Genomic DNA, 113,642 nt, shown 5'->3' on the forward strand with positions numbered 1-113,642 from the left:
GTTTTTCCATTGCACCCAACTGTGAACTTCCTATATGCTGAGAGGGCGTCTTCATGAAGATAAAACTGCATGGCCAATGTTTCAGCAAAACAGAGTTTGTATTGCAGAGTCCTTATTTTAGTCTGATGAAATGTCTACAATTAGGGAAGGTTTAAGCTCTGCTGAATTATCATGAGAGGGAGGGAGAAAGTCACTACATGAAACCATCAAACACATCACAGCTGAAGGAAGTGTGCTTGAAAGAGTGATCAAAACTGCCAGAAATAGGTGAATAATTATGCAAACCACCCACAAGCAGCCGTTTCTGCTAAACGGGGAAGTCCTGCTGTCGGAGACTGAAATATGTTCCTCCATTTCCTTCGTTTGTTTTCAGGATCCAATAAATGATAGGAAATGTTGGGGTTTAAATTTGTCTCCATTATCTTTAGGTTTTCAATCAGTGTCTTTGTCTTGTGCCTTTCTCTTAGCAGGTGGTCAACACCACAGCAGGGGTCTGTTCTCTCACATATTTCTCTTTCACATGTACAGAAAGACAGGACATAGTGTGGGTGGGATTAATTTTCAAAATAAACAAACAATAAGAGTTAATTTTGTGATTATATTGTTCGTGGTTTGTACAATCACCACTGATGATGGTGTGTTCACAAATGATATGTCTACTCATACATGTAAAGGGACTGTTTTGTAACCACTTGCCACACGATTTTGCTTCTGATTACATTTTAGTTCATAATCAGCAGTATTTTGTATAATCAGTTGACTTAAACTATAGCTAGAGCAATTAATAAACGGGAAAGTCCATGAAATAACATGTGACAAAGGAAAAAGGCACTGCAGGGGACATAGGAGGAATAAATCAGATCCCATTTGGAAAAGGTGGAGTGTTGCCGAGAACCTGGGTGGAAATGGATGCACAACTGAATGACCTGGAACTGCAGCCACTGGTCTGTCTAAAGGAAGAAATGAAAGGAGCAGACTAGCAAGATGCTGCATATTTTTTATCAGCCTGAAGCTTGCAGACTAATAAAAGGCAGCTTGTTTTACAGTCTTTCATCGGACGCACTGAGCAAACTGGATCAAGAATACCAATTCTGTGCCTGTATCTGCTCAGGAGACTTCAAGTTCACAGTGGGATAGATGAAATGCTGCACAAACCTCATAAACAACACAGCGTGGATTAAAGCGTCTTGAGGAAAAAGTTCTATGTAGCGCTGCTGCGATAACAGGAGTAGGAAGTCTTAACCAGCTCATCGAACAAACATGACAATTACTCAACTTCATGTTATCTGTTCTACTGTTCAGTATAACTATAGTCTCTGTGACATGGCAGCAATATGTTACTTCCTATTGTTAACTAAAATGTTCGGCTTAATGATAAAGGAACGCAATATTTTTGGGATATTTTGAAGAAAGGGCTTTGGAAGAACAAGGCATGAGTTGGTGTTTCAAGAGCCACCACAAGGATGTGTCCAAGACATGGGGAAGAACCGTTACATTCTTGGTGTGAAGGTTCTTCTAAACAAGAAAGATCAGAAGTGCCTTATCAGCTTTTATATTTCATTTGGAAATCCAGGGAGTCTGAATGAAGAGTGGAGAGGCATAGACTCCAAGTATGCTGAAAATTTGGGAAGTTTTGGAATCTGCTGCCGTTAGGCCACTGAGTTTTATCACATCTACCAGGGAGTTTTAAAACATTTCATACTTCCAAACAATGTCCGCAACTTTATCTCTGCCTTTATACCAAACAGTACTTCATACATAAGCACATTTGATAGTTTTCTTTTATTTAGACAACCCAAATAAAAGGCACATAACATTGCGCATGTTTAAGTAATAATTTGACAAACGTACATTTAAAAAAATGTAGGAATGTTTTATCTTTCTGCTAATCAGAAAGCCTAGCCTCTCATATATACAAAATTATCAATGTTAATGTTCTAATACAAAAGATTTATAAAAAAGGTTCTTATCTTTCACATCTATTGTAACTACCATATCCTTGGAACTAAAAGTTTTGTACAAAGATATACATTCAACTGCTTTTCACAAGGTTCCTGGTGTTTCCAATTAACTTTTTTTTTCCTCTTAAAATAAATGAGATGTTCAATTTCACAAGAATAATTCAGGTCGTCACATTATAATTGTTTCAAATTTGGCAAACAGGCTATTATAGTGTATCTACGTAAATGCATAAGAATAAAAAAAACTACACTAACATTTCGTAAAAAAAAAAACATGGGAGGCAGGGAGGAAAAAAAAAAGACATACATGCATATTGCATTTCTCTGTATAAACTGAATCAACTCAAAGAGCTGCAACACTGCTGAGATAACATGGCATTCGTTAAAAAAATAGTTCATGTTCAACAGCTACAGTGTTCAGGGAGGGAGGGAGTTGGGATGTTCATGCAACGTCAATCTTGTCCCATTTTTTTTTTTTTTTTTTTAAATGGACACAAAATCGTGTTTTGTAGCAAACTCGCCCAGTTCTCAGGCCACATGCCTTTGCAAACCGAGACCGAACTTGCCCGAGTATGTAAAACATGTACAGCATTTATGTCATTGTACAGTAAAAGATAGATTCAAATGGACGGCTGCTTAAAACTGGTGCTTGCGGACATCCAGGTTAGTGTAATTTTGCAAAGCAACAACGCTGCTATCCGAAAAATGCTTTAGGGAGTTCAAATAGGAGCTTAGAAAATTCCTACGATCCAAAGAAATTCTTGATTTGTTGGGGGGGTTTTCTGTGTGTTTCCTGAGTGATCATTCCTTAGTTTAACCACGGGGCTGTAACAGAGTAATGATAAATAATTATATGAATAAAAACAGTGTAACAAAAGAGTCCGCTATAACTACGTCAGCCACTTTTTGCGATGACAATTGCAACCTGAAAAGCTTCACTACAAGTCCAGGATTTACATACTCGGCCACTAGAGGGCCCTCAAGTGCAGGCTGGCTGACCAAAACACTTAAGACTCTGTTTGATCTTTGATAATACTGCTGTTCACCTGCATGTAGCATATGCCTTCAGTGCAAGACTCATTCCATTCTGACTTCATAAAAAAATAAAAACACATAAAAGTAAAAAATAACTTTGTTTTCATATAAATAGAAAAACAAAGTAAAGAAATTTCATAGTCAAGTGAACAGTGTCCAGATGTCCACCTGAATGACAAAAAACAAAACAAAAAATTTAAAATGCCAACATGAAAAATACATTACTATGTCAACTGTACAAGTTAGTCACTGTACCTCAAGAGCATACTTACTATCTGAGAAGAAAAAGAAACGCTATAACATTGTGAAAAAATAGTCTTCCATGCAAGTGGAAGCAGCTGTCCCTTTTACTAGACTCATTTCCTATAACATTAAATAGTGATTAGCAGGCTATAGTTAAAAAAACAAAACAAAACAAAAAAACAACAAAACAAACAAAAAAAAACTACATACAAAGTAACGCCCAGATGCTTCGGGAGAGAGCTTGTTAAAGATCAGAAACAGCAATTCCTGGTTATTGCTTCAGTCCATTTCACATCTCCCTTACAAAAGCACGTCTGTATTTTCATATAGGGGGTCCTCAAGCAAACTCGAGAAATCCTCTCCTCCTGTTTGTCATGATACAAATCACAGTTTCATCATTCTAACTGGCTACGCTAAGCCTTCCGGCTATCTTGATTTCAAGACAAATCCTACTCGAATTCTACTTAACTGTTCTGCATCACGAGCCAGTCACTAAACATTAGTTGGGACACAGTTAGGACTTTGGGGGGGATCTCCTACTGGCCTCATAGCTCAAGGAACTGCTGCACTTCAAAGCTGGATGAAGTGGACACTGTTTGGGGTGAGGGGAGGTGGGGGATGAGGGAGCTGTTAAAGTGAGGACAGGAGTCTCTTTTCACTTCATTTTCCCTTTCTTTCTGGCCAGTCAGATGTTGGCGTTCATCTTTTTATTTTTATTTTATTTTTACCAAGGTGGGGAAGAAGGCAAGACTTGGGACAGAAAAGGCATGCTATCGACTGGCCTCATTGCAATGTTTAACGGACCGGCTATATTCATGGGCATGGGGGTGGTTATTGCGACCGGGTGGGCGATATTCATGGGCGCCGTGGCGGGGATGTTCACAGAGGCGATGTTGACGGGCCCGGTGATGGTGACCGGGTGCTGGAGGCTGACGGGAGACGTGATGTTGACTGTGTTGGTGCTAATGTTCATTTGTGCGGCTATGGTGACGGGGTTGTTGTTGTTGTTGCCCCGGTTCATTGCGGAGGTGATGGGGGCAGAGATGGTCACGGGTGTCGCTGAGGCCGAGTTGCAGACTTCATTACCTTCAGACGGAAGGAAGAGTTAATTTTGGGCCCAGCAATAACAACAACAGCAAAGTCTTACAGCGTTTATACAGCTGGAACTTTCCAGCTAACGACCACAATCCCCAGGGTATTTTATTGGGATTTCATGTGATGGACTGAGAAAAGTAAAAAGGAGAAGAAGAAAAAAGTAGTGCATAATTGTGAATTGGAAGGCAAATGAAATTTCCAGAGAGTTCACAAATAAAGACAAAAAAGGTGTAGCATGCATTTACATTCAGCCCTCATTATTTGATACTGTAAAATAAAATCCATTGCAATCAATTTTTTTCAGGAGTCACTTAATGATTAAATAAAATAGTCATGTTAACTTAATTTGAGAATAATAAAGCTGTTCTTTGAAGGTTTGAGTGATTTGTTAGAGAACATTAGTGAACAAGGAGCATCATGAAAATCAGGGAACATAGAAAACAGGGATAGATGTAAAGCTGTGAACAGTTAAAAGTGGGGTTAAGCACCATTTCAGCTATTTTCTGAATATAGATATATGAAATATATGTAGAGTATGGCATCAGCCAAAATGTTAAAAAGAATGCAAGAAAAAAACCAGGAGTATCATGTATTTTCCAGTCACATTTCATAGCACAATCAAGTAACTGTGTTACTTTCAGTTATTAAAATGCTGTCTATATAAAAAATACATTAAAAGATATCTGACTTTGTATTTTGATCATTTGAAATTATGTCTCTTTAAGAAACCCATGCTATGACACTTTGCCTTCAGCATGATGCCATTTAAAGCCGTTCTTAGGAAGACTGAGAAGTAGTTCATATGATGAGCTAAATGCTGCTGCCGCTAGTACCACAAATGGTTGCCATGGGAGATTTAAGAATTTCGCAAGCATGCATGAAAAGATGAGAGCAACACTCCAGGCATGTTTTTGGTAAGGGAATAACATAACATGACACAAAGTTCAAAACTGGTGATTTTCCCCTTTAAGAAAAAGTTTGTTTTGGTTAGATTAGATGACCTTTTAGTCGACATGCAAAACACTGTGTGGTTGAAAACTAACAGCACATCGCCCTCAACGCATCAGTCATGAGACTGTGAAAGCAGCATTCTTCAGTCAGAGACCTCTTCAGATTTGTTGCAATGGCTGCTAATGGAGGTCTTCCCTGCCCACAGCATCACCGTCGACAAAGACTTAGAAGATACTTAGATGAGTAGAATTTCTCTTTGGGATCAAGTAGAGTATTTTGGACTGAATGAATCAAAGTCCAGACTAAATCTAGTTGAGAAACTGTGGCATGATTTGAAAATGGTTGTTTGCATCCTGTCTCCACTCAATGTGACTCAGTCTGCGCTTTCCTAAAATATTTAGTTTGCATATGCACAAGGGCATAGACATAACCCAAAGGACTTGCAGCTGTAACTGTACTGAAAAATATTAACGATAGGGCTGAATATCAGTACATAAAATCTCAATTTGTTAAAAACAAAAAAAGTATTAGAAAACATGCAGGGTTTTCCTTCCACTGCAAAATTCTGCGCTAGTGCTCGCGTTTTCACTAAAACCAGGATGATAGAGCACATAACACCAGTTTTAAAGTCCCTACACTGGCTCCCTGTAGCTCAAAGAATAGGCTTTAAAATGGTGTTGTTAGTTTATAAATCACTGAACGGCTTAGCCCCACAATACATTAAAGATCTGGTGTTGTATCAATCTTCCAAACCCTTCAGGTCTTCTGGTTCTGATCTGCTCTGCATCCCCAGAACCAGAACCAAACGAGGAGAAGCAGCATTCAGCTTCTATGCACCACAAATCTGGAACAAATTTCCACAAAACTGTAAAACAGCTGAAACACCGACTTCCTTTAAATCTCGACTAAAAACCCACCTGTTTAGAGTTGTATTTGAAATGTAATTAATTACAAATTTAATGATGGCACTTGACTTAATGTAATGTTTTGTTTGTTGATTCTGTGTTGCATGACTTTGTGTTTTTGTGTTTGTTATGATGTAAAGCACTTTGAAATGCCTTGCTGCTGAAATGTGCTATGTAAATAAAATTTGATTGATTGTGTTCAAACTAGCACACTCCAAAATACAGGAAAGTTTCAATATTACATGATATTTAAACTTCATGGCATTCTGTAGCAAAAGCGGTTTTCACTCGTAGTTCAGATGAGTCAGAAGACAGCTCAGGAAGGACTTGATATCAAATTTGCATACAAATTAATATGTACAGTAACATGCAGTGATAATTTAGAGTAAAAGATATAGCAGAAATCAAACTACTTTTTTTCGATTATTAGTTGTATGTTTCTGATGAGTGACGAACCTTTGTTACAGGAGTTAAAGTTGGACTGCCCGTGGGTCTTCAAATGACTGGTGATGTAGGCTGCACTCAGCATCTTCCCACAGATGCTACAGGTGACCTTGCCTTCATGTCGGATCATGTGGGAGCGGAGTCTGTCTTTGGTGGCGAAAGCGGAGGTACAGGCCTGCAGTCACAGGACAAGTGTGAGTGGGATACAAAAAAAAAAAAAATTTACAAACAAGAAAAAAAATCTGCCAAAGGAAACCTGGTGGTGAGGGCTCTTACCGTTACTTGACATTTAAATGGTCTTTCTGAGGAGTGCACATGCTTCACATGGCAGCTCAAATGGTCTGGCCTAAAAACAAACAATATTACAAAAATGATCATTTAATTTGTGAATGATGACGCAGGGAAGCGTCATGTTTTTTTATGAGTCATCCATAGCGGGCTGTTTTTAGCTCCCTGCTCCAGTTCAAAAGGTTCTTTGCTTTCCAAAATTGAAAGAAAAAAAAAAAAAAAAAAGAGGATCTGAAATATGTTAATATAATATCCTTGTTTCACTGAGCGATAGTATGCACGACCTAGAAGTCTGAAACGCTACAAAGTTTCCAAATCAGGCCATGAAAGTATGAACTGCAGGGGAGCTTTGTTCAAATAAAACTATGAAATGTTACCTCAAATTCAAAAGCAGAAGCTACGTACGCATAAGTGGTATTGATTTTAGATTAAATTAATCAATATCAGGACCAGAAACATGTAAATATTTAATGTGACTTTTTTTTTAAGCATACATGTGTACATTTCTAACTATAACTGCCACGTTAAATAAATAAGAACATAAAAAGCTTTGAACTCCACTATGAGCACAAGTGGACGGATGTGCTCTGTTTGCTTCGATAATGAGGAGATGGGCAGAAAATCCCCAAAATTTCAGTCAATGGCAGTTAATTCTCTGCGACCAATGGTGCGTGAATCAGTTTGACCTACTTTTGAACATGCACCACAATGCGACGGCCTTCTCCTTTTCTTTTCTTCTCCCGATTTCCACTCGGCACTTTAATTAAGCTGAAATTTGGGTAATATTGCCATTTATTTCCCATGATAGGTGGCAAACGGGCAAAAATGTGACAATATTAGTTTGAGGAAAACTCATTAGTTCTGATTTCCACTGGGAGTTGTTCCCACTGTTTTTAATCGAGCAGGTTTATAAATAAGTACTAAAGCGTGAATTTATTTTGCCTGCATGCCTAAAAGAAATTCAATGATTGAAAAATATTTCCGATTGACAGAAGAATGACTGTGTTTAAATAAATACACACAACTATTAGGATGCACACAAACCTACTGATACCATACTTCACCTACCTAAAACTGAGTTCACTAGGATAACATTATTTGCCACTTGACCTTTCTAGTGCTAGTTCTTGGCGCTGGTCCCTCATATGTCAGAGTGTTAGTCCTAGTGAAACTGTGAGCTGAATCATGTTTAGCAGAACCATTATGGAGTGAGTAAGGAAGGGCAGCTGCTGCCAAACCGGAAAGCTTCACGCTGCTGGAATGCTTCTTAATACAAATTAAGAGTCAAGTAGAAACTTCTCGGCTGTGCCAGAAACTGGATTTGGACTTCTTTTTTTTTTCTTCTCTCTCTCTTCCTTTTTCATTGCCATCCTATTGACAGGGAGAGAGAGCAGACTCCAGACAGAGAATGCCTACATTTCAAGCTGAGTGGCAGTGACTCAGTGGCCTGCTATTCAGTCTCTATTCTCACTTTCCAGTATACTGATGAGTCTCGAGTCCACGTCACCGTGTTGGAGGCATGCCTGAAACTGCCGTATGCAGCGCAGCAGCTAATGCTAACTTGGCTGAGGTGCACTGCTGATGTTTTTTTTTTTTTTTTTTTGCTGAAGTCATGTTGCAACAGTCGGTTCACCAATGCTGCCTGCTCGAATCGATGCTGGATTATTAAAACTGCAACAAGTTGCAAATCTCAGGTCATGCCAAGGGCCTTCTGAAGCAAAATGTTTATTTACGACATATTAAATGTGTTGACCTTAACATTACGCATGGTTCAGTGAATTCCCAGGGGAAAGAGTCTGTGACAAGCTGGCGGGAACTGCAAAGTGACAAGTGACGCCTCCCCCCTCTCCTTATACTCCACTAGGGCTCTCCCTACTTCGTCTGCTGTAACATGTGGTTGAAACAGCGTGGCAGGCATTATAGGTAGTAAACTGCTTATCGCAGAATTAACAGCATGATTAGTACAAATCTACATTTAAAAAAGGAAAAAATAATCGTCCAATTGAATAAAATAAAAGTGAAATAATCAGAGTTCCTTCTAAAGCATAAACTGTTGCTACTGGTAACAAAAATCAGCACTGGGTTTGTAGCAGTGCCTTTAAAAAAGCATAAAATCATGCAGTATTTACCGTATTAGGCAATTGCCCTGTATTAGCTACCATAAATATTCAGTAAAAGCATGACGTTAAACACTTTATTTTTTAATCTATAACACCTTTTTAGAACAAGAAATAAGTACATTTGGGGGAAGAGTTCATAAGCCTAAAATAAATTTATACTTTTTTAATTTTCTTTGTTATAAACATTACTTTTTAAAAATGCATTCAGACAAGCTGAGGCTTTTTTTTTTTCTGGGTCAGGAATGCAACCACCAGAGGGTGAAATGACTTCAGTCTTCCCTAACCATAACAAGAAATTAAATTTCAGACTTCCTTTTTACATTAGCCTTGCTATTTGTTGTTGATTAAAAGCATATGAGGAAACTAAAATGGAGTTGTAAAACTATTTTTCCCCCCCCCATCACTAAGCCAATTTTCTTCCTGGTTTGGCAGCAAATTGGCTTTCATGCAACCACCTTAAAGTCAGACAACTCTTAATCATCTTTCACTGCCAGAGTTGATTAGAACAGAAGAACAAGTGGGAGGAAGGAGTTGTCAGACTAAAAGAAAGTCTGCAGTGTTTGTGTCTGGTCCAGACCGACTCTCAATGTAGAATCAAAGCTATATAACACACGAGTGTCGAAATAATCCAAATAAATAAATAAAAAAGCTATTCAATTCTATAGAGTATTTTAGTCTATAGATAAAATATTCCTGATTTGTTGCCGCTTTATATTTAATGATCACTAAGTTATTTTCATAAGACGTGCACTTTAAAATTTGGATGACATGTTGTGTCAGTGGAACCTATATTATCCAAGAATCTTTTGTTTTTTTCTTAAACCGATGGTCTGAAAAATGTCCGGAATCAGCCAGCTATGTGCTTGTTCTTCAAAATTGGCTCCTCATATAATGTAAATCCTACTCTTTTTCCCTGTTAAGTGAAGGTACCATGCTTAAGCCCCGAAAGGTTTCACTAACAGAGTGAAAGCTGTTATGGAGAGATGACTAAGCTTTTTACAAATATCAGTGCCGTGTTGAAGTTAGGGAACACACAGCTATAAGAAACTTTGAGAAACAGTTTTCTGAAAGTTTATTTAAAGTTAATTTATGCCAACACTTAGAGCAGAGAGATAGATGTCCTTAGGTAACAGTGAGGCTAAAAAATCCAAAGTGAAGTGACTCAGTTTATCCATCTGTCATGAAACATAGTGAGTTTAAATGTGTTATGTAGTTATTTGGAAATCTCACAGTTAAGGATCTACTTTCCATGCCAATGTTGTTGATCAGTAACAGATGTGGATGAAAGTTTAAAAAGCTCAACTTTTATAATAATTATCCTGTCAAACAGCAGAGCTGTGTAACACCTGCTGCTCTTTCACATTCTGGTCCTAAGACAAATGAAAAGGTTGCTTAAAGCTGCAGTATGTAACTTGTATAAAAAAAATATTTTTTTTACACATTTGTTGAAACTGTCACTATTGTGACAGTACGGCAGGTGACAGGTAATCAAAAAAAAAAAAAAAAATCGAGCTTCCAGTGCTAATTAGAAACAACCAATCAGATCGACGGGTCTTGGCGCTGTCTATCAAAATATTATGTGGCGCTACTCATCCTCTTTCCCCACACCTTTTGCACTCTGATACCACTACAGCTTGATCTTTTAACAGATTAGCCGTCTCATGACATTCTGTACATGGTGGCAGTTTTAACAAATGTATATTAAAAAATTCTTTACAAAAAGCTATGTACTTTTATATGCAACTATTCCATGAGAATAAAGGAATAAGTTATAAGTTTAACGCGCCTGGAAGTAAATAAGAGCTTTCTCCGCTATAAATATTAGGTAAAAAAAATCTTGTATCTTGTAGAAACACTTTTCATGATGAGTAAAAAAAAAAAAAAAAGGTAAGCTACAGTAAAGCCCAAAATTATTTATACTCTCAAACTAAATCTTGTTTCTGGTTGGAATGAAAAACATCTCTCAAAACATAAATAATGAAAATGATTATCAATTTTCCTAAAGATAAGTTCTGCTTTTATGTATTTTTCATGAAAAAAAAGCATGTCAAAAATGTATACCCTCTTCAATGATCTAAATAAAAATCTTTATTGGCATTGTTAGCTTCCTGAACAGATTCAAGTTTGGACTACAGTTGTCAGTGATAACAGGATTTCCAGGAAGCATTTAAATGTTAGTAAAATTTTAATGCATTTGAATAAACTTATGTTAAAACTTATGATAAAACGTAAATATGCCAGGGGTTTGAATAATTTTGCATAAAACTCTAACCTAAATAATAAAAAGAAACATCTTGTAATTAGTTGTAGTTTTAATTGTTGCGCAATCTGAATGATTTTATTGCATTAGATAAGTTTCCGTGAAGCAGAGTGAGCTGCCTCCCTTTGCTTCACGGATCCCGCTTTTGAAAAAAATATATTGAACTGTTATTCATAGTATGAAACAAAAACTGATAGTGAAATGAAAAGATCTGTTACAAAATCTCTTAGCGGTGCACTGGTAATACTTTTCTGAATTCATATTTGGGGTTGCATTGCTATTCTAATGAAAAAATATATAATGCAACTCTATGTAACATATTTGAACAAAAAGAAAATTATCTAAATTTATCACTGGGTTAATCTCATCATACATAAAGACTAAAAAGGAAAATGATCAGTACCTGGAAAAGCCTTTTCCACACACAGAACACACGTAGGGCTTGTGGACGCCTCCGTCATGAGAGCGAACATGGTAGGTCATTCGATCCTTCCTCTTAAAGCGCTGCTGGCAGATGGGACACTCGAACGGCTTCTCGTCCGAATGGGACAGCTTGTGGCGGTTCAGGTGGTAGACGTCGCGGAAGGCCTTGCCGCACATCTCGCAGCCGTGGTTTTTCTTGACGGGTTTGGGGGGCTTCTTGGGGATGTTTTGCTGCTGCATGTTGCCCATCGCGGACGACGTCATGATGCTGGTGCCCGAAGACACCGAGGTGGTCGCCGTGGAGAGGATACCCGCTACCGTAGAGATGTAGGAGTTGCCGTTGTTCTCCCGTGGCATGGAGGCGATCATGGGTACCATGGTGGGGGCGGTTTGGGCCGTCTTCTTCGGACGCGACACCATCTTGATGCCGGTGTGGCTGGACTCGTGGCGTCTCAGGTGGTAGCTGTCTCGGAAGGCCTTGTTACAGTAACCACAGACGAAAGGCGTTTTGCCTTTGTGTTCCTTCTTTATCACAGGCACCAGTGGCCGCTGACCTCCTCCGCTGGCCACATTGTCTTTCAGGAGTTCAGCAGCACTGACGGGGGGTTTCTGGTCTATCTGGATAGGCAGGACAGGCTTCTGGTCAATTTGCTCTGCTCCAGCATTGAGAAGTGGCAGCAGGCTATTCTGGGCCACCTGGTGCTGGTGGTGGAGGGCTTCATTGGCCTGCTAAAAACACAAAACACACATATGTTTAGGTGAAATGTCAGACATTTGGAGGTAAACAATTCAAAAAGTGTTTTGTGCTGTTTGACACACAGCAGCAGCAGGGTGTAGTGCAATTTCAGAGCATCTAGCTGTCCTCCCAGTACGCAGAAGAAAAAGCAAGTTGTTGCTGACAGCTGTTTCACCCCTGGAAGCTGCCACTGAAGAACCATGAATCAACTTTGACAGCTCAATGAAAAGCATTAGGAAGATTTAACAGAATACAAAGTGGGCACCGGGGTCCGTCATTAACGAGGCCGATGCGGCGCGCAACTGATGCGAAAACAATCCAAATATACTGGATGAAAAATGATCCCATCACGACGGTGCTGATTCATCATGTGACTGCAAAGCAAGCATACCAAATTAGAGACATAGCAGAGTCCAGCTTAACTGCCAAGAAGGCTCATGAAGAGCAGGACATTAGCCCCGCCGCAGAACTCGGTTAAGAGAAAAGGAAAGGCGGAAAAAAAGAAAAAAAAAATTGGATTTACTAAGGCAGAAAACAGCTCGACACACAAAAATACAGGTCACCAAACTTGATAGGATGATAAAATACACAGTTACATATTTGTTTGTTCTGTCTGTGGCCTGGTGCACCATTTTTTCTCCTGGGTTCTGCAGGTGCAAGCTAGTGTGGATGACTGCCAAAACATAGATGAGGAAAAAAAAAAAAATAGGTGAGAACAATGAGCAGTAGCTAACAACAAGTTGTGCAGCTGCAATTCAAATATTCAAGTCATTATATATCCTGACTTAGTAATAGAAGAATTTATGTTTCTTTGTATAGCTGAGTGAGGCACAAAAATATTACGCAAACTGAAACGAACTGATGCATTTTGTTTGAGCTTACGGCAGAGCAGCAATGAATATCAACAGTTGTGAAACCCAGTCCATGAACTAAACTCAGCTGCGTCATGTCTTGTTTTGTGGAAGACATGAGGCAAAAACAAAACTTTATAGCCCCTCCCAAAAATATATAATCTCAAGTGTTAGATCAAAATCCTAATCGACCCTAGTGTTTAATTATTAAAACTGGCCGTTACACTGCATTTGGTGATTCAGCTCTTTGTCGTTCTACATGTTGAGGCCTTGAAAATATTATAAAATCAGCCATCCACAAAGTGTACAATTAGCACAACTCAAGGCTGTTTGGACAAAGCTTTACTCAATTTCCCAAAGTTTGAAATCTAATAAATACAAAGACGGCATGGGGGTGAAAAAAAGTTCATAGTTTAGTCGAATAATAACAGTGAAGTCCATTCATTTCAAGATTTTGTTAATTATTGACAACCAATTCAATAGTATAAAAAAATGCAGGATTCTGATATAAGTACAGATAAACAATAATATTTGATGTGTTAATAAGCAAGAGCAATGAAGGGAAATTTTGCTGGATGATATATTTCCCCAGTAGTTATTGCAATAAATGATAATATTGTTGATTTGTGACCATTTTCAAGTAATATAATAGTAATGGCATAATAATGCAAGAACACATTCTGAAAGATCAATAAGCTTTAAATTCTAATGAACTTTTTACACTGGAACTGGAAGACTTTTGAAATATTCAAAATAAACAAAACAACAAATAAAATGAATTATGAAGTCTCTAAAAACTTTATCCCTTTTTTTATCCCTTTAAAAAACGGCTAATGGAGAGCAAAGCACCAGAGTGAAAACTTTTTTCATCCAGTTTTTGGTGGAGAGAGAAAAAAAGAGAAAAATCAATAAATTATGCAGATAGCAATTATTCAGCTTGTTTTCATTTATCATCCAATTAACTGACTTACTGCTTATTGTGACAGGCCTATGTATAACTATAATCATTTTATGTTTCAGTCAGAGTAAATCTTGCCTTTCTGTTTGAAATAATTAAATTACACTCAATGTTAAATATTCTTGATTAATTTTGTTTTCTAAATATTGTTTACATAAAGTTATCAGATCACGAAAGTTTTGTTGCTTGAAAATATACATATCAAACTTGGGCAAATAAAATAATAATAATAATAAAAAAAAGTAAAATCATTTTTAAAAAGTTGCTTGTATTGAAGTATACCAGCAACCTTGTATACTTCTGATATGTATAATTTACATATCAGACACACATAAATGCAAGGATGGCTAGTATACAGCTACAAGGGAAAGGTAAGCCAATACAATATAACCAAGAGATTTTGGAAATTGTATTGGTGTTGTTCAAACCAAAACGTTACTTCCAAAACACCTGTTTGTTGTACACTTATTCACTGAGATAACCCTTAAGTGGAAAGCTCCTTAAGATAAAAATAGCTTCCTTTAAAGCATAACTAAGTACTTGTAAAAATAAATAACTATGAATAAGATGCATCATTTACTTAACACACCAAGTAGAAAGTCAAGAAAACCACCTTGTCAACCACCAGCAAGAGATGGCAAGTTAACATACTTGACCTTTCCCTTTAAGGTCCAATCATCCATCCAAGAAGGCCAGCCAAGACAGGAGTGGCAAAAGAGGAGACAGGACGGAAAAAAGAAAAATGAACCGCACAATGTCCTCCTTATGTCATCTAGCCCATTGTGATAGACACAAATCTGAGCAGTGATGCACTCGGCCTCAGCGGGGGATCTTTGTATACTCATCTTCATTGATTTGGCTCATCTATTCATGAGACAGAGACATTGTTTATCCACAGCACTCGGCTGAACTAGCCGTCATTCCCTCATGCGCACTGGGACCTGGGAACTCGTAGAGCATGCCACCACCCATTTGTCTGAGCACCTGCTTACACTTGCCACCTTCCAGGATTAGTCATCATCATGCCAATGCAACCCCGTCGGCTGGCACACCAGGGGTGGTGTGTGTTTGTGTGTGCGGAGGGGTGGGGGATACCAGTCGGGAAACCTCTTTGTGAAGCTTATGCCACTGCAAACAGCCTGGCCTGTACACAGAGGTGCAGGGCCTGTAAGCTGCTGTGCCTTCATGCAGCTCTGACCATTTTGACACAAATGTGCTCTGACAACTGGGGCTGCTCCCTCATAAATAACATCAAAATGGAGGGAGTGTCCTGATGGCTTCGTGGGCCACTGTAGACTTGAATTGAGCTCATGGTCTGATTATGCACCGCCTTTCCTCAATCTTTTGTGCCTCACTCTACAGCTGCTTGGCCAATTGTTAGAATAAAGCAAATACAAAACCAGAAGTTGTGCAGGAAAAACTAAGAAATCAAAGAGAAGAAAAAAGTAAATATGATTACATGATCGGCCTTTAAAGTTTTCCGGACTGTGGATTAAAAAAAAAAAAAAAAAAGTTGGCTGAGTAAAACGTAAATTGTTTGAACGAGTTTGTTTTATGAGTTTTTGTTCCATTATTGCGGAACTATTGTGCTGCTGTCTTAGCAAGAACTCACTTAGAAAATAGCCTGAAGCTGAAGGGGATTATTAATGGTAAAATGAACATTAAATAATAAAAATGACAAAATCTCTTGTTATACGTTTTCTAAAGTCAACATAAGTTCTTGGAAAACAAAACTTTTATATGTTGTTGATCCTCTTTTGACATGTAAACCTGGCTAAACTTTGGAGGCGCCAAGGACTCTGCTGATGATGTAACTTGCAGCGTGTGCTATAAGCGAGGAAGTATTTTTAGGGGATACCTGATATATTCAGTTAGGGTTTGCACTGCATCATAAAGCAGGGTGATTTGAGCAATGCTTAGTTACCTCACTGTCTCATGTAACTCAAATATAGAAGGACCTCCTCTCACAAGGCTGAAAAAACTACCAAAGTACAACTAAAGTTTATTTAATATGAGCATCTTTAGAATGACAATAAGTTAGTTTTCAAAATCTTTTTATGTTAAAACATTGGATTTTGTGTAATCCAATTTATTAATAGCACATTTTCACTATATAAAGCATAAAATTCATAAGTATGTTTTATTTTTTGCTTTACTGCTATTCATTAAAATGGCAAAAACCATTCTCATTACAATATATGCAGTTAAAAAGATTATGAAACTATATGTCAACTTGTCAAAAAACAATCTATATGTTGTAAACACTTAAGACTTTTGAAGAAAAGCCAGTGAGATTAAAGGTGGCCATAAACAACAGCAACAAGTGAACGGACTTTGAAATGCTGACATCAAGCACATGAAAATTCGTCATTACTTAAAAAGAAGGCGAGTAAGAGATTAAAGTCTAACATGTACGCGATATGCTTTATAACAATCTGGGGGTCATGGTATGTAATTTATTTTCTGAAATATTTTGACAGCAAAGATATTCACAGCTTATGGCTTACTGAAATATTTTTTTTTTATAGAAAATGTATTTAGAATAGTTGAACTTATATATATATATTTGTACTAATTACAGCTTTTGGGATTTTTTTAAAACCTTTTTTAAGGGGCTAGGCTTAGGATTTTGAGGAAAGATTTCATTGGCTGCAGCCCGAGTGCAGGAGGAGTCACTAAAACATGTTTTAAATGGTTTTCAAACTTGCAGTGACCAGTTAGCACACAAAATTTGCATTTTGACAAAACAAATCAATGTCTGTTTTTTTTTCCACCATTGATCTCTGAAAGTTAACAGTGTGGGGTACATAACACAAAATGTATCAAGATGGATGGCAGATAACTAAAACAAAGTGCAAATATAACTGCTCATCAAATCCCAAAAAGCCACTTGTAGAATTTTTTAATAAAAAACTTCATGCTACTAGAACTGCTTTTGACCACATAGTAGTCTGTAGGATGTACAATTAATAGGGTTTCTGCAAGTGGAATAATTAAAATTTAAGATTTTTACAGCAGTTATTAGAAAAGAGATCAATTCTTAAAAATGTATAAAGTAGTTTAGAAATTATATTAGCTAAAGTAATTAGAATATTGTTCACTCAAGTAAATGCATTTCGGCTGTGGTCTGCAAGTTCAGTGCTTATGCTCCTAGGCTATTTATATATAACCAATTTTTACTGCATGAAGTAAACTTCATAAAAGTTACTTATAACTAGTTTTTAGACCACTTACATCCTTGACTTCAATCTATATATCATTAAATAAACACAAGTTAATGGTGGACTTTGTAGTGAATGAAGCCACAAAAGTTATTTTACAAATAAAAATGTATACATATTCACTGAAGGAAAAAAGACAAGTGTAAATACCTACTATGGAAAGATTTTTATGTGCATTATACTTTTTATAGCCCAGAATTGACAATCAAATTCAAATCTTTAAGGATCTAAAGCCCTGTTTATCAAAAATAAACTGATTTCATACATGAGAACTATTTTTTTAAGCTTTCACAAAATGTAGTCCATGATTTTAAATTGCAGTACATCTTTCAGAGTCCAAACTTAGATGCATGATCTTGATATAGTTTGAATATTTATTTTGAGTTCTTTCAAATAAAATTATTTGTTTAGATAGACAAATAAATAATAATAATAAAAAAAACTTTTTGCAGATTTTGCGGACAAATCTGAAACAACAAATACTGAGAGTACACTTAATATTTCTGTCAAATCTTGGGTTTACAAAAGCTTTTTAACATAAGGGTTATTTAATCCAATCTGTTAAATAAGTGTCTGAATTTTAAATTCAAATATTTTCAACTGGCAAAATACAGTAATACCTATGCTCGAAAGGCTCTTTAGTGCAAGTTAAGTTGCTAAACAGCAGCACTGCTTTCTGAATATTTTTATTTTATTTTTTGTGTATTACTGATAGGTTAAAATTCAAAAACAGAGTTTAATCAGTCTATATACAGCAAGAACTTTCTAAAACAGTTCTAGGTTGGAAAACAAACCTGAGCAAATGTACTTTAAAAATTACCTTTACACAGTAAACAACAAAAGCAGCAACACAAAAACTTGTAAAACATAGCCCGGTATTTCTGACAAATTCAAAATCCAAATTTTTTCATGTCGTATTCTAAGGAAACTAAATTCTTTAACTCATAGCCAAGTCACAACATTCTTAATAAAACTTTATTACACTAAATTTCAGAATGGCGTTTTTATGCACAGAGAAAAGACAGCGAAATTACTCAAATTGAAAATTTTACTAAACTTTCTGGTAGAAATCCTTGCTAATTTTCCAGCCTGCTTCTTGCTGTTAGCTAGTGCATTGCATAGTTTGAATTCCTTTCCACAAAGCTCATCTGAATAAATAGCTAATTAATGTGCAAAAAACTAGGCATCGCCGGTCTTCAAATTATGTACCGTTCGTTTCTCCAAGCTCATTACTGCAACCTCGCCCAGATTTAGCCAAATTAGCTTGCGAGTGTAATGAAGGCAGCCTAAACATCGTTAGCTTCTCGGCTAGTTACTGCGAACCGGCTAAAGCAAGCGGAAAGTTGACCGCGGACTTGGGAATTGCCGTTAGTAAATCTCAGTGGTGGCTAACCTACGGTCTGCTAACATCATCCGCGTGAATAACGCACAAATGTTCAGTTTACTGCACATGCCGCACAGAAAATGTTCGCCGACGTTTTATCTCATTATTCTACGGCGTCCGATCAAAGCCTTCAGTCAAAGGGGGGGAAAAAAACAGGTCTGTCTCGATTGTAACGGTGCAGTGGCGTCTCCAGCTTTACTTCAAGTGATACCGCATGTTTTGCTGGCTTCGACCAGCCAAACAAACTTACCAAAATTCACTTTCCCACTCTTAAGTATTTCGCATCCACAATCTAAAATTACACACAGGCCGTTTTTTTTCCCCCACATTGGAACTGGGGAGATTTGATTTTTTTTTGTTCTAGCGTCATTCCCAAGCCTCACAGCTGGAAGCCTGGATTCATAAACCATTGTTTTGCTTCGTTACTTGTTCTTCGTGCTGCTCGTTCAAATATACAAAACGAACTTGCTGCTAAGCTAACGGGTGCGTAAAATGTTTGCGGTTGTTTAGCGAACTCTCCCGGTTTCCCTCCCCAAAAAAAGAGCCAACTTACTTGGAAGAGAAACGTACTCCAGCTCGGCTCCATTTCCACACTTACTGATTCTGTAGGAAAGCTAGTAGAAGCCTACAACAAAGCAAGCAAACATGGCAGCTGAAACAACTTCCGCTAACCTCCAGGGCTGAACCACTTTTCGTACTATTTGGCGGGGAGTGTAAAATTTGCTGTTTCAAACATACTTCGTGTTATTGTATGCGAGACCGAGACGTTATAGACAGTCAGAGAAATAATAGCATCTGAAAACATAAGTCAAAAATGCATTTACAATAAATTTCTTCAAATCCTGGCGTCCCCTTTCATAAGTAATCTTGTCTAGTTGGATTCGGAACACCCCTCCGGATGTTTTTTTTTTTTTTTTTTTTACTGATGCTTTGAGGAGCATTTGTTATATTAGATTGTCGCATGTGGCTCGGGGATTGCTGAGTCTCCGTTAACATTTCACTCTTCTTTTTAAACTAAATTAGAAAAAAAAAAAAAAAAAGTCGCGACTTGGTTCGAGTCATAAACACGTATATGCTCTGTGCCCAGCACAAGTATATACTTCTTTCTGTGATGTCACTACCGTTATTTCAAAAAAAAAAATTTTTCTCCATGTGCATAGGACTTTAAAAAATGTGTATCCTGTTAAGTCGTCAGAAATTAAAATAGTTTTTAATCCAATGTGTGTTTAGATTTGTTTTGTGACAAAATATGTGAAACAACACTTAAAAGGCCCAAGAAACAATTACATCTACAGTGCCAGTTCACAATAATTGCAGAATTTGGTGCCTATCTGGCAAAATGAATTTTTCTTTGCTGGTCATTTTGTTATTATTGTAAACATGATGTTGAAAAATCCAACCAAACAGGAATAGCAACATCCACTTCTGACCAAAAAGAGAATAAAATTAAACGAAATCTTTTAAGTTGAAAATCAAGAAACTATTTGTTTACTTTCTTTGTAATTACATTATTGATTTCTGATGAGAACATTCAATTATCAAAACATGCAGTTGGCAGCGAGAAACATTTTTTTGAAATGGGTGCATCTCTAAAAATCACGACATCACTGAAAACTTTTTGGATGATTAGACTTTTTGTACATTGATGTATATTCACCCCCACTCCCCAAGCAAATACTCATAAGGCATCAGAAATAATATTTACTCTGTCACAAACATAAACACACTGGACTTATGTTGTGCCATCGTGAAAGGGGTCTACACTGCTTTCTGTTTTGTCGACATCTGACCAGAGTATGGCATGTCCCCAGCCTACATACCAGAGGTTTTTGAAGAGATAAAAGACACTGATCACATACGGTTAAGATCTGGAACAAAGACTGCAATATGGTACTCCAGCGATGCTTTGATTGCACCTCATGGGAGGCTTAGAAATTGCCAGGCTTAAACAAACAAACTGATGTGATGTTGGACTGTATCAGGCTTGGCAAGGACTTGTCCTTCAACACATCTAAGATTTATCCCAACGTAACAAGCTTTAAGCATCAAAATAAATAAATAGATAAATAAATAGATAAATAAATCAATAAAAGGAAACTGGCTGGTGAACTCACAATTTGAGAACTGCAAGATAAATGAAAAGTGTTTTTGGACTGACTGACTGCTGCAGGCATTTGGACGTTGCTGATTTTTCTCCAGTACTGGTTATATTTGCATTCAGCTTGATGTCATTTCTGGTGACTATTTCAGTTGGGTTTAGGGTGAGCTGAATGCTTTATTGGTGTTGGAAAAAAATATGTTGGCAGATATCAAGTTTTGGTTTAGATCACCTTTCTTTCTCCACTACTTTCATTAGCCGTACAAGAAACCTTAATGTTGCCAAGTAGCAGAGTTTAGTGACAGCTGGGAGTTTTGTTCTGGTGTAACTTTATAAAGTTATGCTACAGAATATTGTATTGTACACAAAAATATTCTGCTTGTGTTCAGGTATGAAACAAGGCTGCACTTGTTTGGTATATGCATACAGAACCAACCAGACTATGCCAGAAATGTTCAATATTAATATGCCCCCAGATTCAATACAAACAATTTATGTCAACACCAATTTTTAAAACTTTTTCAAGAAAACAAAAATGCCGGTCACCACTGCCTCCACAGCAAAAAAAACCCAAACAAACAAAACCCCCCCCCAAAAAGCAAAAGCTTTTTCTTGTAACAATGATAGTTTCCTGTTTTCTGAAGGGAAGGAAAGTTTTATTGCAACCGAGATAAATGTGCAAACGTTGGAATGTACATCAATGGAAAGAGTTGTTTACTCTTTGCATAAAGTTTGATGCCAAATATCTTCATAAAAAGTACAGGAAAAAGTTGTTTGAGACTGTGATGACTAAAACAAGGCTTTTTCACTCTGCTTGATCTTTTTCCCAATCAATCCTTCTGACTCACAAAGTGCCTTGCAAAACCATTCCTATCCTTAAAATATCTGTTTTAGATTTTGTTACCTTTCGACCACAACCTTTTACTGTCTTTTTGGTGGTTTTATGTGATAAACTAACTCAAAGCATCTCAAAACCTTGAAGTAGACCTAAAAGGATGCAGTGATTTGTATCAAGCTCTCTAAGACAATCCCCTGTAGAACCACCTTGCTCTGATCAAAACCCTTCTACCCGTTTGTGTTTACAGCTGTCATCTTCCGGGAATGTGAATCGTTGCCTCACTCTCAAAACTTTTGCCCCCTCTAAGAACTTTTTTTTTCTCAGGATTCCCTTGCATTTGGTTTGATCAACTAACTATAAACTCCGAACGACTTTCTACTTACTGTTGAAGAGGAGCATCCAAGATCATGATGCTGACAGCACCAGGTTTCACAGTTGAAATTCTGCGTTGTACTTTTCGTTTTGCTCCACGTATAGTGTATAGCCCTTTAAGTTTAATTTTACAGCAGCTTAACATCACTGGAGTAATTTCACAAAAGTGAAAGATGTTTCTCCTGAACACTTTATAGAAACCTTGCTGTCATTAAACATAAATACCATGGTTCTTGTTCATATTAAACTCAAAGGATTGGATAGGTACCTTTAATAAGACCATAAAAACACCCAAGCTCATGCTGGACCTGTAAAATCAAGATGAATATGCACTCTCTTTCCAGTGCATTCTTTGAACTCTCTGCTCATCAGTGAATGGCTGTTCAGTGAAGGTACCCCCATTGTACATTTCAATCTTTGTCCCACTGTACATTGAAAGCCATTATTCACATACAGTGCAATGAGCGTTTGAGTCAGAGTAAGAGAATATGTGTGGTCAGCCCATTCTCTGCTTTTTCTGCTCAAAAGACATGATAACATCCAGCAACCGGCTCCATAATGAAAATAAAGCTATGCACATCGTGTCCTCTGATATTTATCCTCCTCTGAACATAAAGGACTCAGACTCTGCAAAGGTAAGTTCTTTCTGAAAACCAAAAAAATAAAAAAATATACAGTATATATACCGGTATATATATATGTTAAATTGACCTGGAGATATTAGATATTTTTAGCCTGATTTAATTTTACCTTGATAACTTTTTGATTAATTTCAATTAACCACTAGTGGTTTAATTAATATGAAAAATATTCAGAATTTTATAATCATCTCCCTCATCATTCTTCCACATTTGTGAAAATGAGAAATTGAAGATAATTGAAATTATGCAAAAGTGGTGGTCATTGGTTTTTAAAAAGAAATATGTTAAAAAATGTCTTCTAATAATAATAATATACACCTGAATTATAATTTTGTCTTCATAAAATGCTGATTGTGGGAAATCATGAAGAAGATTACCCTGGAGTAATTGTTGACAAATGTTTCAGCTACTGATCTACTAAAAAAAAAAAAAAAAGCAATGAGAGCTCCAGATATCAGTCAAAGAGACTTCATACTTACAGATTTGTGATTCAATTTCAAAAACACATTAATAATTACATAGTGAAATTAAATGTTGCAGCTCAGACAATTTTCTTCAAAAGGTTGTTGAAGATGCTGATATAACTCCTGCTCCAGTGGGCAGGAGTTATATCCTGTAATACAGCAGTTCTGAAGAATCTTCTAACTGAAGACACTCTGTTATTGTATAATAGTTTAATGAAGAGAGATTCTTCCTACCCACATACACTTCTATTTAATAACCATACAATAATCTGAAAGAAACATGGTCAGTTTGAGCTACAAAGTAATTTCTAAAAATAGTCTAACTGAATTTAATAGAGTTGTAAAAGCCCATTTGGTTTAGAGAAAGCATTTTTTTTTCAGTCTTCTCAGATAAATTAATGATTTACTGACTATATCTATCTTTTCATATTTGGTGTATCCTTAGAAATGGGGGATTGGTCCATCCTTGGTCGGTTCTTGACAGAAGTTCAAAACCATTCGACTGTCATCGGCAAGATTTGGCTGACGATGCTCCTCATCTTCCGCATCATGCTCGTGGCCCTTGTAGGGGATGCCGTCTACAGCGACGAGCAGTCCAAGTTTACCTGTAACACCCTGCAGCCTGGCTGCAATAATGTCTGCTATGACACCTTCGCCCCTGTCTCCCACCTGCGCTTTTGGGTTTTTCAGATTGTCCTCGTCTCCACGCCGTCAATTTTCTACATAGTGTATGTCTTGCAGAAAGTTACAAAGAATGAAAGTCCCGAGGTCAGGAAGGTGAATTTGGTACCCAAGGCCTCACCTTTGCTTGAAGCAAAAGGACCTTTAAGAATTGATAAAGACACGATGCTGGATGATAATACTTCTGGAGAAGAGGACTGGAGCTCTCAGGAAGATGAATATGAAGAGAGGAGTCAGCTGGAAGGAGAAATGAATGAGGTACAGGAGGACCCAACTCAACTCTCTAGTAAAGTGCTACTTATTTACATCATACACGTTCTGCTGCGCTCCATTATGGAAATAGTCTTCCTCATAGGGCAATACTACCTTTTCGGATTTGAAGTCCCACATCTGTTTCGCTGTGAGACCTACCCGTGTCCAAACAGAACCGACTGCTTTGTGTCCCGAGCAACAGAAAAGACCATCTTTCTCAACTTCATGTTCAGCGTCAGCCTTGGGTGCTTCATCCTGAACATTGTGGAGCTGCATTATTTGGGATGGATTTACATTTTCAGAGTGCTGTTCTCTGCATGCTGCATGTGCTGTGACTCAGATAGGGAACCCGTGCAACAGGTGGCTTTGTACTCTTACAGCAACCCACTGTTGCTCGAACTCAAGCATTCTTTGCGTGGAAGAGTCGTCCTGCAGACCACTGCGGCTGCGTCCAGGGACCCAAACCAGGTCCCATCTATCTCCTTTGAGACAGACTCTACTTTGGAGTGCACTTCGGCTAGGAATTTAGATGAAAGGGAACACAGCAAGGCTAGAATACACAGTGTGGCCAAAATAGGACAAGGGAAAAAATCTTGGCTTTGAATCCTTTTCAAACCCTTTCTGTCCTTTTATTTAGATTTTTAATTTTTTTTTTTTAACTTTTTGAGACAGAATTTTGTTAAGGTACAGGCATTAAATAACTTGTGATTGTTTATACAGTATCCACCACATTTGCTAACTCCCTTAGTAAATGAAATCTTTTAAATAAATTAATATTTTATTGCAGTCACATAGTCTCTTAAAAATTTGAGAAATCAATTGGAGTTAAAACGTCTAAATAAGTTGACTGTCAATCTTTAGATTGCAATTACATAAGTGATCTTAATTTGAATAAGCTTGTCAAATAGTAATTATTGCTAAGTTTGGATTTATATCAGATTTTGAATGCATTTGTGACTGACATGCTATAAGAAAGAAAACTTAAGAAAAAAATTGTAAAGCTTGTGACTTAGAATTAAATAAAGAGCTTGTTGGTTTTTAGTCAAATATATCTGAAATTTTTTTATTCATCTTAAAATTATGTCATTTTCACTTCATATGTCAAAAAAAGGAAATTACTAAAAATAAAATAAAAACAGCTTTAGCAATAAGAAAACAATGAAAAAACATAACGATGTTATCAAATATTTAATCTACTAAAAAAAATGATGGTTGATTATTGATAGGCAAAACTGTATAGCAAGGGGGGGGGGGGGGGGGGGGAATCTATATCCACCTTCTCTTGTTAAATAAATAGTCCAGAAGGGGTCACTGCTCTCTAGTGTGCAAAGCGATGCGTTCACGGGCAGATGAAAATGTTAACGTTAGAATCAATTTAAAAAATTGACAAGCTAAAAATATTGATCATCTCTTATACTGTATATTGAGAATGAAAATGCAGTTGCATTTATATGCAACTGATAAAAAGTCTGCTTAAGCTTAAGGCGTAAAGTATTTTAATTTAAAAATACGAAGCATCATAATCCCCCGAGCCTCTTTCTTCCAGCACCCCAACCACCCGAGGAGCCCCCAAAAAACACAGACACATAGATAAACATACACACACAAACAAACAACACAATGACGAGAGATCATTGTAATTCCCAGGAGTTATTTACGTCATGACTCAGTGCTCTAAATTCGGAGTTTACTACCGGTACATGAAGGCATCACAAGTACATTCCCTCACCTACTGACAATTAGAAGGAAAAAAAAAACATGCCGAAAACTTCTGGTAAGCCGACATCGCTGTCACCTTTGAGCAGTCCCAGGTAGGTCGCTATTAGACCTTCTAAACAGCATTTACTCTGTGTACATTTTTATAACAGACATTTTTACACTCTGCTGCTAAGTGTTTCCTAAAGCCAGTGCTAAAGAATGAGGGCAAAGCAGCTTAAAGGGAGAGCATTATTGCCAAGCTGAGCACTTGTCAAAGCGCAAACAAGCGACACATGATGACGGATACGAACTTCAAGAAGAATTGTCACTTTATGAAACTCTAAATGCGTCGAAATATTATGTTTCTTTATTTTACAGTATCTTGGGCCTCAGAGGACACGATTAAGTGTGGATTAAATGCGAAATTTGTTTGTATTCACCCATAACTAAAGTAGATTTGCTATCTGTGCGTAGATGCATTGACGTTTAGTTGTACTCCATCACTTTAGGGTGAGGCTGACAGTTTGAGAACGACGAAGATAACGTCAAAGCTCCTCTGAACAGTGTGTGTATCTAGGGCGACTTCAGATAAACTGTGTCACAGATGTGTAAGTGCATAGACAGAGAGCCTATTCCCCTTTTCTTTTTTTCCTGTCCTTCCTAATACATTGTGTGTCCTCAAAATTGTGTCCTTTGAGGTCATTTTGTGTCCTCAATGTCAATACATTTGATGCAAGAATAGGAAGCGTAATTGTACTGTATCACACAATCTTAAACAACATTTTGTTTTTGCAACTTCCGACTGTAAAGTTGTTGCTCATACAGTCCATTGCAAAATTATTCATGGCAACTTTGTATGTTTTTGCCATCTCACAATAAAGTTCTTATTAGTTATTTTATGCGATAGACTAGTACAGGGTAGTGAATGAGTGAAGTAAAAAGAAAATGTTAAATAGTTTTTAAAATGATAAATCTTAAAATTGTGGGATGTATTTGTATTCCAGTGCATTTTAAAAGTAACCTACTGTAAATAGTCTACTCTTATGTTTTTTAAAAATCTCATGATAAAAGAAAACAGCTGTTTGAGTCAAAGAATGCAACCAAACCATACCAAGGAACACACCAAAGTTCTGAAGTTTAAAGTAGAATTGGGTTCTAAAATGGCATTCCAAGCTTAGCAAACCACAGAGCATGACTCAGTTTATCTTCTGCAAATGGAAAGAGTGTGGCACAACTTTAAACCTACCAAGACAAGGCTGTCCACCAAAACTGATGGACCAGAAAAGGAGAAATTATTATAAGGAATTTATTCAGAGAAGCCTTCAAGAGGCCAATAAAAACTCTGGAGGAGTTGCAGAGAGCTCAGGTGGAAGAGTGTTGACAGGACAGGGTGTGCTCCACATACAGTACAGACCAAAAGTTTGGACACACCTTCTCATTGAATTCAATGAGAAAGTGTGTCCAAACCTTTGGTCTGTATTGAGTACAGACCAAAAGTTTGGACACAACTGTGTGTCCAAACCTTTGGTCTGTATTGAGTACAGACCAAAAGTTTGGACACACAGTTGTGTCCAAACTTTTGGTCTGTACTGTATGTAGCCTTAAAGGTACAGTGCTTAGATGAAAGACTAAGGTAAAAGGTTTATATGTAGAGGGAGTCAATATACATGTGACAAAGGTGTTCTAGTTAATGGAGACCAGAATTGAACACCATAATTAACATGCAGAGCACTGACTGTAAGGGCTATTCTTCAACTGGAACAGAAAAACTGGTCCGATACCTATTGGGGGTAGCATATAAATCCAAAATCACTTTTAAGGTATTTATTTTTGAAAAATAATGATCATGTGTCCATGCCCTTCCAGTTCATGCACTAATTCAGGGATGTCCAAGTCCATTACTCAAGATCTACCATCCTGCAAGTTTTACATGTCTTCTTTCTCAAACATGTCTGAATCAAATGGCTCATCAGCATCTACTAACTCTGCAAAGGCTTGAAAATTAGCCACTTATTTGATTCAGGTGTGTAGCAACAGAGATATATCTACAAGTTGCAGGATAGTAGATGTCAAGTACTGGACTTGGGCACCCCTGCTCTAGTTTGTGATAGTTTATAATGCAAAATCTTTCAAAAATATATCATACTTTGTGGTTGTAATATGACAGAATAAAATCCTCACTATATATGAATATTTTTGGCAAAGCAGTAGCAACAAGCATACATGTACTTTAAAATAATTCAGATATGCTTCACTTATGTTTAGAATTATGTTTCTGTAAAGGCACCAGTTATTTTATTTATTTTTATTTTTTTAGATTTACCAGGTTTTCCAGGAAGGCTTAGATTTGAGCTGTGAATGTCAGTGTTTCCAGTAAAATTCTAAAAATCTCATATTCTTTTTTCTTTTTCTTCTTACTTGACTTCTCATCCATAGCATATGCTCCTGCATATTTTCATAAGACTCTGATACAAAAGTTGGACCCCCTTAAACAAGTTAATTTGCTGAGTAACAACAAAGAACCTAAAGCATGTTTCACCTAATCAAGAAAGACAAGGAGAAGGAAAAGGAGCTGGGCAAAAAGGAAAAGAAGGACAAGAAAGAGAAAAAAGAACGGATGTCCCAGTCAGAGTTGAAAAGCCTGGAAGAGATAAGCATACGTAGGGGGTTCTTCCATGTGAACAGAGGGAGCACCAAGAGGCAATCTAGGACCAAGCTGGAGATCTCTAACCCTATTCCAATTAAAGTAGCTAGTAACACAGAGATTTCTCTGACAAGTGTAGAGAAAGATCATCTTCCCAATACCCAGGAGCCTGATGTAAGACAAACGTCTGCAAGTACATCTGGCAAAGATCAGATTTATAATCAATTGGAATCTCAGCGCTGCTCTGTAAAGGAGAGAGCAGCTAAATTTGGGGAACTGGCTAAGACCAATTCATCAGTGAGTCAGAGGCAAGCAACTATGAGTCAGAAGAGTATAGATGGCAGCAACCCAAGTCTCTCAGATCGGAGCAGGTCTACCTTTAATTCAATGTCCTATCCCAACCCAAAAAGCACTGTTAAGGTTCACATTCCTGAGATTGTAGAGAAGACCTTCCCTGGCGTAAACCTACAGTTGCCTGCGCTTATCACGCCACCAGTACCAGATCCAAGAGAGCTTGAGATTCAGAGGCGAAACACAGGGGACTTTGGCTTCTCTTTGAGGAGGACCACCATGATTGAGAGACAACAGGACGGAAGTGTGTGCCGGCGAGTTGTACATTTTGCAGAACCAGGCGCAGGTACGAAGGACTGGGCTTTGGGCCTGGTACCAGGAGACAGGCTTGTGGAAATCAATGGAATCAACGTGGAGAGCAAAAACAGGGATGAAATTGTGGAGATGATCCGTCAGTCAGGAGAGGCAGTCCGGCTAAAGGTGCAGCCGATTTTGGAACTTAGCGAGTTGAACCGCAGCTGGCTGAGGACCATTCAAGCTCTGCCCAAAGATACCGTCGATGTGAGTACAATTTTACACCTACTATTCCAGGTGCTTTCCTGTTTTTGCCTTGGGCTATAATTATGTGATGGGTCTTGTGGTCATTCCTACTTGGAAGAATTCCTCTGTACTTATCCAAAATAATTGGTCAGTGCACTCTTTTAACCGCCCAGTTTATAAACCTAAATATCAGATAACCTATTTACTCGTCAACATAATTTCTTTTGTCATTATGCATCTATTATTGATTAGGGACGTTGTCAGGTATCAGAGAGGCTTCTATCTCAATGTAGTGTCACATTTCCTCTTCCTCTACAAATCATTAAGAATGTTCTGGCGTTGAGGATACCCAAAGGCAAAGCATGTGTTATTTTTGTCTTTTCTTCCTTTTCTTCCAACAAACACAATTGCTTTTTAAAAGGGCACCAATAAATGCCACACCAGCAAATAACCTGGCTTATCAAATTATGGCGACCAAGAATCAGAATAGCAAACAAAAAGCTCACTAATATTTTTTAAAATTGGACTATGAGAGTGATTTGACTGAGGGAAAAAGGGAGACATCTGTACATAGAACAAAAATAAGTAGAATGTGGCCTATTGACGATGATACGATACCTTTGTGTTATCAGATTCTTTCATGATATATTATACTGCCTACCCCTACTTTGGGTGAGTTTAAGAAAGGCTTCTTGCTGCACAGGAAACTCCATAACTCCTTTTGCAAATGCAGCTTAATGCAAGTTTCCTAAAGTGAGTGTCTATGTGGTTCGGATGTATTTGTTGACAAATTAAGATTGCTGGATGTTGCTTTTTGTGCCATATGATTTTTACATTTACAAGAAGGTTTTGAATGTTTAGTATAAGATATTTTTATATTATATCAATAAGATCCCTTGTCTGCATTTAAGGATCTTAAACTCATTTCAAAAACTGATCTCAGGCCTGGAATACAGTCTTAATGAACTAATAATTGAGAATATAGAACATTAAAAAAATTAATCATTTTTGGATTTGCCATGTTGTTTTCCTGAGTCAGTCATCAGCATTTAAGAAAGAAAAAGATCCCCACCCCTTCATCTGTTATCTTTCTTCATGTCTAGATAATGGGTATAACTGTTATGACACCAGTAATGTGATTTTGTGCTTGCTTGTATGGGGGAGTGTCTATGCGTGTGTATGGGTCTGTTTTGAAAGAGAGAATGTGTTCGGGTGTACATATAATCCCCCTGCCAGCCCCCCATCCCTTTGAGACCAAACAATGGGACGCTGAAAGAAACAACGGCTCGAACGCCACCACAGCCGATGGCCATATGGTCTGGTAAGACTTGGCTGGCGGCCCATTCGGAGCTCTTTTCTCCAGTATAATCGTGGGCAGCAAGCAGAGGGCCATTAAGTTAAACTCTTTATTAGCTGGCACAACAGACACCTTAATTTGCGCTTAGTGCTGTTTGCTGTCCTGGCAGAAGAGTTCAGAGAACTGGCTTGTCTTGGCCTGGTAGTATGCTATTAAGTCAGTTCACCAAGAAAGTTGGATGAATTTGGTGAATTTAGTTTGATGTACACACTAGAAAACACATGTACATAGTTCATCTGCTGTTTTTAAAGAGCTGTTTGTCCTTTTCTACATTGTTCCACATCCAGCCTGTCTGGTTAATTATGAGACAGGGCAAATGAAAGAAAATGTGCTTGTGAGGATGACCCAGAACCAACAGAACTATTTATAGGTAGTTATAATAAGAACATGTTCTGAATCTGGAGCTCTGGTTCTCAAATCGGATTTGTGAAGCTTGACCATGTGGTATTTTATTGTTTTTTTGTTGTTTTATTGAAATGTGATTAACTGCCTCATGTACATGGGAAGATTGATGATGCTCTCTTGTGTGTCTGGTAGACATGGAGCTATAGCCAGATGATGATTGCAGGCGAGCACTGACTTTGTGGAATGACTTTGTCATCAATGTGACGTTGCCCAGCAACCACTGTAACTGCAGGGAGAATACAATAATAATAAGCCTGTTACTGAACAAAAAGTGGCTGGACTAGTATCAGCTAAACACCTGCTCTCTTGCGCTGCACTGTCTGTCCCTTTCTCCCCTGCTCTGCTTCATCATCATATGGTTTCTGATTACAACCCTGGTCTGCTTTTGACTGCTTAATACCCCCCTCAGTTTTTCACACAGTTTTTCACCCTCTGCCCCCCCCCCAAAAAATCTTTTTCTCAATCTAAATCCATCTAGCTGAAAATAAGTTTAGCATATTTGTCATTCTTAAAAAGTCAGTAGCAGATCCCCAACAACTGTTTTACTGTTCTGGAGGCAAAAAGAGAGCCTAAACTTGATTAAAGTAGTTTTAATTTTTTGTATTGGCCTGTTGTATTTTAAGCTGTAACATCAAGCACTTTCTTGCTGTATGTTTGAGCCAAAAGCCATTTGAAATGACTTTGTTTTTGATATTTAATTAGTAATTATTGTTTTGTTGTTTTGGTGCACATTTCTGCATAACTGCTTTATATTATACTCCTGCATTTATAATGCGTTGTATAGTTATATGAGGCCTGGTGTTGTATAGTTCACAAATGGTTTGAGAAGACAGAAATTATTAAATGCCGTCATCTCTTCTACAACCTGTCTAGTCAGGTTGCATTATGCTTATTGTCAGTGGGCGGATACAACAGGGGAAGTAGTTTCAAACAGGAATTAGAAACGGGAGGTGTTTATTTGGATAAAATGACCTGGTTTATGACAAATGTTGAAAACACAAGGTCATTCTTTTCTTTCTATTCTATCAAACTCATGCATAAAAAGAGTATGAGTTTGATACTCATACTCATAAGTGAAATTGGATACTTTTATTTTGGATTTTGACACCAACAGGAACTAAACATCACATACTGTGTGACAGATACCTGACATTCCAGGGTGTGTTACAGACACCCATTCATTTTCCCTGAGTTGTACTTACTTGCTTGACACCTACTTTTCTTGTTGGCAATTAGGAACTATGCTTGCACTGCATGTACATTATTAGTTTTACCACCAAATGTGTGAGAAAATGTTCATGCTTTAGAATCAATTCTGATTTTTGATCTCTGACTGACTGGAAGACGTAACTTTGTGTTACACATTTCAATGTAGTTTGAAATTATAATCACTTTAATTCTATTAGTTTAGAATCCACCACACAGGTATTTAGCAAGTCAATCATGCCCAATTTATATTCAATTAATTTCAATTTAAAAGTACTTAATTTAATATTATTGCTCATATTATTCATGTTTCTTCAAAGAGTTGTAGAGGCTGCTGGCTGTGGGCAGGATGGATGTCCTGTAGCGGTCTGTATCGCAGCAGTTCTGAAGAAGCCTCCAATTGAAGACATTGTTGTATGTTGTATTTTTAAGAAGAAATAATCACAACCACACCATAATCATCATTGATTCCACAGCCATGCCTTGAACAGAAGCGACCTGCTTTAGCAGGTTGTTTAGCCTTATAAAGGCTAAACAACTGATGTTGTTGCCCCAACAGATCATTTCAGAAGAGATTACACTCTCCACAACAGACCTATAGTAGATGTGCAGCATCTTGCTGTGAACACCGAAAGACCTAAGCTTCCTAAAGACATGAAGTCTGCTTTGTCCCTTCTTGTAGGTACTGTGGTCACTGTGGTATCTGCAGTTCAGTTTGTATTCCTGGTGAACACTGACGTATTTATAGTCCTCATCCGCCTTCACTTAACTTCACTTCAGCCACCCTTGAATAATTAAAACTTAGGCCCCCTGTAGAAACACTTAGAACTGGCTATATTCAGTAGTTGACACACCACATGTACCCTTGATATGTGCAATGAAAACATCCTGGCACTACTGCAGAAGCTAATATTGTCAATTGTCATTATTTCCATTATTGGGGTTACAGTCAAACAGCATCAAGGACTGCAGCTTCTTGATTGGCTACTTTATCAGTGCTTTCAGTAGCATTGTGCCAAGTTCCATCTTCCCAAGCTGCATTTTTTCTTGAATGTTTTAGGTATGCACTATGAAAAATCGGTGAAAAGGTGGATTTCTGCGAATAAGTTGGAGTTGTTTCACAGAAAAATGAGGAAATACTGAACTATGAATAGGCAGGGGTCTATTGTATAATCAAAATCAGTTCATTTTAAAATGCTATTTGATAAAAAAAAAAAGCTGTCTATTATCCTGAGCTAGTATATGGTGATGATGAAAGGGAACCACTCCTTTTTGACAATAAGAGCCCTGCAGCAGAACCCGTCATGTAGATAACTGCTCTGTCAGTTAAGGCTTCCGTTAGCTCAGCACTATTTTACTGCTGCGACTCACCATGCTGGTACATGCTTTTGTACTTTATCCCTGAGACATTAACCTTGCATACAAGAAAAGTGTAAAGTCTGCTGTTAGTCTTCACTTTATGTTACAGTTCATGAGCCAGGTAACTAAATTCAAAGTATGGAAGGGTTTAACTGGGTCAGAATCAGTGGTTTCTGTTCCGTACAGTGTTTAATCTTTACTCTGTGCAAGCCATGTGTGGACAAATAGTCCACACATTGCTGCGTCCCAGTAACAGACTACGGGGATTAGCAGTCTGTGCTAGACAGAGCAGGAATGCTGCATGTGTGAGTGGATACTGCTCACTGTTAACATTTAAATTTATGGGCTTAGCAAGAAAATTTATCCTATTTTATCTGTTTGGAGCGTTTTACAGGAAGGCTTAATTTTTGCTCATGCTTGACTGGACATTTGCATTTAAATGTAAAACCAGAAGCCTTTGCTTTTATCATGTCTGGATCCAAAATGCACTTGATTTGATCACTGGATAGCTGATGTTCAGATGTTTGTGAATAATGTGCTTGATTGGGTTGATTCATTCCTACCCAGTTCAGCCAGTTTCTGTGTTTCCTTGTCTTTGTTTCTCTGCTACGTGCCAAGCTGACATTGAGGTAAATATCCGCCTTTCAGTCATTCCTCCCTAAATGCATTTTGACCCAACTGGTTTTACAACAATGACTTTTCAAATATTTTTTTTAGAGACCGGATGGGTGGTTTAACTTTAATGCTAATTAGTTAAATACATTACTAATTAACTTTGGGATGTTGTGTTTGGTGTTCCTTTTCTTGCTAAAAAGCAACACAGTATAGAATGTGGGTCAGTAGAGTGCAAAAGCAGACCCTGTTGTGAACTGTAGGTTTATAGCTCCCTCTTGTGGTTGTAAATATAAAGTAACCAACATGTCATACAATTTAAAGATGTATAGTGGCCTTGGTTAAAACAATTTAGGCTGTTTTTTTAAATGACTGTAGATGTTAAAAAGCCTCTTACTGAAATATCCTTCCATTAAAGTAACCAGCATTGTTCTATTGTTTTGTTTTTAGTACTTATAAGAAGTTTCTGGGAGGCTTAAAAATGTTTAAGCACTTCTTGATTAGCAAGTCTTTATTTTGGATTCTTTGTCACGAGAAGGGCAACGTGGCAGTGAGATAAGGCAGTAGTTTTGCAAACTCTATTAATATCCCCTCTGTATTTCAGCAGCTGTCCCTCTTCCATCCCCCGGCCCGGCTCTTCTCACATTACTCTCCCCTGCTCTCTATTCCTAAACCCCCAGTCTCACTGTGCAGCTCGGACTATGTCCCCGCCCTCGAGATCACCCTCCCTCTTGGGGCTTTGAGTGTGCGTGCTCCCGTCAGGTTCAGGTCTTACCCTACCTTTAGGTGTGACTGGACCGCTCTAGCGTCTGAGGCAAGATCAGAAGGTTAACCAGGCCCAGAGAGGAGGTAATGGGTTTGAACCTCTGGCAGATTGAGTGTGCTGTATGAGTGGGGTGATCTTCTCAGGGCTAACCTCTAGCACTTCCATTAGAGCTCTGATAGGGTCTCAGAATGGCCTCCTTTGCTACTCAACCTACTATTTATAGGAGTGGACGCTGATGAAAGCAGGGCCTGAGATGGTGAAGTAGTTGCTGTGTAGCTAATTCTTGCTGTGGTATCACCATATTTTTGTTTAACTTTTGAGAAACTGCTAGAAGTTCTAAAACTTTTAGAAATTGTACATGATATATTACTATTATATAGTGTTTGTTGTGGTTTTTGTACTGTTGGAAACCTCTTTTGTGTTGTTTCCTCTGTCATGGATTACCAAGTTTGTTCTATCCTTTTTAATGGAACAAATTTTACATGTAATACATTTACTACATTGATATCATTTCATCATTTTATTCATGTTTTTTTTTTATTGTCAGTGCTTTACAGTCTCTCTGATCTTTTGCCGAATAACCCATTGTGCTGACATAAAGTCTGCAGTATTCCATCGCTTATCCCTGAACTTTATTTCTCTTTCATTTTAGCCACAACCTTCATCCCTTCTTCTCTGGCTGACTCCCATTTTCTCCCTCATTCCATTATTTTGTTCTCCATATTCCAGTGTAAATCCATGACTTCTGGCCTGTCAACATGGCATACAGATCACGCTTTTCCTTCTGGGAGCAAAAGGTGTTTCACATCTGCATCATGTTGATTGTTACCTGTACATAAGTATTCATTGTGATGTGTAGAGTGTTGGTTTGCATAGTGTGATCATTCTGTTTTTTGTTTGGCTATGTCTATAGGCTAAAGTTGAGAACAAAACAGAAGTAAGTTGTCTTTCAGATGCATGTGTTGCCAGCACGTATTCATTTAATGTCTGCTTGATATAAATATCACAATGAGCTATATTGAAATAACCTGGAGTGGTTTTGAGAGTTTAGCTTTTCATTTTAATGTTTAATGAAGTTTCTTGTTAAAAAAACATTTTTTTTTGTTGACAGAACTGATAATAGCATGTTTGTTTGTGAGAAGTTTTACATCTTTAAAGTAATTATCCAAACAATCTGACAAATAAAAGGGGCAATTTAATTGCTAAAGTACTAATGTCACATGTTTTAGTGAAATAAATTGTTTCTCTAATGGATGGAACATTTAGATGCACTTATTAGTACTTTGTGCTCAATTTCAGATGAATACTTTTGCAAAAACCTTGTCTGGTTCTGATTTCAGCTGACTAAAATACTGTAAGCAATTACTTTTTTTCTGCTTTGTGGAAAAATGTCAAAATAATCTCTCCTAATACTAATGGATTTAAAGTAAAATAAAACATTAATCTTCACTGATGCTGAAGCTGGTTGAGCCTTCCCACTCAATAAGAGCCTCAAGACCAAAGATTGTTGTCAGCATGGCATAGTAGTGTTCAGATAAGATGTGACTACTGATTAGAAAAAAATATATATTTTTAGTTTCTGACCTTCCAATCACCATTTAGAGCCAGTCAAATTTTAAATCCAACACCAACCAATTTCTTAGTGCACCTCTATTAATTCCTTAAATGCAAAGCATGAACAATCAATTAAGGATTATATTAGAGTAATTGACCCTTCACCCTAATATTTGCAAGCTGGAGCACTTTTCTTCACCGCTTTTATTAGCAAGTAGATTTTTTGGGACTGTACTGCCACCAAGACTGTTATTCAGAAAAATTACTTCTCAATATGCATGTGCATATCAATTTAAACTTTCCCATTAACTTTTAAATTTGAAATTGTTGGGCTGTGCTGAATTTATTGGCCTGACAGAATTACTTGACCGCAAGTTTAAAATATGCAAATTAAAGTCCAGCTTAGAAATCCATTCAGAATAATCTCCTTGAAACTTTCTCAACTCATAACTCGCCCCCAAACTGAACTTTTTTTTTTCTTCCTGTGTGAACCACCAAAGCAATAATCTATACCATCTTGCTCTGCTTCTGTTCAGTCTGACAGTAGTCAGCCTCAGTCAGTCACTAATCCTGTCGCAGAAACAGCCAGTGGTCCACAACTGACTGCATCATCAGCTGAAGGGCCCAAAAGTAACGGTGCCATGGTCGGACCGGATACTCCTGAGCAGGAGGAGAGCACTGGTGGTAAAAAGGTGATACGAGTTGTGAGAAGAGTTGTCAGGCGGGTGGTGCCTGCTGGTACAGAAGAGCAGAGTCAGCCCACAGCATCAATTATGACTCTAACAAAACCTAAGGCTGCTGGAGAGGACAAGGATGATATATCTGTAGGACTGGCCAGTTTGATGGGAAGAGTTAGAACCAAGGAGCACCGACCTCGCACCCGCACTCAGGACCGCAAAGAGGATACAAAAGAGGAAGTGAAGCAGCAAGAAGAGGAGGAGAAAGAGAAGGCAGAAGAAGAAGAGGTAAAATCATCAGTGGAAAAACAAGAAGAGGTCTCATCTGTTGCACCAACTGCAGCTCCAAACCCAATGCCACCAAAGGCAAACCCCCTCACCCCTCCACCTGGTTTTTTACCCCCTCCAAAACCAAATCCTTTGGTACCACCTGCTGGTTTCATTCCTGCACCCAAACAGAATCCATTGACTCCACCACCTGGTTTTATCCCTGCCAAACTGACCAGCCTAGCACCTTCCAAACAAAATCTCCTGATGCGACCTCCAGGGTTCATTCCTGTTCCAAAGACAGATCCTCTGGCTCCTCCTGCAGGCTTCATCCCAAAGCCTCGTCTGTTTGGTATAAAGAAACCAGAGGTATTGAGTTAACATGTGCATGTTCGCCTCTTTCTCTGTGTGTAGCATGCCTTTTCACAATAACACACAAGGAAATCATCACGTAGATACATTGTCCTCTAACATCAACTTGAACAAAATTGTTTTAAAAAAGAATTATAGCATTTTATTTCACATATGGAATTAGTCTACGTAATCTTTACTGTTAGAAAAATCACTTTCACAAGATGGTCTTTACTTCATAAAAAGACTTGGTATAACAAAGACACCCTGAGTGATTAGAAGCAGAGGGCATGCACAAGCTCATGATAAGGCTTCATCAGTGTGTACTCATTTCCTGCACTCTGGTTGTCTGGCCAGTTCAAACTGTCTGTGAGCACTGAGCTGTGACTCATTACCATCACTTTCTGCCAGAATAGATATGGGGCTTTGTTCTGTCTGCCATAGACGGGTAAGTAAAGCCTATAAATATTTCTTAAGGCACATTTTTAAAGAATCAAGAAAAACACTAATGGTGTTCTCTAAAGTAATTAGTTGCTTTTGTTATATATTTTATGTTACCTTTTGAGAACCAGAAACAATGTATTTTGTACATTGTTCAGGTTTATGGGTAAATAATTTTAGTTTAGTAAAATGTTTTATTAGTTTCTTTTTTATTTGACATAATTTGCATTGCCATAGATGTCCATGAAATGTGGAGTACAATGAGGTAATTGGCCCACAAGGCCGGACTCCAAGTATTACCAAGGCTTAAATAGTTTTTTCAAGGCTTATTCTCTTTAGGAGAACCACTTCAGTGTCTAGCAATAGCACATCTTATGGAAATAGTCAACTCACCATTTTTGTTTGCCGACTGCTGTACAATGAGGATGATGTGATCAGATGTGACAATGAGCATTGTCCATATTTGTGGTTGCATTTTAAGAGCACAAAGTTGACCCGTGCCTCGGGAAGCTATTTCTATTGTGCCAGAAACCCATCAACATTTTATATATGTTTTAGCAATCTGTTTAATAGACTACTGACCGACTAACAACATCATACTTTTGGATATTTTTTAGAAACATTTGAAAATATCCTTACCGGTAAGACACATTCTCTGCATTGACATATCACGATTCTCTGTCTGCATTGGGGCAAGTGTTAATGTTTGGTGCAGAAGTGATAATGGTGTGGGTTGCAGCGAACAGTAGCTTAGAAGGCATCTGATATAACACCTTATAAGCAGACAGCAGACAGAAGCAAATATGGGGCAAAACTGAATATACCTCTGTATGTGCTAAGACTGTATACAAGTATGTTCCATTGTAGTAATGTCAGCGGAAAACCTGTATAATTTTTTTTGTTGGTTTTGAGAACCATTCATTTCCATAATGCACTTCAATCAATTGCATCAAAAAACTTTGTAGAATCAACAAAGTTACAGAGAGTTTATTAAGTCTTAAGTCCAGTTCACATCTTTTTAATAGATTCCTCTTGCTGAATACTGGGGGCTACAGCGGCCAATAGATATGCAGTGTTGATTCAGTTTAGAAGGCTTTATTTAAAATAGATCTCTTTTATTTTTACGTCCAACATTATCCTTAAATTGTTTTTATTCTTAAAGTTTTGATAAATTCTTATTTTTTAAGTAGGGTCATTACAGGCGCATAAATAGGAAAAATAAAAATGTGTTCGTTTTCGCAGCTCTTGTCCCGTTATGACTTCTTAAGAGCTAATTTCGATAAACTCCGCTCTGGTTCCTTGGGAAGAACATCCTGCATGTTCAGCTAAGGCTTGTTTAAATTTTTTTAAATTACCCTCAAGAAATTAGCAGCAAATTGTTGTTGATACTAAACAGATAAAAGCTGCGAACCATTTTATTCCTTAACTGCACCTCCTAATGAAGCAATTTTCTTTAACAGCCATGTTCATTTCCTGATTGAATCAACCGGAACACCAAATTATATGGGAGTAGCAGTAGTTGATGGTAGCTGTTTTAGACTAAGGTTAAAATAGAATGCACACTGAAACATAATTGTCAACTGTACTGCCATCGCCTCATCTTAATGTCATCTCTGTGTGCGCATGTTTTTCTCTGTGTGTCTGTGAATATTTGCATAAATGATGTAAGGTAAAGGAGACGTCTTGCTCCCCTGCGGTGCCCAACGGTAAACCATCCCCTGCTGCACAGGACAATTCTACTGCAAAGGTACACATTGCAGTGTGTGCTTTTCACATTTAAAAGTACAACATATTTTTCTTGTTCATCATATTCTTCTATTTACTATCAGTTATCAGTTTTTCTTCCAGCAGACAGTTACATGGGTTTCTTTTGGTCCATTAACTTTACCTTCTGGCTATGGATTTGCAATTGTTGCTGCTCGATTTTAGGCTCCTGAGCTGATTCCTTCTGAGGAAGACCACAAGCGTGTCAGGAAGATCTTCACTCTAGATGGCAATAATGTAACTTATCTTTGCCCTGTTGCTGGTCTTTATTTGGCGTGCTTGGTCTGGGCTTTTCTGATTACTAGCTTGACTCTGCTGCTTGCTTATCCAGACGGAAGGCAATTTTTCTGACAAGTTTTCAGATTCTGGAGTTACTCTGCCAAAGGACACAAGTCATATAAGTTTCCTGTTACTGAATCCTGACACCAAAAATATGAACCTATAATTTTTGCCAATTTTTGATCACACAGTTACAGTTAAAAGTTTACATGCACATATCACAGGCATGGATATTGGATAAATTTGGACATTTTAAATATTTGATATAATATCTATGCTGCAGAGAGGGGCTGTTGTAAGTTGTAACACAGAGAGGTCACATTATTGACATAAAATGTTTGGGGTGGCTGTTAGGTTTGGTCTTGTCATTTTTTTGGTTTTCTTCTTACAGTTAAGCACATCAACACAATGTACTTATCAAACTTTGTATAGATTTTTTATTTTTTTTTTGGAAAGCAGCACTAATGTGAACAGCTTTTATAATGGTAATTTGCACAATTCTTCACAGCTGTGAGTTTTCCAAAATAAAGTCGACAGTGGGGGAGCACGGGAGTTGTCGTGTGGTATTGACATCAGCACCATGCAAAAATAATTTGGCTTGGAAGTCTCTGTACCGATCTTTTGGGAACAAAATAATGGCGAGTTACTGGCTTGTTAGATGAGCCAGTGCCTCAAATTTAAAGTATATATCTCACCTCTTCTTGTCAGAAAGGATTTCTAATGATTGTTTACGCTTTTAAATCCTGTTTCTTGTTGGTCACACACCATTCCTACATCATTTTCCCGACCCTCAAAGCTTTCCTTGGGGTCAGCACTTTAGCAGCTGTCAAACATGGTGGTCATAGTATCAATTCTATTTGCACCAGACTGACAACAGGCTTGTCAGTATTACCTGAATACTATTGCTTTCAAAAGGTGTGTCTGTGGCACAACACCAAGTAGTTTAAGTGAACATTACCATTTCTTTTTTTTTTTTATTAATAATTATGTTTATTAGGTATTTTTGAACATTTATACAAAAACAGAAAAGGAAAGAACAATAACAGGGCAAAACTTATACAGCACTGATACAGAAAACAAGACAAAGTCAAAATCGGAGGCATGTACATAAATTACAGCATCATATGAGAAACATAACCAATTTATACATACACGTCATTCGGATTCACATTACTGGTTTTTTAATTTTGGAATTTTGAAGTATTCAAGAATACGTTCCCATCTTTTTTTAAAAGCATTAAATTTCCCATTCATACAATATCTCAATCTTTCTAATACAATAACTTCAGAAAGTAAATTTTTCCATAGCTGGATCGAAGGGGCATCACAACCAACCCATTTAAGCATTATTGATTTTCTGGCCAACATCAATAGAAATTGCACAATTTCTTTGTGAGTATCCAGAGGACTGGGTATGAACCCAAGGAGACATAGGACTGGACTAGGGAGAAGTGTTTGTCCTATAGCGGAGCTAATTTCTCGACATACTGCTCGCCAGAATGCCACTATAGTTTTACACTCCCATAAACAGTGAATTCTAGTCCCTGTAATTATTTTACATTAGGGACAATTTGGACATTACCATTTCTGATTAGAAATAAATGTGGACCTGCAATTAAACCAAAATTTTATTGATGATTCTAAAAAGTATGTGGTTTCTCTCCATAATAAATTCAAGTTTGTTCAACAAAGTCTTGATTTTTAAAAATCAGTGACTTGTGATCAACCAATTATGGAAAACAAACTGTTAAATGCATTATTAAACACCCCAAGTTTTTAGTCTTCATGCCCATGATGATTGTATTAAACTTCTGACTGCTAAGTGTAAATGCTTTCTAGATTTACGGTTTGCTAACTAGATAAAATGGGAGAAAATGAGAGCGATTCTGATAATCTTTGGATTGTTACTTGTTGGTCATTCTTTTGTAACATCTCTTGTATCAAATGTATTGTATTATGTATTTTAGTGAAGTAGCTACACTACAGTGATTTAACTATTTTGCCACTTCTGGATGTTATGGCCATGAACTGCAAGCAGTTATCTGTGTGTCTACAGTGCAAAGAGCCCTTTCTGCGTATCTTTTCTTTTTCCTGTGATGTTCTAAAGTCAGATTTTTCGTTTGCTTTTTTGTGGGCCACTGGATTCTGCCTTTCTCCTTTATTGTTTGCTCTCTGCATGGTTAGAGGCCCAGAGGCCACAGAGTTTCTTAGGTATGGCTGCTTTTACTGTGGGCTGAGTGCACTCCTTAGGACATTGAGTGCTGGAGTTAAAGCATGCTTTCCTCCACTGACCCCTCTGTGGTCTATGTTACCCTGCCTGCCTGCTTGTCTTTGACTTCCTGCTGTTTTCTTGGTTTGTGCAGAGGCTTGAAAAGTACTAATGTGACATAAACCAATGGGAGTCAGGAGGGGCAATTGGAATTCTCCTGTCTAGGGTTCTTGACCAGGTTTAAGAAAGTGTCAACAAGGTTATATTTACATTGTGGCAAGTAATGTTTGATTTATATTGCACTTTGTACAGTCTTGGAATGCACATGTGCATTAAGTATTTCTAGTATTAAGCTGGAAATGGCACAGTCTTATTTAATCAGATTGAAGTGTGAGATAAAGGCTATTTTCAGAATTAATGTAGTAAAAAATCTTACAAGCAAAAAGTAAAACAGACACAATCTCAATATACATGCTTATTCATTTCTTTACACTGTAAAACAATAAAATAATATCAGATTAGACAGGTTGTTTTAATTAAAAGCTAAACTTTCTAGAACGGAGCGCAAAGAATTTTGTAAGTTTTTTTATAACCTGTTTTATTTTTACTTTTTGTGATCAAGCAGAGGATGAAAACTCAATTTACAGTGTAATTTGCATTTTTAAAACAAATACTCACAAAACTCTTGTTATGCAAATAAGCAAGTGCTTGCAGGCCTTAATGAGCAGCTGCACCTGGCTGATTTATGAAAAGTATTTCTTCGACACGAGAGCTGTCAGCTAAAACAATAGACGAGGTTATGGACCTCCTACGATACATGAATTATACATGGTGTGTGGCAAAAGATATTTTCTCTTCCAAGCAAACTTTTTCTTCAAATCAGACGTAGTTGCAAACAAAGTAGAAATGTTTCAAATGGAAATCATGCCACAAGATGTTATATATTTGGTCCCTCTATATTAGAGATCTGGAAAAAGAAATTGTCCAAAACATGAGACTGTTTGTAAGAGAAGGAACTGCAACACTAAAGAAAATAGAATTAATGTAAGAAACAACAGAAGTTACACTCAAAATTCTTATAATCTGGGAAAATGTCTTTCAATAAAATAGTACAACTTTTCTGAAGTTGTTAGTTCTGAAGCCTCAGTGTTCAGGTGGTGCATCAAATCATTCTGAGTTCCACTTGATTTAGACAAAATCTTTTGGTTTATTCTGTAATCACATGGTGTGTGTCAAAAGATATTTTCTCTTCCAAGCAAACTTTGTCTTCAAAGTTTAAAATCTTTGACTTTCTCTGAGTGCTTCACTGTACTCATTCAGAAAGCCCAATGATGGAACCGATTCATTAGTGATGATACAACCAGTGTGACAGATATTCAAATAAAAGGCGTGGTAAAGATTTCTCTGATTGCTCCTTTTTTAAAAATATATTTCTTTATAGAAACTATAATTATAAGCTTTACAAATATTTCTCTCTATCCCTCCGGCTGTGAGTTATGAATGATGTATTTTAGAAGCACAAGTGAAATTTTGCTGTGTGCAGTAGAGCAGTTGCTCAAAAAATGGGTTTTACTTATTTAAAACAGACAAATGATTCAGAGTAGATATTTCAGCATCTTTCGTAAGTTAGCACAACTAGCTTGGAGACTTGCCAAAGGCTGTCAATATTTCCAAATCTAGCATAACCCAGAATGAACAACCAAACACAGATTCTTCTGCTGATCAATTTGCTCTTTCGCCAGTTTGATGGAACCTCGCCAAAGCAAGTACAAAGTGACATTCTGTGGAAAGCTTCCCCTCATGTCTTTGGCAGGAAATTAAAATTTTTTTTTAATGTCTTCATTGTATTTTTAATACTTTTGTTTGGCGAGAATAAACAGGGTGGGTTTTTCTGACCAGCTGATCTTTGGTTAGGACTGTTTTAAGCTGAAAATTTCCACCAGCAGATATTAACATTGAGAGTTCTGTTTTTCACCCAGAGTGACCTCATCTCAAATTAATGCATCTGTTGGATATATATGTACTTGGCAGAATAATACATGAGTTTGTACTTGAACACCAGCTACAGGAGTTGCTCAATTTAGCCTCTAATCCTATCAGAGTTGTTTGCATTTTCCTGCATTTCTTTTTTTTTTGCTCTTGTTAAAGTGTTATTTTTTAATTACTTACAATAATCCACTATTATTTGTTTCACTGCTGTGCATTTGGGTCTATTTTGGTGATTCCAAATGAATGTGACATTTACCTGTTGATTATAATTCTTCCCTTTTCCAGTCCAAGATTATTGAGGACCCAGTGGCCATCCTTCAGGCAGCACACTTAGCTGCAACTAAGGTCTGACCGTAACTACGGCCGGTTGCAGTGCTAATTGCATGATTTATTATATTGTTTTGGTTCTTGACATATTAAGCAGAAACTGTTGCAGTGTTTTGTAAAGCAGTTTTACCACCTAAAAGCCCGGAACCTCCCTAAAGCACTCCCTTTTCAAGTTTCTTCTCCTAAAGTAAGAACTCATTAGTTGATATATCCATGAAATGTCCAGCTGACTGCTTTTTGGATCTTCATTTATAATTTTTTTTTGGTAAAAAATAAAAGCAACTGGAGCTTAATGATCAGCTCCACTTTCCTGAGGATGCACTTTGCACTTTACAACATTAGCACTATTCTTATGTAAGAGTATATAATTAAATGCAAAATACTGTAAGTACACAGCTGTAATGGCTGGATAACTCAATGATGTCTTTTATTGCAAGAACTCTGTGAAAAATAAGTTTTTTTTTGTCCTTGTTGGACCAGATTCTGACAAACATGATCTTTATATCTGAAGAAAGAAGCAATACAAATATTTTAAATGTGTTTTATTTCATGTGGATTTCAACTTTGTGCTATATCAAACTGTAAGAGAGAGAAGCCGAAATATTTAGTATTTATTGTGTTTATTTCATTTAATCCCCCCTAGATGTTGTAGCTTTCTGTGCATGACTTTTCTCTTGACATTTTGACCTGCTTGTACTCGGTTCTGTTTCTTTTAGTCAATCAAAGCAGGGTGTTTTACTGTGTGCAATGTTCTTGGTGTGGATGGAAAAAAAAACTCATCTTGCCTTCTGCCTGTGATGTCTTCAGAGGGAAGATGTAATATTAATCCTGACTGAGTTGAGTGAACACTTAGTAAACACCGAGTGTTTTAAATTTGTATTGGAAGATGAGCCATAAAAACTGAAATGATTTTGTAGAAGGCTACTGAATAATGGATTCAGGTTGTGAAACAAGAAAACAGACCAGTGCTCTCCAATCATACAGGTACTTTAATATCAGTGGAGAGATGCCGCTGTAGAGTATATTAATTACAGATCCACCAATATGAATTTTGTGGCCAGTTTCCTGTGTTCGTGTTTTTGCGCAACAGCAATTTCTCTTTAACAGCTATAACATAAAAATGAAGAACAGCATTCAAATTTCCTTCATACCGTTAGCATACATTGGACATTTATATGTGGGGAAGAGGTGATGTCACACTGTATGAGAGAACAGTAGCTGTGAAATGAGATTTAATTATTTTAAAAAAAAAGAAGCAAGTTATCATAGAGTTGACATTTCAAGCTGTTTTTAGTGTCTTCTAATAACTATTGGCACTTTTAAAGTAGCTAGTATTTTTTAACTACTTCTCCATATCTTTGCATAGGAATGAAATCCTTTCTCTGAGATATTCAAAAGCCATGAAAGAGAGTTGTTTAACACTGAAGGGAAGAAAACAGAGCAACAACAGATGATTCCACTATCAAAATCTTTTCTTGGAAATTGTTTTTTTATAGGGGTAAAAACAAATTACCAGGGTAGAGATTTGACACAAGAGGGAGTAACCAATATTACCCAAAGTAATATTTCATGGTTTTTAAGCCATTTATGTTCCAAGGCAAAAATAAAAACAAACACAACTCCTGTGGATCATTAACAGATTTTTATGAAGGAGTTTCTGCTTTACGGTGTGTTTAATGCTCGCATGAGACTCTAATACGGTGTGAAAATGGTGTGAAATCATCACAAGATTACGGCAGCTGAACTAATGTCAGTATTACCTCCTCAGTTTTCTCTTCAAGTTCCACAGAGGCTTTCAATAAATAATTTATTTGATTGAGGCATGTTGAACCAGGGGAGCATCTAAAATGTGCAGGACACTGGTTCTTAAAGAAACACCTTTTGCTGTAATACACTTTGCCTTCTTGCTGGTTCTTAAAGTCAATCTTAAAAACCCACAGGCATGCTGTAGTATATCATAGAAATAACAGTAACCTTTTTAATAGATTCTAATATCTCTGTCCTGACTCTGAATGTATGTGAAAGTAGCATACTGTTGATGAAAATGCCTACACTCAGCCTTCACTCAGTAAACAACTTCCACACCAAAGTGTGTTCCAAAATATGAAAAATGCAGTTAATTTTGTTTTTTAGATTTTGACATTTCTAATGTTTGAACATTGTTTATAAACACACATCTCCTTCTGATTGTTTTGCTTTAACAGGTGAAGACAGAGGAACAGTTGAAGGCAGAAAAGGCCTGGTATGAAACGGAAAAAGTATGGCTTGTCCACAAGGATGGATTTTCTCTGGGTTTGTATTATTATTTTTTTAAAATCTGCATTTGTTATGATGAATAGATATGTTAAACTCCCTCTCCTGCCAGTTGGCACGTGGTGACATTTGATTGCGAAAAGTACAGATGTGGGTGTTTTGAAGCACATAAAATGCTTTTAGAAACATTGCCGTTAATTTGACTGCTCTTGTTTACCTCAGACCGAATCTATTTCACTGTAGTGTTCTCAAAACAACATGCATGTTATGCTTTATTGAATCTCATGCATTATTAAAATATATGCAACTGCCCTAAGCCATGTGACATGAAAGAGAAGGTTCAGATCAGATGTCACATTCAATGAATTTCCTAATTTGTGGTAATGCAGCCACTCTCTTGAAGACGGAGGCAGACAGCCTGCCAGAGGGGAAGGTAAAAATCCGCCTGGAGAGTGATGGATCTTTATTGGAGGTGGATGAAGATGATGTAGAGAAGGTACTTAATCATCACATCAACTCTTAACCTCATCCATAATCAAAGGCTCTTGGTGAATTTGTGTGTGTGTGACCGCCTCTGCCTTTGAACTCTAGGCAAATCCGCCGCTGTTTGACCGAGTGGAGGACTTGGCCTCTCTGCAATATTTGAACGAGTCGAGCGTGATGCACTCACTGCGGCAGCGTTATGGCAGCAACCTCCTGCACGCCCACGCTGGGCCCAACATGGTGGTCATTAACCCAATTAGTGCCCCCTCTATGTATTCTGAGAAGGTAGGCAGCAGTGTTTTTTATTTTTTTATTTATTTTTTAAATGCATGCACGTCTTCTGAATCAGCTTGAAATGGATGCGCTGAGAGTTGAACATCCCTATTTCAACTGTGTGAAGATGAGTCCTATTTCTGTTCTCATCTTTTTTCCTGTCCAGGTCATGCAGATGTTCAAAGGCTGCAGAAAAGAAGACACAGCACCCCACATTTACAGCTTGGCGCAGGCTGCCTATAGAAGCCTCCTTACAACTCGTCAGGATCAGTCCATTGTCTTGCTTGGCAAGAGTGGAAGTGGCAAGACCACCAACTGTCAGCACATCATCCAGTACCTGGTTACCATCGCTGGAAGCACCAACAAATCATTCTCCAGTAAGTTGGAAAGTTGGAAAGGATGTATTCAAATTATGCTTTATTTGTCAATTACTTTTTATTAAGCTCTTCCAGTTACCAGCACTTCAATTTGGTTCATTGTAGCAGAAAAATGGCAGGCAGTGTATTCAATCTTGGAGGCTTTTGGAAATGCTTCGACTTCCCTTAATGGGAACGCAAGTCGCTTCTCCCACATCGTTTCCCTGGATTTTGACCAGGCAGGCCTGGTGACATCAGCCTCTATCCAGGTAAGCACAAACACACTGGGAGAAAAAGCAGACCAATTTTTGTGTGTGTTTTTTTCTTCTTTTTTGTATTCTCCTTGTTTAATTCATGTTGTTGTGGTTCTAGCTGTTTCTTTGGTTTTTGCACGAATTGCAAAATCGATGCATTAATCAAAAACCTTCCTGATACTTCACTGCAACCAAACTCCATTCAGATCTATAATTAAGTGCTACATGTGTACAAAGAATTGATTTTTAGATAATTTTGTCAACTTGGTTTTATTGTGACTTCACAGACGATGCTTTTAGAGAAAATGAGGGTGACGAGGAGACCAGAAGGGGAGTCCACTTTCAACGTGTTTTACTACCTGATGGCTGGAGTAGATAGTGCTCTTAGGTCAGTATTGATGCTATTTAGCCAATTAAAATAACAAGACTGCTCTGTTCTGTATTTAATTTGTGATACACAAATGGTGCCTTCCAGAACTATTTGCACCTTTAGAGCTTTTTCCACATTTTTATAAATTTGAACCACAAACTGCTATGTTGTTTTGATGATTTTTTTTTGTGACAGACCAACACAAAGGAGTATTTAGCTGTAAACAAAAGATAACATAGTTTTTGAAAAATAATAATAAAAGGAAAGTTGTCGGCTTTAATACATGATTAGGTTATAAAACAATTTCTCCATGCTTTGAACATCTCACAGAGCAATATTCCAATAATACTCCAACAATGGAAAGAGTATGGAACAACTGACAAACATACCAAGATATTCCACCTTACATGCAATACCCTTATGTGAAGTGGAAAACAAAAAATGGATGTAACACTGAATGAGGCAGTAACATTGTCATTCATTTGGGAAGCTTTTGGAAGGGACATAGCCAAAAGTCATTTTAAAAAGTATTGACCAATACTTTGTAAATATAAATGTGTGCATGAAAGCTAAGTATCATTTACCTTCCATTTTAAAAATGATTCACTGGTTTGTGGTTGTCCATCTAATCCCCCAAATAATGTATCAAAGATTTTGTTTAGAATATGACAAAATGTGAAAAAGTCTAAGGGTTTGGATACTTTTGCAGGGCTCTACATGGTGTATTTCAATAATATTCTGTCAGCTGTCATTTCCTTATCTTTTTTCCCCATCAGAACGGAGCTGCACCTCAACCACTTTGCTGACAACAATGCATTTGGAATCACGCCGCAGAATAAGGTAAATGCTGCCCCGCAAGTGGAGATTGGCCTTTGAAGATATTACTTTGACCTCTTATAAAGCCGAAGTAATCTTTATAAAAATCTGTTAGGCAGAGGATAAGCAGCGGGCCTCTCAGCAGTTTTCCAAACTGCAAGTAGCCCTGAAGGTCCTTGGGATCAGTGCGGATGAGCAGCGGGCCCTCTGGCTGGTTCTTGGGGCCATCTATCATCTCGGAGCAGCTGGAGCTACCAAGAGTAAGATTTATCTACGTCAAACAAGAAAAAAAAAACGAAAAACATTTTTCCCCTTCATAGTGGCATCATTATTAGTAGTAATAATGATAATCATAGCAGTGTGTGAACTATTAAAAATCTTTGAGTTTGTAAACCACCCCTCAGCCCCATTCCTCTCCTCCATTTGCTATTTTTTTCAGCAGCTTTTTACTTGATGTGTCAATGTTGAGGCTGCATTTTGAAACCATCACTTGTGTGATGCAAGAAAGATGTAACCGAGGCAGCTGAATTATGCATTTGCACTTAGAAAGAGATGTTGCACAATGCACAGATCATTACACTGAGCTTCACCAATCTGCAGCCCCAAATGAAATATCACATTGTTGGGGAAATGTATGCCTTACAACTAATACTACTTGCATATGAAAAGGTGAAGAAATAATTGAATATCTACACTAGTTGCATACTTATGACATCTTAGGGTTATGGCTGCTGTGTGAATGTTATGCTGGCTTTCTTTTGACTGTTTCAAGTTTTTTTCCCTGGTGTACAGTGCTTATACAATTTGCAACAATAAATGAAATGGCAGGGAAACTGTTCAAAACATTAGCAATTCATGTTGCAACTGATTAGGTTATGTCTTTCAGAAATAGTGGAAGCAGATGTTAACATAAACATTAGAATGGATATTACACCATTGACTGTAATGCTCTATTTGATCTTTATTACTGAAAAACTATTAGAGTTTGTTTTGGGTTCACTTCAATTGCATCGAGATGGAAAAGGGAGAAAAAAAAGAAAGGAAGAAAAAGTTAACAGGGAAATAGAGAAGTAAGGATAGAGGAGAGGGAGAAGGTTTAAGAGAATATAAGAAAATGCACTAATCTTCTTCTACAAATTCCTAGTTCTTTTTCTTTCTTGAAAGAGAAAATTACAAAATATCTCCAGCCTAATCTGGTCTGAATACCTTGTCCTGTTAGGCTGTTGTCCTATATTCCCTACATGGCTTTTGGTAAAAAAAAAGACTTCAATAATGGTTTTCTTCTTCCTGACTAACACTTTTCAGGTTTTTTACTTGAAATGCACAATTATGGACTATTTTGAAATGGTCTGTCACACAATCTTAGTAAAATACATGGTTGTAACATGACAAAAAAAAAAAAAAAAATCTAATTTTGATATTTTTTACATTTCTGTCCTCTGCATCACATCCTCATAGGGTCTTAGAAATTGAATAAAATGATCATATCCAAATGGAAGTCTAAGTCTTTAGGATTTGATCTTACAAAATATGTTTTTTTTATGAGTGTCACTAAAATGCACTGAACATATCAAACGTTAAAGTCACAAAGACTGCATAGTAGCAGTCTGCACGGGGTGAAGTATCTTGTGTTTTTTGAAACATTTCTTCACCCTTCATTACGTCTGCACAGTTGCTTATGCAGACTAGCTCGCCCAATTAGTGTCAGTGATATCCTCCAGCTGGCTACCAATCTTTCTGATGGCGCTATAACACCATTAGGGACTAATTTTAAAACATTCCCAGTACTGGATATTGTCTGTGAATGCAGAATCAAACTAATGTTCTTCTGATTAGCATGACATTTGAATTTGGGAAGGTTTTTGTCAGAGCTATTCTTCTTAAGCAGGTGTGCTGTATGGTGATAAAGTTCTAGAACCATAGATGCAACACAGTGAAAACAGTTTGGCTTATACACATTCAAAAGTTATGTTTATTCATTAGAATATTCTGCACTTCTGAAAACATGTTTGTTGCCTCGGCTGACTGCTCCAGAGCACTTCTAAAATCAGTTTTTCAGCAGTGTAACCTCATTTTGTAACACAAGAGGGCAGCAATGATCTCTGTTTATCCGTAGCTATGTCAGGAGCCATGTAAAAGGAGCTTGCTTTTGTCTTTACTGTACTGTCAATCCATTTATCTGACAAGTGTTAATTGGAAAAGGTTTACCCCATAATTGCTGTTGTTGAAGCACATGTGTACAGATGGACATATTTCACCTTTTAAAACCTTTTCCCTCCATACCTGTATTGACCCTGTAAAATAAGGCTATGATGACAAAACCAGCTTCTTCTTCTTTTTTGATGTCTTAAATAATTCCCGATTGAGCCGCCTATCATTCAAAGCAAATATTTAAAAGTCTTTGCTTGACTCCACAAGCGTTCTGCTACGCATTAGGAGACGCACGCAAGTGTTCTGTCGCAGTGATGAAACCGATAGAGCCCACTGTTTTTTGTTTTTTTTCTGTGTGTAATCCCCAAAGTTATTCTCTGTCAAAAGACTTAGAAGATACCAGTTCATGGTGGATTATAACTTCAGTTTTTTACTACTGTGTTGGATGTCATCATTATTTTTAATAGATTAAAGAATGAAAGAACGCCTGTGTTTCCCAAATGAAGTTCCCCGTCAAGTAAATAAATTGTTCTTCACTGATTGTGTTTATTCCCCTGGTGGATTTCTTTTTTTTTTTAAACTTGTAGATGAACAAGGTTATATTTTCTTTTCAGTGATGGTTCAGACATGTTTTTTTTTTTTTTTTTACAGTTTATCATCAGCTCTGCTTGCAGTGCCTTGCAAAAATATTAACTCGCCTTGAACTTTTTCTGATTTCATCCTGAACAGCTACGCATATCTTTCAATTTTCTTTACAAGTAAAAATCTGAAAAATGTGTCATGCATTGCCCCCCTCCCGCCCCACCAGAGTGCCTCTAGCTAGTGACAAACTGAAAATGGATTTCTATCAACAGTGGCTATCTTATCACCACTCCTCCATGTTAGTCATCTCTCACCTGAGGTGCGAATCTCTGCAGCTCCTCCAGAGTGTTAACATGGGCTTTATTGGCTGCTTCTATGATTTGCACTCTCTTGGCCAGGCTTGTCAGTTTAGGTGTTTGATGGTATTGGTAGGTTTACTGTTTTGTCATTTTCTTTTTATTTTCAGCTGATGGATTTTCAGTTAATAAAATGTTGCGTAGTTACTTGCCACATTGTGTTGCTCTATCACATAAAATCTCAATAAAAGAGGTTGAAAGATGTAAGATGACAAAATGTTAAAAGTTTAAAGGGGCATGGATACTTTTGCAAAGCATTGGTGGACAGAAGCATAACCCTGACCCTCTAAAAGATGTGATTGTCACAAATGTTGCCTGGAACTCGCTGGCAGAAGGACTAATGGAGGTTTTTATACACATGTCTCAGCTGGCAGGAAACAATTTGCACGTCACGAGTGGGCCCAGAAGGCAGCCTACCTGCTGGGCTGCTCCCTGGAGGAGCTTTTTTCCTCCATCTTCAAGCATCAGACCAAGGGCACCCTGCCCAGAACGGGCACCATCCGCCAGGCTTCCGAGGAAAATGGCACAGCAGATGCAGGTACTCAGCAGAATACATTTTCCTGTATACTCTTTTCATTCCCCTGCTTCTCTTTTCACTCTCTGTCTACTTCTTCACACACGCGCACGCTTGCATGCATATTTGCCTGCTCATCACCTAAGGGAAACTGCATGCATGAGAGAAAAACGTAAAGCTTATCTTAGTAATGAATACTACACGACCACATTGGCTATTGACAGATGAGTGCACACACTATGTTGGGACAAGCAATTTTGGATCCTCTTTTCATTCTTCGTCCTTGAAATTATAATTGCGTCGCATTGATTTTTGTCACGTTCAGGTGCCCTGACTTTCCATCAACAGACTTTGAAGGGCATGGGGATACAGTTAAAAGTCCATCACAGCAGGGATTGACAGAAATGACCTCAGTCTCACCTTCACTTTCCTCCCAGTCGCACATAAACCTACTGTCCAGTTTGTGTGTGCGTGCACACATGAAAACGTTCCCCTACTAAACATAAAGTCACTATTCTGTTTGATAGCGGAATGAATTAAGTGGGCCTAACAGGTGGCCACTGCCGCTAGGCACAAACATGAGTTAGCGCTGTTAGATGTGACCGGTTCCAAAGCACCTGAGTCCAAAATGTCAATGCTTTACAAAGACAATTTTAAACCCAGTTTGGATGCTTAAGCCTCTGGGTATAAAATGCTCAAATGTGGCGCCGTTGAACCTTCCTCATAGGAGCAAATGTCCGACTGTAATTTATTTCCTCTATTCTGAAGTTAGATCTTTGTGTTGCCTCATTGTTAAGATATTAAAAATTGTAAATAACTGATATGCTCTGTCTGACTTCTTCCATACCAGGATCCAAATTCACAGCAATGGAGTGTTTGGAGGCAATGGCGTCAGGGCTTTACTCTGAAGTCTTTGCTGTCGTCGTATCTTTGATAAATCGGTTAGTATTGGGGCAAACTGACATATCTTGGGTTGCATAAAGACGGTGTTACCATGCATTTTTAAAAACAGTTCCAGCCACATTTTCCTCTCAAGTTTAGAAAGCATTAGAATATATTCCTAATTTCTAGCAAAAGCATGATATTATGTGTTGAAAAAGTACTACGTTCATATTAATTGTTTTCAACAAAAGCCTTTGTTATCTTTTAAAATAATCTAAAAAGGTTTTACATTTATACTATACTTTTCAAGATGTTCAGATCTTCTAATTAGGAATAATTTACTTTTTCCCCCCTGGAGTAAAAATATGATTCCATTTATTGTAGTCTCCAGTTCTGGCCAACCAATGCTCTATGTTTATCTTGAAAGCATGCACAGTGAGCAGAATGGTAAGAAAAGTTAAAAACAAAATCTCCAAAGCTCAGCAACAAAAAGTGTCACGTTGGTCATGTGTATGTATGTTGGTCATCAAGTCTCCATAGCAACCATTAGATTCAGCAAGTTGTTTTGGGATTGATGTCAGAAAATGCATTTTCCTCCTTAACATTACTGTTGTAAATGCGAGTTTGCTAAATTCTGTTGGAATTCAACTGGAATTGTGTCTAACATCTCAGACAAAATTTGTCATTGTGAGAGAATTGTTAGAAACATTTTTAGAAAGTATTTGATCATAGTCTTACACTGGCAATCTGTAGACATTCAGATACTCTAACTACAGACATTTAGCACTTTTACGACCAAACCCACCTTATGACAAATATGAAATGGTGTCAGAATTATTTTTGGGACAAAATAAATTGTGTGAAAATCAGTCTAGCTGCAAATTTCAAGATTTGTGTCATGCTCAGAATTGAGCTAATCAGTAACAAAAGTTCCACTTACGTTTGATGTGAAACAAAGAATGAATATATGGAGTTAGGTGAAGAATCTGTGATGCTATGGGCCTGTTTACTTTCTAAACATCACAGGAACCTTGCTAAAGTGCATAACGTCACTAAATATTGGAACAGTTTAACAAAAATTTAGTTGATTTTACTATTGCATTGAAAATGGGCCATTGTTTTGTCTTTCCGAATAGTGATTCACATTTTATGGTCAAATAAACATGCAAGTTGTTCATAAGACACAAAATCAACCTTCTTTCTTTGAATTGCCAGTTCCCAAAGCTCATTCCTCCAATAATAATTTGATGTTTAACACTAGTGATTTTGTTAAAAACTGTTACTTGAATTTTTTTTACTGTTTACCAAAATTAATACATGGTTTTGGAGTGGCCAAGACAAAGTCAGACTTTTCTGAAATCTGACAAAGATGCTGTCATAACCTTTAAGAGGCTGTCCAATGTGTCAATTCTGCAAAGAGGAGTGGACCAAAGTTCCTCCACAGTGATGTGAAGGTTTCATTAATGTGAATCATTTAAATGGGACAAAACACAGAAGAAATCTGCAGGATAGGACTTCACAATATGTTGCACACAGTCAAGGTAATACCAGTGTGAAAAATTCATATTGCAAAAGACTGTTTGGAATACAATAGCTGTTGACCAATATTGCAAGTGGTATAAACTTGAATTTTACATGACAATGTAATATTTAGCAAGTCAGGCAGAGTTTCATGCCACCAGATGTTCATAATGGACACAAATTGCACTGCCCAAAATGTTAAAGGTCATAGAGTGATTGTAGCACTGATGAGAAAGAGGAAAGAAGAAAATAGGCATTTATAGCAACTGACATCACAACATTTTTCTGATATTGGGCAGCCTTCTGTAAGGGGCTAAAAAAAATTACAACACTATAACTGATGGTTTAAAACCATTTAAATTTGAAGTTGAAGCTAGAGGAAGGGAAGTGAATTTTCTAAAGTAAAGATCAACTTTATGGTTCAAGGTTTGTAGGGTGAATGTAATCAGTGAAAGATATGTTATTGGTACATGTGTATGTTTTTATGGCTTTTCTTCCTACCCCCTGTGTACTTAAGGGCCTTGAAATCCAGTCAGCACTCCATGTGCTCTTTGCTCATTGTGGACACACCAGGCTTTCAGAACCCCAGGCTTGCTAAGCACGAGAGCGGCACAACCTTTGAAGACTTGTGCCACAACTACACTCAAGAACGCTTGCAGAGCCTCTTCTACCAGCGCACCTTTGTTCAGGAGCTGGAAAGATACAAAGAGGTAGAGACATGTGTGAGAGATAATGTGCTGTGCATACATACATCCCCAGTCTCCTTGTTTTGTCTTTCTCCTGCCTTCCCTCCTCTCTCTCCCCTTTTTGACTGCCACTGTTTCTCCGATATATCAACTCCAATAGCGAATGTGTTCACACATCAGAAACGCTAGCCGTCCCACCTGTCACAAGCTGTGACAAGCCGAAGTAGTTCATGTGTTAGACCTCCTCATTAGTGATGCCGGTGTTCACCTCTTCTGCCGAGATCAAAGTAAAGTCACTCACAGCTATCTATGAGAGGCACGCCCAGCTGCACAGCCGTGGCGTTTCTCCCTGATGAAAGAACCATTCTTCTTCTCTCCTCCCCTGAGCTCATTCTAGCAGAACCGTACCATAATAACTGGCCACAGTCATCTTCAAGTATTTATTAAAGGACAAAATACTGAAAATTTATTTTATGCCTTTACACATATATTAATCTTCTCAAGCCGTTGCATGCTTAAGTCTTCTCAGTTGACCTGATTGTGAAGTTAAGCAGGAACCCTGACAGCATTGCATTAGATGCAGTGAACAAAAAATCTGGGGACTTCTAGCTTGTGTTGCCACCCACGTCATTCGCCTGGAAGAATAGAAAATGGGGCAGAATTAAGTATTGCACGGTAATGCTTTGCCGTCAATACAACCTGAGAATATATGGAGCTGTGAACCTGTCATTGTAAACTAGGTCAAACTCATTTAAGTCAGAACCGAGCGTTAACAGTGACGATGATGGGCAGGTCAAACCGTGAAGCGCAAAACAGTCGTATGCTTTGTAATCATACGACTGGAATACAATGGAGCGCTGAGGCTGTTGGGAGGAACTTTTTGTGTTCCCTCAAATGCCTGTTTCATGCTCGCATTCAAATTGTACATGAGCATCTGTCACAGATGTATCATCAACATTTCCAACTGTTTTCATGCCACTGTTTGCTACTGTTTGTAACATTCTTCCCCTATCCCCTTCCTAAGCTGTAATGGCATTTTAATGCAATGATTCCTTCTTCACCTTTCATTTCCATTTACCTTCAAGAAAACTACTTGCATTAAATGCCACATATTCTTGTTATTTTAATGGTTTTGGTGTAACCTTTAACCATATAATATCTAAAATACCCTTTTTTAAAAATACCATTTTAATTTCTAATCATTCTTTAAATAATTGCGCCTTTGAGCACCTTTCCAAGTTACTTAAGCCATAGAAGAAAATAAGAAATATAATTGTATTCATGAATAACCTTTAACAATAGACATGTGGTAAATCCACCTCAACAAACAGATTAATTATAAGAATTTATAGCTTTTCTGTGGATCTATTAACTGATGTAAGTATGGATAATGGTTTAAAAGAAAATGCAAGATACAACCTTTCTTATTGTTAAAAAAATATGGAAGTAGTTTAAGAAAATACTTTATGTATTTTTACACTGCCTTATGTTTCAATCAGAGAGCTACTGGCCAGAAGAGTCTTAAATGATCTTTTCTTAACATTTCCAGGAAAATCCCTGGTGTCACACCACTACCCACATCCTGTTTGCTTGCAAATAATCATAGTGATCATTTTCAATATCCACCCAATACAAAGATTAAAGGTTCATAAAGTACTTTTAGCATAAATTGCGGTGATATTTTTGAGATTGGACTTGTTTATAGAATGTACAAGTTATTTTTGGTCTTGGCCTTTCTTGGGTTGGCTGCTAGCTTCAGCCATTGGCAACAACTAAGTTGGATATATGTGAACTAAATAGAACAAAATAGTTGTTCTCACTCATAATTTTTTAACGGAACCTTTCGTAATTTCTGTACTACCCTTATACTAACCAACAATAAAATAGAGCAGTTCAATTAATGTACCTGTGATGTTACAGAAACATCAGTAGACCTGTTGATAGTGCTGCTGATTTTATGGCATGCTTAAATCTGAAGTGTGTAACCGGTTATCTGATCAGATTTTAAGGGATAATGTCATGACTAGGTTTGTCTACCTTAATCTGAATCAGACAGGATGCATGCAATGGGATGTTTGCACAGGGATGGAGCATATGGTCATTCTAGTGGTAGGCTAGTTATCAATATAATCTGTGTAAACTCCTTCTTTTTTCCCTGCACTAATTTAAAAATGACCCCAGAAAACAGTTTCTTCAGATCTACTTTAAACCTATGTGAAATTGTGTGTTTTCTTGATTAAACCAGCATTAAGCTAGCCTTTATGCTGGAACCTTTTTTTGATACTTGAATGGGTTTTAAGAGAACTAGTCAAATTAAAAGAAAATAAAACATTACAAAATGTCTAATAGGTTTCTTAGAAAAAAGAAAACACATTTTGTCATTAGAAAATGTTCTTTTTCACATTTAGATATGGTTTTGAGTTTCTGTCTACTTATCTTCCTTCCTCCAGGAAAACATTGAACTTGCCATAGAAGACACTGAGCCCACCACTTCTCTTTCAGTGGCAGTGATAGACCAAACCTCAAGCCATGCGCTTGTAAGTTAAGTGGTTAAATTTTTATCTTTGCAGTGCACTGCCAGGGGAATTTCCATAGCACATTCTGTTTTTTCAGATTTTCTTTCATGCATGGTTTTGATAGCAGTGTAACAGTTTTTTTCAAAATCTTTTTGTAAACATGTTTTTCTTTTGATATTCACCAAATGCCCTTCGTGATTCAAAAGTAAATATATATATTTTGAATAATCTCTCAATTGTATACAGTATTGGTTTGGGAAAGGTTAGGAAAAGGCGATGGGAGCAAGAAAAAGAAAGGTTAGAGAATTGACTTCAAGAAAGAAACATCAATGTTTGGCCTTTGCAGCTTGTGATCTGTACCATGGAAACAGAAATGGCAGAGTTTAAAGAACTGTGGATCACGTTGCTATAACTCCAGTATTTTTTGTTGGAGTGCTTTGCTTTTTAAGATGGATCCCTGTTCTGGTTTCAACATCATCAGAAGCAGTGCTACAGTATATCACACAAAAAAGAAGAAGAAAAAATGAAATGGTAACTTTAAAGACATTTTTAAAGTCTTCTCTAAAGATTTGTTGCTTTGAATGAAAGGCATTTTGATCAAAGGGTTTTTTCTTCTACCCAAAGATATATTTTATCCTGTCATTGCTCAAATGTCCGTTATCACAGCCTTAATGTTTAACTCATTGCCAGTTTCATGGCTTGTCATACGTCTCCTTCAAACTGATTCACTGTATTTGTGGGCAGTGTTGTGTGCACCGCTGATAAGGGTGTATTTGTTGTAGCGTCCTAACGGATATTAAAGCTGTTCTTGGTTCTGTTGGTTTGCGTCTAGGTTTTCCAGGATGTTTTCAGGATTTAACCATGTCAACCAGCCTAACTATCCTATGTATAGTGCTCGTTTCCTTTAAAACATGTTTTTTGTCAATATTTTTGGCTAAATGTGAATCACGAAAGTCAAAACACTGATAAAAATTCAGGATTGAACCTTCTGTTCTAAATACACAATTGTGTGAGTTGATCATCTTGCTTGAACTTTTCCTCATTTACTCATATTATGAGCACAAACATTGTGTTTTATTGGGATTTAATGAAATAGATCTACAGCAAGTATCACATGATTATGAAGTGGAAGGAACATTTCTTTATATTTTTTTTTTGCTAGGTAATTCTACCACGTATTAACTCAAAGACAATGAATTGAGATGTGTGTAATAAGATATTATAGTTTTGTATCATTTACCCTTTCACTTCACGATTAATTATATTCTATTTTGTGTGGCCTGTGCCATAAAATGCATTAAAGTTTGTGTTTATAACGTGACAAAATTTGAAAGTTCACCAGTTATGAATGACTTTGCAAGGCAATATGTGTATGGTAAAATATGCTGTCATCTACACACAGTGTTGAATAAAGCTGTTTGATCTTTCATAGCATCACACATGAAGATAATATCCCTATTCTATGCAAAGCAGTGCCATTGCAGGTCTTTTTTTCCCCCTTCTCTCTGCTGGTAGTAAATGTATTGCTAATTGTATTCATTTTAATCCTCGATTACTTTGTCTTTATGAGCTACATTTACATTTTTAATATAAAAAACGCCGAATGGATGATGCCATTATTGCAGCAGCAGCTGAAGGACACAGACTGTGAACGTTTTTTTTTTAAGAAATTTCAATTTTCAGTGCTGATAATATTATCTGGTCTCTCACCACCAGCTCAGGCTGGGAAGAAACACACTGCAGAGTACTTTTGCTTACGCTTAAGAACTTGACTGCAGAGGTCAGCAACCAGTTCGGAGAAAATTATATGTATTTTCTTTTTGTACCCATGAGGGAGATGAATAATAAAGGCTTAAAGATATGCTTGATTCATCCATGCATTCCCATTAAACAGCTGAAAGAAGCTGAGTGTCCTTGTGGCAAGGTTGTCTTTACTCATGTAATGAAATAGGATTTTTTTTCTGTAGAAGTAGAGTGTAGAATTGAAGGGGGTCATAAAACCCCTATCAAAACAGAGGGAATAAGGATAAAAATACATTGTTCGATGATGGCAGAATGTTTAAAAGTGTATGTGTAAACATTTTAATTTGCAATAGGTGCGAACGGTTCGAACAGATGAAGCACGGGGGCTTCTGTGGCTGATGGAGGAAGAGGCGCTTCAGCCAGGAGGATCAGCAGAAACACTTTTGGGACGTCTCTTCAGCTACTACGGACCGGCTGAGGGCGAGAGTAAAGGTGAGGACAAAACAGAATCTTGCACTGATAATTTGCATAATAAGGTCACTCTTACATCCACAAGAAGCAATAGGATTCTTAAAGAAAGAGACAAAGAAAATTTGTGTTTTAACAAATGCAGAGGTTGTATTCCCTTTTTGTAGCAAGTAACGCAAGGCTTCAGTAGAAAATGTTTTCTTAAAGTTTTACGAAAAAAATGAAAAGTGGATTTTTGCAATTTAGCCTAAAGAACTGTGTCAAGGTCAGAAAAACGTAAATGAAAAAGTATTATGCAGTTTCAGTCCTAGTCTTCTAAAACATCAATTGAAGGCCTTACTTTCAGAATGTTTATTTAGGTCAGGTTAACAGCGGAGTCGCCTGAGGGGTCAATTTGACCCCATGTCAGAGGAGCCTTAGCATTGCCAAACATGACATTTAAATGGGCACGGTTTTGTTTTGTTCTTTTTGTTTTTTTGAGGTTTTAAAAATTATAGGTAGAATCAGAGATGACAAGCAAGGAGAAAAATGATGTTTTGAAAATATATTTCACTGTAAAACTACTTAAAATTAAGTGAGCTAGATGCAAGGCTACTATACAATTTGAGATTCACAAAGGACGTTTTTCTCTCATGAAATATTGTGGCAAAGCATTTAATATAAAGTAATGGGCAATAAACAGATCTGGTGAGATAAAACTGAAGATGTTTGCAGGGATAATTAGACATTTGCAGAAATAAAACATGTTTATAAATGCAGAGTATCGCAGTAGTAGAGGACAGGAGAGAAAACAAAAATTATTCTCAAGCATGAGTAGCCTTATTTCAAATTAATATTACTCAGATAAAAGTGAAAAGCTGTCCTTCAAAAAACAATTACTCAGGTAAGGGTAAAAAAATATTTGGTGGAAATACTAAAGTACTGAGTAAATGTTTTAGCTTGTTAACACCAATAGCATTTTGGCAATATTTTGTGTTTGGCCCAGGATGTACTGAATGGAAATTAAATTCTGCTGTTTCCAGAGGAAAAATCTAAAAAACTTGAGGCATAATACTAATGGACATGAATAAACATCTTCGTAGTGTAGTTGTAATGTCCCTACAAAGTTTCTTGTGCATATATTTTACAGCAAACTTTGTCTTGTTTTTATCTAGTACTAACCTGGGGCTGTATTTTCTCTCACACAGTAGTCCATAGATAATTTGAAATGGAACAGGATTTAACAATTTTTAATTTGGAGTGTCCAAATGTGTTCAAACATTTCTTTGAAAAATGTGATTCAATTATGCCTTCTGTTTTTACTCAGCAGTTGGAATTTCTAACATTTTAGTTGCAGAAATGAGCAAAAAATCCAAAATGGCTGCCTTGCATTTATACCTTAGTGATAGCTACAAAGTTGAAAGTATTTAATGTTCCAAATGTCTCATCACTGAGATATTAAAGTGAGCAGAGTATATGAATTATCAGCCACATGATGTTTAACTTAACAGGAGCAGCAAGAGTCTAAATTAGCAAACTCGTACTGTAGCTACAACAAAACTGTTTACATCAGGGCTTTCCAACTTCATCCCTCGACAGTCACTGTCCTGCAATTTCTAGATGCATCCCTATGCCAACACAATCTGGATTAAATGGCTGAATTACCACCTCAGCATATCACTGAGTTCTGCAGAGGCCTGATGAGGAGCCACTCATTTGATTCATGTAGTGGATTGGGAGTATATTCAAAAATTGGAGAAGTGGGTGCAAATTCACTGAAGAATTCACCTTAATTCAACATGAATAGGTCAATGTGATCCACAGACAACTACTGTATATCAGTTATATCCTGTGCAAGAGCAATGTTTGTGATTTAATGTAGAATTTGTTGGCAACGTAAAAGATTTTGGTGCCAGAGAGTTTATGGTTTCCATTCATCATTATTTTGTAGTCTAAGTGGTCCAGACCAGGGACATTTATTGTATCTACATAACAGCACGGCAAGGCAAGGTAAAGCCATGAAATTCGTTTGCAAAGCTAGAATCCTGATGCCATCAGTTATTGCCTGATTTATTGATTTTTAAAATAATTTAATATTTACATAATAATCATTGCATGGAACAGTATGCTGTGTTGTTGGCCACCGTCCAGGACTCAGCTGGCTCCATCGCACAACTTGTAAAATTGCCCCTTGAATCACATAAAATGGGAGCAGACTGTCTGTGATTATGCATGTATTAGTAATGTCTGTGTAGGTTGGCGACAGATGGCACATAGCAGAGTAATCGAGAACTGAAGAATCTGTTTGTTATGATAAACTTTTCATGCAGGCAGTAAAAATAACTTCCTACATTTTTAAAACATTTAAATATTTTTTATGCTTTTGTACAAACGGTGTTTTGGGAGTCCAACACTGACCTTTATGCTTGCATCAGGTCACACTTTCCTTTTGAGGAGTGAGAAGGAAAATCATTTCCTGCTGGGCCACAGTCATGGGACCGACTGGGTGGAGTATGACGCCCGTGGGTGGTTGACCTACGCCAAACAGAACCCTGCGTCTACCAATGCAATGAACCTGCTGCAGGACTCCCAAAAGTAGGCTTTACCTTAACAGGCAAAATCCGCCTTTGGTGAATATAAATGTAAATATAACATGATTTCAGTGGATGACTTTTCAAATGTTACTCATGCAGGAAGATAATCAGCTCGTTGTTCACCACCCGAGCGGGTGGCGCCGTGGTGCTGTCCGGTTCCGTCGCCGGTCTCGAGGGTGTTTCCAACATGTCTCTGCGCAGGGCTACCAGCATGAGGAAGACCTTCAGTACAGGAGTAGCTGCAATCAAGAAGAAGTCCTTGTGCATCCAAATAAAACTCCAAGTGGTGAGAGAACAAATAAACCGCTAAAAAAAATTTTTCTCCAGTGTTAACTTGGTTCTAGAACTGAGCTGGGAGCTTAAGGTGTATGAAGGGATGAAGTGCTTCATATTTGTAACCTTGTTTAGGATTTATTTTGGAGTCTACTTTGGGCCTTAGAGCGTTCGTAAATTGCACAATGCAGCTTAAAAGAAAAGTGTTGAGATGAAGGCCAGGAGTTGAGCTGCAGCCAGGGAAAATGATATATTGGCTGTTTTTATAGACTTGGGCTCTGCAGCTGCGTTAGCTTCCAACCCATCTAACCTCAGAAGTGAATCTCTATTGGATCTATATTTTTAGACTTTATCTAAGAAATATACATGTTTCTCTGCAGATGAAAAATGAGCTGTAGAAGGGTACATTGGAATTCATATTAGGTTTAGAGTGAAGTGTAGAGTGTACACTGATGCACCTACACTCAGATGAAAATTTTAACTATCGGGAGAATAGTTAAAATGTTATGTTTTGACTGATTCTTTTAAATTTAATCAGTTCTTCCTTTAAAAAATCATGGAATTAATACATGTTTCTTCTTCCATTTATGATTTATTTTGTCACATTCTAACCACAAACTTGAATATAAGTTTGATTGTGTCATGAGACTGCAGATAACTCTGAACACATCATGTCCATGGTGAAATATGGGGGTGGAAGCATCTTGCAGGGAAGCCGGTCACAATTGATGGAAAGCTGAAAGGAGCGAAATACAGAGCAGTTCTAGAAGAAAATCTGTTAAAGGCTGCAAAAAACTTGACTGAGGCAGAAGTTCACCTCCCTGCAGCGCGATGATCCGAAACATAGAGCCAGAGATATAATGGAACAGTTGATCAAAGCACAGTCATGTGTTGGCCTAGTCAACATCCAGACCGAAAACCAACCTGGGGCTAGATTTTAAAATGTATTCCCATTGGTACACCCATCTAGTCTGACTAAGCTTGGACTAGTTTGCAAAATCTTGAGTCTTTAAATGTGCAGAACTGTTAGAAGCATATTTCATTGTATGTATAAATATATTTAAATATGGTTCTGCAAACTATATCTATAAAACACATGTCAAACTAGAGGCCCAGAGGCCAAATCTGGCCCACCACAGCTTCTTAGGTGGCCCTTCAGACTATAGAGGGATGCATAAATAAAACCTTCAAGATAACAGTTGTGTTTTTAGATATTATTTTATCAGTTAAATAAGTTTTCATTTGTATATTGCCAGATTACATCAATCAGCTGTGAGTTTATTACAAATTCCTTGGGAAAAAATGGTCAAAAACATTGGGCTTAAATGATGCCAACTCCCACCTGCAGGTGTCAGTATTTCTTACTTTACTACATCACTGCCTCAGCCTTACTTGATGTCAAGTATCGAAACATTTCTTACAAATATTTTTGAATTAGTTTAACAGAAATTTGTGATTTCATTGCAAAAAATAAAAACAGTCATGCAATCCTGGAGGGACTGATCAGAATGAAAATATCTTCAATATCATTTAATTTTAAGAAACATTTTTTAACTGACATTCACAGCTATTTACTAATATCTCTACAGTTATTGGATTTCACCAATACTTTCTGGCACAACCAGCCTTTAGAGAACATTCATGATCTTGATGTGGCTCAAAATGAAAATGAGTTTCACACCGCTCCTATAAGAGGTTTAAAAAGCATATTTTTGAATAAAATACAGTAATGTTTGTGTTTTTTACATGACAAATCTGAGCAAAACCACTGACGATGTAAATGGTTTTTCAAGACACATTACACTAATGGATGTTTCCGAATGTTTGCACAAAAAATCCTAATCTTGCCCTTTCTTTTATAGGATGCCCTTCTTGACACATTGCGGAGGTCTAGGATTCACTTTGTTCATTGCATATTGCCCAAGGCAGATGCTCTAAAGGCTCTTAGTGGATCCCTGTTCAAAGGCGGGGAATTCGAGGCTCAGGGGGAGAGTGGAGATCCTGGCTTAATGCAGCTGGATGTAGCCTTGCTTCGTGCTCAAATACGTGGATCCAAGCTGCTCGATGCCCTACGGATCTACAGGCAAGGTGAAGAAGCTGCTTAAATCTTATACATAGTGAGAGGCCTGCTTGTATATGTGCTTTGGAAAAAAAAAAAAGTAGCTGAATTAATTTTTTTCCTGTCAGAAGGTCATCTCTGAATGATCACAGATCTCCACAAATATTTGCAGAGCATAAAGTTCTCCGACACGACTTTTCGCAGGTTACCCCGATCACATGGTGTTTTCTGAGTTCCGACGGCGCTTTGATGTGCTGGCCCCGCACCTCACCAAGAAACATGGGAGGAATTACATTGTGAAGGATGAGAAGAGAGTAAGTCACTCAGCAAAATAAAGGCGGTGGGTGTGGGAGTGTGTGGGGCTGAAATGTGCAGCTCCACTGGTGGCCAAGCCCGGTGAAGATTGATGTTGTGAGGAGACGACTTCATTACATCTGCCCTCTGATTTGTCAGCAGCCGAGGGACGGAGAAATGGGCGTTCATCAGAGCCATAGCAAGGACCCAATCAGCTTAACCTCATCGGCGTCTCGCTCGTGAAATAGGGGAGATTAGAATTGCTGCTCCGGGAGTGTTTTTTACTGCAGTCAAAGCTAGAAAAATTCGACCAGTTGCAACTGTGATGCTTAGGCTGTCTGGAGAGGCATCTGTGTCTCTGCTCACCTACTGCAGCTTTTCTTTTCAGGTGTTTTTTTCATTGTAGATTTCTGTGTAAAATTGAATTAGTATTTATCGATGAGTGTATTCCATCTCTTGCAGCATAGACCTGCCAGAGAAACAAGTATTTTCTCCCTTAGAGACTTTTTCCCTCTTTTGTTGTTTTTTTACACTTAAATATTTTAGGTCTTGATATTAATTTTATAATAGTACAAACATAACCCAAGTGTTTAAAAAGAGCACTTTTTTCAAGTGATTCCATCTATTAAGGGAAGAAATGTATCCAAATCAACGATGCAACGATGACTTATGTGAAATATTAATTGCCCCCTAAACCTTATTACTGCCAGTGCTCTAGAAGAATTTTGGCCTACTGTTCTTTGCAGAATTGATTTGTTTCAATCATGAATGGCTTGTGTATTTATTTATTTTTGTCCCACCTCAGCATCTCAGTAGAATAAGTCCAGACTTCGATAATTTTATTTTATTTCTTTGAGCCAATGCACTTTGTAGTGTGCTTCTGTTCCACTGCCTAAGTACACTTGTGCTTAGGGTTCTGAACTGATTTCCTTCAGGAAATTCTAGTAAAGAGCAGAATTTAAGATTCCATCAATGGGATCATGTTGTTTAGGTCCAAAAATTGCAGGTACCCTCAAACCATCACACTACCACAACCATGCTGGACTGTTATTTTGGCGAAATGATGTTTTAACAAAATCTATCAGGATCAACGCCTTCCTCAAACTTTCACTTTTTTCTTGTCAGTCCACAGTGTATTTTTCAAAATGTCTTGAGAACCATTATGGCAACTGTTTATTAGTTAAAGCAGGTGCGATTTGTAGTGCTGCACATGTTGTAACTTCATTTGTGAATAAATAGTCGACTTGTCTTTCGGATAATTTTGCTGCATGAGCTATTTATGTGAAGTTTCAGTACTGATCTGTTTTCCACTTTGGATAATGTCTCCAACAATCATTCATCAAAGTCTTAAACTCGTAGAAATGACTTTCTAACCTTTTCCAGGCTGATATTAATTTCTACAGAACAAATTTCTCTAGAACGAAAAACATGTTGTTTTTAGAGATTACTTTTGGGTACTTCATGTTATTCGACCAATGCTGTTTAAGGGATCTCATAATTCTACGAACCAGGTGGTAATTATAGCCTGTGAAGCTGAACAAAAAAATGCAGTTAACCATAATTAATGCATCATTTAATAAGGCAAGGTTAGATTGGAGAGTTATATTTTCTTTTGTAAAATATTTATATGTATTTATATTTAGTAAAATATAATATATTATAATATATTTAGATTCTTTTTGTCTGATATTAAAATTGATCAAAAAAGTAAAAACAGGAGAACGTTTCATGTGAAATCAACGAAGCTATCTTCTAGAAAAAAATGAGAGAGAGAGAGCATGAAGCACCAAGGTTAGGGTAGAGTATTAGTGTTTTTCTCTGTTTTTGTGTGAGGGGCGAGTTTCTGTAGAAACACCGGTGAACAAAAGCCCCTCAGTACTCACGGAGAACCTCTGCTAGTGTAATCTAGATGTAGTCTTTGAGACTGGAGGCTCGAGTACAGAGTGAAAGAACTGAGACAACAATACAACTTCAGTGCACATCAGCTAGTAGATGGACAGGGCAGAGGGAGTCTCAGAGACTGGGCTCATGGTGTACTTCTGTGCTGGATGTGTGCACTCAAAGTCGCAGTGGGGCCAAGAAATACCGGGGGTCATGTTGAGTAAGCCAGGAGCAGATGGACTCAGAGCGACAGGTTATAATTGGTTTTTGGAGGTTCTTAGAGCCAAATGTTTTTTTTTTTTCTCATGCTTGTTGGCTTTATTTCCGAACTAAATAGAGTTGTGACAGAAGAAAGAAAACTGTCTTTTACGTCTAATTTAAAGGCTTGTGGGTAGATCTATGTCTTGTTGTATTGTCTGTAATTAGTCTTTCTGCATCCAAACATGGAGACATTGATGTTGTTGTACATCTTTACCCAGGCTGTGGAGGAGCTGTTGGAGTCTCTGGATTTGGAGAAGAGCAGCTACCACATGGGTCTGAGTAGGGTGAGTAAGAAAACAAGCCAGTTTAATGTTCCTGCGCAAACCTTTTGCTTTGAATCACTGCCAGTTCCTTTCCTCTTTAAACCTTAACAACAAAGCTGCAGCACAACTTTTTTTTTTTTTTGGTGAATGACACTTGCTTTCCTGGGAAGTGTGCCTTTCATTACACCTGTCCCTCTTTGAGGGGTGTTTGCTGTTCTTTTTATGGAATGCTGCCAAGCCCTGTCCCTTCATCTCACCTTTTTTTTGCCACTAGCTACCCTAGAGACTCTTCTTCACTCGCTGACAGCAAGACAGTAATTCTCTCTTTTGTTTTTGGTCATTAGAGCAAATTCTTCCTACTGTTTTTCCACCATGACCCTCGTACAGGCACCCACCGTAAACATAGGATTTTATCTCGGTTTCTAAGCTATCAGCTAGAAAGTAACTCTCAGCTAAGTCTGAAATACAAAAGAAACGATAATATAAAAAACACAAATGTTGCCACTCTTTTTAAGCATATAAGAGAGGAAGGGTTTGGAGGCAGCCTTACATTGGGCACCACAATTCAAAAAGGCTCAGTTGGCCATTCACAAAGCATGTCGTTGGCGTCATAGCAACCTGTCTCACTTGCATGCCAATTACGCCAGCCCCAAACAGGCTTCCAGCAGTGGATTCAAAGCTCTGTGCAGGATAAAATCTGCCTTCAGAGATAGCTCTGTGTAGAAGAACAGCTTAGCCTCCTGCATTTTACAAAGTACTGCATGCATCTAATGATGAATGGTAAATTTCTGCCCAACTGTTGACCCAAATTAAAACATAGTATTCTCTGTTTTAACCAAATACATTGCTCCTCCGATTTTTACATTTCCCAAACCACATTCTGATTTGTTACCTTTGAAGCATTTTTACATGTGTAGAGTACAAAAAAAATATTACTGTAAACACTTTCTTGCCATCATGTTAGATGCATTGGCAATACTTGATCCTTTGAAGTATAGAGGAGCCCAGAGCCTGTTAAACTGTGTTCCACCTTTGGCCTAGATTAAAAACAGACCATGCTGATTGTCCAAGATAATAACTTAATCTCTCCTTTATCATTCGGATAAAGCTCTTATGTCTGTGGATTACACATCTTCTTATTGATTTCTTTGCTTCAGTGCGTTTATTTAGTTTTCTAACTCACCTTTGTTTTAACTTTGCTGCTGTGCTTTGCTTTAAAGCAGGCCGCTCACTCTAATTTTCTCTTGGCTAAAGTAAGCACCAAGCGACCTCTCAATAATGTTTCCTTTTTGCTAATATGCGTTTGTGTGACATTGTTTCTTTCTCCAGTTGTTTTTCAGAGCTGGGATTTTGGCTAAGCTGGAGGAACAGCGGGATGAGCAGACCAAGCGTAATCTAACTCTGTTCCAAGCTTCCTGTAGAGGCTATCTTGCACGGCAGGCCTTCAAGAAGAGAAAGGTATGAACAAACATAAATATATAATTCATGTTTTCAGTTCAATTTGTTTATATAGCACAAACCTAAAAGGTACTTAATGAAAAGAGGTCCCACTGATATCCACATGTACAGAATTAAATTGGGTCCAAATTCAGTTTAAATCAGTTTGGATGTAAACACAGAAGCACAAGACCAGGGGTCCTTTCTGTAAGAAAAAACACAAAAACAAGAGCACACAAATTTAGTACCTCTTTCACCCACTGGATTAAGAAAAGAGACAACTGAACTGAAACACCTGGAGTACTTTCTTTGAGAGAACAACAAGGAAAGTTATTAATGTTAATGTCAGCAATAGCTCCATCATAGAAAGAGATGCAGCTAAATCCAAATGTTTTGGTGTCAGTGGTACCAATAGAATTACCCAAACTAAATGGCAAAAATAGTTCTGTTAATTTCAGCAGTAGCTTTCTTAATAACAACATCCAGAAAAGAAACAAAGATAAACATTGAATGAATAGGCCAGGAGTGTGTTCTATTGAAGAGAAAATAAACTAAAACACTGTGCCAGCAATACTTTCTGTGAGGGGAAAGAAAATCAAGGATAACACACACAGTCAATTACCTTAATAGCCCTGTCAATGACTCGATGTAGAAAAGAGGCAAAGCTAAACACAGAAACCCTGACGTCCAGCACTTTTTAGTCTAAGACTAAAGATTTTCAAAATCGTATTAAAATGTAAAAGTTCAAATACCTTTCTTTTTATTTATTCAAAGGAAACAAACAATATTTAGTTTACTTTGATGCCTTTTAAAAGATACATTTATACGAATGCAAAATTATTGTGTTGGAGAAGTGAGTAAATTAACAGGGTGGTTTTGTTGTACAGAAAACTTTAAAGATTAAGAATTTCTTCAGGACTATTTTAAGGGCCTGTTTGGCCTAGACTTTAGGGTAGATCCTACCAGCGATCCTGCAAATCTTCAACTAATTACAAATAAGCACTCTAAATCTTTTGCTCATAGCCCTGGCCTTCCTGTGATCCATCCAATCATCTATCACAAGGCAGAACCATGGCAATTTCTTCTGCGTGCCCCCAAGAATGCACCCTTATCAGGCATGCTGCTGACTCGCATAGCCTCCTGCTCCACCCCACTTCCATTTCTCTGTTGGCATGCATGGCTCCATCTCTCTGGACTTAATGCATGTCCTCCAGTGATATATGGCACCCCACACTTCTCCATCTCTGTGATTACTATTTAAGTGAAAGTGCTGCTTCAGCCTGCTTGCGATGAACCAGCAGAAACAGAATCAATGCTCCTGCCCTCCATCAACAATGACAATGTGCGAGGCACGGAATATCTTGTTTCACTTGTATGTGATGCAAGTAAGATGATTAAATGGTCAAATTTTCTAAAGATTTATCATTAGTGCATGAATATGACTGATCTTCCTTCCGTTTCATTTTTTTTAATTGCTTTTTTTCTGTTTCATTTGAGTTCAAAATGTAATACTTATAGTTTGGAACAGTCCTGTGTTTCACATTCTAAACCTGAAAATTATAAACAACAAGAAGCCATCAAAATTTCAGGGCAAAAGGGCTTTTACAAAATCCATTAAGCAAAAAACTAGATTTTCCTCTCCACCCTCATCCCTTCTGTCTTCTACTAATGTATCTGTAATAGAAAGATTAAATTTTTTTATCTGGGGTTTATTGATCTGAAAATCAATTTAGCTTGGCAAGGTAACATGTTAAATGCAGCCATAGCTGTGATGATATCTTCTACTGATTCTGTCAATTTAGAGGGGCAGTTGCTGTTATGAACTGTGTGCATTTTGGTGCTAAAAATCCCCTAAAATCCCTAGATAAAAACTGAGACGGCTCACTTTTTGACACAGGCATCTCTATGCTATACTCTCAAGATTTTTAATTCACCTCTCACTGAACTGTCAACATTTCCATTAAACAAATAACTGAAACTATAAAAAGTGAATTTCAGCACAGCTTATTAATTCTCAAGTGGAAACTTCTCTGCTTGTGAGCTACGAATGTTGTCCTCAAACTGTGGGGAAAAGTATGGGCATTGTGGTTCTAGAACATTGACCTTTGCTTCAAACAAAAACCTCTCAAGGAAAAGGGCAGTGGAAAAAAAGTTCAAAAATTTCTTCTATGCTGCTGAGTGACAGATAAATGACCTGCCTAAATATCTGCACAGAAATATTGCTGGAAAAACAAAAATGATGCACATTTTTCAGGCTGCAGGTCAAATGCAAAGTGTATTTGTCATGCTGCCAGAGTCCTGGCATGTTATGTAGTGATGAGGAGAATGCAGAGGAGGAACAAGTCCGAGTTGTAGTTCATTGGTTTTAGAGTATTATATTAAGCTCAGCATAGTTCACAAAAAAAAAAAAAATCAAATGTCAGCTTCAAAGTCCCACTGTGATCAGTTAAAAGCACAAAAAAATTTGGATCGCACCAGAGCAGTGCACACAGAAGGAAATTACTGATGGCATATTTCTCCTCCACAGTAGGGCTGAATCCACATAGAGCAAAATTCTGCAGATTGTTAGGAAGCTTGGTGTAGGTGTGATAAATACGGTGTTACAGTTGTAATTAAATAGACATGAAAGCAGCTGTGAAAAAACCTATTTGTCAGAGCTGAGTAGAGCCACACTTTGTGATGAATGGGGAAAATTAATTGAATGGTATGTACAAATGCATTTAAAACTTTGCAAAGATAGCTGCATAGAAGCTGTTACTTAGGTTTTAGTTTATAATTTGTATATCTCTACCTCAGGCCTTGAGAGTGAAAATGCTCCAGGGCATTAGATCACAGATAATGAGGCTAGTTCTATGTTTTCTAAATTGCGTAGATATTCTGCAGCTTAGATTATACCAAACCCAGCTGAAATATGTTCTGCTCTGTTAGCCAAAATAAATCTAGATATTACATAGTTTAATATATAATAATGCTAAAGATGTCCTTATGCAACAACTAGGTTTTCATGCAGAGTTTATGTACAATACCATATAGATGTGATTGGGTGTATTTGCTTCTGATGTTGAGATGTTTACCTAATGCTAAAAGCATGATTGAGCCAAACATAGCAAGTTTATATTTATTGTGTATTTATTTATATATTTATCTCAATCCATGCCACCCCTGAGTGAGCTAGAATTGGATTTGTTGTGATTTCGTGCAGACACATTCTGTCCATCAGATTAGGTTGTTAATCTTTCAGTGTCTGTCCAGTCTACTCTACATCCCTTCTGCAATTAAGCTGAGACAGGGGAAAAGGCAGTGGGTGCAAAAACCCCCTGCTAAGAGGAAGAGGAGGGGAAGGAAGGAAGCAGTGGGTGGAACAATCCTCCTTGTCGTCTTGGTAATTTAGCCATTTAAATGTTAGTGGAGTTTTTTTTTCTCCTTATTTATACAGCTAAATATCACTGAGACATGAGGTCCCGTTCTCAAGGGAGGGGTGTTTATGCTGTTTCATTTTATTTGATGCTGTCCTCCCCAACATCTGTTTCAGAACTCTTAAAATGGAAATTGTGGTATTTTTACGGGCATCCTTACAGAATCTTTTTTCTGACTTGAAGTCTAACAGACATGGCAATCTTTACTGTATTGCCATCTGTAGTCTGTTTGTGTTTTCTTTTCAAAGGGTCCTTGCCCTGATTAAATTCAACACCTCTATTCGGTCAATTTGGATTCTCTGCATCACAAAGCAATTTTAGGTTTTCCTTGTAATGTAAGTTGGGAATACTCAATTTCCATAAAAACCTTTTAAAAAGACTCATACTTGAATACTTGAAGAGTTAGAATAGTTCCTCCACATGTTGAGTCGTTGTGTTGATTTTAAAGTTGTAATCTGCAGACACTTTAGTCTTGTCACTGGAAAGAAAGTCAAACTGTTAGCACCACTGAAACTGTATTATATTAAGTAGTCAATAAATCATTCACTCCTTAATGCTATGTGTGTGAAGCAAAAAAAAAAAATAGAATACAATTTCATATCCTCCTGAGACCCAGAAAAAAAAAAGTTTTTGAATTTTTTTTTTTTTTCACTACATGACTCTTTGGAGTGAAAAAACATCACTACAATTGAAAAAGTTTCAAAACATGTTATTATTTATTTATTACAGTATGTCCTTTGGAGAGGACATCGGGACTCTCTTGTGGCAAATATGAACACATTTTGAGGCCCAGGATGTCCTCTCTAAGGACCAACAGGATTTAACACAGTGGCATGTATGGTTTCAGAGTTATGAACAAAAAAACCTATGTCCTCCACAGAGGACAAAAATGTATTGCTGGGTCTCAGGAGGATATGGCCCTGATGATTAACATCTCAGTGAGCAGTGGTTAATCAGCGTGACATAGAAAAATTGCAACTGTATACACTTAAAATCACTGCACATGCACTCGAGATTTGTAAAGAAAAAAAAATCATCTGGATAAGAAGGGGTGTTTATTAACTTTTGCAGGAAACTGAGTTTATTACAAAGTTAACATTATTTTTAGACATGCTGTTTCACATCAAAGGGCTTTTGCTGCAAATTTCAGTTTGAAGATTTCTTTTCTAATTCAGAACAGACTTTAGATAAAAGTTAAGTTTTCATAAGCAACAATTTCTCATACTTTTCTGAAAATTTTCAACTGTTGCTAAATTGGGAGCATTTGGTTAGCACATCTAAACCTCTCTTGAGGTCAAGAGATTCTAACAGTCGTGATGAAGCTCATGTCTCAGTATAAGAGCAGCTGCTGTGTAACTTCTAATTTAACAGTAAAACTCTGACCCTCCGTGTGACAGCTCACTTGTCAAAGCTGTCGAAAACTGCAGACCGGGATTTACTGTTGGGTTCAGACTGATTATGCCGCTTCGCCCAGAATAATCAATACTTATTAACTGCAGTGCTGAGGCTGAATTTGTTAGGTAAACTTGCATGGGGCAAGGAGGGTGGGGTGCGGGGGGGATGACTGCTGCAAACAGCTGAAAGCAAATGCTGCTCCTATCATCGTTAATGACTTGTCAAATAAATACAGCTCTGTGTGTGCCCTGAGGGGATTGTAACAAGTAAACTGTGTCCTCTGAGTTAATATTAATGTTTATGGACATTTATTATAGCAAAAACATGGCAACACTTAAAATATGTAAAGCTTTGGTAATTTAAGGTGGATTATTTTAACAGCAGGTCAGCATTTAAACAGGTGAAGACAGAAAGATGTGGAACATTAAGATGATTCTTTTTAAATTTTTTGTTTCTGATGGAAGCACTTCAGAAAGTTAATGAAGACAGTATGAAGAGTTTCTGGTAATGTTCAGAATCCTCTTCCTGCAGCAGATCCAAAATAGATCTTGAACAGAGAGTAGGTTCCATACTTGATGTCCTTCTGTATCTTATACATGTCTTTCTTGTCTGCCATTTTGTGGCTGTTACCTATATAAATCTAGAAGTATGTACTGGACCCAAGTTCAACATCCATCTTCTCAAATTAGAAAATGTATTTAATAATTCATGTCAAGTCACAGAACAGACTTTTTGAAATACCGACAGTTACTTAATTACAACATCAAAATATGTGTTGTATATTCAGTATATTCACTTGTTGAGTCAGTAGACTAAGTGTTATGACTGCAGGAAAATCAAGGCTATGGCTTATACATATATATCTATAAAGCTCTGGAAAAAAATTAAGAAAACTACTTAACATTATCAGTTTATTTTCATAGGTTTATGTTTGAGTAAAATGAACATTGTTCTTCTATGAACTACTGACAACGTCGCCGAAATTCCAATCAACAATTTAGTATTTATTTGCAGAATAAAGGGCTAAAGGTCAAAATAATGAAAAAATGCAGTGCTTTCAGACCTCAAGTAATGCAAAGAAAACAATTTCATATTCATGTAGAAACAAAAATACTAATGTTGTAACTCGGGAAGAGTTCGAAAATCAATATTTGGTGGAATAACCATGAGGTTTTCAATGGAGTTCAGGGCAGTGGTCTCCTAATCTTTTTTCTAGAGCTGTACATTTCTTCCCCTGTTCACACATTTTTGCTATGCATTGCTTCCGCCATTGCAGCATGCAAATTTATTCTTATTCATCTGATGCATATATGTTAGATACAGTCTCTCCTTGCAATATTGTTGCGAAGGGCATTTTTTAATTTTGATTTCCATCCTGTTTATATTATTCTTGATTCAATTAGTCACCACCACAGTTGAGAAGCAGATAAACAGCCATGGTGGCTTATTGAATTGATTTCCATCTCCTCTCCTATGCCCTGTGAATATTTATAGAGCATCTTGCTGTTGAATGTTTGAATAATTATTGCACAATAATATCCTTTTGCTCCCTTGCTTTTACCTTCATATCACTTGGAAAAAACTGATAGGACTTTGTAGCCTCTTGTGCTATTTGAAGTGTCCAATCTTAAGAGTTAGATTAGATGGCAATTTGCCTCCGGAACGGTTACCGTCGAGCAATGGTGAAGCCACTCAGACACTTTCTACTTGATGTATACAGATGTGACAGGAAGCCCCAATTTTCTTTGATTTATATTTCCTGGCATGTTAACCTTGTGAAACTGTGCCAAGCCCATGTGACAAAAATGACAAAACCACATTTTTTTCTTGTTTCTTTTTTTCCACCCTCTTTTTTTTCCCCACACTCATTCAGCTGTCTCCTCAAGGGGACATCCTGACATTTTTAAAGTCTGTCATTTTGCCTCAGCAGGCACTAACTGTATTGGTTGTTGTCCTTCAGGTACCCTACAAATCCTTTTTCTGCCTTTTTTGCATCTAATCAGCACTACATACATGTGTTGGCTTGCAAATTAAATCATGTTTATGCATCTGGTAGACACTTTTAAAGGCGACCTACAAATATGGATATAACATTGCGATCAATGTCAAAGCTAACAATAAGCTACATGGAAGGTTCTGTCAGAGGTGATTGGGTGGCAGTGCAGATATGAAGGGAAGGGAAGTGGATCAGAGTGCATTAGAGGGGCTAGAAAAGTACAGGGTAGGTGCTAGGGCAGTCCTCAGGGAAGGTATTTGACCTCTGAGTTTTAAATTCAAATGTATCCAAATTTATACAGGAATAAATATGCTTTATGCGATGCAACATAACTATCAAACCATAAGCAAAAATGTTCTGTAGGTATTCAGTACTATTGTCAATTCTGTAAAATATTTATTGTAAATTTTGACCTAAAGAATTACATTTTTTTTTTAATCAATTATTTTTAAAGCAGCAATTCAATCTTTGTTGATTTAAACTGGACTGCAATCCCCCTCTTCAGTTCATTTTTCTTCTTAGTTTAATAGGGTTGTTCGGAATTCTAGAAATCAATATGCTCAAATCTCCTATTTACGTTAACTTAATAATATAATATTTTCTGAAGACTTTTTATTTTTCAATATTTTTAACAGATTATGTTTGTAAACCCTTTTTGGGCCACTTTACACCTAAAAAATCTGATCAAACTAGAATAATTACATATGACCTCCTGCTGGTATATGTTATAGATTAGAGTCACATAACCAAATAATCTTTTAATAAGATTATAGAAAATTACATTCAATTTGCAGTTGTCAAAGTGGGCACAGGATGTCTGTAAGGTGAGTACAAACTGAGACGTATTCAGTAGTGACGGACTGCTCCCACCAAATCTAAAAAGGTTTGAAATAGTGAAACGGTAACCTATCCAGCATCCAGATATTTATGAGTAACAGTTGCCCCCTGCTGGCTTGGATGTCCAAAGTAGGGGCTGCATGCCTCTGTCTGGATTTGAATGTATTCTTTCTTGATTTTTAAGGCAAGCTTATGAAAAAAAAGCAACTATAGCAGCTTTCAGAAAAATCTGTCGTATAGAGCTCCAGGTGCTATCATTTTTTGAAAAGCATCATTTTCAGTGGAAAAAAAAAAATCACTTGTACCCACGCTTGCTCTCTCTTACATATACATTCCCAGGTCGGGGTGCACACGCTCGCTACTGAGAGTGCTTTGTTTCTTAATCTTGGTTCACAATTGTAACTCATCACACAGTCATACAGTTGTCACACCGTCTTAATTTGATATGAGAACCAGAATGATTAGCCATGGTGCTCATGGAGCCTAATCTTTTGTTTGTTTCCCTTTCTTTTTAGACTAAATATGACAAGTGAAACCTGCTTAAATCTTCTGCCAGAGAATTGCTGCATTTTGTTACACGTTAAAGCTTTGACTGTGTGACAAATCCTAATTGGTTATAGAGAGTACCTTCAGGGCAAAACGTACCTGATGCTGCGAATTGTGTTGCTCTAATTGGGTTTGCCCATAATCTGCCGCTGCTAGAGAGCCTCATGCATAAGCAGCATGGAAATCGTGTAATACTTGGAATGAGCTGCCGACATGTTTGATTTAATTAATCAAAAATTAGCTCCCAGCCTTGGAACGCACTCTGTAGAAACTCTCCAGAGGAGGCAGGCAAGTCCTGGGATAACTGCTTAGCTATAAACAGGCAATCAAACACATTAAAAATGCAATGTTTCTGGGATTCGGTTTAACGGTGTTGAGGACAAGAGAATACTGGTTGATGAGTTTTATAATGTCTCTGCCCCACTGTCTTCTTTTTTTATTATTTGTCTATGACATTTTCTTTTCTTTTCGGCAATTAAATCATTAAGAATGTGTGAAAAAAAATTGCTTCCCCTGCACATTTTTCATACTACAAGCATAAAGGTAGATGCATTTTATTGGTGTTTTAATGTGACACAGTAACACAGAATAGTGGAAATAAATGTTTGAACTCTGCTGAACAAACAAGCTCATAAAGACCAAGTAACAAACCAAGACAGGTCAAGGATAAAGTTGTGGAGAAGCTTAAAACAGAGCTAATGTTATTAAACTGTATCACAACATTTAGTTGTCTCATAGTGCGCTTTGTACACTCTGTGTAACTGAACCTACCAAGACAAGGCAATGGAAGCATTAACTAGAGAAAAGGCTCAGTGCCACTCTGAAGGAGCTTTAGAAATTTGCAGCACAGGTGGCAGAATCTGTAATCAGGATAACTATTAGTTTTACAACAACAAAGTCCCACATAGAAAACATGTCTAAGTAAGAGTTCTGGTAATACAATACCAATATTGAAGTTTTTGGCTGACATGCAAAAAGGTTAGGCATGGCAAAAAAAAAAAACACACCATGGAAGGTGATTTGAATGTGATTTTTTTGAGAGGGACATGGAAGCCGGTCAGAGTTTATGAGAAAAAGGATCCTAAAATATAAAACTGTTTCAGTAGGACAATAGCTAAGTTTCCATTAGCCATGAAATTGCACAAATTGAAATTACAAAAATAAATTTGCTTAATGGAAACATGCTTATTTTGGCCATATCAATAGATGTATTTTGCAAAACTGCAATGGAAATGCTTTTTTCACGTCACACGAGTCACGCGATCGACTACCTGAGAAAACCACAAAAACGTCAAAAACTAGCAGGAGGATGATGGTTTGTTTTTGCTTTGTTTTTCAGACCATGTGTAGCTGGCTCCACCAGTGATCTCACAGCATTGCACAGTTCATAAAAAGTTGTGTGCCATTCGAATGTGTCGAATTCATAGCTCCAACGTAAAATTACCGACTACAATTTACCCAAAATGCTGCATACTTAGCCGCTCCTAATTATAAGGGGTTTGTCACTCCAAAGCCTGAATAAGACGCCGACGTATCTGATGGCTGACAGACGAGCACTAGCTCAAAGAATATATTTCATTTTACGGTTTGCATCTGTTGCTGCCATGACTTTTAACGACTTATTGCATGAACAAGCTTATTCAGGTGTGATTTTCATTTCTTAATTGATGGAAACATTAATTGCAAAAAAATGTTAAAAATCCCTACATTGGAGAATATAGACAAATATTTGTGCACATTTGCAATGGAAATGCAGCTATTGAGTGATCATATTAATGCATTCCCAGTCAAAGTCAAATTGACTCTTAAAATCCACTCAATTCAGTTCGACTGAGGTTAAACTGTTTTGCAAAAAGAATGGTATAATAATGTTACACATGATTTTCACATGTGTAAAACTTGTATGGGCATAGTTTTGACTTGAAAGAGCTGAATACAAATGTACCTCACCCCCTTAACGTTTTTATTTGTAGGAAAATATGAAAATCATTTTCCTCTTAGAACCTATGAGGTATTCTGTGTTGATCTGTCACATGTCGTCTAGATAAAATGGGTTAGATACATCTGAGAGTAATGTACCAGAGTTATGTCGAATATAAAGAACATGTACATGATTTGCATATTGAGTTACTATTACTAGGGCTATATACTAATACCTGTGTCCCAGTCTGTTCAGTTCTATTTTTATCCAGTGCAACAAATGCTCACAATCAAGTTAGCGAATCTCTGTGGTAACTGCCTCTCCATATGTGTTCAGATCCAGGACCTTGCAATCAGGTGCATTCAGAAAAACATCAAGAAGAATCGTGGTGTGAAAGACTGGCCTTGGTGGAAGCTCTTCAGTACAGTTCAGCCGCTCATTCAAGTCCAGCTCACCGAGGAGCAGATGCGAAGCAAAGATGTGAGCAAGTCTCTCTATCACCTTCCCCGTACTCACCTTATAGATTCTGCTCAATTGCACAGCCTGATTTCACTATTTAAACTGCGTCACCTGGCATGCCTTCACACATCCTGAATGACTTAATAATCCACAATTTACTCGTAGCATAACGTGTAAAAATCTACTGCTGTGATCTGTGCTCCAGGAGGAGATACAGCAGCAGAAATTGAAGCTGGAGAGAGTGGAGAAAGAGCGGAGTGAATTGAGACTGAACACAGATCGATTGGAGAGCAGGGTGGGTCTCTTTGTCTTTGTCATGGCTTTCGGGGAGCACCGTGTTTGAGATTTGTGGTGGAGTCTTGCCGCCTTTTTCATTCTGGTTAAAAAAAAAAAAAATTGATCAGCAATTTGCATAAGAGTCTTTTTAAGCACGCTGCAGCCGTTCCTCTCATGGGTTGTATGCCACTTCTTGCTTGTGAACAGATCTCAGAGTTGCTGGCTGAGCTCGCCGACGAGAGGAGCACCAGTGAGTCGGCTTCCCAGTTGCTGGAAACTGAAACTTCAGAGAGACTCCGCCTGGAGAAGGACATGAAGGACCTGCAGGCACATGCACACAAAAAAGACATGAAACACAGTCTATTTTCCCTTTACTAACTCTTTTTCAATCTTGACTTAATTACTGCTTTTCAGGTTAAGTTTGATGCCATGAAAAAACAAATGGAGTCACAGGAGATGGAGCTCATGGAAGCACGTCTCACAAAGGCGTCCGAGCTCAACGGCGAGCTGGATGATGACGACGATTCTGGTTAGTTGAACTCAAAACTGGCCTTGAAGATAAATTTAAGGATTTCTCATGCTGTCAGAGCCCTCTTTGCTAACAGTTGAGGCTTTTTTAAAGCATTTATTTCAAATGCCCTAATTGATTGTACTTTTGACACCAGCAGCAGCCTGACTAAGCCTCCCTAATGGGCATGTCAGCTCAGGTCAGTAACATAAATACTGAATCGCAGTTTGAAAATTTCCCTTACACTAATTGTAGCTGCAGGAATGAGTCCTTTGCTCGACTGTTGCAGCAGGAAACGTGGCAGTAATACATTTTTGCAAAGTACTGCTGAGGATATTTCCCAAGTTTTCGGTTTATGGCTTGCGGATTAAGATGTTCACTCCCAGGCATACAACTAATGGCCACTGATTGGTGTCCCCCCCCCTTTTCTGTAAGAAAATGGAGCGCCTGCTGAGAGCTTTTTGTCTATGGGGCTTTATTCCCCCCATGCAATACCGCCCCCTTCAACCCACCTCAGTAGACAAGCCATTACAGAGCATATCAGAATTCTTAGATGAATGAGAAAGTAATCGTTGGGATCAGAGCTGGTGGCCCTGCAAGTTGTCATTATGCTATATATATGCTAATGAGCAGCACTGATGGAGGAGCCAGTGTTGGTATGTGAAGGAGAAATGGACAGCCTCAGAAATGATAAGGCTTGGAAATGAACCCGAACCTGAATGCCTGCCTGGCCGCTGTTTTAGTTCTGATAGCCTGTGACAGCTCCAGAATTAGGGTCGGCGAAGAACTGCGGAAAGTGCCACTTAGATGTGTCCTTCTCTTACAGCTATTGTTGTGAGCTCAGAATTCTTACCTGAGGTTTATTCAAGATTATGGTTGAAACGCAAAGGCTGCTTTGTAGTTTCCTGTGGAATTTTTTGACCTCATAAGGTCATGTTTTGATGAAAGAAGCTTTATTTCCTGAAGGATTATATTATGTCGGTCCTTGAATGCGATAACCGTCTGAGCCAGTACAGTGCACTCGATAATCCACAGCATCCATCAAATCTGAGCTTTTGAGCCGCTTTTTGCTGTGTACCCCCGCTAGGCCGGCATTGAACGCGGGAGACACCCAAAATGTCACAAAGACATTTTCTGAACTGTGCGCCTTTTTTCTCTAGGAGGCGAGTGGCGGATAAAATACAATCGAGCCATTCGGGAAATGGACTTCACCAAAAAGAAACTCCAGCAGGAGTTTGATGACAAGCTGGAGACAGAACAGCAGAGCAAAAGACAAGTTGAGAGAAAGGCAAGAAAGAATAATGATGCCTCCTCAAATGACTTTGTCTATTCTAATGTGCGGCATTGATTCACAGTAATCTTTAAACCTAGAGATGCACCTAAGACAATTTTGTGGCCAGTTTCTGATATCTGGATTATGTGAAACTTTGAACTGCAAGTACTGATTTTAGCTGATTCTGATTCCTTATCAAAGACTCTGATGTGAGAAGACATAAAAACGGCTTGGAAAATAATTGTGTAGCCTATTCTGCCCTCAGCTATTATTAATTATTAAAGATAATACTAAAGGTAACATCAGGTAATGTACATGAGAGAACACTTGCTCTAAACTGTGTTTTATAAGAACCAAGAAAACCTTCTTTTCATTGACATAGTGAACTCTCTTTAGTGTCTTAAATTAGTCATTAGTTCTGTTTGAGCAGTAATCACAACTTGCAAAACAACGGTCTGCACATATGTAGACCACAAATCATTCATACCCAGGTATGTTTAGTCAAAGTGATCTTTGAATTTTACCAACATGTTTCTGTGGAACCTGAGTCTGATGGAGAATCAGTGGAAGGAGCAAAAGCTTAAGGTGATGGCAAAGAGGCTTTCCAACTTCAAAGACTAAGATGAAAGATAAATACACTAGTAGAAATATGCAAAAATCTGCTGAGCTTGTAATGGGAAATTTTTTTTTTAATATCAATGAAGAATTTTGCAATGATTTTTGTGAAAGCTTAGAAATTTTTTCTTTGTCACCTTTAAAAAATGTGTATAAAAATAAGTTTTTTTCCATTAAAAAAAGTACAATTTACAAAAATATTTCAAAATTTTTTTCTGTATTTAAAAAATATATCTTTTTAATTTTTTTCCCCCAAGAATTGATACTTCTTTTGAGTGTTTTATTTCACATCAGATGTAAACTTATTGACTGAAAATCAGTTTATATCTATATTTGCCAGGAGTAGCTTTTCATCAGAAAGGAGTGGTCAAGCCCAAATTCATGCAGTTTCAGCCTCATAATTTATGGGTGCATCTCTATTTAAATCCCATTAATGTGTTGTACAGTGATACCTTTAGTGCTATCAGAAAAGAATATTTGTGGTAATATTTCTGTGTGTTCACACTGCAGCTGGCTGATTTGCAGACAGATAATGAGGATTTGCAGCGCTCTGTGCAGCAGCTGAAGAAGAAGTGCCAAAAGCTGACTGGCGAGCTGCAGGACACCAAGCTTCATCTGGAAGGCCTGCAGAGCCGCAACCACGATTTGGAGAAAAAACAGAGGAAGTCAGTTTCAAACGTGCTTCGCCTCTTCCGTGTTTTAATTACCAGCACACATCTCAGAGAATTTCGAGCTCCGCTCTTCCCCGGGATTGCCCAACGCGATGGCCCACTCACATAATGCTCAAGTTTTCTGTAATTCAAATAGTGGCTGGGATGGTCGGTAATCTGCAGAATTGCATTAGTGGAGAAAATGACTTAGACTTTAAGCACTTAAGAAGCTATCGCTGTGGTATAATGTGATCTCTCCCCTGTGGCTAATTGAAGATGCTCTGTGGGTGAAATTATTTTCAGCTGCACTTCAGAGAGAAATACAGGGAATTACGACAAGCTGTCAGCAGGAAACACTTAGCTGTTAAGTTCACTAACAATAAGTGTTTCTGGCTGTTAGGATGTTGAAGAAAAAAACATTTTGGAGACGACCAAATGTCATTGGGACATTTTTTGCCAAAAGAAGGAAAAGTGTTGGAGAGAGATAAATTTAAATGTGGGTCTTTGAATGTGAATATTATTTGTAGACAAAAGGGAAATTTTTACAGAGCTAGCTCTCAGTGTACTCTCTCACCATGTCATAAGTAGATTAACAGCAAGATTTTTGTCTTGGATTAATATTTGAAAAGACTTAGGTTTTTTTTCCCCAGTGATATTTTTTGTGCATTCAAGTTGTATATCATAGTATGTGCAGTTCAGAGTTTTTTAATTATCCGTTTGTATGTGCCCCAGATTTGACCTGGAGCAGAGCCAGGTTCAGGACGAGGTACAAAGAGAAAAGAGTCAGCGGGAGAAACTGGCTCGTGAGAAAGACATCATGACTGGTGAGATATTTAACCTCCGCCAGCAGCTGCAGGTAAGCTTCCTATTTCTTCTGCTCTCTGAGTGATACGTTGTAGCCCGGATGTCGAACTTCTACTGTGTGCCTCTCATCCGCAGGACAAGGACACAGAACTGTATGCCGCCAATGTGAAAGTGCAGCAACTGGAGGAAGAGCTGCAGGATCTGTCCTCTCAGGAGTCCAAGGACGAGGCCTCACTGGCTAAGTTAAAGAAGCAGCTTCACGACCTTGAGGCGAAGGTGAAAGATCAGGAAGAGGAGTTGGATGAGCAGGCGGGATCAATCCAAATGCTGGAGCAGGTACGTGTTTCTATAGTTTTGAGATTTACTTTCAAAAATTTCACTTTTCCAAAACATGAAACTATTCCAAAAATTAATTCATGCTAATATCACCTCCATACATCTTATGTCACAAGCTGCAATGCATGTCCTTATCTTACTCTCAGGCTAAGCTGAGACTTGAGATGGAGATGGAGAGGCAGCGGCAGAGCCACTCCAAAGAGATTGAGAGCAAGGATGAAGAGGTGGAGGAAATCAGGCGGTCGTGCAGTAAGAAGGTAGGCGTTGCTCATTTTCACTCTTTGTGCATTAATTTTTCTTATTCATATTCTTTCTTCTCTAAGCTATCAATTAGCCATGCCCGTTTAAAGCAGCGCAGAGAAAGAGACACTGATGTTGACAAATGAATCAAAATTAATTGTATTTAGCCCAGCATATTTTTAGAGATCCTTTCCCTCATTTTATCTTTGAAACAGAAGCAAAAATAATTTTGCATTTTTTTGGTCATTTGTGACATTATCAAGAAACAAGTGATGAAAGATTTGTATTTTTTTTCAGCAACCCTGCTGGATGGACATTCAGTGCTTTACAAAAGTGCTTGCAGCCATTGATCTTTTTTCCTTTTTTTTTTTCAAAAAAAAAAAAAGCGTTGAATGATTTATATATATATATATATATTGATCTATATATTTTATTATACCTGGTCAAACAACACATTATACACATTGTGTTGGGCATTAAAGAAAATTACACAGTTTACATAATATTAACTGAAATACAAATCTGAAACACATTGTTTTCATTTGTATTCAGACCCTGGAGTTAACATCTAGTAACTGCAGTTATAGTAGCAAATCTTTCAGGCTGTTGTTTTTCCAGTTTTTTATATTATTCAAAGTACTTTGAACTGCCTTGTTCCTGGAAATGTGTTATATAAGCAAAATTACCTTACTTTACAAAAGACTGAAATGTAGACCCATTCTTTTTCAAATGGCTGTCACATAAATGGAGAACATCTGTGAGAATTAATCAAACTATCCATCAAACCTTTGTAACTGATTTATTCATTGATTTTAAAAAAACCTTCTATAGTGGCCTTTTTTGTTCTTTTCTTATGATTGAAGCTAATCACAAAATGAGCCGCTTGAAACTTAAATATGTACTATTTAGTTGATTTCTGAAAGCAGTTGTGTGCACTGAATTTTTTTTTAGGAATATTTCAGTGAAAGGGGTTAAATACAAATGTGGATCACACTTTTCTACTGTTAATTTGTAAAATGAAACCAAACAAAAAACCCCAAAAAGCATTTGTATAATTTTCCATTCACTTTGTAATTTTGTTGGACTTTATCACAAATTCCCAATAAAATACATAGAGGTTTGTGGTTGAAAACTTGGAGTAATGGCGTGAATACTTTTGTAAAAGCATCTATGTCTATAATAAAACTGAATTAGAAACAGAAGAGCATATTTTGTCAGATGCCAGTAAGTGTTTGCAGCCCAAAATAGTGACGTCTAACAAGATAGTTCATGATGCGTGTGTGACTTTAACTGATATTCATTTCCTGTGTTTTTGACATTGTTGTGTCCTGCAGCTCAAACAGATGGAGGTACAGCTGGAGGAGGAGTACGACGACAAGCAGAAAGTCTTGCGTGAAAAACGGGAGCTGGAGTCCAAGCTTCTGATTGCTCAGGACCAGGTACTGCCTTAGCTCTTTGCCTGTGCAGCAAAGTGTGTGCTATTTAAACGTGGGCCACTTGTCTTGATTGGAAATAAAATGCTTTTGAGCCCTGAGAGGTGCTCTAAGTCTAGATGGAGGCGAGATGGTCATGTGTAATAGTAATAACTACAGAGGAGTGATTCGTTATTCAGGTTAGCCAGAGGGATGTGGAGACGGAGAAGAGGCTAAAGAAAGACTTGAAGAGAACAAAAGTCCTTCTGGCTGATGCACAGATCATGCTGGACCACCTGAAGAGCAACGCCCCCAGCAAAAGGGAGATTGTCCAGCTCAAAAATCAAGTATGTCCTCCTGGGAATCATTTTGCTTCTAATTCAAAAGATGGCAGTACTGTAGCCTTTAATAAGTGACAAAAATAACCGAACAAAAAGGCTTTTCAGAGTATAGAAATTGCAACAGTGAAGAAATCCTTCATTATGTCCCGAAGGGATTCTTGATCTCGGCCCACTAACATTTGTCCTTTGCTTCCTTCCTGCACGTTTCCCACTGTGCCTTGCAGCTGGAGGAGTCAGAGTTTACTTGTGCAGCAGCAGTGAAAGCTCGAAAGGGCATTGAGATTGAAATTGAAGATTTGCATATTCAAATGGAAGATGTGGTCAAAACCAAGATGGCGGTGAGTTTTCACATTTTTTTCTTTTACAAAATAACAGTGGGATAATTGAGTGTATGTTCCAACTAATAGAACTTTAGCTTGGTTTTCAGTTTATATCCAACACATAACTGAAGCTTTTTTTCTGTACTTGTGGGTTTTTTTTATTCACTTTTCTAATGAGGAAAAATCCCCACAAACAACAATGTGTAGTTACTTAAGGGCCTGTGCATATCAAATTCTCACTCTTCAAATTACAGCAGGATCCTCATTTATATGCATACAAGAGGCCATGCTGGGATATTAAAATAATAAACGCCCTTTGGCATATGTCTGATTTGAACATTTTGCTCTAATGGTTAAATGAGCTTTGCTGAATGTCTTTTTTTGTTTTTTTTTGTTTCTCAGTCTGCTCATTAATAGTTGTCTCACGAGACTTCTTCCTACATTTTCGACTCATAGACTGAGGATATTTGTGTCTCTTGGGATGACACACAGTGTGCTGTCTGTCTCCGTTTTGGTTTCTAATTGCTACATTTATGGCAAGGGAGGGTCTCGCAAATGTCTTAGATCAGAGAATTCATATTGAGAACTGGCGTTTTACCAACTGAAACTCCAAATAGGACATTGCCAGTACGCTGCACACACTGCACTTTCCCTGGCCTAAATGAGCCAATTGATTATCTCCAATTGGTGTCATCCTCCAGCCAGAACCCTGACAAGACTGTGTTTCAAAGTAGGGAGAGGAAACTCTGGGACTGCTCTGGCTTTGGCTAATCACCGTTTATCATATTTAATAGCTCATGAATAAATCCTGACATTTTGTGTTAAGGTGTTTTTGTCTGTCCGTTTGTCACTTAGCTGGAGGAGCAGGTCAGCCGTTTGCAGAGAGAGAAGAACGACTTGCAGTCTCGCATGGAGGAGGATCAGGAAGACATGAATGAACTGATGAAGAAGCACAAAGCAGCAGTTGCACAGGTAACTGAACCTTTGACGAATTTCAATCATCTGTTTGAATGGATTTGAAATGTCATCACAAACACCGGTGTATTCTTAAGAAATGGGCCATGAAAAGATTTATGACCAGTCTACAAATTAGCGCATTCTGAGGTCTGGGAAATATCGACTCTCATTAGACAAAACAAATGGAGACAAAATGCAGTAAAGCCAAGCGGACCAGACCAAATCAAGTCGGACAACACACCATCTGGTTAAAAACATAAAAAAACCCCCAAAAAACACTGCCACAACAAATATGCATTTGGTCCAATGATGTTTTGTTTGTGTCCATTTCAAATGCATCTGTTATATTTGGGGGCACTTGGTTGGAATCCTTTCTGATGCGATGGCTTTTTTCTGATAACAATCTGTCTGTCCATTTGGTCTGCGTCTGTTTGATCTGATGCCTTTTGCCCAAATCAGTTTTGTCAGATGCCAGTTGGTCTGTTAGCATTTAGTCTGCTGCTCTTTTCTGTCAGGTGGGTTAGTTAGATGGTGTTTACTTTCAGTCTGATCTAGTCACATTGGATCTATCAGCATTTGGTCTGGTTTAAACAGATTTTCTGGGTACAAAAAAATCACGAATAAAAATAGCACATTATCAGAAAATTAATTTAAAATTTAGGACAAAAATGTCACATAATCAATTTCACTAAACAAAACAGCAACAATTGTTGTTCTCAAAACATCACACATTTTTACAGACGTAATAATGTCTGACATTTATTGTTGCTTTTGAGTGTACAGCCTTTTTATGTAGCACTGACATTTATTTTACGAATAAGTTTTTTTTTCTCCCTCTGAAGATGTTAAGAAAAATCAACAATAAAATCTTAAAATGAAATAAGTTACTGTCAGCTAAAATAGTAGGTTGATATAAAAGATTTTATACAAGGTGGACCAAAGCAAAATATGCAATAAATAATCACTGTATTTGGTTGAAGTTTGTGAATTAAAAGTGCTGATTCCAAAATCCAAAAGGTCACACATTTAAAAACAATAAAAATAAAATGCCTCAATTATAAATTTCTAAATACCAAACTAATAAGCTAATATGAATCGTTTAATATGTTATGAATTGTTTAATATGTTTGAGTTAGCAGTTAGTTACTATAACTGCTAATATATAGCAGTTATATACAGTACAGACCAAAAGTTTGGACACAACTGTGTGTCCAAACTTTTGGTCTGTACTCAGTTCAGACCAAAAGTTTGGACACACCTTCTCATTGAATTCAATGAGAAAGTGTGTCCAAACTTTTGGTCACACCAAAAGGTCTGTACTGTATATTACCAGTATATGGATTATCTAAGAAAATCCAAGAAATTTTCTTGTTTTAAAATAAACAAAATGAAATATCTGGGTTTATTTGAGTACATCAAAACCACAACCTTGCAGTTCTCCATTGCTAAGTGTTGCTGCAAACAAGTCCTTAGTTTAATCCATTTGTTTTAAAGGATTTTTTTCTAGCGGCATATAGTCTTGATTTTGTTTAGTTTAGTCTGAGTCCTTTTGGTATACGGTTTAGTCATTGGTTTCTAGAAAATCTTTGCTATTATTTGTCTTTGAGCATTTTTTCCTTTGTGTGGTAATATTTTTACTGAGACATGAGGATGATCTAAAATTTACATCATACTTATGTTTTTATTTGCACCACTTATCTAACATCTGGTTTAAAAATTAGACATGACATTTCTGTAGCCACTTCTTTTCTGCAGTGCGGTTTCTGTGTCGAGGACATATTTTCTTTCTGACGCAGCATGTGCTTTCAAATCAGAGAGATCTGCTCTACATCAAAACCACATGACAAATTATTTTAGTTGAACCTGCTGTGTTCATGGGCCATTAACATGAAAACTAATTTTGATGCAAGATAATTGAAACATTTCTGAACCACTCGAAACTCATTCTTTCTTGTTTAATCATTCGTTTAAAAGCGATTCTTGTTTTCTGTTATGTTTGTCTGCATGTGCGTTTGTGTGATGTAGTCGGCGAGGGATTTGAGCCAGATCAGTGACCTGCAGGCCCAGCTGGAAGAAGCCACAAAGGAGAAGCAGGAAATCCAAGAAAAGGTACAGTAAAAAGAAGTATTCATAAGCATCTGCACAGCAGTCTCTGGGGGACTTGCTCACAGCCTTAGCACTTCTCTCTGATTATGCTTCAGCTTTTTTGAGAGTACCACTGATTATTATGACCACGAATGCTTGGTTTCTATGCCATTTTTTTTCCTCTGAAAATTGCAAATGCAATCTACATGTAAATAGTACAAATCTGTGAAAATTCACAGCCAATGTGAGAAACTGTTCTTTCGCCTCTCTGTTCTCATATACAGTGAAGGCATGTGTCAGCAAACCATTACACTGAAGAAATTAAAGGACTCATTCAAGGCTTTTTCAATAATTGTCTGCCAACACGACCTCACCACTTCAGTCTCAGGGAGTTATCTTGTGTTTTTAGGATAATTTGATTCAAAAGCATAAGAACCCTAAATGAAAAGTGGTAATTTGAAACCAGTGCAATGAGAAGCGCTTTCTATATTGAGTCTCGGCTATTAAAGAAATGAAATGCGATTATGGAACATAACAAAACAACACAAACAAATATTGGTCCTGTGCGTTATGATAATTTCAGTCAGCTAAGAAAAAAAAAAGGGTTGTTCTACTCTCACACATATCAAAGAGGCTCTTGCTACTGTCGTTCACAGTTGAGTCACTTTTTAAATGTCAAACTGTTTTTTGCTGGAACCAGTGGGCCGCCTATTCACAAGGCCGTCTGATACATGCTACGTTCTATTAATCTCATTATGTTTTGATACACAATCTTTAACCTGTAGGTCTGATTGGACATGGAACCCACTGTATTTATAGACAATAGCTAATGTCTTTTGTTTTATGCTCTATGGTTTTTCAAAGCTTTGAACTGCCGATAAAAGTCTTAGTTTATTTTGAATTATCCTTAAGAACTATAACAAAGGATAATATTAGTGTAGCGTTCAAAAGGGTTTTTTTGTTGGGCCTTCTTCTGCAACCATCAATTAAATTAGTTTCAGGTGACTTAATTCCATCTGTGACCAAGGTCTGGCTCTTTAAATCAAGGTTTTACCCTTTGAGTGGCATGAAAATGATTACACAGTTGACAATAAACAGTCTTTAGCATATTCACACAGCTAGCATAACTAGCATCTATAAAGCGCCATTCTCTTTGTATTTATTAGAGTTAGTACTTTCTTAATATAGAGTCTTGCCTTTAAGTTTAAAGCACAGAAGGATGAAAAGTTACAACTTTAGACTATGTTTTACTCTTTTTCTTATAATAACCGCAAATTGTCCTTGCATTTTCAAGGTGTGCAGTATTACAATTGCAAAGAACTATTTAGATGCAAATTTTTGGTATCCTGACCCCACTTCACCAGTAATAGATTTGGTCAGCTGAATGGACTTTTGCTACCTTTCATATGGATTTTAGTGCTAACATGAATAAGTTCATGGGAAATAGTAGAGATATCAAAGAAGTGAAGGAAAAGAAAAAGGAGATATGTGATTTAATGGGGGCTAGTGAAATCTGTGCAGTTCTTGAATGAATCACGGACGTGTCTCTACATAGCTTTCTTTTAAGTAACTTCTTACATCTCTGTGCTTCTTCTGACTTAATTTTTAAACATCTCACTGATACTGATAATTGTGAACTATCTTTTTTCTTTTTTTTCTTTTTGGGAGTTCTTACATTTTGGCTGAAAAGGAGACAACTTACAAAATAAACAACATCAATCTTTTCTGAATTTTGCAAGTAATTGTAAATGTGATTCTATAAGTTGTTCATAATTGCTTTCTGATGAACAATCTGACAAAGAAACACAGCATAGCACTGTAGGATGGGTTGGGGAAAAAAGCTGGTAGACTATATGCAGCCTGACTAATACTTTTAATGAATGTCTGGCTGGATCCTTAGATGATTGTAATATGAACGGTAGTGAGAGACATAATGTAGCCCTGTAACAAGTTTTGGCAATACTCCAGAACATGAAGACTTTCGATTGAGGAGAAATTGGTTATTGAGCATGCAGGGGTTTCTGAGAAGAATGAGATCAGTGATCAATAATGGGCTGGAACAGGATTGGAAAGCCTCAATAAGATGCTGCTGGAGAAATAATTCTGCTAGCTTTAACCCAGCTTATGACACGTGAAGAGGCAATGTGCTTTTCTGTGCGTCTGTGTTCAGTTTAATTACTGATTCAGCCACCACATAACTTTTTACATCAATTTTTTATTCATCACATCTGTATTTTTCTTGATTTAATTTTGTCTGGAATGAAATGGCATGAATAGGTAGAGACTCATCAGATGTAATATTATTAATTACTTTGTCCTAAATTTTCTCCTAAAGTATTGAAAACAAGAAAATATATCGTTTTACTTTGCTTGGTGCTAACAGGATTGTTGGCTGTTGAATATTTTGGCAATCGCAAATTAAAAAATGCCTTAAACGTGATTTAGTCTAAAGTGTCATAAAAATGTATTCTACTTATAATAAAGCTATTAAAAATAGACAAAATTCAAAAACAGCAAAAATTCTGTTTTAATGGTACACTGATAAAGGCTTAAATTGACCCGTTTATTGGTTCTAGAGTTATTTATGTGAACTTCATGCAAACTGAAGAATGTATTGTCAATAATCTATCATCTAAATAATTGTCTCCTTGTTTAAATTTGAATACCTTTCTGGCATGTTTCCTGCCTCTATGTCAATATTTAGACCCAGTCTGCTCATAAACCTATTCCTGTGACCCAGATGCCCAACGTCAGTGAGAGGATGAGTGCTGCTGAATCCTGTCATCCTTTGACCTTTTTCTCTCCTGCATCATTAGGACAGTCACAATTTTCACTTATTCATTTGAATATTTTAAGAACCAACAGATGGCTGGCTTCGGAGTAACCATTCAGAAATCCAACGGTCACAGTTTACTGACTCCACATCAGCATGTTAGCCTCATCACCATAAGCATGTTAATATCCCTGATATAACTCAAAGCTGTATTTTGCTGCAGATTTTCTTTTCTTGTTCTCCTGCAACATACTGAGCAACTGTCTTGCAGCTCACCAACAAAAAGCTTTTTTTATTTGACTCTAAAAATTGTGGTGCTAAAATGGTCTTATCTGATTTATCCCATCTTTGAGCTGATTGGTTAAATTGCTGGATCCTGTGAGGTGTCAGCTAATGGTTGAGGCTCTGAATAAGTGTAGATTCATATGGTAAAAAGGTTAATGCATCTGATTTAGGCCTGTTTTTATAATAGAGCTTTTATCATGTTTCCCTAATGGAGTACCATTTGCTCAGAGGATAACCTTTCTGGTGTTAGGCGTGACATATATTAATGCAAAGGAATTTTCTTAGCTGATGGATCGATGTTGTAAAATGAATTTCTTCTGAGCTGCTGAAGCTGAATTTAGTTTAACTGCAAAACCACCAACATTCCTATATGCCATTAAACTGCCTGAGGAAGTAATTTTACCCCCTGTCAATGCAGCCTTCATAATGACAAAGATGACATTTCTGGAGGCATTATTTTTCTTACTTTTCAGTCCTGCATATATATCTATCTTTTGCAGAAGAGAATATTTATATACATATATGTTTTAAAGTAATTTTTATGCTTGGTATGTAAAAAAAAAACAACCCACTTACCAACCTTTTACAATTTTCACAATTAAGCTAATAGTAAATAAAAACACTGTCGCCTTCAGAAAACGTATTTCTGTTTAGGAATATCTCACTAAAGGAGTGTGAATCTAAGTGCTCAGCTCACTTTGTTCTGATATTTTTCATTTGCCTATTTATTTTAGGTAAAGCAGTAAGAAAACCATATCAATGTTTCGATTGAAAGTAGTTTGTCATTTTGTTTTGGCTTATTACATAAAAACCTAGTAAAATACATTATATGCATGTTGATAAAAGTGTGAAAGAATTTAAGATAATGTTATAAAGAAAATAGCATATGTCATAATAATATACTAGCCTCTTTTACTGAGCTTACTCAAACAGTAGCATACCAACAATTCAAGATTCTTCTCTTATGAATATCATGGTTTCCCCAATCTGACATTGCTAGTTTGGGCGGCACATTGTTTGTACGCATTTCATGCTTTCTTCACTGGAAGTTGTTGGAAGAGGAGTTTAAATGACTCTGAAACAACTCAGGTTGGACACTAAAGATATGAAAATTTCAGATTAATATTATTGTGAACACATTTATCATGGTTGCCAAAATTAGTATGGCTTTCCTAAAATGTGAAATGTGTTATTACCAACAATAAAGCCAACATCAGAATAAATATCAAATAAATTGATATTTATTTGATAATAAATATCAAATAGTATTTTTGATATTTATTATCAGAAATATTATGTGATTAGATGTAGTTGTAGTAGTAGTACTCCACATAACTTCCCATATTTAAATGAGACTATGGACAAATGACAATTTATAGACTTATCCCACAATGTGTCCAGGATTCAAACTTGTGTTCTTACAATTAATAAAAAAAAGATGCAATTTAACGATCTTTGAAAGGTGTGTAGCAAGCTCTGTTATTTTTTTTTATTATAGATTATTAACAAAGTAGATGCTTGTCAAACTGCTTCAGGCAAAACACCCTGTTGAAACTATTAACAACCTCAGTATATGTTAATACTGGTAATCAGTTCAAGCCTTTACATGGGTCAAACCCTGGTTATACATTATTACTTTATCTCTCATCATAAAACACAAACATTGGTTATTTGATCATTTTTAACTGTAGTAGCGGGTCACCATGCATGGTTGTTTTATTTTCTGTGAGTGTTGGCTCTGTCTGCTGTAGACTGGCATCCGTTCCTCTCCCCCACTTCCAACTGGGATAGAACCCACTGTCCCTGCGACTCTGTACAGGATAATGTGGGTGTAGCTGATAAGTGGATGGATCTGCACTGGATTAAACAAATACAACCATCTGCTGCAAAAACAGTGTATAGCTTCTGCCACTCCCAAGCACCACAGCGCAATCCTGCTTTATTAAAATTTACGTGAGCTGAAGCCACTCGAGGCCCACCCTTCAGAATATTTCTGGCTACACTTAAGATGCACAGCGGGCTGCAAGCCACTGTTAAAATGTGCCAGAGTAGGCACTGATTGTTATCTAAAGCATCTGACCTTGAAGTGGTTATCTCATTCCCAGTAGGAGGGAAATCTGGCTTCTTTAGAAATATCAAAGGAGAGCTCCAAATCCTCCTTGTCTCAGATGCAGAAGTCCCTCATTAGGTGCCCTGCTGCCTTTCGGGCCAGTTTTGTTGTGACGTGTCTATCTTCCTTTTATCAGTCATGGAAGAAAAAAGGATTTAGATAGAACAAACGTGCTTTGCATGAAGCTGAAGCCTCTTTCAAAGCCTGTGAAATTACCGTGACTCACTGTTACTCAGCCTGAACCACAAGCTTTTTTTTTTTTTTTTCCTTTTTTTGACCATTTTAGGTAGAGTGGAGGCTTATCTCAAACTCATTATTCATACTGGATGCATCTTATTTATATTTACCAAGACAGAATAAATTAACTCAAATTGGGTGAAAAAGTAAACAGCAATCTATTTTGAAGATTTAAAGATCAAGACTTGCTCTTAATGTTTAAATACCTCACAAAAAGAGGGCAGGAGCTTTGGGGGAGACGGGGAAACTGGTAAATAAGGAAGAAGTTAGCAGCGACTATTGCTCCTCAGAAACTGACTTTGAATATTTATATCTCTGCCTGATGTGTGATATCCTTCCAGCTCCATTCACTCCAGAGCCAGTTAGAGTTCCAAGAACAGTCCATGGTGGAGAAGTCGCTCGTGAGCCGCCAGGAGGCAAAGATCCGCGAGCTGGAGACTAAGCTGGAGTATGAGAAGACTCAAATTAAGCGCTTGGAGGTGAGATGCTCCTGCTGGTCTCATAAAATGTAATAGAAATGTTCTGTGAATATACATATACAGTATATATACATATAAGGATAGAAATCAGACTTTTTTATAAATTTTATAAGAAACAATTTGGTTGTTTTTCCAGTAAGTTGTGGTATAGCACGCTTCACATAACCCATTTTACTGAAAGTAGGAAATGCGTCTAAAAAGAAATATTTTGATTAGTGTGTAAAGCAATGTGTAGTACAAACAAATGCGCTCTTGATTTTTTAATTTGCTGATAGCATATTTTAAAAATATCTATTAAATAGTCATTTATAAATGCAAACATTAAAAGTTGTCCATTATTTTTTTTAGTATATAAAGTCAATGTTTTCTCAATGTATTCAAATATTCATAAGAGGTTATTTTGATTTTAGATATTAGCAACTAAATGATCAGTTTGTTGGATTTGTTTTTGATTTGAAACAATGTGAAATAAAATTATGTTGAAATCTTTAGTGTTACTCTTGTGAAGTAAAAATCTGTGTAAAAATTTTGTAAATTAAACTTCAGACAAGATAAAGTGGTAATTTGTCTTGTAAATTAATTTACAAACATTTGTTTACAAGTGATAATCAAACAGTATTATTTGATTACACTATTTGAAATCAAACAATACTATTTTGAAACAGTATTTCAAAATACTGTTTGAGATCAACAGTATTTTGTTTGATTTCAAAATACTGTTTGAAATCATATAAATACTGATTTCAAACTGTATTTATATGTTTGAAATAATTTTTTAATGCTAAGCTGTTAAGTCAGAACATTGTGCTAACCACATTCCTCTCATTTGCTTGCCAGAGCCTAGTGGGCCGTCTGAAGGAGAACCTAGAAAAGATGACTGAGGAGAAAAACCAACGCATCACAGCAGAAAACAGGGAGAAGGAGCAGAATAAGCGCATGCAGAGACAGATAAGAGACATGAAAGAAGAAATGGCTGAGCTGTCCAAGAAGGAGGGGGAAGCAAGTCGGAAGAAGCACGAACTGGTAAGGTTTTAGCTTCCTTGGTAACCTCACCTGTATTCAAATTAGCTTATAGAGGAATGATGCCTGTTACGTGATGTTGTTCATTTGCCAGGAAATGGATATTGAGAGTTTAGAGGCAGCAAATCAGAGCTTACAAGTGGACCTTAAGCTGGCCTTTAAAAGGATTGGGGACCTGCAGGCGGCCATCGAGGATGAGATGGAGAGCGATGACAATGAGGACTTGATCAACAGGTACACTCCAGCTTTGAAGCTGTGAAAATTAATGTAGACCTTTTGCATTCCTGGCATTTTACCATGTTACTGGCAAGAAATGCACAAACATGTTAATGTTGGCAGTGTACCAATTGGATGAGGTCCTACGTTAATGCTTTTAGGGTTGCCAACTATTAGAAATTGATATAGGAAGCACACACTGCATCACCCACTACTCCCTCTTCTTCTTTGTACTGTGGGGGAACAAAGTGTTAGTGTTCCTTTTTCCCACTATAATGTAGACCGTTGCAAAGGAAAATACAAAATTTGAAGAAATTAAACCATTCTAAATTCAGCCAGACCTTTATTTTGGTATGTCAGTAAATTGTATTAGATACTGTTGCTATGGCAAACTTTCAGACTCTAGGTCCAACAATGAAACTGACCAATGTTCCTGAGGGATTTTTACAAATGCCATGTTCTGTTAATTTGTGTTTTCAAGTGCTCATATAACTAAAATGAACATGTTTCACATATTAGCTGATTTGTTTATTTTTATACAGTGTAGATCATTTTAAAATGCTAGATCGTTCTTCATGCTTAACCCAGACACAGGCTCTCTTTGTCATTTGAAGGTTGGTTTTACATAAAAGTTCAACATTGCAGTTTGTTGCATTTACATTAAAATAACAAAATAAAATTTCTAAAAGCCTTTGGCTTTATTTTTAATTATTTGCTTTAATGCTAGTAATATAAATCTCAATAAAATCAAATGTATTTTCTCATTTAAATAGTCCGAGACCCTTAAGATGCAATTTCTGAGTATCATCTGGGTATGCAATTCATTTAGATTTCTTAGTAATGTTTTCTCCAATGGTCTTGTATATTTTAGCCTGAAACAAAACATAAGTGTGTAAAGATAGTTTTAGTAGTAAGCAGTTTATTCTGGTGTGTGGTAAATTTAATTATAGCAAAGAACATATTTTATTAAAGAAAAAGTACCTGACTGTTTTCTGATTCTAGTTGTTCAGATAGTGAAGGGCTTCTAAAAACATTATTCATATATAGTAGCTATATTTGCTTTGCTAGGATCTTAACATTTTGTGTCATTAATACTCTGTTACCTTTTATTAAAAAGATTATTGTTAAGTTCAAGATTTTTCTTGGTTTGATAAATGAATAAAGGACTTCATATGTTTTATTTTAATACATAGTGGCTCTTTAAATACCAAATACGGGAGAATTTCCTATTTTAAGGGAAGGTTGGCAAACATGATTTATGCACACAGCTTCACCTTTCCAGTTTACAGGGACAGAAAAGAGAACCGAGCCATCATTAATGTTAATAATCTCAACTGTCTTTCATGCTGTGAGTCAAACTCGCTGCTGTGTAAGGGTCTGTTTCCTTTGCTTCAGCACACAATTGCAGTATAGCTAAAGGCCTAACAAACTACAAAAACCTGCTGCTTTTCTTAGCAGGCTGTCAGTCATCTCTACATACATTTCAAATCTCTTTTGTACTCTGGGTCATGTGCTTTGTCTGCTCCGAAAGTACTCCTCAAAAGGTTTAATTCAGCCTCCTGTGTCTGATCTTTTGTCTCTTTGCTTTTTTCCTCGCTTGTTTGATTACCGCCTGCCTCTTTACAGTGAGGTTGAGGGTTATGCATGCTCTGAACTCAGGGAAGTAAACACTGACTGCAATAATACAGACTTCCAAAAGGAAGACATTACAAACAGCGGCTCTGTTTACAGAATAATACATGGTTATTTTCATGTGTTTGCATTAGTGTAAAAATGTTTTACTATGGCGATATCTCATTTTGTCTTCCTTTTGCACTGTTATTTGTGTATCTCACCTTTGCTGTTTCTCTTTTCCCTTCCCTTCTTGGTGTCATCTTCACTTCTGGCAGTTTGGAAGACATGGTGACAAAATATCAAAAAAGAAAGAACAAAATGTGAGAATGGAAAAATGCATCCTTTGTTTCCGTCGTCGTGTGTTGGTTGAAATTTTTTTTCACACCAATTTTAACCACAGGGGAGAATAATGCACTATTCCTATTCTTTCACGCTTTAGTTTTCTCCTCCAGTAGCCCTGTGAAGAGAAGGCATTTTAAACAGAATGAAAGGCACTCTCTGTGTTATACATCTCAGATAAAAGCTGCGTTTAAAAGATGGCCCCATGTTTGATTTCATTTTATTTTATTTTATGCCAAGTATCTGCAGGTGTACACAGTCTGCCTCACTGGAGATTTCAGGCTTGTTTGGTGAAATTTGCACATAAATAGATGATATACTATAATTGAAAATGTCAGTCACTCTCCCTTAAACCAATCTCTATGCTTTGGAAAATATGTCTTAGAAGAAAAGTAGTATTCTAAAACAAACCTTTGGTAATACTGCATTCTTATCCCCCTGGTTTTTATTATTTTTTATTTATTTTTTACATCAAACATTTTTTGAAGTTTGATTGCATGCTATCAAGTGTTTAGGATTAAGGGATTAGGATGCTGGATTCAACTTTAGTAACTCCTGCAGCTTTTCCAAATCATGTTCAGCATGTACAGTCACATTTTGCAGACGTTTACAGCCTGTTTGACATGTGATCAGGAGGAGGTTAAGTCGAATTACTAGTTTCATCATGTTCATGTAAAAATATAACATCTAAATGATTTGATTTTTAAATATATATTTGAATAATACCTCTAGAATAATATATCATTCTATAGTTGCAAGCTTACAATAAGATTACAACTATTTTGATGTTCTGCTTTTTATAAAGCAGCTCAACTATAACAAGCCAATACTGGCTGGCTAATTAGGCCCTCTCTGCTCTTTTAGGCATCTTTACAGAAATGCCGCTCAAAGCTTGAAAGGTGTAATATTAAAAAGGTATAAAGTTACTAAGCATGATGGGCAGCTCTCCCATAGGGTTTCACCTAATGACCGTGTTTTTCGCAGCTTGCAATATTTACAGGTAACTCAATTAGTCCTTTTTGTAATCAAGTTAAAAAGTATATCAGCCTTCGGAGAAGGGCAGATCCAAACATTTTGAGAAAACTATGGCCACTCCAGCACTTTCTGTAACATTTTACAAAGCAGAAGAAACACGACATAAAACGTTTAGCTTTTTAAAAAGTTGATATATCTTGATACTGGTAACAGTCCCATGCCTAGCTTCATATATCTAATTTAAAATGAAATGTCACAAATGATCTTGTAGTCTTACATAAACTTGTTTAGCAGACAAAAGTGAAACAACAACAAAAATTGTTTAAGTGTGTTATAAACAAAAGTCAGCTATTCTATTTAAAAAAAACATTTTTTATGTGATTTGCCATCTGGGCTGTAATGAGATTTTGTGCCATGATATTTATATCTCTCTTCATTCTATAGTCTGTCTTGTAAACCATCGATCATCTTTATTTCTCAGTGTAAAATGATGAATAGACCTGTACCTCTGTTTTAGGTGCACTGAACAAAAATTCCATAAAACAGCTTGACATTTATGAAATTTTTTATTCTATTAGAGAAAATGCAAAAAATAACATATATATTTTTAAACCTTTAGCAACACGTTAGAAATAGACGAGTATAAAATCCAGTGTTTTGACAGACAAGTCAAGCCTGGACCTGTCCATATTCTGATAGAGGTAATTTGTGAAAACATTGTTGTATTTGTAGATACAAAGAAGGTTGATTCTTAGTTTTGCCAGAAATGTTTGCAGTGTCTCATTCATGTGAGCATGATATCCTGTACAATCTCATGAGCTCTATTTATTTCTACCCCCCCAATTTATTAATATGCTACTTTTTAGATGATCCAGTCAGTAGTTGGATTACATCCTTTACATAAACTGTATTGAATTGGATGTGACTTCCATGTGGGCTGGATCCTTGCAACTGTTGGGAGTGCAACTGTTTGATATTATGATGAAGGCCATGGGATTGTATACCATTGAATACACTGTCAGCATGTTGTGCAAAACAATAGCACTGCAGTGCACCACTTTAAATGCTTTAGCTCAAAGCTCAGCTGTTTTCCATGCATGCAATTTTTCCACTACTAATCCAATCACATTTAATCACTATGTTGAGAGAACATTTACTTCAATGCAAAAGTTTGCTTGTTTATTAAAATGCCTAGTGACTCTTCATAAATGTTAAAAGTGTCTAAGACTGATTGCCATTTTTTTTAATGTTTTGGATGTTGAAAATATTTTGAGACTTTTCATTAAGATATTTAAATCTGTGTGTACTGTCTGTCCATCCTTGGTTTCCTCCTTTTAATATCTGATTTGTCTCATTCATCATACTTAGATTTTTTATTTTTTTTTGTCGCATTTTCATCTGAGCACCCATGTGTATCGGTGTTCTTCGTTTTTTAATTTTTTTGTCGTGCAACTTGAGTAAAAGAGCGACGATTTGCCGTGTTTACTTAATCACATTTCGCCTCCTTTCAGCACCACTGCATTAGCAGGATGGATGAACATTAATGGAGGAGGTGATTTTTCTTCTAATAATGAAGTGGAATTTCCACATGATTTGAGGCCCTCTTCCATATTTTCACTCTCCGCGTTTGAAAACAGAGGTTATAATAGCGACTCGATTATTATTGCAGGGAGAAGATAATGTAAATTAAATTAGTGTTCAGGCTTCAGAATTCCCCCCCTCTCACATTGCAGCATTGAACATTACAAGACACTTTAATGCTTTACTGACTGGTTGTGTTTTATTTTTATTGTTTTTCCACCTTTCCACAAGGTGATTATCATTGTGACTATAAAGGGCAAGGAGTTTACAGAGTGTGTCGTGCTCAAAATTTTACAATAAATTGTCAGAACTAGCTTAAAAATACCGTTTTATGCTTGTTTTAGCTCAGCATTAAACTGATAGCACCAAGCCATACGGGACTCGGTGCTGAATGTAAGTATTTGTGACAAAGATTTACAACTGGTGCGGGCAAATTGTCAGAAGCGATTAATGTTGACTTCACAAGTCCTGAGGCTTGTTTGTATCTGAAAGCCTCTGGACTGGTTTCCTAGTATTGTGCGACCAGGGACAAATCAGTTGTGACACCGTTTTTACAGCACTCAATTGCAAGCCACCTTTTATTTTTGCACGCTTGTATGTGTTGGAGAGAGGCTGTGGAGAAGAGTTTGCCACTGGCTGGTTAAGAGTTTTTTTTTTTTTTTTAAAGTATCACATTAAAAAGTCACAGTATCACAGAGCTGACAAATGGGCAACATGTGTAATCAACTTGCTGGTATTAATGAGACTATTATCTGCTTTTTGATGGGCTTTTATTGGTGGTAGTTAATAAGCAGTCGTGAAGAGAGAGGGGGTGGAAAATAAACAGATGAACAGCGAAAGTTCTGAATTTTGTTTAGAAAGTGCTTCTATTTTGCTCTTTTTAAGTAGCAGTGCTTCCTGTTTAAATAGAATATGCCATAGTTATACTGTCTAAAGCTAATAATTGTTGAGCTTGTCACAGTTTTCTTAGCTGAGCAACGTGTGTTACTATGCTACAGTATTTTGTACTTCATCACTTGATATATAGTTAGAAACCATAAGTCTTTGTGGAGAGTGCAATCTCATCTGCCATTATCTGTTGGGGTAGTGGCATCAGAGCCAGGGATTTACAAAAGCTGAACAACCTGATCAAGAAGACTGGTTTTGTTCTGGAAACAACTCCGGACCCTCTAGAAATGTTTTTTTTTTTTCTTTTGCATAAAATCAAGGAAATGGCAGACATTTTCAGGCTCTTTATGACACTGTTATACTGTAATAGTGTCTTCAGTCAGAGGCTTTTTCAGAGCCATTGTAATACAAACAGTTACAGGAGGCCCTTTTTGCCCACATCATCATATCAGCATCCATGACAACTCTGAAGGAAATTGTGTAGTATGAGTTATAATAACATTTAATTTATCTCTGGTATTAATAACATATTTTTGATAGAAGTGAACAGACCATAAGTCCACCTAAATAATTTACAAACAAGTACAAACCTAGGAAAGGTACATGAACCTTCCATCTTGCTTGTTGCAAAATTCAGAATTTCATTCCGACCTTTCCAGGTTAATTGATACAGCGGTACATAGGCATCACCAATAGAGTATAGTGGCATTGAACTTGTTTGGCTGAAAAAACAGCAACTGTCCTTAACAGCCTCTTGTAAAAGTGCAGATGTTTAATGTTCACTAGCTTGAGCTGCTTTAATTAAAAACTAAAATTAACAAAAACATTGGATGTGTCTGACTAGCTGTTAGCCATCTATTGAGGATTTTTTGTTTTACTTTGATACACACTTAAGTAGATATAACATGTTTACTATACAAGTAGGCTATTACACTTACAAGAAAGAGATTTTTTTTTTAAAATATTTGTGGAGACTATGCGTTCAGCAGGTATGTTTTAAGAATACAGTTAGCAAGCTATTTCACACATCTGTTAAGCAGCCAGTGTCAAGTTTGAGTGTCCCAAGCAGATATTCCAACTGATTAACCACTATCACCTTATTATACCTGTTACACTGCTAAGATTAATGACAACAAACATGCATATGGTTTGCAGTAAACCTGTTGATTTAATATTTTTACTTAAATCTTTGCATCAGAATTATTTAATTAGTAAACGGATAATGCCATATAGTTATGAAAGCAATATGTTAAGACTGTTTTAGCAATAGTAGAAATATTGCTTGCTTTTTTTCTTTCTTCAGATCAAAGTGATTACATGATGCCCTACATTTTTTTGTTTGTTTTACATTTAATTCAATTACCATGATAACTTTTTACTTTTCCTTTTACGGTTGTTACACCCTGAGAATCATATAATAGCCTAAGCGAACTAAAAAGCCATTTCCTCTAACACTCTAATGCTTCTTTCCTCACAATCACCTTTATAAGTAGCCATCTTGTTTTATTTGTTGTTTTTCTTTTTAGGCCAGTGTAAAAAAAAAAAAAAAAAAAAGTCAGGTAGAAGCTTGCTTTGTTATCTGAGGAGGAAAATGACTGGATGTGAGTCATAGCGTTTGGGGACAAGGGGACAGGGGGTACGGTTGAGTGCTGTGCAGTGGGAGACCTTCCGTACATTAAGGCAAGTACTGCATGAGGACGACTGATGGAGCCCAGCAGCAGCGTGCCTGTCATTTCACACTTCTTGGAACATTGTGCTTGCACCTTGTGAGCATTTTACGGCATGTTCCAGGGCTCAGATAGATAAGCTTGTCCACAAAGACAGATCTGTGAAGTGCATCACTGTTTCTCATTTTTTAATACTAGGCAGCTCTGTGCGTAGTTCAGTGATATACAAGGCCAGATTTATGAAACATGGCTCTTTGAAAATTACTGTAGCTACGGCTATAAATAATAGTACAGCCAGCCATTAATCAAGTGGAGCTCAAAATTGCAGATGCTTTACAACAGTGCTGTCATCACTGGTTTGGATATACAGTCTGTCGTCTTGCAGCTAAGAATTGTATAGTGCAGGATGTCAGTTTTTGTGACAGACCTTAGCACGCTGTCAAACATACTTTAGGCCTACAGAGCATATGGGTATCTGCTATGTGCAAATGTATTCTCACACATAACGAAGCCAAGGAAGGGAGCACATGTACTCAAGTGACAAACAGTATGTCCTCAACAACAGAGCTATTCTCTCTTGATGCCTTTCAGCCATGATGATTTTCCTGCCAATTTAAGCTTCCAGGAACATTACATTATTTAAGGTATTCACTGCAGATCTGAATGAGCAGACACCTCAGCCAGGTGGAATCTGATTTTTTGAAATTTTTTTTATTTTTATCTTCATCTGTTGGTTTGTGTGTATTGATCGTGATGTCAAACTAAGAGGCCACAAGGCTGCCTGGTGGCTCTGCTCCAATACCAATCACCGAGGGACAGAGGACGTGCAACACAGATGCTCAAAGCTTAGACCCAACAAAACAAGTTAATTATACCTCCAAGAGTTTCCTTCACAAAGTGCACTTTCACTGGTGCTTTTGCAATGCGGTTGTATGCTGAAAGGATGTGATACTTTGTTTTATTTTCTTTTTTAGTCTAAAATTTATGGAAATGATGGAATCACAGCTGTTGCTTAACTGTAGCCTGTCTAATTTGCTTTGGGTCGTTACACTATCCCCTATTATTACGAGAAAGACTACAAGTGCAAAAGCTCGGCCAAAAGCTCTGGAAATGTGACAACTAATAATTATTTTTTTCAGTGTAACTTTTGAATATTTCTAAATGGTAATGAGTATGTCTGAAAAGTTTGTTGATTCTAAATGGTAAAACAGAAACTAACTATTTGTTCTGTAAATAGCTCACAGACATATGCAGATTTAGGAAAGATGTGTAAGGAATGAAATTTGGAATCAACACAAATTAGAGTGTTTTGCAAATGGATCCATCCTCCCTGAACTGTATCTTATGTTACAAGCACAATGTTTGATACACTAGACTGGATTTTATTTGATAGACATCGCAGGAAGTAGATCACAATTATGAAAGAAATTATTCTTTACGTCTTCAGATTTAAAAAAAAAAAATCTAAAAAAAGTGTGACATGCATATGTATTCAACCTCTTTTACTCAAATACCCTTAAATATAATCCAGTTGATTCAGTGCAAAAGTCTATGTATAAAACTGCATGTCATCCAGAGACCATGATCACCATAGTGATATATAATGGTTGTAGCATCATTCATCCTTTTCTTAAGCAGGTACAGGGAAGCTGATCAAATTTGATTGGAAGAGGTTTAGACCTCAAGATATTCAAATGTCAGCGTTAGTAATATTTTCCATTTCTAAATGTATAATGCTGGAGGATGCACACCCTAAAAGGTGCGCAGCTTTTAATGCTGTAAAAAACAAAGCCTCAAACTACTGAGTCAGGGTGCCTGAATACAAATGCACATCACACCTTTCACATTTTAATAGTTTAAAAGTTCAAAGCCATTTATCACATTACTTCCATTTCATAATTACACAGTACTTTATGTTCTTCAACATAAAATCCTGCTAAGTTAAGTTTAAGTTGTTGTGTGACAGAATGTAAAAAAATAAATAAATAAATCACAGGTGATGAATACTTTTGCAGAGCACTGCACCTTACTTGAAAAGGTGCAGTATTTTTAAAAACTTGCTTGATCCTTCACAGTGGAGAGGGGACAGAAACTGATTCAGAAGTGGAAGACCGAGTGGATGGAGTTAAGTCATGGCTCTCCAAGAACAAAGGTTCCAGCAAGACTTTGTCTGATGAAGGGAGTCTGAAGAGCACCAGGTTAGTCCTTGCATGCTTTATATCGTATCTGATGATCGTCTAGTGATTAAACTACCTCAATTTCCTATTTTCAAAAGGCCCACAATTACCTGGGGCATTGTGCAACAGAAGGAAGGGTATCTCATATGATTAGGTGTCAGCTCTCTTTTCCAGTAATCTGTCTAATGACAGGAGGTGGTGTGGGGAAGCGGCTGCTGTCACATTTATTGAGGTGGCCTGTGGCCAGTTGGCAAGCCTGCTAAATGACGCTTCTGACTCTGTCAGATAGGTCCTTTCACTAGTTGATTGCCTCAGTTATAGCAATGTATGCTGTGCACAACAGCAATAGTCAGAGGTATGGGTTCCAAGGACAAAATGAAAATGACAGCACCGAGCTGCCAAAAATGTAAAATCATCCCAGCCACTGATCTGGAGACAATGTTTCACAAAGCCAAAGATTAGGATTTATCATTTACATGTATATCATTCCTTGTGGTTATCTCTGGTGTCAATTTTGTTACGTAACGTTCCAGATATGCAGCAAATGCAGATGCCACAGAGATGAAAGAAGGTAAGGAGAAGATGAGTGACGGCAGCAAAGATAAGAAGGAAGTAGAGCAGAGCAGATCAGTGTCTGTCATGAGTTCCCTTAGCTACAGAAAACGCTCCAACTTGAAGGACTCCATTGGGGGCACTGGAGACGAGAATTCACTGTTCAGTACACTCAAAGAACAGCCAAACATACCGGATCACACTGCCATCCGCAAAGCGAAGTCAAAATCCGGTGAAATCCAGGAAGACAGGAGAAAAACTCAGGTCGAAGAAGATATGGATGACAACGGCTCGGTCATCTCTATGGCCTATTCTGAAGCTACAAGCCGAGCCAGGAAGGGCTTAGAGTCCCGCTGGACCTCCCGCAGCACCCCTGAGTTTGATACGGAGTCCATGGTGTCCTCAGTAGCTCCAAGCAGGGTATCCACTAGGAGGGGAATGCTGGACATGGATGATGACAATAAGTCAACCATTAGCAGCGTGAGTCGCGCAAGCCCCCGTTCTCTACGTCGCAGCAGCTCTTGGAAAGATGACAAACGAAGCAGCTCTCGCTTATCCGTCGCCCGCAGCTGTGGCCTCAGCGAATTTGGTTTGCACGTAAATGATGATGACGATGCACACAGTGTGGCTTATGGAGAAGGGAAACGTTCACCCTATAGTCCCCGGTCTACTAGTCGCAGCTACTCTACTCCACCTCAACCACGCTCCTCAGACAGCAATCCTCTCGAAGCTTCTGACATTAAACCCGTCACACACCGAAACTACTTGGACCCTGACCTGGAGGCTGCAATTAATGAGGTGCTAAGCTTCAAGCCCATTAAGTTCAAGCGTAGCAAACTGGACGAGTCTAGTGGTGACGAGGATGAAAAGAAGGGCCAAGGAGGTGAGGACAGGCGAAAGAAGGGAGAGGATGAGGGCACGTCAAGCTGGTCCAGCACCCCCCGGAGTCGTAAGGATAAAAAAAGCAAAGTCTCATCTTCTGAATCCTCTTCCTCCTCATCCTCCTCTTCCTCGTCCTCAGATGGTCGTCACAGCAGAAAGAGCACAAAGGGGAAAAAGGACAAGAAGTCCAAAAAGAAATCCAAGAAAAAGCAAAGTGAATCAGAGGATTCCTCTTCTTCCTCTGAGTCGTCCGAGTCATCCTCTTCGGATTCAACCGTCTCTTATCGAAGTTCCAACAGTGTTAAGAAGGGCCCAAAACAACAGCATGATGATGAAAAGGAGCGCTCAGCTCATGGACAAACTAGCAAAAAAGAAACTAAGAAGAAGCAGAAGAAGGTGGATAGCTTGGTGATGAAGTACCTCTACAGGCCTGACAGTGACTGATACCAACAGAATAAGGTGAAGCATGGTGTGCTATCTAGGAGCCTGGCATGGATTAAAAAGAATTGAGGATCTTCACCTCTGCATACTAACTTTGCTGTGTGAGATTTAATATTTTATATACTATCTCTGATACGCTAATGTTTGCTTGTACAAGATGAGTCATGCCCCCTTATTTCCTTTCAGACAAGTCACGTTTTCCTTTAAGTTTTAAAGAGCTTACATTAATGCTTTTTCAGGCTCTTAATTTGCTTTTATTTGAAGTGCATTATCATATGCTGTCATCACAGCCCATGACAAGCTAAGATTGCCTTCCATAAACACAGAATATAAACAGTGCAATTACCAGCATTTGCTCACCTTTGACTGCATGTGTATGCTGATTTTTTGTCATGGTATTCCTCTGTTTTGAGATTGCTGGTGTTTTAAGTCCGCTTTTGTCTCGGTCCCTTCTCATACTGGGTTATTGTTTAGCATCAATACAAACGAATCTGGATTTATACTAAATGAAGGCACCAAAACAATTATTGAGAGGAGTTTAAATAACTGCTTCCAACCTTCAACCAAACCTCACTTCAAAAATCTTTAGCTATCCCTTTAAGGATACCTATGTTGTCAATACTGAGCCAGTCAGGACAAACACATTGCCATCGTTATGTGGGATCTTGGATTTATGTTAAAATTTGCTGAATTTCTTCCTTAGACTCCTCACAATTTTACATATAAATGCTACAGCTGTATTAAATTGCCAACACTTTCACACAATGTTCATATGCAACCCAACGATTTTGTATTTTTCTCACCATGTTGTCCTGCTTTTGACTACAAAAAAAAAGAAGATTGTTTTTGCTTTCATTGTGTAACTGTAGTCACTCTAGATTGCTGTACAAACACACACCAGCTTTGCATCTAAATGACACCATAATTATCTTACTGGTTCCATTCCTTTCTAGTAATGAAAGGCATATCTGCAAATGTGAGACTTTCTCCTAATGTTGTTTGCTAATGCTATAAGTGCACTGTGTTAAAAGAAAGAGTCTGGCTGTGACTTTTCCTCCTGCACAGAGCTTGGATGAAAACGTTCCAGCAGGCACATCGCACCTACAGTGAAAAGAAAAATTGGTGTAATTTTGGCTGCCTCATTGCCAGACACTTTGCTTTATAAATTAAGTGTTGAAGCTCCACAGGCAGTCTATTTTAAGATGATCTTTTACAGATGTTTTGGGAATCACTGTTTATATTTAGAAGTACAAAATGATGGTTTCACCTTAGATCTAAATAAGCTTGTCCGAAGGATGCTGACAAATGTAGGGTTGTAGCAATAGCTCAGTTGAAACAGAAGCACCATCAAAACACATACAACTGCAGAAACTAACAAAAAAAAAAATCAAAAGCTGTGGTGCAACACAACCAGCTGCTACAGGAAGTTAGAAAAGTGAACACATTTGTATTGGCTTTCAATAGAAATACTTTGGAGTACCCACTACTTTTGAATTTCTTTGTAGTTGATAGTCATGCATTTAAATATAAGAATTTCTAAAAAAGAAAAACCAACAACAAAAAGAAAAACAAGAATTTAAAACTTAAAGTCTTAACAAACCAAAAAACTCCAAAGCACCTGTCTATTTATGCCTAACAATGCTAGAAGAATCTACCCCAGTCTCAAATCGGACATTTTCTCATCTACTCTAACTAGCTTTACTGTCCCGGCTGATAAGACACATGACCACAGTATGATGCTGCCACCTTTTTATTTCATTTGGTTGATTAAAGTATTCTGAAACCTTATTCATGACCTGTCTGGTGCTCCCGGCTCATCATGATGATCTTTGTTGTTGTTTAATAAACCCCTAAGTCTTTCTTTCAACTGAAGGAACAGACACACCAGTAGATGGTGGTAAGAGAACTTTGACAAGTTATATTTCCATGCCACTTTGCTATAAAATGAAAGAGATTAGATTTAAAATATTTTGGCTCCAAAAAGTTCAAACATGTGTGTTTGACTGAGACTGAGTTCAGCTTGGATTGTTTACCCTCTCACACTTGCAGACTCCAGTCTTCACCTCTACTCACACAAACAGATTTTTTGGCTGAGTTGCCCTGCCAACTGACCGCAACAAGTGCAGATTTTCCCCCTCGACTGGGAATCAGTGGTAAAATTGGGGAATAAATGGCTTAATGGGTTCCCAGATTTATTGATATCACAGTAAAGGAGACTAAATACAAATACATGCACTACTATGTGTTTGTCAATCAAATGAAATACCAACAAAACACATAGAAGTCCTTGTAAAGTGTGAAAATGTGAAAAGAGTATTATTAAATTTGTAAGGCACTGTACCTCCGCAGAGTGTGCTTTTTAAAGACATTAGTTGGATTCTGTTTTACTGTTGCGTGTGTTCATCCTAACATTTTTTTTTGCATGCACGAAGCAATAAGCTTTTTCCATTAATACTATAAGCAAATGTAAAGTGATTCGGTTATTTGCCTTCTATCGTATGTGCACACCTTAGTAAGGTCACAAAGAGCATTAATTTGTTGCCTAGATGCTGTTGTTCACCATAACGTATTTTAAAACCTCTCTGTCTTTGTCTTGTCTGTAAATAGGCAAGTCATGATATAATGGTGTGTCTATATTTGTGTTGACCCCTGCAGTCCCCCTGTGTACCGGAGACACATGAGTCTTGGCAGATCTGATGAAGAGGATGAGGCTGACAGAGACTCCGGCAGGCAGTCCCTGCGGCAAAGCAACAGCGACGGCTTATTGATTGAGAGCTCGTCGTAACCCCTCAGTCAGGCAACCTTGTTCTTTCAGCGACACCAATCACACAGAAGGGACTCGCTTCGTCTCCCAGCACTGTGTTACCACTGCCCAGCATGCAAGGACAGAGCAGAGAGGCACACAATTCTTCACCCTGGACTTGTCATCACGTTTATTGTGGTACCTTTCATTAGCACGAAGTAAATTTCCTCCCACGGCTAAGTTGTGCCTCTTCATTTTTACTTTAAACAACATACTGAGTTAGTTACACAGCAAAGAAAAAAGAAAAAAAAAGAAAGTCAAGCACTATCTAAAGAACTTTCTGCTGCTGCTGCTGCTTTAATTTACGAGAGCGTCTTTTCAGGCAAATTTAAGCTCCCCTCTGCTCTCTGCTCTGACTATACACATCGCTTTGCCAAGAGGATTTAGATAAGCTGCTCCGGCTGGAATCCTTCAAGAAGGTCTGACCAACTATTAAGATTATTCTTATCTTCTCTCCATTCATGTGGACTGGCACAGTGGGAGAAATTAGCCAGTTTTCAATTAGTTATCTTGCTGTAAGTTTACACAGGGCTCATGTCCTAAATTAAGATATCTCTATATGAACAAAGTGATGCTGTGTTATGACATGAAAGTAAAATAAATTGTGAAAATAAACGTGTGTGTGAGCAAAGCTGTTAGATGATTAAACGTGACCCTTTCTGTCACGCAAAAGGTATTTATATAATCTATACATGTGTAAGATTGTATCTGGAATTAAATGCTCTAAGTTATATTTAAATGAGGGTTTTCTAAGGCTTGTTGAAGAGTGAAAAGTAAAGTTTATGTAATATTTATGTTTTATCCTTATCACCAAGTGGGATTCACATTGAAATGCATCAGATTTTGCTCCTACATGGGAGAATTCTTGAGCGTTCAGCATTAATTATTGTGTTCCCGTTCATATACAAGCTTTTCATCAGATCATGTAGATGCTGAGATGCAGGAATTAATATTGTATTTTTAAGATGCATAGGGTGCAAATTTCATCTGCCTCTGACCAACTCCTGCTTAATTGTTGGACACCCTGCAGATTAATGCCCCAGATTCAAAGCAATGTTTGAATGTCATTGGTTCCAGCGGTAAAATACTTGTATGACGTTTTTTCAATGCTTTATTGTAATAATATTTTGGTGTGCCAAAAAAACAAAAATCCCTATTTCTAGATTGTGTGTTTATTAAAGTGGTTAAGTTTGATTGATAGTCATATTTTCCACAATTCAGAGTTCTGCCTGCTACTGCATTGAAATCAGACAGGTGGGGTAAAACACAGAAAATCACTGCAGTGGAATTCACTTCCTGGTATTCCAGTTAATCTTTCCTTTCATGTTGGCGCACCGGAGATAAATTCCACTTGGCCTGAGGAATGATGCTTCCGGAGATCGGCGACCTCTCCCTGAAGAACAATGCAGCCATCGTTTTCACAGAAGTCTCCCAGGACAAAGCTAAGATGGGCTGGTATGAGATTCTTTGGAGTAAAATACCACAGTTTTATGTTCTCTATACAAATACTTAAAACAAAAATGTTTAGCATTGCCTAACTGCTTTATCTGATACACCAAGGCAGTTATTTTTCATACTGAGGATTAGTGTGAGAGAATCTTCTCTTGTAGTTTTGAATGAATAATTTCTTAAAACCTTATATTGGAAACTATCTCATGCTTAGTGTTCTACATCTAATTTAGAATAATTTAGTTTCTTCTTTTTACTTGCATTAAAAATAGACAAAACATTTTAATGTGCAAAATAAGGAACTTGACTTTGTTTTATGTGACTTACTATTACAGGTGCTAAAGGATCTTGAATAGTGTACACTCAAAACCATTGTCTTTGAATCTTAGATCTGAAACCCTTAGCATACCTTGATGCTGGTAACCCCCCATGGTTAGAATAAAAACCAAAAAAGTCGTGTTGCTCTGCCAGCTCCCCACCTCCCAGTTCGATTTGAGTATCTACAAAGTGTGCTGAAAGACAGCGCATTTCCTGGCACCTCACGG

The 113,642-nt window shown here is 37.4% G+C and overlaps 3 protein-coding genes across 11 annotated transcripts; 2 read left to right on the forward strand and 1 right to left on the reverse strand.

The window, feature by feature from the left end:
• Positions 1-1,763: 1,763 nt before the first annotated feature.
• On the reverse strand, positions 1,764-19,560 carry vezf1a (vascular endothelial zinc finger 1a). Of its 2 annotated transcripts, XM_032576962.1 has the most exons (6): positions 19,429-19,542; positions 13,058-13,134; positions 11,706-12,454; positions 6,911-6,980; positions 6,647-6,809; positions 1,764-4,325 (listed from the first exon to the last, which is right to left on the reverse strand). In XM_032576962.1, the coding sequence occupies exons 2-6, from the start codon at positions 13,091-13,093 to the stop codon at positions 3,964-3,966; spliced, it is 1,380 nt and encodes a 459-aa protein (XP_032432853.1). In that variant the 5' UTR covers positions 13,094-13,134; positions 19,429-19,542; the 3' UTR covers positions 1,764-3,963. The 2 variants fall into 2 exon arrangements, with proteins under 2 accessions (XP_032432853.1, XP_032432854.1); XM_032576963.1 differs by lacking the exon at positions 13,058-13,134 and having other exon boundaries at positions 19,429-19,560.
• Positions 19,561-23,735: 4,175 nt separating this feature from the next.
• On the forward strand, positions 23,736-24,824 carry LOC116728825 (gap junction delta-2 protein). The gene has a single exon (XM_032577142.1). It carries the CDS (start codon positions 23,736-23,738, stop codon positions 24,822-24,824), a length of 1,089 nt encoding a protein of 362 aa, XP_032433033.1.
• Positions 24,825-25,926: 1,102 nt separating this feature from the next.
• On the forward strand, positions 25,927-112,842 carry LOC116728393 (unconventional myosin-XVIIIa-like). Of its 8 annotated transcripts, none has more exons than XM_032576475.1 (47): positions 35,063-35,182; positions 35,752-35,896; positions 36,013-36,036; positions 37,190-37,966; positions 40,059-40,136; positions 40,319-40,390; positions 44,916-44,975; positions 47,162-47,249; positions 47,600-47,706; positions 47,802-47,978; positions 48,133-48,343; positions 48,449-48,591; positions 48,864-48,964; positions 49,723-49,786; positions 49,878-50,022; positions 53,219-53,389; positions 54,216-54,306; positions 56,286-56,478; positions 58,905-58,991; positions 61,067-61,205; positions 63,596-63,755; positions 63,854-64,040; positions 65,890-66,115; positions 66,291-66,400; positions 68,741-68,806; positions 70,115-70,243; positions 80,670-80,813; positions 80,998-81,087; positions 81,276-81,395; positions 81,483-81,597; positions 82,737-82,864; positions 83,975-84,129; positions 84,847-84,970; positions 85,054-85,254; positions 85,401-85,511; positions 86,829-86,933; positions 87,107-87,253; positions 87,472-87,585; positions 88,423-88,539; positions 90,550-90,633; positions 96,356-96,493; positions 97,331-97,516; positions 97,608-97,747; positions 99,619-99,663; positions 106,869-106,991; positions 107,504-108,863; positions 111,501-112,842. In XM_032576475.1, exons 2-46 carry the CDS (start codon positions 35,858-35,860, stop codon positions 108,846-108,848), a joined length of 7,377 nt encoding a protein of 2,458 aa, XP_032432366.1. In that variant the 5' UTR covers positions 35,063-35,182; positions 35,752-35,857; the 3' UTR covers positions 108,849-108,863; positions 111,501-112,842. The 8 variants fall into 8 exon arrangements, with proteins under 8 accessions (XP_032432365.1, XP_032432369.1, XP_032432371.1 ...); XM_032576477.1 differs by having other exon boundaries at positions 35,065-35,182; positions 35,829-35,896; XM_032576479.1 differs by lacking the exon at positions 40,319-40,390.
• Positions 112,843-113,642: the final 800 nt, after the last annotated feature.

The sequence above is a fragment of the Xiphophorus hellerii genome, chromosome 11 (genome assembly GCF_003331165.1).
Source record: "Xiphophorus hellerii strain 12219 chromosome 11, Xiphophorus_hellerii-4.1, whole genome shotgun sequence".
NCBI classification, from domain to species: domain Eukaryota; kingdom Metazoa; phylum Chordata; class Actinopteri; order Cyprinodontiformes; family Poeciliidae; genus Xiphophorus; species Xiphophorus hellerii.

Bases quoted from the DNA above. Each gene is read 5' to 3' on its own strand.
- vezf1a (XM_032576962.1), bottom strand. From the start codon at position 13,093: ATGGTGCACCAGGCCACAGACAGAACAAACAAATAT. The intron at 6,810-6,910 runs GTAAGAGCCCTC...CTGTGACTGCAG, and splicing joins CATTTAAATGTCAAGTAACG to GCCTGTACCTCCGCTTTCGC. The intron at 4,326-6,646 runs GTTCGTCACTCA...TTCCGTCTGAAG, and splicing joins CTTTAACTCCTGTAACAAAG to GTAATGAAGTCTGCAACTCG.
- LOC116728825 (XM_032577142.1), top strand. From the start codon at position 23,736: ATGGGGGATTGGTCCATCCTTGGTCGGTTCTTGACAGAAGTTCAAAAC.
- LOC116728393 (XM_032576474.1), top strand. From the start codon at position 28,450: ATGTTTCACCTAATCAAGAAAGACAAGGAGAAGGAAAAGGAGCTGGGC. The intron at 47,979-48,132 runs GTAGGCAGCAGT...TTTCCTGTCCAG, and splicing joins CCTCTATGTATTCTGAGAAG to GTCATGCAGATGTTCAAAGG. The intron at 53,390-54,215 runs GTACTCAGCAGA...CTTCCATACCAG, and splicing joins AAATGGCACAGCAGATGCAG to GATCCAAATTCACAGCAATG.